Raw genomic sequence first — 144,179 nt, 5'->3', positions numbered from 1 at the left:
ATTGTAGTTTTTAGTGTTTGCCTCTTCCCAGTTTTCAGAATTCTTCATCTTACATTGTCAACATATGTATCCATTTTATTCCTTCATTTATTGATCCATTCTGGAAAAGATAGATGTAGATTAATTTGTTTCTTACATTCAAATTTGGTTGTGACAACTCTGGAACCAATTGTCATTTGGGGGGACTTCCTTTGAACAGGAAATGTATAGCAAGAGGAAAAAGGGGGGGGAGAATATATACAACTTTGCAGTAATAATTCTAGCAAAGTGACATTGTGAGTAATAATATTTAAAATAGTGCTGTATTTCATTAATTCTAAAATGCCCTTTTTTTCACATTTTAGTAACTCAGAAATTGGGATGTGCCTTCCAGTTGAAGTATCATAGTTTATCAGGCAGTATTTTTATTTCCTTAGTGGTACATAAAATGATAATCAGGAGCATAGTGGAGAGGAGAAATGTTTCCATAGTATTAGCTATCATTTATTGAGTGTTTATTATGTGCCTGGCACTATTCTGAGCACTTTCATGTGTAATCTTTTTTAATCTTTACCCGAATCTATGATGAAGGGATAAATTAGTGTCTTATAATAAGAACAGCAGTAAAATTGATATCATTTAAAAAAAGGTTCTCTTAATTTACCTCTCAATTCAACTGATCCAAAGGAAGTCAATATCTTTCTTCTGTTAATCTCATGTGTTTAACATAATTAGTAGTGTCTGTTCCTCCAAATATGTGGGGCTATTAGGAAGATACTTGGAAAAGTATAAAGGAAAAAAAATTCTACCTGCAGAATTGTCTTCGGGGGTCAGCTAAGTTGTGACAATACTGGAAATATGTTTCCCTCTTTCTTTTCCCATTTTAGGGCCATGCTAAGGGATGTAAAACAAAAACATTAGAATATGTTTCTTCAAGATTATATGAACTCTGTTGCTTACTTTATATGGAAGCCATTCTGGATTGATGAGCACATGGAGATACAGGGAGAGCCGAGCCCCTGGAGAGGGCAAGGAAACCCCGGGTCCCTTCCCCACACCACGCCCTGGGCATCTCTTGCATCTGGCTGTTGCTGAGTTATATCCTTTTATAATAAGCTGGCAATCTAGGAAGTAAGATGTTTCTTAGACTTCTGTGAGCGGCTCTAGAAAACTGAGCCCAAGGAGGGAGTCACGGGAACCTCCAGTCAATAGCAGGTTGCTCAGAAGCCCTGCTGACAACTTGGACTTGTGACTGACATCTGAAGTTGGGGGTGCGGAGGGAGGGCAGGCTTTCTTACGGGACTGAGGTCTTAACCTGTGGAATCTGAGTAGATAGTGTTGCCTTGTCTGAAAACCAGCTGGTTTCCTAAGAATTGCTTGTTAATGTGAGGAATCCCCCTACACACGCGTACACACTCACACACACACGCACTGAAATTAGGTCCAGGAACACCAGCGGACATCACTGATCACTCCCCACTAAGGCATGAAATAATAGATGCTGTAATCGCACCCACAGGTATATGGGTATTAGACTAATGGTGTCTCATAAAATTTCATTTTAATTTATTTTTTCATTACAAAAAATCTATACATGCATATTTTTGGGTGGCAGAGATCTGTAAGTCCTGATGCTCTTTGTGAAACACAGCATATTCACTTATTTAATGCAGCTACCGAAGTGAAGGAAAAATTTACTAGCTGAAAAATAATACTGTATTTGAACGTGGCTGTTTATAAAAATATGGAAAGTTTTTTATCACTGTGAGACCTTAGTTTTGCTCTTGGCTTCTTTGACACTTGATTTACTACCTACCTGTGAACATTTCTTGTCTTTATGCTCGGCAGTGTTTCTCAGAAAGTTTTTGTCCTTTTTAATCCTTTAATCTAAAACACTAGATTCAAAGTTGGAATTTTAAAATTTTTACTTGAACTTATTTTCCCTCTCACTGATTAGTGTAGACTGTGTCTACCATAAACCCATTTTTGGTTCTGTGTTATGAAAGGCAGCTCCTGCCGTCTGGTCGTGCGTTCAGGAACCAGGAAGGTGTGCTAGGGACCTCGGTCTCTCCAGTCTTCCATTTTCAATCTGTCACCAAGTCATGCGGACTCAGCCTCATAAACATCTCTTGAATTTGTCCGCATCTCCCCATCTCCACGCCATCCCTGATCCAGGGTACCATTACTTCTTGAAAGGAATGCTTTAAAATCCTAACTTATCTACTCACATCACGTATTACCCTTCTCCAAAAATCTCTCTCCATTTAACCAAGAGATAATTCAAAACGTAATCTGATCCTATCACTGCATTGCTTTCATGCCTTTAATGGTTCTTACTGGATGTATTCCAGACCTCACCCTGCATTGTCTGACCCCGAACTTCTCTAACCAAAGCCCAGTCCTCCCTCCAAACCTCTATCTTGCCAGCAATAAAATAGAACCTTAAACTCTGTAGACTACTTTTCTCATTGGTTTCCTTGCTTGAGAATACGTTGTAAAGGTAACAATATTCAAACTGAAATCCCTGTCTTCCTAAGTCATAAGTACTCATAGATTTTGGGAAGAGGTTCTTTTTAAATTTTGGTTGTTTTTACTGTTTGTGGTTTTAGTCAGAAGAGGAGCTTTGGAGTGCCGGCTCCTCTTCTGCCTGTGGACAGGCTCCATGGTACCCATCACATTTCTCTTGGATCAGGGCGAAAGATGGTCTCTCATCACAGATGTCACAGGCAGGAAGGAGGACTTCACTTTTAACTTCCTTCTGACTGGGATTCTGGACCTAAATAAAATGCCTGCTTCTCCCTGTAAGCACAGTTTACCCTAGCTTTTATATTCCTGGGGGCTGAGCTTACCAGGACTAAAAATTCCTACAGGTTAGCTGCATTCGCATCAGGAACTTTGCCAGTTTCAATCACGAAGGACTCCTTGCATTCAACTCTTAAATCATCACAGAAGAATCTCTTTTAAGATGCATTTAGCTTTTTTCTCTCAGAAGTTGTACATGTCCCAATGACGCCATCTGCTGGTAGGAAGAGGAACATCATTTCATGCTTCCCATTCTAAACAGGAGGACAGAGCAGTCAATGGTCTGGGACTGCTTCTTGCTCCTAATTTAACTAGGACCTTACACGACTGAGGAGTGAGTGACTGTGGTTTGTGGCTCAGTGTTTGTTTATATTTTAAGGCTGCAGTTGCTGTTATTTAATAGTACTTTAACCTATTTTTTTTTCTCTTTGTCACAAAGGTTTTACTTAAAGTCAGTTAAAAATAACTCCGGATCTTTTCCTTCTTTAGATATTATTGTCATGTTGTGATTTCCTAGGAATTTTTTCATTTTTATATACATTTTCAAAGTTATCAGGGTGAGGATTTACATGATATTCTCTCATTTTTCCAGCTTTATTGAGATATAATTGACGTACAGCATTGCATAAGTTTAAGGTAGATAATGTGATGATCAGATATATGTACATACAGCAAACTATTTACCACAATAAGGTTAGTTACATCCTGCACCTTGCATCATTATTGTTTTGTTGTTGTGATGGTGAGAACATCAAAGCTCTCCTCTCATAGCAACTTTCAAGTATATAATTTTATCTTGATAAATATAGTCGCTATGCTGTACTTTAAATCCTTTGTATATTCATTATGTATATGACCCTTTGGCCAACGTTGCCACATTTTGCCCACACCCCAGCCCCTGGCAGCCACCATTCTATTCTATTTCTGTAAATTTGACATTTTTAGGTTCCACATTTAAGTGAGATTATATGGTATTTATCCTTCTCTTTCTTACTTATTTCAATTAGCCTAAAGCCCTCAAAGGCCACCCACATGGTCACAAATAGCAGGATTTTGTGGCTGAATATGATATCCCATTGTGTATATGGACCACATCTTCTTTATCCATTCACCCATCTGCGTACACTTGGGCTGCTTCTGTGTCTTGGCTATCGTGAATAACGCTGCAGTGGATACCACAGCTGGAGTCATGGAATTAGTTTTGTTGGGTTTTGGAATTGAGGCCATGAGTAAGAGGAATAGTTGAAGCATTCGTATTGTGCCCTTGGAAGTGAAATTCTTGGACTGGCACAATTAAAAAAAAAACTTTTTGAAAAAGAAAAGGCATTTTGTCTCAATATATGTAGGTTGGTGATGCTAAAGATCTTCAGAGGCTCCTGTTTGTATTACTCCTCAGTGTTTTAAAAATTATTTATTTGGTTCTTTATTGCTTCTAAGACTCCCACTCCACTAGCCAAAGGAATGCAAAACCTTCTATTTCACATGTAGATGTATGTTATCCTTAAATATTTGCATAGATAGATCTAGAAATGCTACGCTTCAAGAATCTCAGCATCCTAGAATGAATCCTTAAATTGAACCACCTCCAAGCATGACAGTGCATGATCTCTGTCACCCTCCCAATCACATGCCCTCTTCAGTTCCCTACCCTCTTCATGACCTGCAGACTGTAAGATCCTCCTAGTTTCTCTTATTGCCTTAACTAGCCTGGATCCCTGAGGTGAACATCTGAACTTTTTATCAGTAGCATTACTTATTTTGTATCTCTGTCTTTTCATCCCACCTGCCTAGCAAATCTCACACCCTAGATGAATCAATGTTACACTCCAAAGTACCTATTATCACTCCTGTTTCGCTTAGAACTGAAAAATCTGTTGCCCCGAAGAACTATTTTACTATTAGTTCATAACATTCAACTCCATCTAGATTCTCAGTCCCTCTAGCCTTATACCGTCTAACATGATAGCCACTAGCCATGTTTAGCTACTGAGGTCTTGAAATCCGGCTGGTCCAAATGAAGATACACTGTAAGGACTTCTGGCCAAGGCAAAGTAACAGGGACCAGATTTATCCTTCTACCTGAAACAACAAGAAAAACAGTACAAAGCACATGGAATAACAGTTTCAACACACTGGATATCAGGCAATGAAGGGAGTGACCCCTGACATGGGAAGCAAGCCCTACAGTTGTCCCAGCCTAAGGTCTAAACAGAGTTTCTAGGCCACAGCACAGAGAAGAGAAACCTAGCAGAGCCCAGCTGTCTCTCTGAGATGAGGGGATACTGCTGGGAGTCCAGGGAGGCCAAGGCAGGTAGAAGTTTCAGGGCAGAAAGAGCAGAGGGAGCTGCAGAGGGAACAAGCTCTGGAAATCTGCAGAGCGTCCCCTTGGGTCCTCACTATGTGACCAGCGCATGCGTGTGAGGAAACTACCCCGGGCCAGAGAAAGGACCCCCCCCAAGCTGAGCGAAAGAGGGAACAGCACGCGGTGCTCACAAGAGGCCAGGGACAGTGCCTGTCCTTCCAGCCAGAATGAAAAGCACAACTTGGGTATTGTGTAAAGTACTCGGAAGGGCTTTGTCTCAGTTGTGGGGAATAACTAGCCCTTTAAAAAAGCTGCTTTGATCTTACCTAAAAAAGCTACAGGATCACACTTTTTCCAACTTAACTGTGTCCTAGAACAAAACTCAAGAATCTTTATAGGAATACTAAAATATTCCACACTCAACTAAGTAGAATTGACAATATCTGGCATCCAATAAAAAATTACCAGCTATGCAAAGAAGGAAAATAAGACCATAATGAGGAGGAAAACTAGTCACTCACAGCCAAAGCGAAATGGCCTTAGACAGGTCATGTAAGCAAGTTGATAGACTCAGTAGACAAGGACTTTAAAATAATGATCATAATTCCATATTATTATATTTTAATATGTTCAAGAATCTAGAAACAAGATTGTCCATGTTAAGTAGAGATGCAGAAGTTATGCAGTGATGAAAACTACATCTGAAATGAAAAATACACCAGATGGAGTTAAAAGCAGATTAGACATGGCAGAAGAAATGGTTAGTGAATTCAAAGACAGAGCAATAGAAACTATCCAAAATGAAGCACCAAGAAGTACTGTTAGTGTAAAATGCACACCAGATTCCAAAGGCACTATACAAAATATACATGTATATATCTGATTAATAATTTGTATATTGATTACTTGAAATGATAATATGCTTGATATATTGGGTTAAATGTAGCATTACTTTTTTAAAGTATTTTCCTAAAATTTTTAAATGTATCTACTAGAAAACTTAAAATTATATATGTGGCTCACATTATATCTCTGTTGGGCAGTGAAATCAGTCCCTTAATTATCCCTGTGCAGTTCTTTTTCTGCCTGGCGTCAATGGCCTTGGCTCCCTTCCACACTCCGCACCGTGACTGGTGTGAGCTTGGGCAGGTCGCTTAACCTGCTTCCTCAGTCAGGGAATGGGAATAATGAAGAGCTCCTGTTGCTGTGAGGAGTAAATGGGAAAACGTGTGTACAGTACCCAGCATAGAGCTTGGCACCTAGAACATTCAATAAATAATTCATGAGGATCAGTATTGTTTTATTATTCACCAGTTCCCATATCAACCATATAATTTTGTCTCCCTCACTCTAAGCAGATGGCCTTTCTTCCTACTTTACTGAAATTGAATTGAATTGACCTCAGAAACTGAGGCCATTATATTAGAAAATTCACCTAATATATTCTTCTCCTCATGCATAAAGTCACCTCTGCTCCCGAGCACCCATCTCTTGCTTTACACCCTCAAGGCTGAAGTGCCCTGGCTGCCCCTTCCTGCTTCGGGCCAACCATTCACCAGTGCCCTGCTGTTCATTCCTTTCCCACCTGGTTCACAGACTTGCTGCTTCCTCTTTCGAGTAACATGCTCAAGTTCCTCCTATCAGAAAAGCAGCAAGTAAAACCCAAAATTTGGCAAATATTTTACATCCTCTTCCCATCCATAATTCTCAAAAATAACGTCTATATTTGCTGCTTCAATTTTCCCACCAACTCCAGAGAAACTGCTCAAATTTACATGATTGATGATAACCTTCACATTGTGAGACCCAGTGGAGAATTTTCAGCCCTTATCTTGAGGGCCCTCTCTGTTGACTAGGATGCAATAGATCAGGAATAATCTGAGCTACATGTCAAGTATCTGTAGCCCATTGTGGTGGGTGTAGGTGAGATATTAATGGAGGCATAGTTTCCCTTTTGGATCCCGTTTTCACTTGAGGAGCCTCTCCCTTCTAGTACAGGCGTGGCAAAATCAGAGTTACACTGTTTGGGTCCTTGTCTTCCATGCTTAGAGCCTTGGTATAAAATGGAAGAGATTTCAAAGATGCAAACTTTGGTGGACCAAACTTAATCCTACCCCTTCCACAACCAGATGACCCCTTAAGATGAGGAGGGACTTGGGGTGGGAGCTGCTACGGAGTTCTAGGTCAGTTTGAGGTAGTTTATAGCCTGCCCCCTGCCTGAGGCCAAGTGCAGGTGTGGGAGTATAAAGAATTCTCTCTTTCTGGGCATCTGAGACAGGAGAGGAACCAGGCATACCTTGTTCAAAGTAAGTTCCCAGGTACGGTAAGGCCTGCAGGGAATTCCTACATGGGGTCACTGCCAGGTGCTGGTTCTGAGAACAGAGATGATGTAGAGAAGACTGGAGACCTCCCACTGGACTTTTCTTTGGTCCTGAAGAGGTTAGAATGACAATGAAAAGTTCTGGTGACCCAGGAGAGAAAGAGTGAGCCAGAAGGCCTGGAAGGGAACATGCAAGCTGGGTGGATGGGCACTGCCTCGGAAGAGCCCTGCCCAGTTCCAGCAGGAGGGACACATCTTCGCAGAATGTTGGTGTGGAGTGGAACCACCCAGACCCAAACAGGATGAGTTAAACCTGAACTCTCATGGGAATCAAAGTAGTACAGGTTCAAAAAGTGGACATATCTCCCCATGAACCTTATGGCGTTCCTATTAGCTCCTAAAGCTAATGGAAATGCAAGAGGAGAAAATCTGAACGTTGACTTTCTGGGAAATGATTTGATTCAGCTTACTGTCAGAGGGAATGGTTTCTCCAATAGGAAATTCAATTCTGTTACAGAAAAAAATATATATGAATATATATTTTTAGATTCATGATGTTTTGGCTTATGAAATCAATTAATTTTTATGAAATTCCTGCTCTTGCAAGGCTTACATTCTAGTAATATAATGCTTATAATTTACCTTACCTCATTTCATCATAAACAGTGGTATGCTGTATGTACTAGTTAGTCTGCACTTCATGGGTAGTTAACTGCCTTAATCCAATATCCATACTCCAGGGACAGTCAGGATTTTATAAGAAAGGCCACACTCTAGAGGCACTTATGAAAAAAGGCTTCCATTATTCATCTCTTGATTAAAACCTGAGACATTGTGAATTTGCAGAGTGAATATGAAAAGATGGTTTCTGTTAAGGAAATTTGAGAATTGTTAATAAACATGATAAATTTTAGAAATGGACTTGGAGGATGTGGTGAAAGTAAAGGTACTTAAGAGATGTGCATTGGCAGAAATGTTTTAGAGACATTCTCCTTTCTTGCATGGAGAGAGAGTAAGAATCCTGAAGTCCTGATCATAATGAGCAGCTGACGCTAACTTTTCCTGTTTGACAGAACTTTTAGTTGCTTCTGGCATGTTGTCACATATGTGGCCATGAACCTTTCATGAAAGGTATTGGTCAGGAGACAGAAAGCCAGAATGCCACAGAGCTTATAGAATAGATTGTGTGAAATGTTTCATGGCTCCTTTTGAAACAATAAATGTCAAATATCTGACTGGGACTAAGTATTCGGTATGAAGCTCACTTTTCTTATAACCTGGTAGCGAGGAGGTGGTGAATTAACTCTCAAACTTTTTCACAGCTACTTTTATGTATTTATTTAATCATTATTGACTCCTTGAATCTTGAGTTTGGATTTGGATGACAGACTTTCGATCTGGGACAGGTGCAGATCAGTCACAATCCATGGTTTGTGACCATTAGAGTCAAGTCCTCATTGGGCCACAAAGGGCCTGCCTTTATTTATTGAATCAAATATGCTATTAGTTAGTTTTAATAATTAAATAAGCACCCATGAAATCAGTATTCAAAACAAATGCCAGGACCTTGACAATGACCTTCATTTCTCATCAGTCTCTCAGCAGCAGCATTATTGACATGTTGTGCTGGGTGATTCTTTGTTGTGGGCCGTCCTGTGCGTGGTGGGATGCTCACCAGCAGCCTGGCTCTGCCCACGAGATGCTGGTTGCACCCTCCCTTCATTCATAACAAGCAAAAATGTCTGCAGACATTGCTAAATGTCCCTCTGCCCCTTTTGAGAACCAGTGATTTATTCATATTATCCCCTCACCTATGTTACGTTTCTATCACAGCTGGAACAAGTCACCACAAACGTAGTGGACTGGAACAACACAAATTAATTGTCTTACAGTTCTGCAGGTCAGAGGTCCACCAGATCCCACGAGCTACAGCTGGAGTGCTGGTGGGGCCGGGCTCCCTTCAGGAGGTCTGGGGAGGAAGCCCTCTCCTTGCCTTTTCCAGCTGCTGGCTCCACCCTCACTCCTCAGTTCACGGCCCTCCATCTTCACAGTCAGCCATGCGGTCTGAGTCCTCACAGCTTGCACCAGACCCTGACCTTCATCCAGAGCCCCGTCTTCCTCTGACTCACTCTGCTTTTCTGCTTCCCTCTTCCACTTTTAAATACCCTGTGATTACACTGGGCCCACCCAGATAATCCAAGATAATCTGAAAAACAGACGATTAGCACTCTTAATTCTATCTGTAACCTTAATTCCCCTTTGCTACATATCCTAACAAATTCACAGATGCCAGAGATTAGGATGTGGACATCTCCTGGAGGCAGGCATCACTGCCCATCACACCACCATCCCATCCTCTTGCCCCCTGTGTTCAAGGTAATAGTCTTGTATTCTTTGTTGGTCGTTACTCTGCTTTCTTTTTGAGATGTCTGTGCCTTCTGTGTGTACCACTACAGAGTGTATGTATTTGAATTTGTATTGTTTTGTAACTTTCCTGTGGATATTGAGCTACATATGTAGTCTTTTGAGACTCTCTATTTTCACTTAATGTTTTTTTGGGGCTAAGATGCATCCACAGTATTACATTTGACTGCAGTTCTTAATTCTGATTTCTGTCTAATATTCCATTGCTTGAATGTGTTATGATTTACTAATCAGCTTTCTTATAGATGGGCTTGTTTCCAGGTTTTTATCACTGTGAGCAAGGCTGCCGTGAACATTCTGGGCCTGTCCTCTGTTGAACACCAACCAGAATTTCCCTTGGCTATAAACCTGGGAATGTAACACTCAGGTCATGAGTTTCTGAGTGCTTAAGTTACTCTACCAGATGGTTCACACTCTGTTTACCATATGTAAGAGATGCTGTGGGTCCATATCCTCTTTACGTAGGGCATAAAATGGTATCTCCTTCTGGTTTTGACTTGCATTTGACTGATCACTGATTATGTTTGCTTCTTCTAAACCAGATTTTATTTCAACAAAAGGCTTCTTGACTTAAAAGCATACACAGTTGAGAAAAATCACTGTCTAGGTGAAAAAAACAAAAGTAAAGTATAAACTTCTGGCCGCATCTGTGGAAGGGTAGAGAATGGTTTATGCTGTACTTCTATAAGTCTGAAGAAGCTTCTGAGAGTCTCCAGATTTCTACTTGTCGGGTCTGGGCTTTGCAAATGACATTTAAAACTGTGAAGCTGTAAGTGTTGACTGCCTTGTCTATCTTTGTAGGAGAGTACAGATAAAAGCGTGCACAGATGGGAGCAGGGCTGGAACAGGGAGTGGTTCCCGAGTGTGTTCGCCTTTTGTGCTCCCAGTAGCCATGGACCTTGAAGTTTAGGCTTTAATGAACTGCCATTTAAACCAATTAAAAGCATTAGTTGTACAAGATTTAACATGATCTCTCAATCATAGAGAGGGCATCCAGTGAGAAAAACACCCTAAAGTAAAAAGAAACCTTAATACCATCAACAGAAATGTATTTTGAAATTAGAACCTCACAAGGGCCTCCCGTCCTGACAGGCCTAGTGGATTTGATGGCCCTTCAAGTTTGTCAATATGTGCGCTTCTGAATGAACTATGTGAAAAATCTTGGTGACAGAAAAATTTAGCTGGTTCTTTTTAAAAAATGTGCTGATAGATGCAGCATGAAAAAATAACTTCCCCTTTCTCATTTTGTGAATTTTGGTATTCTGTGGCATGCCAAAGTCTATGAAGCTTTTCCTATCTTGGATACAATAATGTTCAACATTTTCTGTAGTTCTATAGTGCATTTTTTCCCCTTGAAGTTTCTAGGATATTTTTGCTTCTATTCCAGGCATCATGTGAGCAGGATCATAGTATTTCTTTAAAAAGCTTTGTCTTTCATATTTTTCACACAAAAATATGGAATGCATTTTGAAAGTTTGGAAAATGTCCTTTGTTCTCTTGATAACCTAAACTCTATGAAATATTCCATAAGACTCTACTGTATCATACCACACCATTGCTTGAAGCTGACTCTGTGCTCTCTGGTCCCTGACACCTCCTCAAGTTTCTACACCATGACCCTTGTCCAAACGTACAACACCCATTTCATAAGCTGTAGCTGCTGGAGAATTAAATGGTCATCATAAAACACAGTGTAGATGATTGGATTAAAAATGGCAGTGTGAGAGGTGAGAGAGAGGCCTCCTCCTAAAACCATGTATAATACAAAAATATAATTAATACAACTAATCTTGAAAGAGCAACAGGAAAGAAGGCTGCGCCAGACTGCATACACCTGGAGAAAAGAGCAGACCTCACAGAACAGGGTAACGTACCAAAGCCGTGACCTGGTGGGACCCAAGCCCTTCCCCACCTCAGCTCACCAGTGGGAGGAAGAGAAAAGGAGCAGGGAGGGAGTGGAGGCCTGGGACTCCTGAACACTTAACCCTGGAGATCTGCTCTGGGAGCCTGAACCTACATTGCATGGTGTTCTGGTGATTAGTGGGATTGGAAAGCTAAGACAGGCAGAATATCTGGAGAGACTGAGATTCCAGATGCTTGTGGAAAACAGGGACCCATATCTAGCTGCTCTGGGACAAAAGAAAGGCAGGCAGTCTGAGAGGCTTCCTAACAGCCAGAGGGCTGCTAAAGGGGCAAGGACTGCACAGAGCTTACTGCTCAGGAGAAAGGACAGGTAGACAAAATTGTCCAGGCTCACTCTGCTCAGCAGGTTGGGAACTTTCAGGAGTTACAGGCACTCCATTCCCCTGGCTGGCTATGCAGCTCCAAGGCCCTCCACTGTGACAGGCAGCCTGCTGCGCCTTCCTCCCAGCCAGCCCATACCTGGCTTGCAAACTGGCCTCCCATGCCCTGGCATCAGGCCAGCTGGAGGAAGGCCCACCCATGGTAACTACAAACACAAAGCATAGAGGTTTACACCTATGTGTTTGGCCCACTGGTTCTGGCAGTGGAGACAGGCATAATAGACAGGAAGCAAGAAACAGCTCTTTCTTTCCCCCAGGCACCAGCACCAGTCCCCTGCACCCCCAACATTGCTCCAGGGGCCTCGCAGCTCTAGAGAGTACAGTTTCTGGGCTCTAGAGGGTGCCACACACAAATATGAAACTGAAAGGAAGCTGGTTCAAAGAAAAATCTCTCAAACACCTGAAAAAGGATCAAGTGAAACTGACCTTGTCAATCTTCCTGAAAGATATTTCAAAATAAAAACCATAAACATGCTCATGGAGGAACAGAAAAATTTTCAAGAACTCAGAAGTGAATTCCAGTCAGAAATCCAATCATTACGAATACAATGGAAGGTTTTAAAAGCAGATTAGATATGGTGGAGGCGATGATAAATGAAATAGAAATTAGAGAAGAGGAATACAAAGAAGCTGAGGCACAGAGAGGAAAAACAGATCTCTAGGAATGAAAGAATATTGAGAGAACTGTGTGACCAATCCAAATGTAACAATACTCATAGTATAGGGGTGCCAGAAGAAGAAGAAGAGAGAAAAAGGGATGGAAAGTGTCTTTGAGGTTATTATTGAAAACTTCCCCAATCTGAGGAAGATGATAGTCTCTCAGGCCATAGAAGTGCACAGATCTCCCAACACAAGGGACCCAAGGAAGACAACACCAAAACGTATAATAATTAAAATGGCAAAGATCAAGGATAAGGACAGACTATTAAAAGCAGCCAGAGAGAAAAAAAGATAACATACAAAGGAAAATCAATCAGGCCATCATCAGACTTCTCAGCAGAAACCTTACAGGCCAGAAGGGAATGGCATGATATATTTAATGCAGTGAAGCAGAAGGGCCTCAAACCAAGAATACTCTTCCCTCTGACAAGATTATCATTTAAATTTGAAGGAGGGATTAAAAACTTCCAGATAAGCAAAAGCTGAGAGAATTTACCTCCCACAAACCGTCTCTACAGTGTATTTTGGAGGGACTGCTATAGGTGGAAGTGTTCATAAGGCTAAATAGCTGTCACCAGAGGTAATAAAATCACAGTAAAGAAAGTAGAACAGTTAATTATTAAGCAAATGCAAATTAAATCAGCTATCACCAAAGTCAGTCAATGGATAGACAAAGAGTACAGAATATGATACCTAATATACCCTGAAAACTACAAGACACTCTTAAGAGAAATTAAAGGGGACACTAACAAATGGAAACTCATCCCATGCTCGCAGCTAGGAAGAATTAATATCGTCAAAATGGCTATCCTGCCCAAAGCAATATACACATTTGATGCAATCCCTATCAAATTACCAGCAACATTCTTCAATGAACTAGAACAAATAGTTCAAAAATTCATATGGAAACACCAAAGACCCTGAATAGCCAAAGCAATCCTGAGAAAGAAGAATAAAGTAGGGGGGATCTCACTCCCCAACTTCAAGCTCTACTACAAAGCCATAGTAACCAAGACAATTTGGTACTGGCACAAGAACAGAGCCACAGACCGGTGGAACAGATTAGAGACTCCAGACATTAACCCAAACATATATGGTCAATTAATATTTGATAAAGGAGCCATGGACATACAATAGGGAAATAACAATCTCTTCAACAGATGGTGCTGGCAAAACTGGACAGCTACATGTAGGAGAATGAAACTGGACCATTGTCTAACCCCGTACACAAAAGCAAATTCAAAATGGATCAAAGACCTGAATGTAAGTCATGAAACCATAAAACTCTTAGAAAAAAACATAGGCAAAAATCTCTTAGACATAAACATGAGTGACCTCTTCTTGAACATATCTCCCTGGGCAAGGAAAACAAAAACAAAAATGAACAAGTGGGACTATATTAAGCTGAAAAGCTTCTGTACAGCAAAAGACACCATCAATAGAACAAAAAGGTACCCTACAGTATGGGAGAATATATTTGTAAATGACAGATCTGATAAAGGCTTGACATCCAAAATATATAAAGAGCTCACCCACCTCAACAAACAAAAAACAAATAATCCAATTTAAAAATGGGCAGAGGAACCGAACAGTTCTCCAAAATAGAAATACATATGGCCAACAGACACATGAAAAGATGCTCCACATTGCTAATTATCAGAGAAATGCAAATAAAAACCACCTCACACCAGTAAGGGTGGCTACCATCCAAAAGACAAACAACAACAAATGTTGGCGAGGTTGTGGAGAAAGGGGAACCCTCCTACACTGCTGGTGGGAATGTAAATTAGTTCAACCATTGTGGAAAGTAGTATGGAGGTTCCTCAAAATGCTCAAAATAGACACCATTTGACCCAGGAATTCCACTCCTAGGAATTTACCCTAAGAATGCAGCACTCCAGTTTGAAAAAGACAGATGCACCCCTATGTTTATTGCAGCACTATTTACAATAGCCAAGAATTGGAAGCAACCTAAGTGTCCATCAGTAGATGAATGGATAAAGAAGATGTGGTACATATACACAATGGAATATTATTCAGTCATAAGAAGAAAACAATTCCTTCCATTTGCAACAACATGGATGGAGCTAGAGGGTATTATGCTCAGTGAAATAAGCCAAGAGGAGAAAGAGGAATACCAAATGATTTCACTCATCTGTGGAGTATAAGAACAAAGGAAAAACTGAAGGAACAAAACAGCAGCAGAATCACAGAATCCAAGAATGGACTAATAGGTACCAAAGGGAAAGGGACTGGGGAGGATGGGTGGGTATGGAGGAAGAAAAAAGGGGGTATTATGATTAGTATGCATAATGGGTGGGTTGGGAGAAAGGGGAGGGCTCTGCAACACAGAGAAGACAAGTAGTGATTCTACAACATTTTGCTATGCTGATGGACAGTGACTGTAATGGGGTTTGTGGGGGGGACCTGGTACAGGGGAGAGCCTAGTAAACATAATATTCTTCATGTAATTGTAGATTAATGATAACAAAAATAAAAAAGAAAGAAAAGGGGGATTACTCCCTAATAGGATAAAACTAACTGCAAATCAACAATTAATGCATGCTTTAAATATCCTTAAATTTGATCATTTAAAGGGTGTCAGATGATCAGCTATGGAAGTATATTTTTCTGATAATATTCTTTTTTCTTAAAAAAAAGCAGTTCCTTTGTGGTGATCTCCAGTAAGTTCTTCACAATGGTATAAAGTGCATATCAAAGTGTGGGCAAAGGGTTTGCTTGTGTTTATACAGAGGATCAAAGCCTAATTTGGCTACACAGAAAACGAATTAAGATATGATATGAAGAAGAACTTCCAATATCAACATCCTCTGGAAGAGTCATTCCAGAAGATGATCATCAAAAAACTTCAACAAAGATCCTGGCGCTGTTGCAGTTGTAGCTGCATTCATCCCACCGGTTCCTGGACATGCCATTGGAATGAAGAAGGAGATATCTAAGCTGGCCTGTGCATACATTAAAACAACAAATTTGACTGGGTCTATACTGTTGGAACTCAACCAAGAATTAGGAGAAGTGCAAGTTGCAGCGCTCCAAAATCGTGCGACTATAGACTATCTACTGTTAAAAGAACATATGGGATGTGAACAGTTCCCAGGAATGTGTTGTTTTAATTTGTCTGATTTTTCTCAAACTATTCAAATTCAGTTAGACAATATCCGTCATATCATTGAGAAGTTTTCACAAATGCCTAGAGTGTCTAACTGGTTTTCTTGGTTTCACTGGAGATGGCTGGTAATTGTAGGTCTGCTTTGGTTATGTAGCTGTATTCCTATTATGTTAATGTGTGTGCACAGTTTAATTAGTAGTTTAAAACCTATACATGCTTATGTTACTCTACAAGAAGATATGTCAAAGAAATAATCAATCTTCCCATGTTTTCTTCTGTCTGCTACTTCTATAGCTTTTCTTCTTCCTTCCTAATTACAAACCCTTTAGTAGAATTCATGCCTCATATTGAAAATTACCGAGTATCATAATTCTTCCAAGTGGTAAAGATACCTCAAGACAAATGCTGGGCATAGAAACCACAGGACGTAAATCTGCAAAGAAGTAAAAAGCTAACCTTTTCAAAGAATATTGCTTCTCTCTCACTTACCAACTTTACATTTCCCTGTATGGCCCCGGAAGATGACTGGTTAGCCAGAGATGGGTAAGATTCCTTAAGGGAGGAACAACCTAAGACAGGCACAGTCGCAGGGGGGCCATCAGGTGAGAAATTGGGGATGAACAGAGGTGAGGCTTAGAACCTCACCCCCACTGTTTTGAGAGAAATCTTCTCCATCCGTGGATGTTTTGTTGCCCTGTCTAGCTTGGATTAATACTTAGTCTATAGGCACACACCTGATCATCTACATTTGCCCTCTTACAGCACTAAACTATGTTTTCTACCTTTATCTTGCATCTACCTACCACTTCAGCATTTTATTTAAAAAAATAATAATAATAATAATAAGGGAGAAATGTGGGATTCACATATAAATCAAGTATAAAAATCAATCGAATAATCATATTTGACCTGATTGTTTATAATTCATGATGTGTGATCAAAACCGAAAGTTTCTGTGATGACTGCCCTTGCACTGTTCACCATGTAAGAACTTATTCACTATGTAAGAATTTGTTCACCATGTAAGAACTTGTTCGTTATTCTTCAGAAGATTGGAGACTGTTGAGAATTAGGCTTGGGGTTGATTAATGATTGTGCCTTGAGTCCCCTATACAGAATTTTATTGTTGTTAACAACCATTTGATCAATAAATATGAGAGATGCCCTCTCAGAAAAAAAAAAAAAAGAAATGTATCTCAGAATTGTGTGCCTAGAGGATGAAAGAAGTCCTTATTGATCAAGGGTGCTCCCTCTCCTTGCCCCCATGCTTACTTCCCTGCACCTCTGAGTAATGCTTATTTGGATGAATAGAGGGTTCTTTAGAGTGTGTTGTGCTACAACATCAGAGAAACCCCAGGACAGGAAGTGGGAGATACTCAGAGATGGAATTCATACAGCTCTGATGCTGAGTGCAACTGATTTAAGATGCAGTGATTTGAATATATCTTTCATAGCAGGAATATACTTCGTACACATTTTCTAAATAAAAGAAATATTAAGTAAAACTGTCTAGCATCTCTGTTCCTCCTGGTAAAAAAAGGTGGTTTTGCAACACCAATGCTTTTGTTTTTATATTAACTTAGTTGTAATTTGCTTTAGAAGCAGCCCAATTTACTCACAAGCATAAAATAACAGGAAGTGGGGAGCAATTGTAGATAAAAGAAGGCAAAGATAATGCAATGCATTCAAATATCCTAAGTTTGTTAAGAATAATTATAATTGCTAATGTTAGCAGGGATGTGGGTAAACTCATATGGTTATAGATTTCTACCTGTAGTATACATTTGTTCTGTTCTTTCAAAAAGCATTTTAGTGGTACAATTCAAAAGCTATGAAAACATCTTTAGTAGATGCCCTGAGAGCCTTGCCCATATCCCCACATTCACCTCTACTCTCAGATGCTATTTTCTGTTTAAAGATACCTGGTCATGGGAACTGTCTTAGTCCATCTGGGCTGCTCTTACAAAAATACCATAGTGGAGGAGGAAGAATTGGAGGGAAACAAGAGAACTTTTAAATTGTGTTTGTAATAGCATACAAAGTGAGTTAAGTTACACTCTTAGATAGTAAGGAAGTTACCCTTGAACCTTTGGTAAACTTGAATCTAAGGTCTGCAATGACAATAAGTACATACCGATTGATAATCACCCTAAATGTAAATGGTCTTATTGCACCAATCAAAAGACATAGAGTCACTGAATGGATAAAAAAAACAAGATCCATCTATGTGCTCCCTACAAGAGACTCACTTCAAACCCAAAGACATACACAGACTAAAAGCAAAGGGATGGAAAAAGATATTTCATGCAACTAATAGGGAGAAAAAAGTAGGTGTTGCAGTACTTGTATCAGACAAAATAGACTTCAAAACAAAGAAAGTCACAAGAGACAAAGACGGAAATTACATAATGATAAAGGGATCAATAAACAAGAGGATATAACCATTATAAATATCTGTGTACCCAATACAGGATCACCTACATATGTGAAACAATACATTCATTCTAGGAGACTTCAACACTCCACTCACTCCAAAGGACAGATCAACCAGACAGAAAATAAGTAAGGAGACAGAGGCATTGAACAACACATTGGAACAGATGGACCTAACAGTCATCTACAGAACTCTACACCCAAAAGCAGCAGGATACACATACTTCTTAAGTGCACATGGAACATTTTCTAGAATAGGTCATATACTAGGCCACAAAAAAAGCCTCAGTAAATTCAAAAAGATTGAAATCATACCAACCAGCTTCTCAGACCACAAAGGTATGAAACTAGAAATAAATTCTGCAAATAAAATGAGAACTTGCACAAACACATGGAGGCTTAACAATATGCTCCTAAGTAACCAATGAATCAATGACCAAATAAAAACAGAGATCAAGCAATATATGGAGACAAATGACAACAACAATTCAACACTGCAAAATCTGTGGGATGCAGTGAAGGCCATGGTAAGAGGGAAGTGTATTGCAATACCGGCCTACCTCAGGAAAGAAGAACAATCCCATATGAACAGTGTAAACTCACAATTAATGAAACTAGAAAAAGAGGAACAAATGAGGCCCAGAGTCAGTAGAAGGAGGGACATAATAAAGATTAGAGCAGAAATAAATAAAATCAAGAAGAATAAAACAATAGAAAGAATCAATGAAAGCAGGAGCTTTGAACAAGTATTCAAAATAGATAAAGCCCTAGCCAGACTATTCAAGAAAAAAAGAGTCTACACACATAAACAGAATCAGAAATGAGAAAGGAAAAAATCACTACAGACACCACAGAAATACAAAGAATTATGAGAGAATACTATGAAAAATTATATGATAACAAACTGGATAACCTAGAAGAAATGGACAACTTTTTAGAAAAATACCACCTTCCAAGACTGACCCAGAAAGAAACAGGAAATCTGAACAGACCAATTACCAGCAATGAAATTGAATTGGTAATCAAAAAATTACCTAAGAACAAAACCCCTGGACCAGATGGCTTCACCACTGAATTTTATCAAACATTTAGTGAAGACCTAATACCCATTCTCCTTAAAGTTTTCCAAAATGTAGAAGAGGGAATACTTCCAAACTCATTCTACAAGGCCAGCATCACTCTAATACCAAACCAGGCAAAGACACCACAAAAAAAGAAAATTACAGACCAATATTCCTGATGAACATAGATGCAAAAATACTCAACAAAATATTAGCAAACTGAACTAAAAAATACATAAAAAAGGTCATTCATCATCATCAAATATAATTTATTCCAGGGATGCAAGGATGGTACAATACTAGAAAATCCATCAACATCATCCACCACATCAACAAAAAGGAGGACAAAAACCACATGATCATCTCCATAGGTGGTGAAAAAACATTCAACAAAATTCAACATCCATTCATGATAAAAACTCTCAGCAAAATGGGTATAGAGGGCAAGTACCTTAACATAATAAAGGCCATATATGACAAACCCACAGCCAACATCATACTTAACAGTGAGAAGCTGAAAGCCTTTTCTCTAAGATCAGGAAGAAGACAAGGATGCCCACTCTCTCCATTTTTATTCAACATAGTACTGGAGGTCCTAGCCATGGCAATCAGACAACACAAAGAGATAAAGCATCCAGACTGATAAAGAAGATATTAAACTGTCACTGTTTGCAGATGACATGATATTGCACATAAAAAACCCTAAAGAATCCACTCCAAAACTACTAGATCTAATATCTAAATTAAGCAACGTTGCAGGATACAAAATTAATACACAGAAATCTGTTGGATTCCTATACACTAATGATGAACTAACAGAAAGAGAAATCAGGAAAACAATTCCATTCACAATTGCATCAAAAAGAATAAGATACCTAGGCATAAACCTAATGAAGGAAGGGAAAGACCTATTCACTGAAAACTACAAGACACTCAGGAGAGAAATTAAATAAGACATTAATAAATGGAAACATAGCCCATGCTCATGGATAGGAAAAATTAATATTGTCAAAATGGCCATCCTTCCTAAAACAATCTACAGATTCAATGCAATCCCTATCAGATTACCAACAGCATTCTTCAACAAACTAGAGAAAATCGTTCTAAAATTCATATGGAACCACAAAAGACCCTGAATAGCCAAAGCGATCCTGAGAAGGAAGAATAAAGCTGTGGGGATTATGCTCCCCAACTTCAAGCTCTACTACAAAGCCACAGTAATCAAGACAATTTGGTACTGGCACAAGAACAGACCCATAGACCAATGGAACAGACTAGAGAGCCCAGATATAAACCCAAGTATATATGATCAATTAATATATGATAAAGGAGCCATGGATATACAATGGGGAAATGACAGCCTCTTCAACAGCTGGTGTTGGCAAAACTGGACAACTACATGCAAGAGAATGAAACTGGATTATTGTCTATCCCCATATACAAAAGTAAACTAGAAATGGATCAAAGACCTGAATGTAAGTAATGAAAGCATAAAACTCTTAGGATATAACATAGGCAAAAATCTCTTGAATATAAACATGAGCAACTTTTTCTGAATGCATCTCCTCAAGCAAGGGAAACAAAAGCATAAATGAACACATGGGATTAAATCAAACTAAAAAGCTGCTGTACAGCAAAGGACACCATCAACAGAACAAAAAGGCATCCTACAGTATGGGAGAATATATTTGTAAACAACATATCTGACAAGGGGTTAGCATCCAAAATATATAAAGAACTCACATGCCTCAATAACCAAAAAGCAAGTAACCTGATTTAAAAAATGAGCAGAGGATATGAACAGACAATCCTCTAAAGAAGAAATTCAGATGGCCAACAGGCACATGAAAACATGCTCCATGTCACTAATTATCAGGGAAATGCAAATAAAAACCATAATGAGATATCACCTCACACCACTTAGGATGGCCAGCATCAAAAAGACTAAGAACAACAAATGCCGGTGAGGATGTGGAGAAAGGGGAGCCCTCCTACACTGCTGATGGGAATGTAAGCCAGTTCAACCATTGTGGAAAGCAATATGGAGGTTCCTCAAAAAACCAAAAATAGAAATACCATTTGATTTGGGAATTCCACTCCTAGGAATTTACCCAAAGAATATAATTTCTCAGATTCAAAAAGACATATGTACCCCTATGTTTATTGCAGCACTATTTACAATAGCCAAGATATGGAAGCAACCTAAGTGTCCATCAGTAGAGGAATGGATAAAGAAGAGGTGGTACATATATACAATGGAATACTATTCAGCCATAAGAAAGAAACAAATCCTACCATTCCCAACAACATGTATGGAGCTGAAAGATATTATGCTCAGTGAAATAAGCCAAGTGGAGAAAGACAAGTACCAAATGATTTCCCTCGTTTGTGGAGTGTAACAGTGAAGCAAAACTGAAGGACCAAAACAGCAGCAGATTCACAGACTCCAAGAAGGGGCTAGCGGTTACCAGAGGGGAGGGGTGGGGGTCGGCGGGTGCGGAGGGAGGGAGAAGGGGATTGAGGGGTGTTATGATTGGCACACATGCTGTGGGGGATCACAGGGAAGACAGTGTAGCACAGAAAAGACAAGTAGTTCTCTGTGGCATCTCACTATACTGATGGACAGTGACTGCACAATGTATAGGGGGGATTCTATAATAAGGGTGAATGTAGTAACCACAGTGTTTTTTCATGTGAAACCTTCATAAGAGTGTATATCAATAATACCTTAATTAAAAAAATATTTTAAAAAACACAGTGTAATAGTGTGGGATGAGCTGGACCTGGTAGGGTGCAAGGAATAAACAAACTTCTTTCTCAGTAATTATCCATTTACTCTTCTCAGTTCAGTAGTTCTTTCCTGCCCTTAAATGCAACTTTGTCAAGATCCAGAGCTTCTCTAGTCTTGCTCATCTATTAATAGATTACCTATTTAAATATTTAAATATTGATGTAGACAAAACTTTATTCTCTCATTTTCTCAAAAGTTTCTCTACTCTTTCCAGAGCTCAGAGAGGTTAGCGTGCATTGTGTATGAGAAAAAAAGAACAAAGTCTTGCATTGCTGGGAGGCTTTAATCTGACGTTGGTACCCACTGGGAATGGCAGATGTCTAAATGTTTACCTGAAATATTTTTGCCAGTTCTTCAGAGATACCCCTTTGGGAACCTTCAACATACAGTTCTTTGGAAAGGGCTATGCCTTTTGTGGCTCAGGACTCATGCCCCAAATAGTGGCTGCCAGTTATCCACCCCGCAGAGTCTGAGTTCCCCTTGGCCTTGCAGGTGTTACTCTTGGGTGGAGCCCCTTTCAGGAGGACTCATGTCTACCGCCCTTCTGAGGGAGCCGGTGTGCCTGGCAGGAAGCCAACACAGGCCTCTCGACTCTGGAAGTGTGGGCAGTTGCCAGCAGAGCCCTCTGTCTTTGTTCACCCAAGCTAGGCTATTTTGAAGTCTTACTCTATCAGTCAGGTCCGGACAGGAAAGCAGAAAATACTCCAGGTATTTCACACATAGAAATTTATCAAGGGGATTTGTCACAAAAATATTTGAAGAACTCATAGAGCAAAACTGGGAAGGGAGGGTAACCCCAAATTCAGTATTTACATAAGGCAGTTGCTCCACACCCAGGGCTGGAAGATCCTGAGCATAGGCACACTCTTCCTGCCATTAGACCCCTAGTTCCTGCTGCTGAAATGGAAAAAGGCTGTAGCCTGCAGCCACTCATTGTTGCAGGAGATGGTTCCACAAACACAGAGAAAGAGTGATGACTTCTCCTCGGCTCCTGTTTTCCAATTTCCCCCAGTGCTTCCCGCACTGGTCAAACAACTAGAAGCTGGCTGCCCACGGATTCCAGGAAGTGCAGTTTAGTGGGGTCCAGTCCATTTCATCCCACTGAAGAATGGAAATGGAGTTGAAAACAAACAGGAAAATCATTGGACCACTCACCTTTACATTTTTGTTTTTAAAGAAATGAGACAGGTAGGAGTCTCCCAAACTCTAAGAGCACGTGTTAATTCTCTGAGTGGTTGTCCAAAGCATCCACTTCCTTGGCTTGAGATGGGCAGTGAGTAGCAAAGCACCACTACCAATATTAGTAGGGTTGAAATATTCAAAATGCTGTACAACTTAAAATCTCATGGTTACCCTGTCACAATTGTGTTGACATTTGCACTGATGGTGCAAAAGCAATGGTGGGTGAAACTGCTGGGGCCTTAGCACGAATCAAGTTAGGGACACCACACCACACACTGGAGGTCACTATATTCTACACCACCATGCATTCACAGTCAAAAATAAATGCCACTTTCACTAAAGAACGTATCTGACAAAGTGAAACGGAAGCCTGTATAAAGCTCCTGACTCCCTACTGCTCCAACCCTGGCCCTGGTTTAGCTCCTGCCACCTGCAACCTTACCTCTCTTCTCTGGACCCAGATGCTTAGAGAACAGCATGTTTGTTTGTTAGTTTGTGAGAGCAAAACAATGGAAGCCCTCTTAAACCTCCTATAAAATCAATAATACCTTAAGGATTGTGTCCCAGTAGGGGGACACATTTTATGGAGTTATTATGGAGAAGGAAGGTCCCTCAGAACTCTGGCCATTTGATAATAGGCAGAAAATAGTATACTAGAATTCTATACCCAACTATACTATAGAGTGAGCATAAAATAAAGGCATTTCAGATAGGCAAGCTTCCTTTCTTAGGAAGCTGCAGAGGATATATTCATCAAAATATGGATGTAAACCACAAAAAGAGGTAAATGCAAGATCTGGAAAAAGGAGATCTCACACATTGCCCCAGGATGATGGTGAGTGCCAAGTGTGCACAGGCAGAGAGGGCAACAGTGCCCATGAGTGCTCAGAAGGCTCCATGGGAGAACTGGGATGATTGGTAAAGAATTTGGAGTTGAATTACCAATCAGCATAGAGAAAACTACATGTGTGGGCGAAATATTCATCCCTGAGAGATTAAAACGTCACATAGAAAAGGAAAATAATAATTTGCTACATGTCTTGGTTTTTAACAACATTTGTAGTCATAATAATCAGAGTGGGAATTTAAGACATAATGCTTCATGCTGAGGAATCAAGAAGCAACAAGATAGGAATTAAATATAGAAGCAATCAGATAAATGAATATTGTGGGACATTAAAAACCCATTAACCAGGACGTATTGCTTTTATTGGAGCTATTTCCACAATATCCTCTTCTTTTTATTAAAGTATCATTGATATACAATCTTATGATGGCTTCAAATATACAACACAGTGGTTCCTCATCCACCCACATTATCAAGTCTGCACTCCCTCCAGTGTAGTCACTATCTATCAAGGTAGTAAGATGTTACGTAAGCATGAAATGTATTCTCTGTGCTGTACTACCGACCTGGTGACCAATCTGTACTGTGATTCCAAATTCACAATATTCACTCAATAGAGTGCTGCCACTGGCCCTAAGATCACCAGGCCATGTCATGTGGAGCTACTTTATTTTGAATCTTGCATTTGAGGTCTGGTTGCTACCACTGGTTATTCCACACTGTAAAGGACAATTTTTACCTTCATATTTGAAAACTCCATCTTTTGGCCGAGCCAAAGAAAAAACAAAAAGAAAAGAAAATTAGTGCCTTTAAATGTGGCCTTTGTGCATAATGCCATTTGCCATATGAGTGGCAAGGAAAAAAAATGTATGGAGGAAAAGGGCTTTCCTGTGAATCACTGACTACTCCCGTAATTCAATCTGTTATTAACTCTTCCATTGACTATGCCAAGCCCTGATGAAGGCACTTAATCTCTTGGTATTAGGTTTTAATAATTTGTTAAATGAGGGTAATAATACCTGTCCTCATTACAGTACCCTGCCATTGTGAAATTCAAATGTGCTGATGTTTACAGAAGTGCTTGGAAAAGTGTAAAAACCTATAGCACAAAGGATCTTGTCCTCCCTCAACATAAACATGCTTTTTACCCCCTTCTCACTCCTAAATTTCATCCTCAGTAATCATCTATTCACTTTCTAATCATAGTATTAAATGTGTGGAAGTGTTATGTTCAATTTCTCCAGGAACTGAAGGAATAAAAAATTCTGGACTTAAGGACGCTGGGAAACATGTCAGTGCTATTGGCATTTGGGATCTAATCATTCTTTGTTATGGGAATGGGGGATGGGGAGGGCGATCCTCCACATTTCAAGTGTTTAGCAGCATCCCGGGCCTCTACCCACTAGATGTCAGTCGCACTCCCTTGGTTGTGACCTCCAAAAAATGCCTTCAGACATTGCCAGACATCCCCAGGTTGGGGGGAGGGGAACAAAATTGCCCCCAGTGGAGAACTACTTAACTGTGTTTATCACCTCCCTGAACTTTAGTATTTACTGCTCTCGGTGTCAAACTGATTCTACCTTCTTAGTCTGAGAGGTATTGGGAGTAAAAAGAGTTTTAAAACGGAGAAAGACAAGTACCAAATAATTTCCCTCATTTGTGGAGTATAACAACGAAGCAAAACTGAAGGAACAAAACAGAAGCAGACTCAGAGACTTCGAGAAGGGACTAGAGGTTACCAAAGGGGAGGGGTGGGGGACGGCGAGTGGGGAGGGAGGGAGAAGGGGATTGAGGGGTATTATGTTTAGTACACATGGTGTGGGGGATCACAGGGAGAACAGTGTAGCACAGAGAAGGCACATAGTGGATCTCTGGCATCTTACTACACGGATGGACAGTGACTGCATTGGGGTATGGGGTGGGGGATTTGACAATACGGGTAAATGTAGCAACCACGTTATTTTTTCATGTGAAACCTTCATAAGAGTGTATATCAATTGTTAGGAAAGAGTATAAAACCTAAATGTGATTTATTCCCACTAGGATGTTTAAACATTTTAACAGTAAAGTATGAACAAAGGGCCACGTGGTGGAAGCTGCTTGGCTGAGAGTGGAGGTGGGGGAATTGATAAGGGCCTGGCAATACCTGTTTGAGTTTTTCAAACCTACCAATAATAACACAAATGTAAAGGAAAGATATAACAGGTTTAGGCGACTTCTGGGAAAGAATGTGAACCCTGTAGTACTCAGCCAATGAGGAACCAGGGGAGGGACTCGCGTACTAGGAGATAAATTATTGGTGCCAAACTGCCCAGGTGTGCGTGCCCACCAGACACCTGATCTTGCAAGACCATCATTAAAGCCTCGCTCCGCTGTTCTGTTTGTCTCCGTGTCCACTTACTGAATTTGGACCAGTGAGTGTGTTTCTCACATCAATCATACCTTAATAAAAAAAAGTGCCTCAGGTTAGTCTATTTACAACCTCTGCTGAGAATCTCTGATCCAGGATTTGAAGGAATGCTGGCAGCAAGCAATGATTCAGCTCAAAATATATTTTTTTCATGGATAAAACTTGCTGGGGCAAAGGATGATTTTCCAGTAGGTTCAAATATCTGAAACATGGATGCAGCTTATCTGAAAACAGAGGAGAGACTTTAGATTCCTTTCTAAATATATGTGGGGAATATCTTTAAAATTTAAGAAAAATATTGATCATTGAAATTAGTTTCCAAAATCGGATTTGAAGTGGCTTAAAATAAGATAAATACTTAAAACAAACCAGTTAAAATAAAAAGAGCATCTTTACCTTGTAAAAGAGAACAAAGCAAATTCACTAGCTGTGGTAGCTCTATCTCTAGAAACCATGCTTGAACATTAAATTCAGTAGTAATCTTCCTTGTCAGGGCAGTGAAGAAGGAAATAGAGTGACTTTTTCATTATATTGTTTCACAAGAGAATGTAGCAGTTCTTCAAGAGAATTAAACTTTATTTTGGTAGCAAATTAAAACAGGAATTGAAACAGGAATTTATTGTATATCAGTGATACTTAGATAAAAAATAAGTTGGTCACAGGGATGGTAGTACAGCATGGAGAATATAGTCAATGATTCTAACATCTTTCTGTGTTGACAGCAGCACTAGTGGGGGTGAGGATTTAATAACATGGGTCACTTGAACCACTGTATTTTATATTTGAAACAAATGTAAGATTGTATAGTAAGGATACTTCAATTTTAAAAAAGAATTAAAAAACCCCAGGAATTTATTACTTAGCAATTTATACATGGATCACTGAATTATTTAATTATCATCATACCATCATTTCTGGTATTCTATTTCTTTTTTTTAACAAATTCATACTCTTATTTACTTTTCAATAAGTTTAAATCTTTAAGGCATATAGCATCGCATGGATTCTGTGTCTGATGGCCGTAGCAGGAATGTTGCTTCAGAATTTGGCAGGAGCCATGCTCCTGTTTCCGTTGGGTACAAGTTACATTTCTCCAGGCTTACTCCAGTTTTGTTTGGTTTGCCTCTAGGGGTCACTGTATTCTTTGCTTTGTACATCTCTCGTAGATGTAATTTATCAGTTTCATCGGAGCATAAACACCTTCAATTTTAAGGAGAGCTGTGGGCTCCCTCTGGTTGCAGAGACCCCGCTTATGGCCAGCAACAATGGCCTTGGACCACAGCCTTCCAGATGTATTTGTCGTTTTAGAAGTCATGTTCCCAGCAGGCTTCCACAAGCTTCAAAATGGTGGGAGAAGCCTATGTCATTCCTAATAAAGGTAAGGACTTAATATTAATTATAACTCAGCATGTAGTTTCTGTCCTCTTTCACACGGTGTTGCCTAGATGGTACCATTTAAACACATAGATGAACTTGGAATATCTTGAGCAGTTGTATTAACTTTCTTGAAAACTTTTCCCTTTAGTTTTCTAAGAATCTATGAGATCCAGTGCCCTCTGATGAGAGACTTGGAGAGCTGCTGTTTTATATTTCTGACTGTAGCATGTGTAAATCTTTCCTCAGTTTCTTTAGCATAATTATTATTTTTTAAATCTTCTTAGGTTCTTAAATATTTGCTAAATGAACTAAGAACGAGACTTTTTTTCACTCACAGAAATTGGGGAATCAGAATATATAGTTCAAAAGTAGAATACTAAGCAACGGGAAGAAGATTCTAGAATTCACCATCCTGAGCACTGAAGAGCGGAAGGAGCTCAGTTCTGCAGCCCAGGTGACTCCTTTAGATGCTGTCTCATATAGCTGTGACCAGAGATTGAATTCACTATCTTCCTTAGCAAAAGATGAGTTTTAGCTTGAGATATTGCTGTTCAGGTTAATGTCTACATTTCCACGCTGTTCTTATAATTAGATATGGCCACAGGGTTAAGTTCCAGCCAAAGAGGGCCAAGTAGATGTGTTATATGAGGCTTCCCACAGGGTTCTTAAGAGGAACAGATTGATGAAAGCATGAATGGATAGGCAGAATGTGGCAAATACGTATGGTACAGTGGGATGTTATTTAGCCTTAAAAAGGAATTTCTGCCACATGCTACCTAACACAGGTGAGAGCCTTGGAGACATTATGCTAAATGAAATAAGCAGATGTAAAAGGACAAATATTTTTGTGAAGGTACACTTATATGACCTAGAATAGTCGAATTTCTATTAGTAAAATGGTGGTTAGCCAGGGCTAGGGAGAGGAGGGAGTGGGGCATTGGTGTTTGGTGGGGAAGATGACAAAGTTGAGATGCACAGTGGTGATGTCCGTGCAATGACGTGGATGTACTTAATGCCACTGAGCCGTACAATTACAAAATATTAAAATGGTAAATGTTATTATGGTACATCTGTCCACAGTTTAAAAAAAGGGGGGGCGATGGCTTGGATCTTTGTTAAAGGTACAACAATCAATGGAGGAAAGACAGAATTTGCTCAACAAATTCTGCTAGAGCAAATTGGACATCTATATGTAAAAGAATTGAACCCCAACCTAGTTTCATATATTATATAAACATTAACTCAAAATGGATGATGGACTTAAACTTAAAACATAAAACTGAAAAACACAGAAGAACTCTTCAGGATCTAGAACTAGGCAGAGTTCTTAGAGCTACACTAAAAGCATAATCCATAAAAGGAAAAATCGATAAATTGGACTTTGTTAAAATTAAGAACTTTTGCTTCATGAAAATCCTTGTTAAGACAATGAAAAGGCAAGCTACAGTGTGGAGGGAAAGTGTTTGCAAATCATGTCTTCCACAAAGGACTAGTATCTATAATATATAAGAACTCTTGAAACTCAATAGTCAAAAAAAAAACCAAGTAGCCCAATTGGAAAATGGGCAAAAAACATGAACAGACGTAGAGATGGCACCAAATGCTGGTGAGGGTGTGCAGAGACAAGATCCCTCATACCTTGCTGCATTGGAGACCAGTACAGCCACTCTGGAAAAGATAGGGCAGCTTCTTTAAAATACTAACATGCAACGACCATGTGACACAGCAATTGTGTTCCTGGGCATTTACCTCAGAGAAATGAAAACTTATGGTCACATCCAAACCTTTATGTGAGTGTTTATAGCAGCTTTACTGTTATAGCTCCAAACCAGAAACTGGAAACACCTTCAGCAGTGAATGGTTAAGCAAACGGTGGTACATTGACACCATGGAACACCACTCAGCCATAAAAAGGAATGAACTATCGATACACACACAACATCCTGCACGAATTTCCAGAGTATTATGCTGAGTGAAAAAAGCCAATCTCCAAAGGTTAACTACTGTATGGCCCATTTATAGAACATTTTTGAAATGATGCAATTTGTTGGGAGCAAACCTGTGGGCCTTTAGGCAGACTCGGTCACAAAAGCCTTAAGACAACAGCAATGTTTGAGTAAAGTCTTTCCTGTAAAGTCAGCAACAATGAATCCATCCACGCGTTAGAAACAAGTTTTCCCCTATTACCAAGAAATGTATTTAGTGAACTCCTAGGTTAGAGCTAGTGGTTAGGTTACCTCGCAACATGTGCTTTTCTAGGTTAGAGCTAGTGGTTAGGCTACCTCGCAACATGTGCTTTTTCTGTCCTTTGTTAATCAAGAAACACCCTCTGCCCCAGGGGAAAGCCCCTCCCTTAAAAACCTCCCTCCCAAGGGCCCCCACCCCCAAAATGGCGAACTCCCCACTTCTCTTCCGGGTCCTCCATTCCCGCCGGCGCCAACCAAGACCCAATCACCCCTCTACACCTCCCCGCCGGTGCCACCTAAGGTCCAATTATCTCCTGACCCACGCCTTACTTGCTAACCTGTATAAATTGAGCCTGCAAACAATAAACTGTGCCAGCTTGATCAGACATCCTGTCTTGCTGGTCGTTCTTTGTGTCCCTTGCCTCTCTCTTTTTTTTTTTCAATTCTCTCCTCCAGGTCGTCCACCCCCGTTGATAGTCCTGCAGGTCGGGACACAATTGAGAATAGATGAGTGGATACCAGAAGGTAAGGATGGAAGGAAGTATAACTTTAAAAGGGTGACATGAGGTATCCTTACACTGATGGTAATGCATCTTGAGACTGTATCAGTGTCAATATTCTGGTTGTGATTTTGTACTGTGGTTTTAGAGGATGTTAGCATTGGGAGAAACTGGGTAATTGGGCTCCTTCTGTATGATTTCTTACAACTCCATGTGAGTCTACAATTACTTCGATAAAAAGTATAATTAAGAAAGGAAAAGGAAAGGGTCATGCACCAATTTGCTTTCTTTCCTTCTTCTGGTTTGCAGTGTAGTCAGGATGGCTGGAGCTCTAGCGGCTGTGATAGATCATGAATTACCTTGAGGATGATGTCATATGCTGATTGCGTATCATTACCAAACCCATTTCTAAGCCAGAAAATTAAATACATCAACTTCATTCTTTCCCATCCCTCCAACCTTGTACTTGTCCCTCCCTTTAGTCAAACAGAAGGAAGATCAAGGAAGCCTGTTAATGCAAGATAAAAATTAACTTCCTGGGGGAAGAGCTGAATAAAGAATTATGTGAGGTAGAACCTGGATGGGCAGACATGAAATATCAGATATATTCTGTAGATTTCATAAATTAACTTGTATTAGTTAGGTAATAAAAATAAGTCAGAGAAGGAAATTCAACTTCAAGGTAATTTTGGTGTTTAAATATAGGTCCACCCTCTCACTGCAACTCAAACTCTGGAAAACCTATTTTTCCATGCCTTTGCGACCCTGGGTTCACAGCACCTTCACTGAAATAAACAGTAAAACTCAACTGGGAGTTAAAGATGGCTGCCATGTCAACGATTACTTGACAATTTTCCCCTTCTTATCCATGGAAAATAATAACAAACTTCTCATTAAGATTTGCATTTCAAATGACTTAAACTTTATTTTGTCTTGTGTTTTAAAATTTGTTTTTATTTTTTAATAAAGTGGCCCTTGATTTTTTTGCATAGAAAAATGAGAATGAGAAAGCCATATTCATTATATTTCCTTTTTTAAAGAAATTAAAAATTTTTAAGTCTTTATTTATTTTTGTTAAAGTATCATTGATACACAATCTTATGAAGGTTTCACATGAACATTGTGGTTTCAACATTCACCCATACTATCAAGTTCCCATCCCATCATTGCAGTCACTGTCATAATTTCCTTATTAAAGGAACTCATTTTCCAATAAAAAATATTATATGCAAACTTCTTTGTGAGTATATTTAATGTGCATTTTTCTGAGGATGGTTCTCAGGGATCCCCAGAAAAATGGGTCCAGATCCATGTAGTTTTAATACTATCACTTTCTAACATGAATTCAGTACTACCTGTCCCTCAACTACTTTGCCTTAAGAGGCATTTCAGTATCAACTAAGGAAAAAAATCTAGTCTTCAAGCTTATGTACATAGGGTTTAGGTTAGATGGTAAGTTTTTGGTGGAAGATAGAAAGAGACTATGTATGAGAATGCGCAAATACTCTTCCTTTCTTTCTCCCTGCTCTGTATGGTGTATGCTTTTCCCTTTAATTTTCATGTTGCGAGTATGCAAGGCCTGGATAAAACTGTTGGGAGAAAGAGACACTGTTGCCATCATTTGGAAGAACAAAATGCATTTGCAGTGGGAATGACTGTTGCAACTCTAGGACTGAAAGTAGAGGGAACGTATTTTGATTCTTTTTTCCCTGCCTCCTCCTAAAATCAACAGGGCCAAGGCCAGGGTGTGTGTCTATGTGAAAGGACTGCCCCTGGCTTGCGGGGGGGAAAAATCCTTAAAATTAATGTAATCCTGACTAGTGTTCCTAATATGTTTGTATTTTTTTCCTGAATATTATTTTTCTGGGTGGGCTGGACTTTTGGGGGGAAAAAAAAGCCACTGTGTAAAAAGAGCTTTTCTCTTTGTCAACAAGTTACTCCCTAAATTAAGTCTATAGGCCCTAAATTTGCATATGATGAAGCAACTTTATTGTGCTATAGCTTGCATTTGAATTAAATAATAACATTTTAAGTGTAAGACAGTGATTGTCTTTTAGTGTTATCATTTGAAAGGACTGGTAAATTGCTTGCACAGAGGACTTGAAAAGCATATGCTGTTAAAAATAAAGACACAGGCCCAACCTGGGTCACTTCTGCTGGGCCAAGTCACCAAGCCTGAGCTTAATACCTCACCGAACTGCAGTCTCAACCTCCCCCAGAAGTGTGGTCAGTCAGGAATTCCCTGCTCAGCATCCATAAGATGTCACCTGTGTCCTCTCCAAAGATGCAGTAATCCATCTAATAAGACCCTTTTGACCCCAAATGAAGGTGACCCCACCTGAAAGGATCCGTTTTTTTCTGCTTATAACTTTCTTGTCCTGTCTTCAGAAAACCCCCTTTCTGCTTGGAGCATCTCCCTTCTTGCTGGAGGGGATGCTGTCTGATTCATGAATCACTTAATAAAGCCAATTAGATCTTCAAAGGCACTCAGTAGAATTTTAACAAGGCACATTGGGCCTGTTTTCTTGCTACTATTGGAATCCTCCTACCACCATATAAGTCCAGATTAACCCATTAGAGGATGATGCCAAATGGTGGATACCCATTCTTCCATATCATCCCAGCCAACCCATACAGGTAATCATAAACCAGCCAGCCCCAGCTACCCCACCAGCTGACTGCAGACACAAGGGTAAGCCCAACTGGGATGGGTCAAATTAAGTCCAAACCAGAATTACCCACTGGAGCTCAGCCCAAATTGCTGACCCTCAAAACTGTGAACAAAATGAATGGTGGCTTGTTTAAGACTAAGCTGTAAGCAGTTGTACAGCAAAAGCTAACTGATACTCTTCTTACTCCAAACACTAGACATTCCTGTTAAACGAGCATCCCCAATGCTGGTTCCCTGGTAAGAAGACTTACGGAAGTTAAAACGGTTGATTTGTATGTCTTGTAACTATTGATTCATCTGAAGAGCTTGTGCTCAATGTTTCCTAGTCCTCCTGAACTGCAAGGACTAAAATTTCATGTGTTGCCTGGGTATCTTAGAACTTCTTAGGAACCCAGGGGCCTAGCTTGGTATCTCAGAACTCCCTGCTCTTGCCAGATGCCCCCCATCCAGCTGGCTCTCCTCTCAGCTGGACTAGAGGTACCCTGCCTTTCCCGAGCTATGAGGTTTCCCTTCCCTGGAGCTCACAAAAATCATCAGACAAGCCAATCACATCTTCCCACAGGAACCAGGGGCACCCCTCCTTCTACTTACTACAAATCCCACCTCCCATGGTCTATTTGTTCTCTCTGCTCCCAAGTGCAACCCCCACTGTGTGGCCTGCATGGCCTTACCCCCTAGGCTTGTATGGAAGACTGAACTGCAGTCACCCTTACCTGTCCGGTGTCAAGTGTTGTATAAATGGGCCATATCGCTAGGGTAGGACTCCCTCCTTCACCTACAGGGTGAAGACGAGGTGAATAAAACATCTACTGATGCTTAACTAGATTTGTCCTCTTCAGCTGTGGCTTTTGCCATACTCTCTGGTCATAGTCAACACATTCTGCTGGAATTTCCTACCCAACCTGGACCTACACCTAGTTCTTTTATTCTGAAAAAGTATTTGTCATTCTCTCTCTCCTTTTTTGACTTACTTAAAATTCTCATTGTTCCTCTCATTTCAGCATTGTATATTCAAGGGGACACCTTTGTAGTCTACATTCTAATAGAAAAAGGGGAACAAAACCAGGGGGCGGCCCAGTGGGCAGGGCAGAGGCATGTTAGGGGCATTAGGTCCCATCAGTGGGAGGGGGGCAAGAGATCAAACAGGGTTCACATTGTGTTGGCATGTTTACAGCTTAAAAGACATTTTTTCTCATTGGTCTGGATCCTAAAACATCTCAGTGGATGGCCTCTACCTCAAAACTATTCCTTCTCGTTCTTCCCTCTAATTGTTAAATCTTGGTTGAACTCTTGGAAGAGATTCCTTAGTCAGTCTAATTGTTATTTCTCATTATCTATTTCCCCACTAGCTACGTCCTTCCATCTAAATATCTCTTTGATTAGCAAAGTCTATAATAGATTCTATAGAGGCTATGGATTTATAGCAAAGCCTATAGTAGGTATGTTCTAAGTTTACCTGCCTGAGAATACATTGCTTAAAACCAGGATGATGAGATAAATGATTAAAAAATTAAGTGAAGAGAATATCAGATTTTGCTCCACATGCATGGCAATAACAAAAGAAACGAAAGTTGTCTTTTGTGAAAGGTGTTTAAATGTCTCCAAAAGGTTAGGTTTCACCTTATTTTTAATCTTACCCCATCTGTTTACTGGTAGTTACAGCCATCAGAAAACTTCAGGAAAAATCCAAAGACCTGTGATTTCTAGGGTTAAGAGAATTAGGGAGAAGCTGTTAACTAGGGAGTCCACAAATGAATATTTACTGAAGACTTACTCTGAGCAGCCCCCTATTCCTGGTGCAGGGCATACAGCCATGTGAATTCCTTCCCTAGACTGTAGTTTGTACTTGAGAAGGGGGAGACCAATATATATATGTAAACTTATAAATAAATAAGCAGAGTTGGCATCGCAGTGCTTACCGGGCTTCCACAGGAAGAACCGTGAGGAGGGAAACCTCAGGGTGAAGTGGATGAGACAGACGACAGGTTGTAAGGCTCCATGGCTCAATGTAGGTGCACTTAGAGATTAATCTTTCTTTCCCCTTCCCAGTGACTCACAATTCTGCATATAGCATAACTGGCAAGAGCCTGCTCAGGGTACACAGGTGTCAAAGCCATTCAGTTTGACCTCCTTCTTCAAAGGGGAGGTAGTTTTGCAATGAACACCTAGACTTCAGTTTTTGTTAATCAAGTTCTCAATCAGCTATTTTATGTTTTTGGTACTGAAATTTTCAGACTCCGAACTGGTTTAATCAAACAAACAACTTGGATATCTTAAGTAGACTTCTCAGAGTTTAAGCATTAACCAAAGCCCTAGATTTTATTCTCAAAACTGTCCCTCCTCTTCCTGCCCTGTCACTTACCACCGTCCAAGACTCAAACTTGGGAATTATTCTTACAAGTCCCTCTGTCCTCATGCTCACTCCTTTACCCAGTTCATGACACCGATGCCCAAAGAGTTCTGAATTAACCAAAATAAATATGCACAGGATCCAGATAATACAACTGTCAGCTTTGATGGTGAAACTGACTGGTGAAATATGGGATACAGTAAGGTCCAAAAGGTGCTCCCAAGTCTAGGCGTGGTCACCTCATGGGGAGAGCTGGTCAACCATGCCAGGCCAAGACCACTCAAAGCCCAGAGCAGGTAAATTGCACCTGAGCAGCAATCCTCTCAGGAAAGAAACGGACCCAGAGGATGTCAGACTTGCTGCTTCAGGACAAAGTAATTCATTCTTCACTCACAGGGAGGCACTCTGGAATGGGGAAGAGATGGCAGAGCTTCTTAATACTGCTCCAAGGGAATAAAGGCAGTGGCGAGAAGATGGGGAGGATGAAATGGTTTCTCTTTTTGTTCTTGTTGCACATTTACTGTAACAATGGCTATGACTGAACTTAATTTGCAAAGCCAATCTTTTTTTTTTCAAAGCAGTTAGTTAAATCAGACTTATGTCAGAAAAGATCTAACTTTTCTATTCATACAACCATATATAAATACTCATTTTGGAAAAAAGCATTGAGAAATTATAAATGTATCTTTCAGGATGTTTTTAGAGTTTATTTTAAATTATGGAATCTCTAATATAACTCTTTTATCCATTTTTTAAATCTATAAAAACTTTCCATTACTTAATTTGTGATAATAGATAGCTAAAATTATGTTTCATATGAAACAAGAAAAAGGGGACTATACTATTTGGGGAAATGTATTTACATTGATAGTATTAACTCTGGTTTGCAAATATAATTAACTTGGTTTAGGATAGATAGAGAGTCTATCTGGAGATCTCTTGCCGACTCCTGAATGCTCCAAGTGCTTACAGAGGAAAAAAGCCTAAGGGAGGTAGACAGATGGGTCAGAGACCACTTATGAGTTCTCCCAAGAAGTTGGCTCTCTATTTTGCTGTTATTGTGACCAGAGAAGACTAAAAATTAAGCCTGAGAATGGGATAGCCACATAACATACATCCTTTGGTGCTGCAGAACTCCAGGTTAACTGCTAGAATTTGCGGTACTAGATACCTCTGGATGCAGAGGGGATGTGGAAAGAGCATCACCAACAACAGCCAAACCCACCAAGGTCCCTTCTCCACCCCTGAACCCAGACTGCTGCACCCACCTTACACAGCGGACTTGCTGAGGGAACTTAACTGAAGAAAAGTACGAGGCATCAGTTTGGAAAGACAGGGACTGCTGTTCACAGATGAGAAAACTGAGGTTTAAGTACAAGGCATACAACTGCTGGCAAGTAGCAGAACTCAGGCTGGACACCAGGCAACCCGTTTCAGAGTCCACCTGCTTAACCACTACCAAATACTGCCCTCTATTAAAATATCAAATGCAATTCTTAAATGAGAAATGGAAGAATAACACTAAGCAAACTTGCCAGAGCTGAAAAAAAGATTACATAGAACAGGGGACCATGACTCTAACCATAAAGAAATTAATCAAATTCAAGAATCAAGGAAGAAACTCCAAGAGCACGGGAGGGAAGAAAATGTGAGCTTGCAAAACTCAGAAATCACACGGTGTGGGAGGCACAAGGGAGAAATTGGAAAACTCAGTAGGAGATAGAAGAGTTATTGAGTGGGAATAACAATTTAGAAAGATTAGAGAAAAATAAAGACAAGCAAAAGCAATCCAAAAGACACACAACTGTACTCCCCAAAGAAAGTAACAATTATGGAACAGAACGATTCTGAAGATACCATTCAAGAAAAACTAAGAAAACAAACTTAAAGAACACACCATGTTCCAAGAGGAAATGACCCACAATGGTCAAAGCAGAGCTACTCTGGCAAACTAAACGGGCAAAGAGAGACACTTTTGAGCAGAAAAATAAGACACTTGAGGCAGCGAAGGGAGCAAGCTGGCCTCAGATCTCATCAACAGTCAACATTCACAACATTAGAACAATACTTACCAATATCCTTGAAGAGGAGTGAGACAAGCATTTTTTCAAGAAAAAAGGACAGTTCTGGACGTGAAAGAACTCACAAACGGAGTCTTTTCTGAAGAAAACACTATGGAGGAAGTCAATTGAGAAGTAACTGGGTTGCCTACAGCAGAGATGGCAATGAGCATTAAATGTATCTAACCATAGATTTAAAACACACTTTAAAAAGCATGCAGATAATCTAATAGAGATGACAACAAATTTGAAAGGAAGGGATGAGATGATAGAGTTAAGTGGTTCCATACGTAGTTGGGTTTAAAAGTTATAATTCAAACCTGGCAATTCTGAACCACAAAACACTGGAAGATAATTTAACTGACTTAAGAGGTAGACGGGAAAGGAAGAGGGAAGAGGAGATGTACAATAATCATCGTCCACCCTAGAAAAAGAGGTACTAAAGGAAGTAAAGGCATTATGACGTTTAAATCATGAGAGTAACAATTAGGAAGAAAATGAGAACCCTCCTAAATTCCTTTGGAACTACACACATACACACAAACATAGCTGGTGTGCTGAAATGAGTTTTCACCCACTGAAATTCTTCCAGACCGTATTACACAAAACTTGAATCTTTGCTATAGATGTCACACAGTGATTCAAAAAGGTGAATATCAATAGGCAAAGTATACAATTTAATAAATTTCTTGAATTTGATCCTCTGTCATAGACAATGTTATTCTAAAATATATATATAGACTTAAGTATTTGGAGATGAAGGGTTATAATCTGAAATTTACTGTCAAATAGCTCAGCTAAAAAAGTTTTAAAAGTAAATGTGGCTAACTTACTACACTGATAGTGACTGCAATCGGCAGGGGGACGAGGGGCGGTGAGGACTTGATAATATGGGTGAATGTTGAAACCCCAATGTTGTTCATGTGAAGCCTTCATAAGATTGTATATCAATGATACTCTAATAATAAAAAAAAGTAAATGTGGCTAATGCTAACCATTGCTGTTATCTAGGGGAATTGTACACCAAAGTTCATTGTCCTAACTTGGAAGTTTTATGTAGTTTGCAATTTTAAAAAGTTAAAATGAAAAATGCTGGGTGAATGAAAGTAGAAACTTACAGCTTACACATATTGCAACCAGTTAGAAAATCTAATGGAGATACCTCGAAACACCTTAAAAAGGACCCAAAAGTTGTTAAGAGGTACACAATAGAGAATATTTGCCAAAACACACTCATTTAACTTTCATGTTAGCCCCTTACTATGTAGCCGTGAACAAGTTATTTCTCTGCTTCAGTTTCCTGTAAAATGATACGAAAAGTAACATCTCATAATAAATGAGTTAATGCATATACTTAAGACTGCCTAACAACGTGAAACTAAAATTTAAATACATCTGAAGGACACTAAAGGTCATTAGGATGTATTTTATTCATCTGTGCTCTTGATTGCTAAATCTCATTTACAAATTTAACACAATTGCAATAAAAATAAGTTGGGTCTTCCTAACTAATCAAAGATTTTCAAATTCATACAGAATAGTCAAGATGGCTGTGCTACTAGGAACCTTCCAGTTTAACAAAACCTCTAGACTGCCACTTACCTAGGTCACTAGAACATGATGGCTTGGGAAGTTCTATGGAGAATAACCTCTGAAGAGCAAATTTAGCAGTGTGAGCTAATGTTAACATGAATATCCCATTATAACTCATCACCGAACTTGCCATACCTATATAAGAATCCCCCAGGTTTGTGGTGTTTCTGCTTCCACTCCACTCTGAATATAACAGGTTATTTTTCCTTATGTACCTATCAGCAGAGCCATTTATTTCTCCACCCTAGACCTCCAGCTGCTTCTCTGTAGGTACTCAATTCTCTGATTCTTTTAAGTGAACAAAATAGTGAACACAAGACAATTGGAGGGCAGAAGACAAATTTTCTTTTTTTGTATCCCACAAAAAAATTCAGATCTGTGTACGTGATAGGTCATTAGCAAAAATAAGTAAAATATCATTGGATGGCATTTTCCCTTAGTATTATAACTACTGTATTTTTTAAACTTTTATTTTGAAAAAATTTTTAGCCTTAAAGTTATATAATTGGAGGAAATGGTTCCCCCAAAATATCCACACCCTAATGTCAGAAACCTCAAACTGTTTCTTTCAATTCCTTCCAATCACAACCTGTTATGTTCTACTTCCCTTCTACTTCGTTTTCTTTTGTGTAAATGTTTTATAGAGGTACAGTAAAACGCACAAATCTTAGTGCATACACCTCAGTTTTGACATGTGTATACACTTAAGCAGTCATCAAGATATCAAGTATTCTGAGTCGACACAGACACTGAGAAGTGACTGGTGGTTACCATGTGGGAGGGGTTAGGGTGGGGAGGGTCAGGGGCACAGAAATTCTCAATCATAAGCTGGTCACAGGAATGGTAGTACAGCATGGAGAATAGAGTCAGTGATTCTGTAACATCTTCCTGTGTTGACAGTAACAGCACTAGTGGGGGTGAAGACTTAATATGGTAACTGTTGAACCACTGTGTGCACTTGAAACCAATGTAAGATTGTTTATCAACAATCTTAAAGGAACTTATAAAAAAGGAACTTATAAAAAAAAGACAAGCATTCTGTCTACCTCCCTTCACCTATTTCACCCATCTCTCCACATCCATTTTTTAGTTTTTTCAGGGACTTGTATGTACAATATTTGTGCCGTTTTCTAACTGTACCCAAATGTGAAGTTCCCTCTCAGTAGAACATCAACAAATATTAGGATGCTAAATATTTACAACCTAGGAATGTGATGAGAACAAGAATTATTCATTAAATACATAGCAACAAAATATAAAGAATAAGAGAACATTTTAAAAGGTACTCAAATTTTAATAAAATCCTGTATACACACATTTATTTGCTACTGAAAACACACTTCAAAAAAATTACTATTCAAATTTTTGAAAACCAGAAAGTCTAGTTAATTCTGCCTGCCCTAACCACACTCTAGCCAAACCACCAGATGTTTTCTTTATATTCCTTCTGCACAAGTTGCTTGGCTTCAAATTCTTAATGTTGGATTTCATCTTACTGGCTTCAGGCTTCTAAAACACAGGGGCAATCCTGGAGACTCAATAGTGCTGCTTCGGGTCAAACTAAAAAGTGAACTAAAGTATAGTGGAGTCATTCAAATGCAAACTATATAGACTCCTCATAAATTACTGGTATCAAACAAGATGCAAGAAAAAGACATCACAGAATTTACATTTAAATACTGGTATACAAAATCTATCCGTGCAGAGTAGCCTAGTCAAGGTGCTGCCTAATGATCCTAGAATTACTACAAAGAAAGGCAGTAAGAATCAGGTTTACAGCTAAATCGACTCCACGTCATCCTAATTATTCTCTGTGCTGTCATTCTTCTCTGCGCCAGTATCCTCAGAAAGATCTCTATGATACAGGCAGTAATGACAGCTACATCTAAACCTTGCCATCCTCGATTCAACCTGGGGGAAAAAAAGGATTAATCGGGTTAAAATACTAATGAAACAGACTAGTTACACCCCAAAGAGATGAACAACCCTCAAATCTAGCATCTATTAGAAAAGGCTTTGGAATGTGAAACACTAAGAAAAAAAAAACTTTTTAAGGAATCAGAGAAGGCAAATAAGTTGACATGTATGGGTACCAAAGAATGTCAAATTGTGGGTAATTTTTGTAATGTTGTTAACAGCTGCTGATTGTTAAAATATATCCTAGCATCAGCTCTGTGGATGCCTTAAATGTGAGTAACTCCTGCTGTTGTACACTCCGTATGGCCATGAGAATCATGTGATAACACTTGCAAAAGAGCGCAAATACCAAGACTGAACCTGAATGTAAACTATAGACTTTAGGTGATAATGTAGGATCATCAACTAGCAACGTGCTGCCCTGGTGTGGGAAGTTGACTATGGAGCAGATGAGTGGGGTCAGCGGGTAGATGGGAACTCTGCTCAATTTTGCTGTCAACTAAAACTGCTCAAAAAATATGTTTAGAACTATAAACATGAATGGATTTCTCCAGAGTTCCTGGAGATTTATCAAGTGCAAGCCAATTCTCCTTTCCTCTCAAAAAAAAAAAAAAGGAAAAACTCACACCAAGCCAGATACCCACCCACACATTTAAGAAAGAACTTCTATTTACCCCAACGTCCTTCGGCCGTCCTTCTCTTCGAATCTTAAAGAAAAAAAAAACATTGAAAACTATCAAGAAAATTAGTTGGATCACTCATGTTAAACATCTACCCTAAACTAAGCTGGAGAATCTCAAAAACGTGTTACGCATATCCTGGACTCGGAGTGCAGGTGAGTGACCTGCTCATCACTCTACCTCTTTAACAGACATGAGGGGCCCGCCCGCAGGGCTGGGCGTCCCGACCGCCCACATCACCCACCTGGGGAAGCAGGTTGAGGTAACGGTATTTAATAATCTGGATCATCCTTTCCATCCTTTCTTTCCGAGCAGTTAACAGTGTCCTCACTCGGCGCCTCCTCATGTAGAGCGCACTTTCGTCCAACCTCTGAATGTTTTCTCCGCCCTGCTTTTGGGGCGGATTTTCCGGTACAAGGGAAGAGAATTTGGTACTGGGGTTGAGAGTCAAATTACTGAGGTTCTTTATCAGTGCTTCTGAGATAGACTGAGAGGCAGCTGAAAGAAAAAGTTAAGATGCGTTAAGGTGAACTGCCTTAACCAGACGTCACTCCTCTCAATGGTCTAACTAGGACTGCTCTTACCCAGGTGAACGCTGGACGTGAAATGTGAGGTTCTTCAGCTGGAAAGAACACGTACCACACCTACTGAGTCTAGCACGCTGCACACATTGCAAGCTGTTGGGAACCTTGCTTAGAATCCACTGTGATGAGAAACATTTCATTCTCAATAATCCTTTCTCTTCCGGTTATTGGTAGAATGTTAGGTTCCTTTTGACCCATGGCGAGGGGCGGGGGTGGGGTGGGGTGGGGACACACACTAAGTATACGACTCCAAGTGGAATAATATGGGACAGAAATGAAATCCGGGCAGTTTTGCGTTTGTGTGAATTTTTTATGTAAATGTGGGGACATAAAGCATTAAAATGCAAGGCAATGTCTCTGAACAAGTGTCTGCAGTTCTAACAATAATAAACCGGTCACATTTTGCTGGGGACTGGGGGGGGGGGGGTGGCTTGTCTGTGACGTAAACAAACCCCAAATATTGTCTCTCCCCAAATTCCTGTCCTTTTGCAGAACTAGGAAGTTAAAGTGGCTGTTATCCTCTCCAGTTATATAACTATTTCATGGTATTAATACGATTTTTCCACTCAAACCTTAGTGTTTTGGGATATCAACCACTCAACTCTTGCCTCTCCCATCCAAACTATTATGCATATCGCATACACTCACACCTCACACAGTAAGGCAGGGAACTCATTTTCCCTGTACAGAAACGTATTAAATATTAAGAGTCGGGCCGCGCTCAACTTTTAGGGACTGTGCACACAGAACACAGAAAGAAAACAGCCCTGGTTGTGAAACCGCCAGGTGCTAAGGCGGATTCCACGAAAAAGAGACTGGGTATTTTATCTTGATACTCTTAATTTCCCCATTGTATATATATATCGGCCAGGATACTTTCTTCAAGACGCAGGGGAAGCAGTCTGGACGGGGCGGGGGGCGGGGGGCGGTGGTGGCAAACATCCGACCCAGTTTCGTAGTCGTCCTGTGGATAGGTAGCTGTGGGGGGTGGGTGTTTGGCTCCAGGCCACGCAGCCCAGCCACTACGGTAATAAGGTTTCAAGCCCCCGTGCCTACGCCTGAGATTGGGCCGCAGCTCCAAAAAGAGAGGAGTTCCGCCGCTGAATAGCCAGGAAGGTGGGAACCTAATTAGAAGTATTTCTGGAGCACCGTTTCTAAGGAGGCAGCCCTTCACCGTACGACCTGCTGATTTACATCACAGAGCACACTCACTGGCTTTCATAAATCCGCCCCTCCTTCAGTTTCCTCTGAAAAGCCATTTCCCTGTTTATTAACATTTCCTGAACGCTGGAAAGCCAATCCCGAAAATGTGAGATTAAAAAAACCTTTAGGCTAAATTGAAGGTTTTTTGCTTTTAACATCCCAGACCTGAATTGCTGATGGGGGAGATACTGGAGGCCCGACACCACGAGCGCAAACCTAGAATCCCGATTGCTCTTCGCTTGAAAGTAAGAGGTTCAAGTATTTCTGAGCATGCAATAAACCAACAGTGCGATTCAACACCCCCTCCCCCTTTTTCTCTGTCCTTTTTTCACCCGGGGACCTAAGCTCCTGGCCCTCCTCTGCTAAGAGGCGTACTTACATGCATTCCTCTTCAAAAGACTCCAGCCAAAGTGGAAAGGACGCAGCCTCCTCACTTCCCGAACCCCCGAGTAGTCAGGGGCACTATCTGGCTTACCTGAAGCTCCCTGGGAATTTTCTTCACCGGGCATCTCCGGGGTCCAGTGTGGGTTAAACTTTGGCGAATCCATTGCACGCCGAGACACAGCTTGAAGCTCCTTCCTAGATCTCTGCGTTGCAGTGCAATGCGATGTTCAAGCCTCAAACTGTTACAAAGTAGCGTGGAAAGAACTAGATAGCCCAGAAAGAGCGAGAAAATCCCCAAACCCTCAACAAACTACAGGGAGAGAAAGAAATAATCTATAAAGTTATAGGTCTAGTTTCCTCTTCAAAACTGTATGTAAGCCAATCAGCCAGCATATTTTAATGTAAATGCTACTGTTAAAGGGATAAAGGTGAGTGGGTGTTGTACTATTAGTGGACTAATAGGATAATTCTTTTGCTCTGCGTGAAAACAATCACACCCTCTGTCAAGTCGCTGGAAAATTTATCTAGAGTTTCTGTAGTTATATCTCCCTCACGTTGCCTTATGTCAGTTTTTTTTCCAGCTTTTACTTCTGGAGCTGACTACTGTTTTGTGAACTGAGCTTCAAGTGTTCTAGTTAGAGAGTAGTTTTTTCCCCCCACTGCTGAATAACTCCCAATTAAGTTAACAGAGAAAGTTTCCTTAAAGTTTTCTTGCCTGACTCATCTCTTAAACCCGTGGATGCTAGTCAAGGAACATACAGGAGAAATGAAATGCCTGTTATAAACAGCTGAATAGCTTGATATTTTATGGACATGTCTTTTGGACCTGTAAATTTTAGTTCGTTTTGAACTATAAATTTAAGTACAGTCACCATTGTGAGCAACTGAAAAAGTGTGGTTCAGGACAGGCAGTGTCAACAGCACCTGGTAACATTAGAAATGATTGAGCATCAGCCCAGACCCACTGAATCAAAGGCTGGGGCACAGCCAACGCCGTTTTAACAAGCCTCGCAGGTGATTCTGAAGTGTGGGAAAGTTTCAGCACACTTGATGGCGGTCTTCACTTTCTACTCCTGCTGTGCTCTTGGCTCTTCTCCCTTCTGCCCTGGAAGCTTCTCCTACTGCAATCGGTGAGAATTCCACTGGAGAAGTAAGGCCAAGACCAAATTACAGGGGATTTAAAATTACGAGGTGAGACAGTGAAAAGGACGAACATACACTCACTCAAGAAATCCAGACGTAAAAAAAAGGTAAGCGAACCATTGCTAGAGGAGGATGTGGGATGTAGATGATGGAATTTCAGTTTGCATAAATATGGCAGAGGCTGACGGAAAAGCAACAGAAGGTAAAAATCCTGAAACAGGATAGTTGAGAAAACACAATCCCTAAATATGCTTAAGAAGATCAGATAAAAAAAATCTTCCACGTATTTTTATAGTAAAAAAGATGAGATAAAAAGCCAGACAAGCAGGATGAAGCAACTTGGAAAAAGACCATAAAAGAACATGCCAAGAAAAACTATCACTAATTTTATTGAGAGATAAGGCATATAAATTTAAAACAAACAGGGCACTCTTTTTTAAAAAGGAAAACTCAAAAAAAAAGAATATCTGGAAATTGTAAGTTTGAAATTAGAAATAAAAAAACACATAGGTAAAATAGAAGACTCCATGGCTAGGATCCTCACCTGACCCGGATCTACTTGCCCACTGGGCACGTGCCATGATGCAATGATTGGCCTACTGAGCAGGCTCATGCTTACACACGTGTTGGCAATGAGCCATTATCAACTATGTTGCTATATAAAGACTTCCATCCAGTGCTCTGTGCTGATGGCGGAGGCAGAGATGGAGATAGATTACTGGCTTGCAGACTCTTGAATGTGGATGTGATTCTACCATTCGACCTACCCCCCTGAGAATAAAGCTTGGTATAAGCCTTTTTACCCCCAGTGTTCCATTGTCATTTCTTCATCTCACCGGATCCCAGAAAGGAGCTGAAATCTGGTGCTGCATTTGGAGCAGTCATCATAGAAGGGCTTGAAGATCAAATCAAAGGTACCCTCTGAGTAGAGCAAAACTGCAGCTGTAAAATACAAGAGAAAATAGAAGAAAATGAGAATCTAAGATCAGGAAATCCGATGGCTTCGGATCCCACACTACAACTGGATGCTAAAAGATAATGTAGAAAATACCTTCCAAATTTTGAAGGAAAATGATTTCCAACCTAGAATTCTGTATTCAGTCAAACTATTGCACAAGCGTGGAACATATTCAGACATTCCATTTCTCAAAAATGTCAGCATTGACATAGGTTCTTTTGTGGGAAATTGATTTGATACAAGAACACTGCCAGGTAAACTATTCCAAAGGTCATGAAACAAAGTCTCACAGACTATTTAAAAGCTTCTACTATTTAAAAGTCAATTTAAGATGCACAGCAAAAACCAAGGCAAAAAGAATGGGGTAAACTAATATTTAGAATGTTAAAAACAAGACAATAGGCCCCAAATGGAGTAGCTCATGCTAAGCCATATGTCACCAAACTGAGATTTAACTTAGTTACAGTTTGGCTTTCCCAGGTGCAGAATCTTACACCGGTCAACCAGGAGTTTCTGAATCAATAGTAGTTAGGTAATCTGTCTAATAGATCCCTGCCATTCCCTAAAGGAAAGTAATCCTGTAATAACCAACCTGCTTTTCTGTCTAGTACAACTTCCTTATTCCTGCTGCCTTCTACCTATAAAATATCTTTCCTTGTATAGCTCTTTGGAGTGCCTTTCTTTCTCCTAGACTGTATGCTGCCTGATTCATGAATCACCGAATAAAGCCAATAAGATCTTTAACATTTACTCCATTGAATTTTATTCTTTAAGAGGTTACAAGCTAGGAAGAAGGATTTTACTTCCCAAATTAAGAGAGATTCCGTTGCTGGGGTTCAAATCATGCTACCCTAAAATATGGCACCTTGGCAAGTTGAATATTTTAAGCTGAAGAAGTTTGAGAAAACAGAAGCAGGAATGTCTCTCTAATCTTCCTCTGACCCTCCTCCCTGTTTCCCTCTACTGAACCAAGCCATAAAAACCTCCCGTGAGAGGTGCCTCCGTATTGTAGGAGGAAAGGAACATCTTATCTTCAAGACAAGGGACACTGAGAAGAAGCTAATGACCTGGCCTTGCTTAATTGCCCCCAGTTTACTACAATAAGCTCCTATTCTTTGTCCTATCGTATTTTTCCAAGACATTCCATTCCTCATCAAACCTAGTGTAAAAACATTCAGGTTTAACCATTTCTTCAGATCTTCATTTCTTTATGAAGGCTCCTATTTAATGAAAATGTACATCAAATAAATTTGTATGCTTTTCTCCTGCTAATCAGCTTTTGTCAGTTTCATTTTCAAACCCAGCCAGAGAGCTTAACAAGGTCAAGGAAAAATTTTTCCTACACAGTGTTCCTATATTTTGTCTTCCCACTGCTTCAATCCTTCCCATTGATGGGTGGTTATAAGGATCAGAATTGAGCTGCAGGAAAGGGCCCCTAAGACAGAGTGCCAGGTACCAATGACATACACTGATTCTACCCGTGACACAGGCCTGGCCATAGCTGTAGCTTGTCAGTTAGTCTGGCCATGACAACCATGAATTCTACTTGTATTTCTAGGACAGATAATGCAGACCCACAATGGGATAATAGTGGGTGCCACCAATGAGTGACGGTTAGGACACAGTCATCAGTCCACAGTGATACAGTCATGACTTGTTTTTTCCACCTTTTTCTTTCTGTAAGTAATACCTTCTTTCTATTTTATAGGTTACCATTTTATGTACTATATATTTAAACACATCTTAGGAATCCTGCTTATATTGCACTTGCCACTTGTTTACTCATATCCACAGTTACTATGAGTTTCACCTCTGGCTCATAAACTACTAGTTTACTGTTTATTCTTAATATTGGAGAGTTCCATCCACCCCATTTCTTCCCCTCTACTGGAGAATTGAATATTCTTAAATTACACTTCAAAAGCACATTATAACCTTGACCAGGAATGTTGACCTAACTAAAACAGAAAATAACCAAATTAGAAGGATGAGGAAGTTGGAAATATGGGAGTGTGTGGTAGGGGAGAGGAAAAAGCTAAATCTGTGTGTTTGAAGTCAATAATAATGCCTAAAACAAAACAAAACAAAAAAAAGAATTTAATAAATATTATAAACTTGCTATTTTGAAAATACAGAGAAATATAAGTCCCCCAAAAAGTTTAAAGTAAGTACTTGTTGGAGAAATGGGAAGGGCAACAGGAGACAGAACCTGGGACCGGCGCTTGTCTTAAGAAATCTAGAAGTATTTGCCACTTCACAGAATATGCACATATAACTTAGAGGGCAGGGTGGGGTTGGGGGATAACCCAATGCAAAATGCACAGGAGAAGGGGAGCAAAAATGAATGTATGGATCAACATGGAGAATATCGTATTGCAGGAATCTGGATAATGAGAATGATTTAAGAATTTAGTGACACACAATAAAAGGCTTATAGTTAAAAAAATAATAATAAGTTCAGTTGTGAAAGCCTGTTAAGAATATGGGAGAAATACAGCAATTTAGATTTTTTTTGTTTTTGGTATCATTAATCTACAATTACATGAGGAACATTATGTTCACTAGACTCCCCCCATCACCAAGTCCCCCCCACAAACCCCACTATAGTCACTGTCCATCAGCGTAGCAAGATGCTATAGAATCAGTACTTGTCTTCTCTGTGTTGTACAGCACTCCCCATGCCCCCCGCAACATTAAATATGCTAATCATAATGCCCCCTTTCTTTTTCCCCCCCCTTATCCCTCCCTTTCCACCCATCCTCTCCAGTCCCTTTCCCCTTTGGTAACTGTTAGTCCATTCTTGGGCTCTGTGAGTCTGCAGCTGTTTTGCTCCTTAATTGTTTTTCTTTGTTCTTATGCTCCACGGATGAGTGAAATCATTTGGTACTTGTCTTTCTCAGCCTGGCTTATTTCACTGAGCATAATACCCTCTAGCTCCATCCATGTTGTTGCAAATGGTAGGATTTGTTTTTTTCTTATGGCTGAATAATATTCCATTGTGTATATGTACCACATCTTCTTTATCCATTCATCTACTGATGGACACTTAGGTTGCCTCCATGTCTTGGCTATTGTAAATAGTGCTGTGATAAACATAGGGGTGCATCTGTCTTTTTCAAACTGGCCTGCTGTATTCTTAGGGTAAATTCCTAGGAGTGGGATTCCTGGGTCAAATGGTATTTCTATTTTGAGTTTTTTGAGGAACCTCCATACTGCTTTCCATAATGGTTGAACTAGTTTACATTCCCACCAGCAGTGTAGGAGGGTTCCCCTTTCTCCACAACCTCGCCAACATTTGTTGTTGTCTTTTGGATGGTGGCGGTCCTTACTGGTGTGAGGTGATATCTCATTGTGGTTTTAATTTGCATTTCTCTGATGACTAGCGATGTGGAGCATCTTTTCATGTGTCTGTTGGCTATCTGAATTTCTTCTTTGGAGAACTGTTCAGCTCCTGTGACCATTTTTTAAGTGGATTATTTGCTTTTTGTTTGTTGAGGTACATGAGCTCTTTGTATATTTTGATGTCAACCCCTTATTGGATATGTCATTTAATATATTCTCCCACACTGTAGGATGCCTTTTTGTTCTATTGGCACTGGCCTTTGCTTTACAGAAGTTTTTCAGCTTGATGTAGTCCCACTTGTTCATTTTTGCTTTTGTTTTCCTTGCCCGGGGAGATATGTTCATGAAGAAGTTGCTCATGTTTATGTTCAAGAGATTTTTGCCTATGTTTTTTTCTAAGAGTTTTATGGTTTCATGACTTAGATTCAGGTCTTTGATCCATTTCGAATTTACTTTTGTGTATGGGGTTAGACAATGATTCAGTTTCATTCTCTTACATGTAGCTGTCCAGTTTTGCCAACACCAGCTGTTGAAGAGGCTGTCATTTCCCCATTGTATGTCCATGGCTCCTTTATCTTATATTAATTGACCATATATGCTTGGGTTAGTATCTGGAGTCTCTATTCTGTTCCACTGGTCTGTGGATCTGTTCTTGTGCCAGTACCAAATTGTCTTAATTACTGTGACTTTGTAGTAGAGTTTGAAGTTGGGAAGCGAGATCCCCCCTGCTTTATTCTTCCTTCTCAGGATTGCTTTGGGTATTCAGAGTCTTTTGTGGTTCCATATGAATTTTGAAAGTATTTGTTCCAGTTTGTTGAAGAATGCTGTTGGTATTTTGATAGGGATTGCATTGAATCTGTATATTACTTTGGGCAGGACGGCCATTTTGACAATACTAATTCTTCCTAGCCAAGATCATGGGATGAGTTTCCATTTGTTAGTGTCCTCTTTAATTTCTCTTAAGAGTATCTTATAGTTTTCAGGGTATAGGTCTTTCACTTCCTTGGTTAGGTTTATTCCTAGGTATTTTACTCTTTTTGATGCAATTGTGAATGGAATTGTTTTCCTGATTTCTCTCTCTGCTAGTTCATCAACAGTGTACAGGAAAGCAACAGATTTCAGTGTATTAATTTTGTATCCTGCAACTTTGCTGAATTCAGATATTAGATCTAGTAGTTTTGGAGTGGAGTCGCTATGGTTTTTTATGTACAATATCATGACATCTGCAAATAGTGACAGTTTGACTTCTTTACCAATCTGGATGCTTTGTATTTCTTTGTTTTGTCTGATTGCCGTGGCTAGGACCTCCAGTACTATGTTGAATAACAGTGGGGTGAGTGGGCATCCCCTGTCTTGTTCCCAATCTTAGAGGAAAAGCTCTCAGCTTCTCGATGTTAAGTATGATGTTGGCTGAGGGTTTGTCATATATGGTCTTTATTATATTGAGGTACTTGCCCTCTATACCCATTTTGCTGAGAGTTTTTATCATGAATGGATGTTGAATTTTGTTGAATGCTTTTTCAGCATCTATGGAGATGAATATATGGTTTTTGTCCTCCTTTTTGTTGATGTGGTGGATGATGTTGATAATTTAGATTTTTATTTCACCTCCCACTGTGAAACAAATTCTAGGTAGATTAAACAGCTAATTAAAAAAGAATCCATAGAAAAACAATAGGAAATAGAACTGCATAATTTTCACACTTAAGGGGTTTTGCGGGCTGGGGGCCTTACAGTGTGTGGAAGGTTTGAGGAGCTAAGAGAACAAAGGGTGGAAAGAAAAGGGCTGCCAAATGTTATTACACAAGATCAAGACCAAGCTAAGTTAGTTTTATTTATTTTTTGTTTGTTTATGAATGAGGCATCAGAGAAAGCTTTATTATCAGAAAGGAAGCACAAAGAGAATGCAAGGGGACCTTTCCAAAATCTGTCTTGCTGGATTGAGCCAAGGCATGGGCTACATAGTACTGGCAAAGTAATTTGGGGATTAGGGCAGAAACTGAAAGAGCCTTGAAACTTCTCAGAATTATAGGTCAACCCCCATCTTCCCCAAGCTGCCTGAAGGGTCCTGGCGTGGTTTGTGGTGACTCCATGTCTGGTATCATGTCTTATGGGAAGAGCCTCCTAGCAGGTTTCCCCTGGCTCCATTCTCTATTCCCCTGGTAGCAATGCCCCTGAGAAGTCAATTTATCAAACTTAATTTGCTCATAAAGGTTACAATTCCATTAAAAAAATTTTTAAAGTAAATTAACATCAAAACTGCACAACACATATCTGATATCAATTTATTGAACTGCATGATTTACTCTTTTGGGGGAATATTAATGAAGTAGGTTTATTTATTTATTTATATTGAGATATAACTGACATATTGTGTAAGGTTAATGTGTTATGTTTCGATACATTTATGTACTATAGTATTATTACCACCATGGTGTAGCTAACAGCTTTATCACATCACATAATTATTTTGTGGTGAGAACAATTAAGATCTAGCCTCTTAGCACTTTGAAGTTTATAATAGTGTTGTTAACTGTAATCACTATGCTGTGCATGTGACTCTCCAGGACTCATTTACATACTAGTTGCACATCATTTGTTCTTGTAGAGCCTGAACGCTTTGCTCCTTATTTCTGCATGTACTCCATTCCCTTCAGCAGAAGACAAAGTGAGACAGACACAAGAAGCTTAACAAGTGTTTGACAAAAAAAAAAAAAAAAAAAACAACCTTTAAGGCAACAGTCCCAGTTAAATTAAACCTTTCTATGCACTGGGGAAGACGGAATTTCCAGAGCTGAAATTCCAGAGCTCCAGAAAAAGCTTTCTGATAATAAATCTTTCTTTGATGCTTCATTCTCCCTCTTGCCCTAGAACAGCCAGTCCCAGCTTGCAAGTCAGGGAGATTTTAGGCAAGCTCAAAGAGATACAACTAGAAGAGATACCCTCTTTCAATGATCCAATAGACTAGCAGAAGGTGTAGTTGTGATAAGAGACTAGAATTGGAATCATATAATTATTTATTTAATCTCAGTACCCACCCACCCAATTCTTTCAGCCAAGGGTTCATTCATCTTTAAAGGGCTGGCAGATGGGTTTATTTGCTACGCTAAAGGAAGTAAGAATTCAATTTCCAGGCTGTTTTCACCTACCATTTACAGGCAGTCTGCTCTAATTGGGAAAGCCCTGAATGTCACACCTCTCTGTCCAGACCCAAAGATATAAGAGGACCTTCAAGCCATGACTACAGCTCCATGGGCCCACCACAGGAATTTACCCGGGTTTGATTCCGAGTATTCCCAGATGACCAGAAAAGAAGAGTTTCTATGGAAAGACACAGTTTAGCCAGATTATCCCCCTTCTTGACAATGGTGGAAATCCAGATTTTTTGTATTAATTTCCAGCCCTTGAAGGAGGAATGTGATTAAGTAAACCTCCTCAAACATGAAGAACAAGTATAGGTCCCTGCAGTGGCAAAACAGGAAAGCAAAGAAAAAAATATATAAGGGAGAAAACTATCAACAATGTACTGTTAATGAGACAGAATGGATTTGCTGATGCTGGTGTAACCACCTTGTTCCTGCTCCTTTCTGGCTGTAAAAGGCCTTCATTTTATACAATGGATCTCCTTTCTATCTGCTACATCGAATGCTGCCCAATACAAATCGATTTTTGTTCAAATAAACTCAACAATTTTTAATATGCCCATGTTTACCTTTTAACAGCACAGAACCTTTCAGTCTCCCGAGACTCACTTCTGGAAAGGGGCAGTCAGAACCCAGGTAGGATGGACCAGGAATCTGTATGGGTTTTGTGTAAACCTTTTGCCGTTAAGAAATGGGGATGGAAAGCATTGAAAAGATGAAGAACAACAAATGCTGGTGAGGATGCAGAGAAAGAGGAACCCTCCTACACTGCTGGTGGGAATGTAAGCCAGTTCAACCATTGTGGAAAGTAATATGGAGGTCCCTCAAATAACTAAAAATAGAAATACCATTTGACCTGGTAAACCCACTCCTTGGAATTTACCCAAAGAATACAACTTCTCAGATTCAAAGAGACATATGCACCCCTATGTTTATTGCAGCACTGTTTACAATAGCCAAGATATGGAAGCAGCCTAAGTGTCCATCAGTAGATGAATGGATAAAGAAGAGGTGGTACATATACACAATGGAATACTATTCAGCCATAAGAAAGAAACAAATCTTACCATTTGCAACAACATGGATGAAGCTGGAGGACATTATGCTCAGTGAAATAAGCCAGGCAGAGAAAGACAAGTGCCAAATGATTTCCCTCATTTGTGGCATATAACAATGAAGCAAAACTGAAGGAACAAATAGCAGACTCAGAGACTCTAAGAAGGAACTAGTGGTTACCAAAGGGGAGGGAGGGAGAAGGGAATTGAGGGGCATTATGTTTAGTACACATGGTGTGGGGGGTCACGGGGAAGACAGTGTAGCACAGAGAAGGCACACAGTGGATCTGTGGCATCTTACTACACTGATGGACAGTGACTGCATTGGGGTATGGGTGGGGACTTGATAATATGGGTGAATGTAGTAACCACATTGTTTTTTCCTGTGAAACCTTCATAAGAGTTGAAAGGGTATCTCGCTGCAACCCTCCTTACCCCAGAATGACTCAGGAGACACGGGCCCATGCAAGAGATTTTGTTATCTGAAAGAGACAATGGTTGGCCCCAAAGAGAGGGAGCAGCAGCTTGTGTGTGAGGAAGCACGTTTTTAAGGAGTAGGGGTAGGTGTGTTTTGCCTTGGTGATTGGATCTTAAGGGGTGGGAGTCTTAGCATGCCAGAATTTGCCTTCAGTTCCATCTTTTTCTTTTCTTTATTGGGCCTCTGGGGAACTGGGCATAGAATCTCATTCTCTAGCTACATCCTGCTGGAAGGGGGCACAGATTCTGGGGTTAGCGAGGCCTTTGGTGTAGAGTTGGGGAAGGGTGGGCATCCTGAGATGGTTCGTGATGTCATCTAGGTGGTTTTGTCATTCTTCGTGAGAAGGCCTTGATAGCCCTGGAGGAGTAACTGGTTGACAGTGTGGTTAGAATTTTTCAAAATGTGATTTTGAACGAATTTTTGGAATAGGTTAATGAAGCAGGGAAGGAAAAGGAGAATAATAATAATAAAGGTAATAGGGGCGAGGAGGGGCAGGAGCCGATTGAAGGGGTAAGGGAACGGATTGTTAGGCGAGTTTTCTAGGAGTTTGGAGGCTTGTTCACACAGGTGTTTTGCACCATCCCGGACAAGACCGGATTTGTTGGTGTAGAGCAGCATTCTTCTTGGAGTAGGGCACATATGCTGCCTTATGCAGCTTAAGGAGGTCCTGTTTGGGTTGTAGAGTAGATTACTGGAGGATTTGTAGTCTGTGGAGTTGAAGGTGTAAGTGGTCCCATTGGGATGAAGGAGAATCATGAAGAATGAATTTTTGAGGTCAATGACAGAGAAGTGAGTAGAAGAGGTGGATAAGAAAGTATAGGGGTTAGGGACTACTGGATGGATTGGAATAACAGCTGTACTGATAATTCTTAAATCTTGAAGTAGCCTATAAGAGCCATTAGGTTTTTTTGATAGCCAGTATCAGGGTTGTTGTAAGGGGAATTGGCTGGTCTCAAAAGGCCCTTTCTTAGAAAAGTTATTGAGATTGTGAAGGGAAGGAGGTAGGGTCTTTGAGTTTGATAGTTACGGATGGGCAAGTGGCGATAGAGGTGATAGAGGTGGGTAGAGGTATCCCAGACTGTGGGGTTTATTTAGCAAGGGGGCAAGGGAAAAGGGGAGGGACGTGGGTCTGGAATGGTTTGGAGAGCAAGTGGAAAAGGGATCGAAGGCGAGTCGGAGTTGAGGCGTGGGCCAAAGATAAAGGAGGTAAGAGCCCCTAGCTTGGATAGAAGGTCTCTTCCCATAGGGGGAATGGGACAATGGGGAATCACTATAAAGGAATGAGAGAGAGTAATGCCTCTAAAGATGCAGTGAAGCATGGGAGTTTGTAAAGGTTGATAAGCTGTGCCCTCTACCCAACTATAGAGAACTGTGAGAGGGAGGTAGGTCCCCAAAACTCCTTCAGGACTGAGTAGGTGGCCCTGGTGTCCAAAAGGAAAGAGATGGGCCTACCCGCTACCACAATGGTTACCCTGGGCTCCTGTACAGTGATGGTTGTGGTCGTGTGTAGGAGTCCTGGGCCCTCTCAATCATCAGTTGCCAGACCCAGAAGGTCTATGTGTGGTGTGTTAGAGCTGGATGGCCTGGCACCTCTCGGTGTATGAGGACAGTCAACAGCCCAGTGTCCCTCCTGATGGCACTTAGGGCATGGACTGGGGGGCTTCCGGGGATTTGGGCAGGCTCTAGCCCAATCATCCGTTTGACCACATTTGAAGCAGGGACCAGGAGGTCCTCCTGGCTGCTTTTTAGGAGGTGAGGATACCTGAGCACTAGTGGTTGGGGTAGGTTGAAAGACCTTAGCCAGCATTTGATATTTTTGTTTATGGGCCTTTACATCTCTTCCATTATATACTTTGAAGGCCACTGCCAGGACTTCTGCCTGAGGAGTTAAGGGTCCCTTCTCCAGATGTTTAAGTTTAGTCTTAATGTCAGGGAAACTCTGGGTGAAGAAGTAGGTCATTAATAATTGTCTCCCATCTGGGGTCTCAGGGTCTAGGTTTGTATATTGTAAAAGAGCTTTGGTGAGGCGGTCTAGGAACATAGAGGGATTCTCATTTTTATCCTGAATTACCTCTTGGAGTTTTTCATAGTTAATGGCTTTATTGGCTAACTTCCTGAGGCCCACCAAGAGGCAGGTGATGAATTGATCTCGACTGGTGACTCCCTCTGCCATATTATAGTCCCAGTTAGGGTCTCGGTCAGGAACCGCCTCAGCACCAATTGGATGAGCTGGAGTAGTTTGGTGAACCTCATCGGCATGAGTTCTAGCCTGTTCCCAGACTCGCCTATGCTCCTCAGGCAAAAGTGTGTTGGATAGGATCATGTGAATATCATGAAAGGTAAGATTATATGACTGAGTTAGGTCCTGGAACTCTTTTATGTAAGTAGCTGGTGAAAGAGCCTAATCTTTTCTCAATTTGAGATAGGTCAGAGAGAGAGAAAGGGCCATGGAACCGGATGACGCCCTCTGTACAGGCTACTTCCTGTAGTGGGGCTAGGATCTGGGTTCGAGAGCAAGTGACTGGAGGGCTTGGCGCGGGACTGGGTGAGGGAAGGGGAACTGGTTGTGGAGGAGGAGGTGCTGTGGCTCCTGCAACGGCACTAGGGGAGCTGGGAGGGTTGGGATTTGATCTTGCAGAGAAGAAAGGAGGTTGGGGCAGGAGAGGAACTGGTGGTTGAGGGGGAGCTGTAGGGGTTTGAGATCGGTAGGGAGGAGGTTCACCAGCAGGGTCAAAGTTAGAGGACATGGTGGGGATTGGTGGGTGGTGGGATGAAGTTTTTTAGAGCAAGGAGATGTTTAGGATTGCAAGGGAGACAGAGAGAAGGTTTGGTTCGGAGGTAGGAGAAAGCCTGGATATAAGGAATCTCTTTACACTTGCCCGTGCGCTCACAGAAGTTATATAAATCTCGGAGAATATTAGGATCTAAAGAGCCATTGGGTGGCCACTTGGACTGATTATCTAGAGAATATTGTGACCAGATCTCATTACAGTAGCGAATAAGCTTAAAAGGTTTGAGGTCTGGAGTGAGGTGGAGGGTTTTAGATTATTGTGTAATCACCCCAGTGGTGAATCTGCGGGAATGGAGGGGCCAGATCCCATGGTGAGAATGAGACCATTCACAAGTCGCTGAGGCATCCCAGAGTGCTTGAGATGGTCACAGAGAAGACCAGGCACAGTTAGGAGGTCGTCACCACCTGTAACTGAGCGGTTGAGGCGAAAATGCCAAGAAGGATCAGTACCTGGTACCAGGAGTTTATGAGTAGATAAAGGGAGACCCGGCCTCAGTGAATGAGGATTCTCACCATGGGGAGGCAGAGAAGGGTTGACTATGGGGATCAACCATGACTCTGAAAGTTGTGGTTGGGGGTGCCCCTGTCCTGGAGGAGCCCTTGAGGGTGCCGGACACTCAACGGTCACTTCCCAGGTTCCAAAGGGACATTTAAGTCGACCATGAAGGGGAGACTCACCAAATCGAAGGCCAGTGTTGGGCGAGAGGACGAGCCACTGGGGAAATGGACGGTCAGCCTGTGGAGGAGGATCGGGCAGTGAGGGTTCCCAGAGCAGCTCAGGTTCCCAGAGGAAGAGCAAGGTCAGTGGGAGAACCTCATCCGAAGTCACGGCACCAATGAAAGGGTATCCCGTGTGACCCTCCTTACCCAGAACAACTCAGGAGACACGGGCCCATGCAAGAGATTTTATTATCTGAAAGAGAAAATAGCTGCCTCCAGAGAGAGGGCGCAGCAGCTTGTGGGTGAGGAAGTGCGTTTTTAAGGAGTAGGGTGTGTTCTGCGTTGGTGATTGGATCTTAAGGGGTAGGGGTCTTAGCGCACCAGAATTTGCCTTCAGGAGTGTCTATTAGTAATACCTTAGTAAAAAATTAAATAAAAAAAAATAAATGGGGATGGGAGAAAGGGAAGAACTACACGTAAGATTACGACTTCAATTAAATAAGACCTCTTAATTTCTCACTGGTGTGTGACATCTTGGACTTCCTAACTGAAGTTGCCCTGCAGGGATGGATACGAGCAGTGAAATGGCCCATCCGCCCAGGGCTGGAGGAGGGGTAACAGGTAAAGTCTAACTTTCCGATTCTGATCCGCCTCAGGCTGGGAGACGGGGGCAGAATCTCCGCTCCTCTCTCTCTCTGCTCTGTTGAGCCCGCCTCTTCCCTCCAGGTAAAGCTCAGGTTTAGGCGCGGGAATGGAGGGGCCACTGCCCCTGGCTGGTTTCAGGTCGGGCGGAGGAAGCCTCGGGGAAACAAAAGCGTCGTCCTCCGGTGGCACGCATTTTGGAGCGGACGGAAGACACACAGGACTGCCCCAGGGTCCCGGGTGGGCGGGGGGAGGCCGTGGAGAGAGGGGTCGCAGGGGGGCGGGGGGCTCCTGCGCGTGGAAACCCCCGCAGTCGCGCAGCCGGTGAGTCCCCGGCGCTTCCCGCAGGACGCCCGGGTCGGGCGGGTGGGTCTGGGGTCCTGGGGCGCGAGGCCCCGCCCCCCGTGCGTCCCGCCTCCCATGCGTCCCGTTGCCGAGGCCCCCGCCCGGTTCCCGCAGACGAGGCCCCGGCGCTGGGGGGCGCCTGCGCGGGCCTCGGTCGCTGCGCCTCCCTTCCGCCGCCACCTTCGGTCGCCTCCCTGGCCCGGGACTCACCCGAGCGCCGGAAGTTCCGCAGTGACGCGGAATCCTGCGTCTTGTCAGTTGTTCAGTTGCTTCGTGGAAGCCATTGCGTGGTGGCCTCCCAAGAGGACAGGCCTCTAAAGGAGCGTGCAGGCAGGTCTGGGTGGGAGGGTGTGGGTGGAGCTGGGACCACGAAGGAACCGGTTCCCTAGTCACCTGGGCTATCAGGGGTGAGTAGCAAATAGTGTCAGCACTCTCAGGTTTGCTTAAGGACAAGATCTCAAGACAGATTTGTTTTCTTAATTTATAAGGTTATAAATAAGTAAGTAATGTTGGTGGGACACGGTCTGGCCGAAGTGGAACTTGGAATTTCAGCTCTGGAAATCTAGAGAAAGGGACTCAGGCAAAGGGTTGTTGTGTTCCCTTTGACTGCCTCGGAGGAACTCCAGTCCACGGTTCACTCCTTGGAGAGGGTGTCTGATTGGAGAGGGCCAGGGGACCTTGGCGGTGGGTGTGCAGCCCACCCTAAATAATTTTTGTCTTCATTCACCAGCCTCTTGAAATGCAGGTGGAGGGCCTCAGCTCTGGTACCAACCCCATCCCCTCTACCAGGAGAACAGGGCAGGAAGGTGAGACACCACTGCTTCCTAACTTCCCATAGGCCGGTTCCCATGATCCCAGGTGTCTTTTTCCCTCCAGCTCTCTCTCTCTCTTTCCTCCCATACCCCCATTTTATCAGCTAGCAGTGTATGGTTCACCTTTGAACACTGGAGGTTTGAACCGCACAGGTCCACTTATATGTGGATTTTTTTCAATAAATATATTGGAAAATTGGGGGAGATTTTTGACAATTTGAAAAACATTTTCTTTTCACTAGCTTACTTTACTGTAAGACTTAGTATATATTCCATATAATGTACAAAATGTCTGTTAGTCGACCGTTTATGTTACTGGTAAGACTTCCAGCAGTAGGCTATTGCAGTTAAGTTTTGGGGGAGTCGAAAGTTAAATTTGGATTTTCGACTGTGGTTGAGAGGGGGTATCTGTGCCTATAACCCCCACATTGTTCAAGGGTCATCTGTACTTTGAATGCCTTTCTGATTTCAGTGACCTCTTATTCCATTTTATTTATTGGCACCAGGAGGAAGCACTAGGTTTCATGGAATGCAAGCGTTGAAGAATTCTAATGTCACTAAATTGAGATGAAATATTAACGATTTGAAATGAAAGATTGTTTGGACGAGGGAAGTGAAAATAGAACTTGGGGATATGGCATTGCATAATAATTGGAAGTATTAACTTATGAGGACTCTAAGTCAGTTAAAAATACGTGGTCAGAGATGAGAGCAGTGCCATCCATATGCCCCTGAACAAATTGTTCAATTGACAGTCTGCTTCTGTCTGTTTTAGAAAGCAAATCCAGGGACCAAGTATTGTTTTTCCCCTGATCTTTCACCCCTTGAGAACTTCCTAGGTATGTAATGCAAGACTACAAAGACATATAAAAACCCAATTAAAAAATGTATGTATATATTCACACATTAGTATAAACATATTTTTTGCTCTGTCAGCTGAGATGGCCTAAAAAAATGACACAATAGTAGTAATGAGCATGCCTTATGCCTGGATCTTGGTTTAATTCTTCAGTAAAATGAACCAAGGCTCCTTGGGGAAATGATTATTTCTTAGGACTGAGACAGGAAGTACACAAGATAGTGTCACAAAGTAAGGAAGTGTTAAACTAATACCCACAATATACACATTGACAGGGATAGGCACAAGGAATACAAGAACCGACTGAAAGAGGTGGAACAATCTGATCAAAAAAATAAAGTAGTATTGGACTGAAAGTATAAAATTATATCCATGAGTCCATATAGATACAAATAAATGATCGGTTAATTAGTAAGTAGAGAAGAGACAAATTTCCCATGCAGAAGAATTCCAAATAATTTTTGTATATACTCCTTCCTTAAGTGGGATGAACATAACTCCCCACTCCTTAGATGTGGGTTGCACATAGTGACTTCATTTCAAAATGTACAGTATGGAAAGTTGGAAAAAAGAATAACTTTACAGTGGAGAAACCTACAAACACTACCTAATCTGGGTGATCAAGGCCAGAACACCAATAGTGATAAGTCATGCTGATGGTACGTGACCTTGGTATGGTCTGATGAAAATGGAACTTTAGTTCTGTGATTTTCCTTTCAATAGCCTATAACCCTGGTCTTATTGTGATAAAAACGTAAGAAAAATCCCAGTTGTGTGGCATCCTACAAAATATTCACCAGGATTTCTCAAAATGTTGAGGTCATCAAACACAAGAAGTCTGAGGAATTGCCACAGCCAGAAAAGCTAAAGGGGACATGACAGCTAGATAGAGTGTGGGATCCTCCGTGGGATCCTGGAGCAGAAGGTCAGTAACTAAACACTAAGGGAATCTAAATAAACTCATTTAATTATATGAATATTGGTTTATTCATGTTAATAAACATACTAATGTAAGATAATAGTAGGAGAAACTGGTTGTGGGGCATGCAGGAACTCTGTGTTATCTTAGTTTTTCTGTAAATCTAAGCTGTTCTAAAAACTACATTCTGTTCCCTCCAGAGTCCAGCTTTGGTAGTTGGACCTTGCATTTTGTTCTCTATAAAAAGTCAGCAGCCCCAGACCTCTCTACATTCCTTTCCATCAAGCAACTTCATCTTTATTAAAAGAGTTTTGAATATCTTTCTAACAGTGCTAGTATGTTTATATTAGAATTGTTACTGGAGTTTCACAGACTTTTGAGTGCTTTTGCCCCATAGCCCCATATTTCTCACAACGACTATCTGTGCGGGTGTTTAAGCACATGTGTAATTTTGCAGAACATGAGGGTTTTCTGAAGTGTTATGTGGCAGGCTGAATACTGGCACTCAGGGGATGTCCGGTGCTCTGGCACCTGTGAATATGTTACCTTAGGCGGCAAAGAGACTGCAGATGAGATTAAGGTAAGAATTGTGACATTAGGAGTTTATCCTGGATAATCCAGTAATAACAAAGGTTTTTATACAAGGGAATCTGGAGGGTCAGAGGGAGAAAAGGCTACGTGACAACAGAAGCAGAGGGAGAAACTCTAAGGGTGATGGAGGGGCCACAGAGCCAAGGGATGAAGATAAACTGTCAGCAGGAAAAGGTGGGGAAACAGAGTCTCTTCTAGAGGATCCCGAAGAAACGTTGCCTAAATGATTTTATCGTGGGGAGGCACATTTTGGACTTCTGATCTCCAGAACTGTAAGATAGTTAAGTTATTACCAACCTTGTGGTAATTGTTACAGCAGCAATAGGAAATGAACACATCTTATATCCTGTTAGGGCAGAAACACTGATCTGAGACCGTATTAGAAAACCATATTAATGGTACAGGAACATTATGGCTTTGGTTAAGTGGGTTACAAGAATGCAAGCAAAACCCCCTTAAAAGCCATACTTCAGGTGTTCTCTAATACCTAAGTTCATGTGCCACTCTGAGGTGACCTTCTAAGAAGCCAAATGTTACAGACCCACAGGAGACAGGAGAGAATACGGAAGAGCACCCACACTAATGACCTTTCCTGAAGACAGGATCACACGTCCAGTGTATGTGGTTTTCTAGTCTCTGGTACCCTGATATATGTAATACATAATCATAATCCCATAGGATATGTATTCTTACCACTTTTATCTTCTATTCAGCCAATGGAAGCCCATTAATGTGGAAGTCAAAGGTTTTGCAAGGATGTAGATAAATTTCTGGTTAGGAAGAATACCAATATTGAACTTACGAATTTGGGGAAAATTGGTTGAAATATATAGCTTGATCATTTGGCCCTATGTATAAATATCATATCATTATGCTGTACACCTGAAAATAATATAGTGTATGTCACTTATACTTCAGTTAAAAAATACATACAGCTTGAGGTCAAGTGCTCTAAAGCTGCATCACTAGCTAGACCTTACTTTGGAGTCCATATGAATCCCAGTCGATTAAATCGTCAATGAAGAGAACGACCTTTGTGGCCAAAGTGCCAGTGATCACAGAATAAAAAGCTCCCTTTTTGTTATCTAGGCTTAACAATAATGGGCCAGGATGATCGATTATTCACTCATTGAACAAATACCTACTGAGCAGCCGCTATGATCTCTCCAGGCAAGACGTTCAAATCAGGGAAACAGAACAGGTAAAAAACCTTTACCCTCCATCTCCTGATCAAAGAGTATCTTAGTAAAACAAAGACATTACAGAGGCTTGAATCATTCTTAATAAAAACCCTACAGATGCTTGCTTTCTTGAGCTTGAGTATTTGTTGTTTATTTGGTTCTGCATCCCAGTGCGAAGATATTCCATCCAGTAAATATGTAGATATGTGAAGTCTACAGCAGGGAGAGGCAGACCATACATGTGGCAGTAGAGTACTTGCATACATCAGAGTAAGGTCAGCAGTTCTGGAGAAGCTTATCCAGGGCAGACATGAGGGCAAGACAAGGCAGTCTTGTTACTTACCAAACTCAATGAAAATATTCAGATAGCACTGGGTGAGGAGTTACAGGAATCAGCATGAAAATGCACTGACATGGTTCTTCAAAAATCTAACAATGGCATTACTGTTTGACCCAGCAATTTCACTCCTAACCAAAAGAATGGAAAACAGATACTGAAAAGGATGCTTGCAGGCCAGTGTTCATACAGCATTATTCACAAGAGCCAAAAGGGAAAAAATCCAAGTGTCCATCAACAGATGAATAGGTAAACAAAATGGGTATGTGAGTGCAATGGAATATTATTCATCCATATGTAGGAATGAAGTTCTGCCACAAGCTATAACATGGATGACCCTTGAAAATATTAAGCTAAGTGAACTAAGACAGCCAAAAAATGATAAATGTTGCATGATTTTATTTATATGAATAGGGAAATTCCTAAAGACAGAAAGTACAGTAGAGGTTATCGGGAGCTGGGGAGAGATAGGGAGTAATTGCTTAATGGTTATAGAGTTTCAATTTTGGATGATGAATACATTTTTGATACAGATAGTGGTAATGATTGTACAACATTGTGAACTGTGCATTTTAAAATGATTAAAATGATCATGTTATATATATCACAATTGAAAAAAAACAAAAACATAAACATAAACCGGGCATATTTGGTAGGCACTGGTCCAAAGTAAAGATTTTGTTAACACAGTTGTCAATGATAGAAAATAAGACTGAGATGGAAGCTATGGTCCCCCAGATTTTGATTCTGGAGATATTTTGATATAGTGGGAAATAATTTTCAGGCCACTTATGATCATTGTGGGGTTTACAAGCTTTGAAGAAATGGAGTAACTTTTCAGTTATGATCACAAAAGAGTGGCAGATGCAAGACAAGGTCATAATGGCCCAGAGTCTGTTTCAACCGCACAGAGGCAGCCTGTGGGGAAGCTTCACTGCCACTTCATCTGTTGCCTGTCATACAGTGCTGATTTCTCAGTATGTGTGCCTTCCTTTTCTGGTCTCACCCTTCAACCTGTGGCCCTTCTAGAGTTCCCTCCCCTGAACAGCTTTCCCTGTAGCTGCTCTGCTCATGTTTATCCAAGCCCTCTGGACACCCTGTGGACACTATTCAGTTCTTTATTCTCTGGAATACTTGACCCTCTTCAGAAAGTTGTTCTTAATACATTCACTTGGCGTCCACAATACCGAGGGAAGTGAATTTTCCCTTGTGTTTTCTGTTAAAAGAAAAACTGAGGCATATTAAAATCTTTGAGTTTATTTCAGCAAAAATTGATTCCAATCAATCAGCACCAAACTGAAAGTGGTTAGAAGCACTCTGAGGACAGAAGACCAGAGAAGGATTTATACAGAGAAAGTGCAGAAGCAGAGAAAGGAAATTAGTTGATTGGCTGTAGTTTGAAGCCAGTTGACTGTCTGTTGGTTGTCCTTAGTATTTTGATTTTGTAAATTTAGGGCATATATAGATTTAGTTTTGGTCTGCTTACAAAGGCCACCATAATGTAAACTCTATGGCAGAAAGGGTAACCCCTGCTGTCCAAGAGCATTGTTCGTATGGTTGCATTCACACCTTCTTGCCAGCAACCCACATTAAGAAATATACTCCATAGCATGTCCAGATAAATATTAACAGGTTAACAGCTAGAAAGCTAGAAAGTTTCAGGAAAGAATTATTAGCCATTGTATAAGGCACTCTTGATATTTTCTACACAGTTTTTTTTTGTCTTTTAATGCTGGTAGAGACACAAAATTTATTTCACCATTCTTTAATGAGTCAAAACAAAGCTTGACAAACACCAGCCTAGTGCAAGTCATTGCCTGGAGCAAAGTTGGTGCATCATAATGTCTGTAACCATTCACTCATTCGTTCTTAAGTTGCTTGGGCATGTATATTTTGTACTGTATATAGTTAAGTCACAGGGTGCAGAGACAATGAGTGCATTTGTTTTCAGGTTTGTTTTGGTTTTTGCTTTTTCATTTCCCTTAAAACTGCCACTAGTTTTGAAACAACAAAGATAAACTTGGAGCTCCTAAAATCTCAAAAGAGGTCAAAGAGGTTAATCTTGAGAGTAAAGGCCTCCAGCAACATTTTTTCTATTGTCTTCTCACTGCCTTAAACAAGAATACTTTTAAGATAGTTGATAGTTATCTGAGAATGCAAGACTTACAAAACATTGTTATCCAAGGCAGTAAAAAATGACCCCACCAGTCCTTATCAACTTGTCTTGATACACTTGCTGAAAAGGAGAATTATTTTTTGTTTTCTTTGCCCTAGGCCCAGAGAGTAAAGGTAGTCTTTTAGATAAGATAGACAATTTAGACATTTTAGCATTGTTTTGTTTTCCTTGCCTTTGGAGAAACCAAAAAGATTCAAAACTCTCTTATCCAGAAGAGAAATTTGTTCACAAACATTTATTTAAATGTAAAATGGTCACTTAAGAATATGTTTCTTAATCATAATGTACAAAATATTAAATATAAAGTTTTATAATATAATTTTTCATCTAATTTTTTTTATGATTATTCGTTTGATTTTTATACTTGGTTTATATGTGAATCCCACATTTCTCCCTTATTATTATTATTATTATTTTTTTAATAAAATGCTGAAGTGGTAGGTAGATGCAAGATAAAGGTAGAAAACATAGTTTGGTGCTGAAAGAGGGCAAATGTAGATGATCAGGTCTGTGCCTGTGCCTATACACTAAGTATTAATTCAAGCTAGACAAGGGCAGCAAAACATCCACGGACACAGAAGATTTCTCTCAAAACAGTGGGGGTGAGGTTCTAAGCCTCCCCTCTGTTGATCCCCAGTTTCTCTCCTGACGGCCCCCCTGCGACTGTGACTGTCTTAGGTTCTTCCTCCCTTGAGGAATCTTACCCGTCTCTGGCTAACCAGTCATCTTACGGGGCCATACAGGGAAATGTGAAGTTGGTAAGTGAGAGAGAAGCAATATTGTTTGAAAAGGTTAGCTTTTTACTTCTTTGCAGATTTATGCCCTGTGGCTTCTATGCCCAGCATTTGTCTTGAGGTATCTTTACCACTTGGAAGAGTTATGATACTCGGTAATTTTTGATATGAGTCATGAATTCTACTAAAGGGTTGTAATTAGGAAGGAAGAAAAAAAGCTATAGAAGTAGCAGACAGAAGAAAACATGGGAAGATTGATTATTTCTTTGACATATCTTCTTGTAGAGTAACATAAGCATGTATAGGTTTTAAACTACTAATTAAATTTTGCACACACATTAACATAATAGGAATACAGCTACATAACCAAAGCAGACCTACAATTACCAGCCATATCCAGTGAAACCAAGAAAACCAGTTAGGCACCCTAGGCATTTGTGAAAACTTCTCAATGATATGATGGATATTGTCTAACTGAATTTGAATAGTTTGAGAAAAATCAGACAAATTAAAACAACACATTCCTGGGAACTGTTCACATCCCATATATTCTTTTAACAGTAGATAGTCTATAGTCGCACGATTTTGGAGCGCTGCAACTTGCACTTCTCCTAATTCTTGGTTGAGTTCGGAGAGTATAGATCCAGTCAAATTTTTTGTTTTACTGTATGCACAGGCCAGCTTAGATATCTCCTTCTTCATTCCAATGGCAAGTCTAGGAACTGGTGGGATGAATGCAGCTACAACTGCAACAGTGCCAGTATCTTTGTTGAAGTTTTTTGATGATCATCTTCTGGAATGACTCTTACAGAGGATGTTGATGTTGGAAGTTCTTCCTCATATCATATCTTAATTCGTTTTCTGTGTAGCCAAATTAGGCTTTGATCCTCTGTATAAACACAAACAAACCCTTTGCCCACACTTTGATATGACCTTTATACATTGTGAAGAACCTATTGGAGGTCACCATACAGGAACTGATTTTTTTTTTTAAGAGAAAGGAATATTATCAGAAAAATGTACTTCCATAGCTGATCATCTGACACCATTTAAAAGATCAAAATTAACGATATGTAAAGCATGCATTACTCATTGATTTGCAGTTAGTTTTATCCTATCAGGGAGTAATCCCCCTTTTCTTTCTCTTTTTTTTTTGTTATCATTAATCTATAATTACATGAAGAATATTCTGTTTACTAGGCTCTCCCCTATACCAGGTGCCCCCCACAAACCCCATTACAGTCACTGTCCATCAGCATAGCAAAATGTTGTAGAATCACTACTTGTTTTCTCTGTGTTGTACAGTCCTCCCCTTTCTCCCACCTCCCCCCATTATGCATGCTAATCATAATACCCCCTTTTTTCTTCCCCCTCTTATTCCTCGCTAACCACCCATACTCCCCAGTCCCTTTCCCTTTGTTACCTGTTAGTCCATTCTTGGGTTCTGGGATTCTGCTGCTGTTTTGTTCCTTCAGTTTTTCCTTTGTTCTTATACTCCACAGATGAGTGAAATCATTTGGTATTTCTCTTTCTCCTCTTGGCTTATTTCACTGAGCATAATACCCTCTAGGTCCATCCATGTTGTTGCAAATGGTAGGATTTGTTTTCTTCTTATGGCTGAATAATATTCCATTGTGTATATGTACCACATCTTCTTTATCCATTCATCTACTGATGGACACGTAGGTTGCTTACAATTCTTGGCTATTGTAAATAGTGCTGCAATAAACATAGGGGTGCATCTGTCTTTTTCAAACTGGAGTGCTGCATTCTTAGGGTAAATTCCTAGGAGCAGAATTCCTGGGTCAAATGGTGTCTATTTTGAGCATTTTGAGGAACCTCCATACTGCTTTCCACAATAATTGAACTAATTTACATTCCCGCCCGCAGTGTAGGAGGGTTCCCCTTTCTCCACAACCTCGCCAACATTTGTTGTTGTTTGTCTTTTGGATGGTAGCCATCCTTACTGGTGTGAGGTGATATCTCATTGTGGTTTTAATTTGCATTTCTCTGATAATTAGTGATGTGGAGCATCTTTTCATGTGTCTGGTGGCCATCTGAATTTCTTTTTTGGAGAACTGTCTGTTCAGTTCCTCTGCCCATTTTTTAATTGGATTATTTGTTTTTTGTTTGTTGGGGTGGGTGAGCTCTTTATATATTTTGGACGTCAAGCCTTTATCGTATCTGTCATTTACAAATATATTCTCCCATACTGTAGGGTACCTTTTTGTTCTATTGATGGTGTCTTTTGCTGTACAGAAGCTTTTCAGCTTAATATAGTCCCACTTGTTCATTTTTGCTGTTGTTTTCCTTGCCCAGGGAGATATATTCAAGAAGAGGTCACTCATGTTTATGTCTAAGAGATTTTTGCCTATGTTTTTTTCTAAGGGTTTTATGGTTTCATGACTTACATTCAGGTCTTTGATCCATTTTGAATTTACTTTTGTGTATGGGGTTAGACAGTGGTCCAGTTTCATTCTCTTACATGTAGCTGTCCAGTTTTGCCAGCACCATCTGTTGAAGAGACTGTCATTTCCCCATTGTATGTCCATGGCTCCTTTATCAAATATTAATTGACCATATATGTTTGGGTTAATGTCTGGAGTCTCTAATCTGTTCCACTGGTCTGTGGCTCTGCTCTTGTGCCAGTACCAAATTGTCTTGATTACTATGGCTCTGTAGTAGAGGTTGAAGTTGGGTAGTGAGATCCCTCCCAGTTTATTCTTCTTTCTCAGGATTGCTTTGGCTATTTGGGGTCTTTGGTGTTTCCATATGAGTTCTTGAACTATTGGTTCCAGTTCGTTGAAGAATGCTGCTGGTAATTTGATAGGGATTGCATCAAATCTATATATTGCTTAGGGCAGGATGGCCATTTTGATTATATTAATTCTTCCTAGCCAAGGGCATGGGATGAAATTCCATTTGTTAGTGTCCACTTTAATTTCTCTTAAGAGTGTCTTGTAGTTTTCAGGGTATAGGTCTTTCACTTCTTTGGTTACGTTTATTCCTAGGTATTTTATTATTTTGATGCATTTGTGAATGGAGTTGTTTTCCTGATTTCTCTTTCTATTGGTTCATTGTTAGTGTATAGAAAGCCACAGGTTTCTGTGTGTTAATTTTGTATCCTGCAACTTTGCTGTATTCCAATATCAGTTTTAGTAGTTTTGGAGTGGAATCTTTAGGGTTTTTTATGTACAATATCATCTCTTCTGCAAATAGTGACAGTTTAACTTCTTCTTTACCAATTTGGATTCCTTGTATTTCTTTGTTTTGTCTAATTGCCGTGGCTAGGACCTCCAGTTCTATGTTAAATAACAGTGGGGAGAGTGGGCATCCCTGTCTTGTTCCTGATCTCAGAGGAAAAGCTTTCAGCCTCTCGCTGTTCAGTATGATGTTGGCTGTGGGTTTATCATATATCGCCTTTATTATGTTGAGGTACTTGCCCTCTATACCCATTTTGCTGAGAGTTTTTATCATGAATGGATGTTGAATTTTGTCAAATGCTTTTTCAGCATCTATGGAGATGATCAGGTGGTTTTTGTCCTTCTTTTTGTTTATGTGGTGGATGATGTTGATGGATTTTCAAATGTTGTACCATCCTTGCATCCCTGAGATGAATCCCACTTGGTCTTGGTGTATGATTCTTTTCATATATTTTTGAATTTGGTTTGCTAATATTTTGTTGAGTATTTTTGCATCTACATTCATCAGGGATATTGGTCTGTAATTTTCTTTTTTGGTGGGGTGTTTGCCTGGTTTTGGTATTAGGGTGATGTTGGCTTCATAGAATGAGTTTGGGAGTATTCCCTCCTCTTCTATTTTTTGGGAAACTTTCAGGAGAATAGGTATTAGTCTTCTCTGTATGTCTGATAAAATTCCGAGGTAAATCTGTCTGGCCTGGGGGTTTTGTTCTTGGGTAGTTTTTTGATTACCGTTTCAATTTATTTGCTCGTAATTGGTTTGTTTAACTTTTGTGTTTCTTCCTTGGTCAGTCTTGGAAGGTTGTATTTTTCTAGGAAGTTGTCCTTTTCTTCTAGGTTTTCCAGCTTGTTGGCATATAGGTTTTCATAGTAGTCTTTAATAATTCTTTGTATTTCTGTGGAGTCTGTCGTGATTTTTCCATTCTCATTTCTGATTCTGTTGATTTGTGTTGATTCTCTTTTTCTCTTAATAAGTTTGACTAGAGGCTTATCTACTTTGTTTATTTTTTCAAAGAACCAGCTCTTGGTTTCATTGATTTTTTCTATTGTTTAATTCTTCTCAATTTTGTTTATTTCTTCTCTGATCTTTATTATGTTCCTCCTTCTGCTGACTTTAGGCCTCATTTGTTCTTCTTTTTTCCAGTTTCAATAATTGTGATGTTAGACTATTCATTTGGGATTGTTCTTCCTTCTTTAAGTATGCCTGGATCGCTGTATACTTTCCTCTTAAGACTGCTTTTGCTGTGTCCCAGAGAAGTTGGGGCTTTGTGTTGTTGTTGTCATTTGTTTCCATATATTCCTTGATCTCTATTTTAATTTGTTCGTTGATCCATTGATTATTTAGGAGCATGTTGTTAAGCCTCCATGTGTTTGTGAGCCTTTTTGTTTTCTTTGTAGAATTTATTTCTAGTTTTATACCTTTGTGGTCTGAAAAGTTGTTTGGTAGAATTTCAATCTTTTGGAATTTACTGAGGCTCTTTTTGTGAGCTAGTATATGGTCTATTCTGGAGAATGTTCCATGTGCTCTTGAGAAGAATGTATATCCTGTTGCTTTTGGATGTAGAGTTCTATAGTTATCTATTAGGTCCATCTGTTCTAGTGTGTTGTTCAGTGTCTCCATGTCCTACTTATTTTCTGCCCAGTGCATCTATCCTTTGGGGTGAGTGGCTTGTCGAAGTCTCCTAAAATGAGTGCATTGCATTCTGTTTCCCCCTTTAATTCTGTTAGTATTTGTTTCACATATGGTGGTGCTCCTGTGTTGGGTGCATATATATTTAGAATGGTTATATCCTCTTGTTGGACTGAGCCATTTATCCTTATGTAATGTCCTTCTTTATGTCTTGTTTATTTCTTTGTTTTGAAGTCTATTTTGTCTGATACTAGTAGTGCAACCCCTGCTTTCTTCTCTCTGTTGTTTGCCTGAAATAGGTTTTTCCATCCCTTGACTTTTAGTCTGTGCATGTCTTTGGGTTTGAGGTGAGTTTCCTGTAAGCAGCATATAGATGAGTCTTGCTTTTTTATCCATTCTATTACTCTGTGTCTTTTGATTGGTGCATTCAGTCCATTTATATTTATGGTGACTATTGAAAGATATGTACTTATTGCCATTGCAGGCTTTAGATTCGTGGTTACCAAAGGTTCAAGTTTAGCTTCTTTAGTATCTTACTGCCTAACTTAGCTCACTTATTGAGCTGTTATATACACTGTCTGGAGATTCTTTTCTTCTCTCCCTTCTTATTCCTCCTCCTCCATTCTTTATATATTGGTTGTTTTATTCTGTGCTCTTTCATGTTTCCTTTAACTGCTTTAGTGGGTAGTTGATTTTTTTTTTGCCTTTAGTTAGTATTTGGTTGGTCTGCTTTCTTTGGTGTGATTTTATTTTCTGTGGTGACATCTGTTTAGTCTTAGGAGTGCTCCCGTCTAGAACAGTCCCTCTAAAATACCCTGTAGAGCTGGTTTGTGGGAAGCAAATTCCCTCAACATTTGCTTGTCTGGGAATTGTTTTATCTCTCCTTCATATTTAAATGATAATCGTGCTGGAAATAGTATCCTTGTTTCAAGGCCCTTCTGTTTCATTGCATTAAATATATCATGCCATTCTCTTCTGGCCTGTAAGGTTTCTGTTGAGAAGTCTGATGATAGCCTGATGGGTTTCCCTTTGAAGGTCACATTTTTCCTCTCTCTAGCTGCCTTTAAAACTCTGTCCTTGGGAGGAACAACCTAAGACAGGCACAGTCGCAGGGGGGCCATCAGGTGAGAATTTGGGGATCAACAGAGGTGAAGCTCAGAACCTCACCCCCCCTGCTTTGAGAGAAATCTTCTGCATCCGTGGATGTCTTGCTGCCCTTGTCTAGCCTGGATTAAAACTTAGTCCATAGGCACACACCTGATCATCTGATCATCTACATTTGCCCTCTTACAGCACCAAACTATGTTTTCTACCTTTATCTTGCATCTACCTACCACTTCAGCATTTTATTAAAAATAAAAATAATAATAATAATAGGAGAAATGTGGGATCAACATATAAATCAAGTACAAAAATCAAATGAATATTCATATTTGACCTGATTGTTTATAGGTCATATTGCATGATCAAAACCGAAAGTTTCTGTGATGACTGCCCTTGTACTGTTCACCATGTAAGAATTTATTCACTATGTAAGAATTCGTTCACCATGTAAGAACTTGTTCGTTATGCTTCAGAAGATTGGAGACTGACGAGAATTAGGCTTGAGATGGATTAATGATTGTACATTGAGCGTTGACCCCCCTATACTGAATTTTATTGTTGTTAACAACCATTTGATCAATAAATATGAGAGATGCCCTCTCAAAAAAAAAAAAAACAAAAAAAAAACTCTGTCCTTGTCCTTGATCTTTGCCATTTTAATTGTCATGTGTCTTGGTGTTGTCCTCCTTGGGTCCTTTCTGTTGGGAGTTCTGTGTATTTCCGTGGTCTGTTCGATTATTTCCTCCCCCAGTTTGGGGAAGTTTTCATAATTATTTCTTCAAAGACACTTTCTATCCCTTTTTCTCTCTCTTCTTCTTCTAGTACCCCTATAGTACGGATATTGTTCCTTTTGAATTGGTCACACAGTTCTCTCAATATTGTTTCATTCCTGGAGATCCTTTTATCTCTCTGTGTGTCAGCTTCTATGCATTTCTGTTCTCTGGTTTCTATTCCATCAATGGCCTCTTGCATCTTATTCATTCTGCTTATAAATCCTTCCAGAGTTTGTTTCACTTCTGTAATCTCCCTCCGAACTTCATCCCTTAGCTCTTGTATATTTCTCTGCATCTCCATCAGCATGTTTTATGATTTTTATTTCGAATTCTTTTTCAGGAAGACTGGTTAGGTCTGTCTCCTTCTCTGGTGTTCTCTCTGTTATCTTTGTCTGCCTGTAATTTTGCCTTTTCATCGTGATAGAGATAGTTTGCAGAGCTGGCACGAGTGACGGCTGTAAGAACTTCCCTTCTTGTTGGTTTGTGGCCTTCCTCGTCTGGGAGAGCAGTGACCTCTTGTGGCTTGTGCTGGCCAGCTGCATGCAGAAAGGGCTTCTGATTCTTGCCCGGGTGCCATGGAGTTTATCTCCGCTGTTGCTGTAGGCGTGGCCTGCCTCAGGCTGCTGCTTCAATATGGTGGAGCCGTGTTGGAGGGGGAACGGCCAGGAGGCTATTTATCTCCGTGAGGGGCCTCCATGCTCCCTGCTGCCCAGGGGGTTAGAGTGCCCAGAGTTCCCCAGATTCCCTGCAGCTGGACTAAGTGTCCCAGGATGCTTCCATCCAGTTGTGGGGTCCCTGTCCCTTTAAGACTTCCAAAAAGCACTCACTTTTCTTTGTCCCAGGTGCACTGGCTGCAGGGACCTGCTCACAGGTCTTACTGTCCTGTTTCCCTAGTTTCCAGCACCCCACGCATGCACTGTATCTGCACTCTGGTGCAGATGGCTAGGGCTGACGATTTAGCAGTCCTGGGCTCCCTCTCCCTCCCCGCTCTGATTCCTCTCCTCCTGCCCAGAGCTGGGGTGTGGGGCGCTCGGGTCCTGCTGGGCCAAGGCTTGTATTTTACCCCCTCCACGAGGCGCTGGGTTCTTGCACGTGTGGATGTGGGGTCTGGCTGTTATCCTGTGTCTTCTGGTCTCTCTTTTAGAAAGAGTTGTCTTTGTTGTACTTTCAAAAATATATGTGGTTTTGGAAGGAGATTTCCCCTGCTCTACTCACACCGCCTTCTTGGCTCCACGCCCCCTATTTTTCACCTAATTTTAATTTACAAAGTTATTCATATGTAATATGAAAATTCATATATATATATATGTATACAATATAGATATATAAGGATATATTATCCACTATTGATATATGCTTATATGTATTTTTGTTCCTAAATAAGTTTTTTCAAATGCAATACTTTGAGGTATGCTATTCTGATTATGAAAATCTTCTGAGTATATAAATTTATAGTTCAAAGGTAGCAATTTCCTTGGTAAGATTTAAGTCTTAACTTTTAAAAATCCATCTTTATTATGAAAGAGAAACATTGATAATATCAAGTATTCTAAGTCAGCGATTCTAGACTTTCTAGATGTAAGTTCGGTAACTTACATCAATTACATTTCCCATTTCTTTTCACAAAAATATTCCATGTGAGAGGCGGAGCCAAGATGGCGGCGTGAGTAGAGCAGTGGAAATCTCCTCCCAAAAACACATAGAGCTATGAAAATATAACAAAGAAAAATCTTCCTAAAATAGAGACCACAGGACACAGGACAACATCCAGACCACATCCACACCTGCAAGAACCCAGCGCCTTGTGAAGGGGGTAAGATACAAGCCCCGGCCCGGCGGGACCCGAGCGCCCCTCCCCCCGGCTCCCGGCGGGTGGAGAGAAACCGGAGCGGTTTTTTTTTCTTTTTTTTTGGCGAGCGCTTTTTGGAAGCCTTAGAGGGACGGGCCCCCGTTGCTGGGGAGGCAGGGTGGCGGGACCGGTGAGGAGGTGCCTGGGAACGGCGCCGGAGGACAAAGAATATCCCGCGTTTCTCCCTGCGAGACCTGGGGGCGGGTGCCTGAGACCGGTGCCTGAGGACGGAGGAGGTCGCGCGTTTTTCCCCTTTTTTTTTTTTTTTCTCTTTTTGGCGAGCGCTTTTTGGAAGCCTTGAAGGGACGGGGACCCCAGTGCTAGGGAGGCACGGTGGCGGGACTGGTGAGCGGGTGGCTGGGATCGGCGCCTGAGGACAAAGAATATCCCCCATTTTTCCCTGCGGGACCGGTGGGCGGGGGCCTGAGACCGGCACTTGAGGACAGAGGAAATCGCGCGTTTTTCCCCTTTTTTTTTTCTCTTTTCTGCGAGTGCTTTTTGGAAGCCTAAAAGGGACAGGGACCCCGGTGCTAGGGAGGCAGGGCGGCGGGACTAGTGAGCGGGTGCCTGGGACCGGCACCTGAGGACAAAGAATATCCCGCATTTTTCCCTGTGGGACCGGTGGGTGGGTGCCTGAGACCAGCACCTGAGGACGGAAGAAATCGTGCGTTTTTCCCCTTTTTTTTCTCTCTTTTTGCCGAGTGCTTTTTGGAAGCCTTGAAGGGACAGGGACCCCGGTGCTAGGGAGGCAGGGCGGCGGGACTGGTGAGCGGGTGCGTGGGACCAGTGCCTGAGGACAAAGAATATTGAGCGTTCCTTCCCTGCGGGACCGGTGGGTGGGTGCTTTTTGGAAGCCCTGAAAGGACAGGGACCCTGGTGCTAGGGAGACAGGGCAGCAGGACCAGTGAGCGGGTGCCTGGGACCGGCACCTGAGGACAAAAAAAAAAAAAAAAAAATCGCTTGTTTTTTCCTTTTTTTTTTTTCTTTCTCTTTCTTTCTGTTCCCTCTCTCATTGTTCCTGCTGTTGTTTTGGTTTGGAGAGTGCTTTTTGGAAATCTTAAAGGGGCAGGACAGGTCACTTAGACCAGAAGCAGGGAATCTGGGGATCTCTGGGCACTCTAACCCCCTGGGCAGCAGGGAGCACAGAGGCCCCTTACGGAGATAAATAGTCTCCTGGCTGCTCCCCCTCCAACGGGGCTCCACCATTTTGGAGGAACAGCCCCAGCCAGGCCAAGCCCACAGCAACAGCGGAGATAAACCCCAAAGCAACTGGGCAGGAAGCAGAAGCCCTGTCTGCGCGCAGCTGCCCAGCACAAGCCACTAGAGGTCGCTATTCTCCCAGGAAAAGGCTACAAACCAACAAGAAGGGAAGCTCTTCCAGCGGTCACTTGTACCAGCTCTGCAAACTATCTCTATCACCATGAAAAGGCAAAACTACAGGCAGACAAAGATCACAGAGACAACACCTGAGAAGGAGACAGACCTAACTAGTCTTCCTGAAAAAGAATTCAAAATAAAAATCATGAACATGCTGACAGAGATGCAGAGAAAAATGCAAGAGCAATGGGATGAGATGCAGAGAAAAATGCAAGAGCAGTGGGATGAAGTCCGGAAGGAGATCACAGATGTCAGGAAAGAGATCACAGAAGTGAAACAATCCCTGGAAGGATTTATAAGCAGAATGGATAAGATGCAAGAGGCCATTGAAGGAATAGAAGCCAGAGAACAGGAACGTATAGAAGCTGACATAGAGAGAGATAAAAGGATCTCCAGGAATGAAACAACACTAAGAGAAATATGTGACCAATACAAAAGGAAAAACATTCGTATTATAGGGATACCAGAAGAGGAAGAAAGAGGAAAAGGGATAGAAAGTGTCTTTGAAGAAATAATTGCTGAAAACTTCCCCAAACTGGGGGAGGAAATAATCGAACAGACCATGGAATTATACAGAACCCCCAACAGAAAGGATCCAAGGAGGACAACACCAAGACACATAGTAATTAAAATGGCAAGGATCAAGGACAAGGAAAGAGTTTTAAAGGCAGCTAGAGAGAAAAAGGTCACCTATAAAGGAAAACCAATCAGGCTAACATCAGACTTCTCAACAGAAACCCTACAGGCCAGAAGAGAATGGCATGATATACTTAATGCAATGAAACAGAAGGGCCTTGAACCAAGGATACTGTATCCAGCACGACTATCATTTAAATATGATGGTGGGATCAAACAATTCCCAGACAAGCAAAAGCTGAGGGAATTTGCTTCCCACAAACCACCTCTACAGGGCATCCTACAGGGACTGCTCTAGATGGGAGCACCCCTAAAAAGAGCACAGAACAAAACACACAACATATGAAGAATGGAGGAGGAGGAATAAGAAGGGAGAGAAGAAAAGACTCTCCAGACAGTGTATATAACAGCTCAATAAGCGAGCTAAGTTAGGCAGTAAGATACTAAAGAAGCTAACCTTGAACCTTTGGTAACCACGAATCTAAAGCCTGCAATGGCAATAAGTACATATCTTTCAATAGTCACCCTAAATGTAAATGGACTTAATGCACCAATCAAAAGACATAGAGTGATAGAATGGATAAAAAAGCAAGACCCATCTATATGCTGCTTACAAGAAACTCACCTTAAACCCAAAGATAAGCATAGACTAAAAGTCAAGGGATGGAAAAACATATTTCAGGCAAACAACAGTGAGAAGAAAGCAGGGGTTGCAGTACTAATATCAGACAAAATAGACTTCAAAACAAAGAAAGTAACAAGAGATAAAGAAGGCCACTACATAATGATAAAGGGCTTAGTCCAACAAGAAGATATAACCATTCTAAATATATATGCACCCAATACAGGAGCACCAGCATATGTGAAGCAAATACTAACAGAACTAAAGAGGGAAATAGACTGCAATGCATTCATTGTAGGAGACTTCAACACACCACTCACCCCAAAGGATAGATCCACCGGGCAGAAAATAAGTAAAGACACACAGGCACTGAACAACACACTAGAACAGATGGACCTAATAGACATCTATAGAACTTTACATCCAAAAGCAACAGGATATACATTCTTCTCAAGTGCACATGGAACATTCTCCAGAATAGACCACATACTAGCTCACAAAAAGAGCCTCAGTAAATTCCACAATATTGAAATTCTACCAACCAATTTTTCAGACCACAAAGGTATGAAAGTAGAAATAAATTCTACAAAGAAAACAAAAAGGCTCACAAACACATGGAGGCTTAACAACATGCTACTAAATAATCAATGGATCAATGAACAAATCAAAATAGAGATCAAGGAATATATAGAAACAAATGACAACAACAACACTAAGCCCCAACTTCTGTGGGATGCAGCGAAAGCAGTCTTAAGAGGAAAGTATATAGCAATCCAGGCACACTTGAAGAAGGAAGAACAATCCCAAATGAATAGTCTAACATCACAACTATTAAAACTGGAAAAAGAAGAACAAATGAGGCCTAAAGTCAGCAGAAGGAGGGACATAATAAAGATCAGAGAAGAAATAAACAAAATTGAGAAGAATAAAACAATAGCAAAAATCAACGAAACCAAGAGCTGGTTCTTTGAGAAAATAAACAAAATAGATAAGCCTCTAGCCCAACTTATTAAGAGAAAAAGAGAGTCAACACAAATCAACATAATCAGAAATGAGAATGGAAAAATCACGACAGACTCCACAGAAATACAAAGAATTATTAAAGACTACTATGAAAACCTATATGCCAACAAGCTGGAAAACCTAGAAGAAATGGACAACTTCCTAGAAAAATACAACCTCCCAAGACTGACCAAGGAAGAAACACAAAAGTTAAACAAACCAATTACAAGCAAAGAAATTGAAACAGTAATCAAAAAACTACCCAAGAACAAAACCCCGGGGCCGGACGGATTTACCTCGGAATTTTATCAGACACACAGAGAAGACATAATACCCATTCTCCTTAAAGTGTTCCACAAAATAGAAGAAGAGGGAATACTCCCAAACTCATTCTATGAAGCCAACATCACCCTAATACCAAAACCAGGCAAAGACCCCACCAAAAAAGAAAATTACAGACCAATATCCCTGATGAATGTAGATGCAAAAATACTCAATAAAATATTAGCAAACAGAATTCAACAGTATATCAAAAGGATCATACACCATGACCAAGTGGGGTTCATCCCAGGGATGCAAGGATGGTACAACATTCGAAAATCCATCAACATCATCCACCACATCAACAAAAAGAAAGACAAAAACCACATGATCATCTCCATAGATGCTGAAAAAGCATTTGACAAAATTCAACATCCATTCATGATAAAAACTCTCAGCAAAATGGGAATAGAGGGCAAGTACCTCAACATAATAAAGGCCATATATGATAAACCCACAGCCAGCATTATACTGAACAGCGAGAAGCTGAAAGCATTTCCACTGAGATCGGGAACCAGACAGGGATGCCCACTCTCCCCACTGTTATTCAACATAGTACTGGAGGTCCTAGCCACGGCAATCAGACAAAACAAAGAAATACAAGGAATCCAGATTGGTAAAGAAGAAGTTAAACTTTCACTATTTGCAGATGATATGATACTGTACATAAAAAACCCTAAAGACTCCACTCGAAAACTACTAGAACTGATATCGGAATACAGCAAAGTTGCAGGATACAAAATCAACACACAGAAATCTGTAGCTTTCCTATACACTAACAACGAATCAATAGAAAGAGAAATCAGGAAAACAATTCCATTCACCATTGCATCAAAAAGAATAAAATACCTAGGAATAAACCTAACCAAGGAAGTGAAAGACTTATACTCTGAAAACTACAAGTCACTCTTAAGAGAAATTAAAGGGGACACTAATAAATGGAAACTCATCCCATGCTCATGGCTAGGAAGAATTAATATCGTCAAAATGGCCATCCTGCCGAAAGCAATATACAAATTTGATGCAATCCCTCTCAAATTACCAGCAACATTCTTCAATGAATTGGAACAAATAATTCAAAAATTCATATGGAAACACCAAAGACCCCGAATAGCCAAAGCAATCCTGAAAAAGAAGAATAAAGTAGGGGGGATCTCACTCCCCAACTTCAAGCTCTACTACAAAGCCATAGTAATCAAGACAATTTGGTACTGGCACAAGAACAGAGCCACAGACCAGTGGAACAGATTAGAGACCCCAGAAATTAACCCAAACATATATGGTCAATTAATATTTGATAAAGGAGCCATGGACATACAATGGCAAAATGACAGTCTCTTCAACAGATGGTGCTGGCAAAACTGGACAGCTACATGTAGGAGAATGAAACTGGACCATTGTCTAACCCCATATACAAAGGTAAACTCAAAATGGATCAAAGACCTGAATGTAAGTCACGAAACCATTAAACTCTTGGAAAAAAACATAGGCAAAAACCTCTTAGACATAAACATGAGTGATCTCTTCTTGAACATATCTCCCCGGGCAAGGAAAACAACAGCAAAAATGAGCAAGTGGGACTACATTAAGCTGAAAAGCTTCTGTACAGCGAAAGACACCATCAATAGAACAAAAAGGAACCCTACAGTATGGGAGAATATATTTGAAAATGACAGATCTGATAAAGGCTTGACGTCCAGAATATATAACGAGCTCACACGCCTCAACAAACAAAAAACAAATAACCCAATTAAAAAATGGGCAGAGGAACTGAACAGACAGTTCTCCAAAAAAGAAATACAGATGGCCAAGAGACACATGAAAAGATGCTCCACATCGCTAATTATCAGAGAAATGCAAATTAAAACTACAATGAGGTATCACCTCACACCAGTAAGGATAGCTGCCATCCAAAAGACAAACAACAACAAATGTTGGCGAGGCTGTGGAGAAAGGGGAACCCTCCTACACTGCTGGTGGGAATGTAAATTAGTTCAACCATTGTGGAAAGCAGTATGGAGGTGCATCAAAATGCTCAAAACAGACCTACCATTTGACCCAGGAATTCCACTCCTAGGAATTTACCCTAAGAACGCAGCAATCAAGTTTGAGAAAGACAGATGCACTCCTATGTTTATCGCAGCACTATTTACAATAGCCAAGAATTGGAAGCAACCTAAATGTCCATCTGTAGATGAATGGATAAAGAAGATGTGGTACATATACACAATGGAATACTACTCAGCCATAAGAAGTGGAAAAATCCAACCATTTGCAGCAACATGGATGGAGCTGGAGAGTATTATGCTCAGTGAAATAAGCCAAGCGGAGAAAGAGAAATACCAAATGATTTCACTCATCTGAGGAGTATAGGAACAAAGAAAAACTAACGGAACAAAACAGCAGCAGAATTACAGAACCCAAAAATGGACTAACAGGTACCAAAGGGAAAGGAACTGGGGAGGATGGGTGGGCAGGGAGGGATAAGGGGGGGGAAGAAGAAGGGGGGTATTAAGATTAGCATGCATGGGGGGAGGGAGAAAGGGGAGGGTGGGCTGCACAACACAGAGAGGACAAGTAGTGACTCTACCACATTTTGCTAAGCTGAGGGACAGTAACCGTAATGTGGTTGTTAGGGGGGACCTGATATAGGGGAGAGCATAGTAAACATAGTATTCTTCAGGTAAGTGTAGATTAAAAATTAAAAAAAAAAAAAAAAAGAAAGAAAGAAAGAAAAGGGGGATTACTCCTTAACAGGATAAAACTATTGGTAAATCAAAGATCAACGCATGCTTTAAATATCCTTAATGTTGATCACTTAAAGGGTGTCAGATGATCAGCTATGGAGGTACTCTTTTCTGATAATATTCCTTTCTCTTAATTAAAAAAAAAAAAAAAAAAAAAGCAGTTACTGTGTGCTGACCTCTAATGAGTTCTGCACAGTGGTATAGAGGGCATGTCAAAGTGTGGGCAAAGGGTCTGTTTGTTTCTACGCAGAAGATCAAGGCCTAGCTTGGATACCCAGAAAATGAACTAAGATACGATATGAGGAGGAGCTTCCGGCATCAGCACTCTCTGGAGGACTTGTGCCGGGGGATGATCATCAAAAAGCCTCCACAGGGATCCGGACGATGCTGCGGTTGTGGCTGCATCCAGCCCACTGTCTCCTGGACTTGCCATAAGAAGGAGGAGGGAGATGTCTAGGCTGGCATGTGCATACAGTGAGACAACGAATTTGACTGGATCTGTACTGTTGGAACTCAACCAGGAGTTGGGAGGGGTGCAAGTTGTAGCACCCCAAAATCTCATGACTATAGACTATCTATGGTTAAAAGAACATATGGGATGTGAACAGATCCCAGAAATGGGCTGCTTTAATTTGTCTGATGGTTCAAGTACAGTTGGAAAATATCCATCATATCATAGATAAATTTTCACAAATGCCTAGGATGCCTAAATGGTTTTCTTGGCTTCACTGGAGATGGCTGGTAATTATAGATTTGCTTTGTTTATGTCACCGTATTCCTATTATGTTAATATGTGTGTGCAAATTAGTTAGTAGTTTAAAACCTATACATACTTAAGGTACTATACAAGAAGATATGTCAAAGAAATAATCAATCCTCCCAAGTTTCCTTCATATGCTACATCTATAGCTTTTCTTCTTCCTTCCTAATTACAAACCTTAAATAGAATTCGTGCCTCATATCGAATTTACCGAGTATCATAATTCCTCCAGGTGGTAAAGATACCTCGAGACAAGTGCTGGGCATAGAAGCCACAGGGCATAAATCTGCAAAGAAGTAAAAAGCTAACCTTTGCAAACAATATGGCTTCTCTCTCACTTACCAACTTTACATTTCCCTGTATGGCCCCGGAAGATGACTGGTTAGCCAGAGACGGGTAAGATTCCTCAAGGGAGGAACAACCTAAGACAGGCACAGTCGCAGGGGGGCCATCAGGTAAAAATTTGGGGATCAACAGAGGTGAGGCTCAGAACCTCACCCCCCCTGCTTTGAGAGAAATCTTCTGCATCCGTGGATGTCTTGCTGCCCTTGTCTAGCCTGGATTAATACTTAGTCCATAGGCACACACCTGATCATCTGATCATCTACATTTGCCTTCTTACAGCACTAAACTATGTTTTCTACCTTTATCTTGCATCTACCTACCACTTCAGCATTTTATTAAAAATAAAAATAATAATAATAATAGGAGAAATGTGGGATCAACATATAAATCAAGTACAAAAATCAAATGAATATTCATATTTGACCTGATGGTTTATAGGTCATATTGCATGATCAAAACCGAAAGTTTCTGTGATGAATGCCCTTGTACTGTTCACCATGTAAGAATTTATTCACTCTGTAAGAATTCGTTCACCATGTAAGAACTTGTTCGTTATGCTTCAGAAGATTGGAGACTGACGAGAATTAGGCTTGAGATGGATTAATGATTGTACATTGAGCATTGACCCCCCTATACTGAATTTTATTGTTGTTAACAACCATTTGATCAATAAATATGAGAGATGCCCTCTCAAAAAAAAAAAAAAAAAAAGTTCTCATCACAAAAAAAAAAAAAAAAAAAAAAAAAAAAAAAGTTCCAGCAAAGCACATTTAAAATAGCCTATGTAAGCAATTGCTCTTCTTGCTGCACTTATGCAAATAATAGAGCCAAGTATTAATTATTTTCTTAATATGGCTACCTCTAGTAAAAATAAAGGTGATTTTAGAGAAAAAAAAAAAAAAAAAAAAAAAAAAAAAAAATATTCCATGTGTTTTTTTCCCCATTAAAAAATCAATGAAAAAAATGCCACCATTTTACTCTCACAATCATGTCATACAACATAAAAGAAAAATATATTCTCAGGTTAAGTTACAAGTCAGACCCAGAAGAGACTGTTGGTATTCAAATAACAAATGTTTGTGTATGATTATATGCATGTGTGTGTGTGTACTGTTAACCTTAAAAATAAAAGTTTTTTACCAGTAAAAAATTTTACTGATTACATATGTTTACTTAGGAATAGCAGAGAATTGCAACTGGGGACATGCAAGCTACAGCATAAACATGTCCAGAGAAAGAAGGAGAGGCCCCCTCTTTAATAGAGGAAGAGGCGGGTAGTTGGGGGGGGGGCCCTTTGCAGTAAAAAGTCCATTGGAGGAAACTGGGAATCCCACATGTCACGGCTTCTCATTGGCTGAGTTGAGACAGTGTCTCATTAGTTGGGATGTTTCTGGGTAGAAGGCAGAGACCTTCCTGTTTCTGCCTGGGAGTAAAGTAGCTGAACAATTTGGTGTACCTCTTCTAGTAGGGTCTGAGATTTATAGGGAGTGGTGGGCATGAGAGGTCCCCTGCAGGCCATCTGAAACCATGTCAGCAAGGTGTCCCTTTATTAATTTTTACAGTACATAATTATGCTAGACCTATTTTTTCCTGTTGGTTATTGATTCAAAATTTGGCCATTTTGTACAAAAACTTAAAATGTGTATATTCTTTGACCCAGCAATTTTTTTTCCCAGAAATTTGTTCTGTAGAAGTACTTGGTTCAGGGCCCAAAACTATTTTCACTTATTTATTCAACAAGTAATGTTACTTATTTATTGTATTTATTGTATCCTGACTTACCCCACTAGAATGTTAGTTGTTTGAGGTCAGGGATTTTTATCTGATTCACTTCTACATCCCAAATGCTTAAAACAAAGCTGGCACAATTGTTCACTGAACAGATAAATGAAATTATCAGTATTTTAGAAGATACCTGCCATGAATAAAATAGAACAGTTTGTTTTTTCTTTTTATGAACAAAATAGAACAGGAGATTGAAGTGTGGGAGAGAGGCAGTAGGTGAGATTAAAATAGAGAGTTAAGGATAAAGTTTAAGGAACAGGTGAGGAATGGGTTAGGACTGAAGGAGGTGGGAAAGTTGGACGTGGGGACGTCTAGTGAGTCTTCCTGGCAGAGGGAACAGCAAGTACGTGAGGAAGTAGAGAGGCAGCAAAGACAGGGTGGCTGGAGCAGAGTGAGTGGGCGAGCAAGGGGCAGTCAGTGAGTGGGGTAACTAGGTGGGATTTTGTAGACACTGATGCTTCCTCTTAGTGAAATAGGGAGCCAGTGGGGGGTTTTAAGCAGATGAGTGAATGAGTCAACTGAGCTTGTAAAAGAATTTGGCTTGTGTGTGGAAATCAGACTGACTGGAAACAGGACAAGGTTGGAATTAGAGATCCGTTTACATTTATGGTACAATTCAGATGAGAAATAATAGCATCTCAGATTAGGGTGGTAGTGGTAGAGTCCAGATTCTGCAAATATTTTGAAGGTAAAGCCAGTAGAATTTCCTGATGAATTGAATATGGGGTATGAGAGAAAGAAAGAAGTCAAAGGTAATTCCTGTCCTGAACAACTCAAGGGCAGAGTTGGCATTAGCTCATATGGAAAAGCCTGCAGGTGTAGTGAAGAGGGGTAGGGTGCCTGGATCAGGATTCCACTTTAGAGAATATAAATACTTAGAATTCAGTATAGAATATGTAGACATCCAAGAAGAAATGAGTAGACAACTAAATAAAATGGTTCTGGAATTCAGAGAAAGTCGAGTTAGACATATACATTTGAAAGTCACCAGCATGTATGTGGTATTTGAAGCCATAGATGAGAAGAGACTCACTAAGAAAGGGAACATAATTAGAGAAGGGAATATAACCTGAGGCCTGAGGTCTGGGACACCCCAACTGCAAGAGACCTGTGAGAAGAGGAACCAGACAGGGAGGCTGAGAATGAGTGACCAATGGGGAAGGTGGTAAACCAAGACAGGGAGCTGTCCTGGCAGCCAGGTAAGACAGGAAGTAGGGAGCCAGGTAAGGTAGAACTGTGTCAAATGCTGCTGAGGGATAAAGTGAGACAAAGGATGACAACTGGGTTCTGGATTTGGCCCCGTGAACCCATTGGTCACCCAGACAAGAACCGTGTTGTAGAATGAAAGAATAAGAACTGGACCCAGCAAATATAATCAATTATTTCAAGAAGTTTTCTGCAAAAGGGAACAGGAAATGGATCAGTAGGTATTGAGGAAAGTAGGTTAAAAGACTTTTAAAAAATGCCTAAGATGGGGAAAACAAAAGCATATTTATTTACTGCTAGGAAAGATCCAGTGAAGAGGGAAAAGTGGGTGAGAATGAAGAGAAAAGTGCCAAGTGGTGACATGGAGTAAGAGAGAGGGATGCAGTCAGCATGCAAGCCGGACCGGAGAGTCCACTAGCAGGAGGAGGCAGGCACGGAGCAGGGCCGCCTCGGCGCTCGGTGTGCTTGTGGGAAGTGCTGGGAGTTCTGCTGATTCCTTCAGTTTTCTCAGAGAAACAGGAACAAGTGAGAATGAGGATGAGAGATGTTAGAAGTTCAAAGAAAGAGAAACATGTTGAGAGTCAGAAATTTAGTGTGATTCCCAGGCAGCCCTTGTGGTTAATAAACAAAGATGTTTGTCATATGAAAAATTGGAAACAGCTAAGTAAATTATTGAGTTGAAGATATCGCCACCAAAGAGAATGAAGTACAGCTTTGGGTACAGCTATCCAAGAGATGTTAGGTGACAGAGTTCGAAGCAGAGCAATCTGTGTGTAGTATAGCTCCATTTTATATAAGGCAAGCAATAATTCTCTCTCTCTCTATATATATATTTATTACCACAGGAATATAAATATCTGGACAAGAGTCACTAATCCATTAACAGCTATTATTTTTGCAGGTGAGGTTATTTTTATTTCCTTATGTTTCTGGCTTGAATATAGGTCAAACAAAAAATGTTTACTTTTGTGAACCCAAGTAGTATGCTTGAAGTGTTCAAACTTGTGTGATATTGATGCAGAACTAATGGCAGTGAACACCGATTGTGTATTTGTTAAGTACTATGCACTCTTTTCTGTGTTTTACATGGAGCAACAATTTATTTCTCATAACCCTATCAGTATGTATTCCTATTAACTTCATTTTTTACATATGAAAAAATTGAATCACAGGTGACGAAGTGAGCTGGTAATTACCTTGCCAAGTCACACAAGATTCATAAATACATATTAGAAAGAAAATATGGTTGTCAGTCTATATTCTCATGGTGAAAAAATCTTGTCTAAGCATGAAACAAAAATCAAACACCATAAAAGATTTCAAAACTTGACCAAATAAAAGTTAAAAATTTCCTAGTGGCAAAAACCATTTTAAACAATGTTGAAAAATGGATGTAAACTGGGGGGAAGAGATTTGATAAATATGACAGATGAAAGTTCTTATCCAAATAGTTTGTTAATTATTTCTTAATTTAAATGTTAAAAGATGAATAATTCAAGTGAAAAATGGGCAAAGGAGTTTCTAAAAGGAGTTCAAATAGCCATGAAACAAATGAAAAAATTGTGAACTGTGTTAAAAGTCCAGTAAATTTAAACAAAAACAATTACGCATTTCTCTCTAATGGGTTAGGGGAAATAAAAACAAAACCAAGTTGGTGAAGCACTGTCAGTGCATAAGGTGGGGGATAATGGTACTTAAATGTACTGCTACAGGGTCTGCAACAAGCACTGTGTCATCTGAGACTATTACCTTGTGTTATAGAACAAAATGAAAACAAATGGGATGGATAAAACTGGCAAGCAGTGTTGACCACAGTATAAGGGAGGAAAAAGTTCCATCACCCCCCTTTTCGGGGTCCTGGCTGGATCTGAAAATTAAACTGACAAAGACAGATTAACAGGAGAAAGCATGCAAATTTATTTAATGTTAAAAAAATGACATGGGACAAAGGAGTCTTCATAAGGATATGAAGACCCATAGAAACAGTTAGAGCTGAGGTTGTTTTTTTTTCAGATCTGAGTATTTTTATGCAAAGGTTGATGGCAGTCACGTAGAAACATGAGAAGTTAAGGAATATGAGGTAAGTACATAAACTGGGAGAAATGTAGCATGGTCTCTTCGTTACAGTTCTTCTTGGCATCCCTTTGTCTTTGGAGATAAGGATGCTCCTTCCTTTGGGTATAGGGAGGGCACCTCTCATATAGGGGTTGTATGATTTATCTTAGGGGAGAAGTGTGGGGGAAGGCCAGAGTGACCTTCCTGCTTCTGTCTTCTTCTCAAATTCCTTTAGCCTATGATATTCTTCAGGTCAAGGTGCCATATTTTGGGGTAGTGTGTCCTGATCCCTACCAGTGGATAACAACTAATAGAATAGCTTGCAGTGTATAACTCAAGAATATGTATATCACTTATAGTAGCTGGTGAAATATGGACAAGACTCCTAAGAAGTGTTAATATGCATAATGAATAAACAAGATGTTCATGAGACATAGAATTCATTAGATATGCTAAATATAAAGTAAGTTAGTACCTGTAAGACATATTAAAGATAATACAATAAATAAGATATATGATGGAACAAAGGTATTAATCATAATTAGAAGGGGATGGGGTTCAAGTACACATAGAAATGGTGCCAACTCTTGGCTGACAGCTGTCATCCCATATTGGTAACCCACTGAGGACACCCATTATGGTTCCGTTCTGTCCCACTTGTGCTCCATCCTAGCAGGCCAAGTGGCAGGCGTCCTTGCCCCTGTATCTCTGACAAAGCAAGTCCATATTAGCTCCAGGCATCTGCTCAAAGTTCAACTCTGGTCCTCAAAACTCTACCAGCAGTGGAAAAGACTTGTGTGGCAGAAAGGAGAAACTAGACATATGAACAAACAATAACTCAGGTGGTAGGTAGTATGGTCCTTCTATTATGTGTTACCCTACTTTTTTGATAAATGAACTTTGAACATCTTATTTTGGTTTGTGAGCTTTTCTGTCCTATGACCTCTCGAGTAGCATGCCTGGCAGTCCTTCATGACAGGATATAATTTGTACACCCTTATAGAAGAGCATTTTAAATTACATGTCAAAGATAAGCCTTAGACAGGAATTATAAAACATATGCAAATCCTTTTGTAAAAATCCCACTTCTAGGCATTTATTCTGAAATCAAGCATATGAAATGATGAGTACAAGGTGGTTTACTCTAGCATTGTTTGTAATTGTGAAACTTGTTAAAAAAAAACTAAACTACATGTCAACTGATAATTACTACCTTATTTAGTGACTGCTCGTTCTGGAAAAATAAACACTTTAAACTAAAAGAAATCACAATGAGCGTAGAGGGGCTGGGATGATTCTTGGTAGCTCTATCAGAAAGAAGTTCAATGGTGTGGAGGCCCAAAGGATAGCACTGTGCCCCAGAGAGGTCTTGCTAGTGATGAGAAACGGTTGGTGGCTGATAAAACACAAAATATTATCTTTAATAATGGACACACACACATGCAAAACCTCCTGAAAATGGTGATAAAATTTGGTAAATGCTGACGCAGTTCCACACTCTTTGACTCTGGGTTGCATGGTGGTGGTGTGACTGCTTCCTCTAGTATTATTTATCAACTTTTTCCAGACAGACAGATACATAGTGATTTTATGATTTGATGGGTAGCACCCCAGACACCTGAAATTCACGAAAACCTACAAAGGTTTTTTGTGTATTGGTTTACATCCAGGATCAAATTGTTTTATTAGTTACCATGAGGACCAGGGCCTGACATGTGTATTGTGGAAAACAATTCTGTCTGATATAACTGAGAACCCACATTGCTCTATGAAAGTAAATTTAAGAATGCAGCTTTGGGGCTAAAACCAATATATGATAGGCTGAATAACGCCCCCTGAAATACATCTAAATTAAATATAAAGGATCGATCATATATATCTCATTTCTAAAAGTTAAAGGAGAAAGACTATCCCAGGCTAGCCAGAGTTATTACAAATGAACTCTGATTCACAACTGCTGGCTGTATAAAATGATACATTATCTAAACCAATTTGTCCAAAAGAATTAAGACCCTTAAGAGCCTTTATGGACAACGAAGTGATAATTAGACTTGTAATTTAATAAGAATATAACATGAAGTACAGATGAAGTTTAATTGGCATGTAATGAAATACAGTTAAAGACATAATTATTTAGTGTCTCAAAATTTTTTAAAGTTCCTAAATGGGTAAAATGTATGTGCATTCAAAGTAATATTACTACATACCCATTCAAGTAATTCTAAGGAATTATTTTTCGTTATTGTTTTGCTTTTGTTTTTGGCAATATGATAAAATGTTCAAGCTGTTAAATGAAATGCGGTTTCCCAGGGTGCAAGAAATACTAAATGAGGTTTCCCAGGATGCAAGAAATACTACAAATATTAATCCTGTGTACCTTCTGGGGTTTTTCCTTATCATCCTATTACTACTCTGATTCAGACAATATTTTTTGCCATTCACCTACCCACTAGACATAATTATAAGTAAATATTTAATAGTAAAGTACATCTAAGGATGTTAAAAAAATATTCAGATTTTTTCCTTGATAGCTACCTCCATTTTTAAAACATCCCATTCTTTCCAAAAATTTATTTTCAGTGTGTTGGTTATGCAGGTGTCTTCAGCAAATTCTGACTCTACCTACTTGGGTAATCCCTCACTGTCCACGCCCATTCCTCTCTTCTCTAAAAACCAGCAAGAGAGGTCACCAAGGTGTGGGTTTTAATTAGTATGTAAAATCTCAATGAGTTTTCCTTAATTCCCAAAGATTCATCTCAATTTTTCTTTTTATGTTCATACTATGGCCTGCTCACATGTTCAGAAATGGTACAGGATGTGTCTACAATTCAGATGAGGAAGAAAGGTTAAAAAACAAAAAAAGAAAAAAATCCCAACCTCTTTTTATTATAGGAAAAGGGACTAAAAAAAAATATCAGTATGAGGGTGTGAATAATGAGGTCAGTGTCATGGTTGAAACAGATTCACTATGTTTGGAGTTATCCTTAGTTTTTAATGTAAGTTTACCCAATTCTTTAGTCTAGCCTTAGTACTTAGAACTCAATAAATACTTGTCCACTGATTGAAAAATCTAAATCACTGTTTTAGTGGTTATGACTATATTGTGTTATTTAAGTAACTTTTCTGATGATAAAAATAATACATATTTATTAGAAAAAACTTTGAAAAGAAAACATAAAAAATTACTAAGAAATAACAGTTGTTGACCTTTCCAGATTTTACTGGTGCATATTTTTGTGAAATTAGATTATTTTTTTGTATATTGTTTCAAAAATCTGCTTTTTTTTTTTTGCTTAATAATATTCATGGACAAGTTTCTATGCCATTAAATATTCTTTTGCAACATTATTTGTGGCTGACTAATCTAATTTATAGGTGTTCTAAAATATGTTTACTATTGCAAGTTAGCTGATCAAGTTTTCACTATAAAAAATGATAGTAGCAAGATTCTCAAGATGGTGGCATGAGTAGGGTGGTGGAAATCTCCCAAAATCATATATATTTTGAAAATACAGTGAATATAACTATTCCTAAAAGAGTGACTGGAAGATACAGTACATGAGCCAGGCTACATCTGTGAGAGCCCAACATCCCACAGAGAAGGGTAGGATACAAAGCCATGACCTGGTGGGACCTGAGCACTCCCCCAACCCCAGCTAACAGGAGGGAGAAAGGGAATCAGAGTGGGGAGGGAGTGGGAGCACAGGACTGCTAAATAACCATCCTTGGTGGTCTGCCTCTGGAGCACAGACACACATTGCATGGTGCACTGGATATTGGAGGAGCGGAAAAGCAAGGTCTGAGATTGAGACTGCTAACAGGTTCCCACAGCAGGCTGCCCTGAGACAAAAGAAAAATGGACGTTTTAAAAGTCTTAAAGGGACAAGAGTTTAACAGATGGACAAAATCATCCTGGCACACTCAGCTCAGCAGGCTGGGAACTTTAAGGAACTTCAGGCACCCTAATCCCCTGGAAGGCAAAGCAGCTCCAAACCCCTTCACAGCAATAAGCAGCCTGCCGTTCATCCCCCCTCTGCCGGCACTGCAAGCAAACTGGCTGTCCCCCTTCCCCCCATTGCTGCAGACCAGCAGGGGAGCAGCCCCACCCAAAGCAACCACACAGCTTAGCACAGAGGCTTCTCCCTGCATGAGGCTAACCAGCCCAAACAGACTCTGCTCCCTGTGCGCGATTGAGTGGCATGGGCAGCATTGACCAGCACAGAGTCCAGGAGGCACAAAGGGTCTTTGTTCTCACAGCAGAACACACACTGCTCACCTGCGACCCCCGCCAGTGCCCTTGGACATCCTGCAGACCATCCCATCCATGGCAGCTAAGGGGATTAATCCAGAGGCTGCTCCCTGTTCGCAGTTGACCAGCACAGAAAGAGGAGATGGGCACAGAGACCAGGAAGCACAAAGAGGCTTTGCTCTTGCAGCAGAACATGTGCTACAGGCCTGTGGCCCCTGCCATTGCCCTAGGCCATCTCGAAGGCTACCCCACCCATGGCAGCTTAGGGGATTAACCCAGAGGCTGCTCCCATGTGCATTTGACTGGTACAGATAGCAGAGACAGGCAAGGTGACCGGCAAGCAGGAAGGGACGTTGTTCTCCCAGTTGACACATGCACCACTTGCGGGCAACCACTCTCATCGCCATGAAAAGGCAAAAGAATGTTGTTCAGTCCAGAATCCCTCAAACACCAGAGAGAGGGCTTGGTGAGACTGAAATCACCAATCTTCCTGAAAAATAATTCAAAATAAAAGTCATAAGCATGCTGATGGAGATGCAGAGAAATATTTGAGAGCTAAGGGTTGAATTCAGGAAGGAGATAACAGAAATGAAACAAACAATGGAAGGATTTAAAAGCAGATTGGATGAAGTGCAAGAGACTGTTAATGGAATAGAAATCAGAGAACAGGAATAGAGAGACACTGAGGCAGAAAGAGATAAAAGGATCTCTAGGAATGAAAGAATATTAAGACAACTGTGTGACCAATCCCAACAGAACAATATTCATATTATGGGGATAGCAGAAGAAGAGAGAGAGAAAGGGATAGAAAGTGTCTTTGAAGAAATAATTGCTGAAAACTTCCCCAAACTGGGGAAGGAAATAGTTTCTCAGACCATGGAAGTCCACAGATCTCCCAACACCTGAGACCCAGGGAGGACAATATCAGGACATACAATGATTAAAATGGCAAAGATCAAGGACAGAGTATTAAAAGCAGCCAAAGAGAGAAAAAAGATCACTTATAAAGGAAAACCCATCAGTCTATCATCAGACTTCTCAGCAGAAACCTTATAGGCCAGAAGGCAATGGCATGATATATTCAATGCAATGAAGCAGAAGGGCCTCAAACCAAGAATACTGTATCCAGGAAGATTATCATTTAAATTTGAAGGTGGGATTAAACAATTCCCAGATAAGCAAAAGTTGAGGGAATTTACCTCCCACAAACCATCTCTACAGTGTATTTTAAAGGGACTTCTTTAGATGGGAGCCCTCCTAAGGCTAAATAGCTGTCACCAGAGAAAATAAAACCACAGCAAAGAAAGTAGACCAATCAAATACTAAGTAAGTGCAAAATAAAATCAGCTATCCACAAAATCAGTCAAGGGAAGCATAAGGAGTACAGAATAAAACACCTAGCATATAAAGAGTGGAGGATGAAGAAAAAAGAAGGGAGAGAAATAAAGAATCATCAAACTGTGTTTATAATAGCATAAAAAGTGAGTTAAGTTAGATGGTTAGATAGCAAAGAAGCTACCCTTGAACCTTTGGTAACCATGAATTCAAAGCCTACAATGGCAGTTAAGTACATATCTATTGATAATCACCCTAAACGTAAATGGGCTGAATGCATACAAGACCCTTCTGTATGCTGCCTACAAGAGATTCAGTTCAAACCCAAAGACATACACAGACTAAAAGTGAAGGGATGGAAAAAGATATTTCATGCAACTAATAGGGAGAAAAAAGCAGGTATTACAGTACTTGTATCAGACAAAATAGACTTCAAAACAAGAAAAATCACAAGAGACAGAGAAGGACATTATGTAATGATAAAGGGGTCAATCCAACAAGAGGATATAACCATTATAAATATCTATGCACCCAACACAGGAGCAGTGACATATGTGAAACAGATACTAACAGAACTAAAGGAGGAAATAGAATGCAATGCATTCATTTTAGGAGACTTCAACACACCACTCACATCGATGGACAGATCCACCAGACAGAAAATAAGTAAGGACACAGAGGCACTGAACAACACACTAGAATATATGGATCTAACAGATAGCTACAGAACTCTATACCCAAAAGCAGCAGGATACACATTCTTCTCAAGTGCACATGGAACATTTCCTAGAATAGATCACATAGTAGGCCACAAAACAAGCCTCAGTAAATTCAAAAAGATTGAAATTGTTCTAACCAACTTCTCAGATCACAAAGGTGTAAAACTAGAAATAAATTGTACAGAGAAAACAAAAAAGCTCTTTAACACATAGAAGCTTAACAACATGATCCTAAATAATCAATGGATCAATGACCAAATTAAAACAGAGATCAAGCAGTATATGGAGCCAAATGAAAACAACAGCACAATGCCCCAACTTCTGTGGGATGCAGCAAAGGCAGTTCTAAGAGGAAAGTATATAGCAATCCAGGACTATTTAACGAAGGAAGAACAATCCCAAATGAATAGTCTAAAGTCACAATTATTGAAATTGGAAAAAGAAGAATAAATGAGGCCCAAAATCAGCAGAAGGAGAGACATAATAAAGATCAGAGAAGAAATAAATAAAATTGAGAAGAATAAAGTAATAGAAAAAAAATCAATGAAACCAAGAGCTGGTTCTTGGAGAAAATTAACAAAATAGATAAGCTTCTAGCCAGACTTAAGAAAAAAAGAGCACACATAAACAGAATCAGAAATGAGAAAGGAAAAATCACTACAGATGCCACAGAAACACAAAGAATTATTAAAGAATACTATGAAAATCTATATGTTAACAAACTGGATAACCTAGAAGAAATGGACAACTTTTTAGAAAAATACAACCTTCCAAGACTGACCCAGGAAGAAACAGAAAGTCTAAACAGACCAATTATCAGCAATGAAATTGAATCAGTAATCAAAACACTACCCAAGAACAAAACATCCAGACCAGATGGATTTACCACTGAATTTTATCAAACATATAGAGAAGACATAATACTAACTCTCCTTAAAGTTTTTCAAAAAGTAGAAGAGGAGGGAATACCTCCAAACTCATTCTACAAGGCCACCATCACTCTAATACCAAAACCAGGCAAAGACACCACAAAAAAAAGAAAACTACAGACCAATATCCCAGGTGAACATAGATGCAAAAATACTCAACAAAATATTAGTAAGCTGAATTAAAAAATACATCAAGATGATCATACATCATGATCAAGTGTGATTCATCCCAGGGATGCAAGGAATGTACAACATTTGAAAATCCATCAACATCATTCACCACATCAACAAAAAGAAGGACAAAAACCACATGATCATTTCCATAGATGCTGAAAAAGCATTTGACAAAATTCAACATCCGTTCATGATAAAAACTCAACAAAATGGGTATAGAGGGTAAGCACCTCAACATAATAAAAGCCATATATGACAAACCCACAGCCAACATCATGCTTAACAGTGAGAAGTTGAAAGCTTTTCCTCTGGAATTACTGTCCTAGCCACAGCAATTAGACAACACAGAGAAATAAAAGGCATCCAGATTGGTAAGGAAGAAGTCAAACTGTCACTGTTTGCAGATGACACGATATTGTAAAAAACTCTAAAGACTCCACTCCAAAATTCCTAGAACAGCACAAAGAAATAAAAGGCATCCAGACTGGTAAGGAAGAATTCAAGCTGTCACTGTTTGCAGATGACATGATATTGTAAAAAACCCTAAAAAATCCACTCCAAAACTACTAGAACTAATATCTGAATTCAGTAGTGTTGAGGATACAAAATTAATACACAGAAATCTGTTGCACTCTTATACACTAATGATGAACTAGCAGAAAGAGAAATCAGGAAAACAATCCATTCACAATTGCATCAAAAAGAATAAAATACCTAGGAATAAACCTAACCAAGGAAGTGAAAGACCTATACTCTGAATACTACAAGACACTCTTAAGAGAAATTAAAGAGGACATGAATAAATGGAAATTCATCCCATGCTCTTGGCTAGGAAGAATTAATACTGTCAAAATGTCCATCCTGCCTAAAGCAATCTACAGATTCAATGCAATCCCTATCAAAATGCCAACAGCATTCTTCAATGAACTGGAACAAATAGTTCTAAAATTCATATGGAACCACAAAAAACCCTGAATAGCCTAAGCTATCCTGAGAAGGAAGAATAAAGCAGGGGGGATCTCGCTTCCCAACTTCAAACTCTACTACAAAGCCACAGTAATCAAGACAATTTGGTATTGGCAAAAGAACAGACCCATAGACCAATGGAACACAATAGAGAGTCCATATATTACCCCAAACATATATGGTCAAGTAATAAACGATAAAGGAGCCATGAATATACAATGGTGCTGGCAAAAATGGACAGCTACATGTAAGAGAATGAAACCAGATTATTGTCTAACCTCATACACAAAAGCAAACTCAAAATGGATCAAAGACCTTAATGTAAGATGTGAAAGCATAAAACTCTCAGAAGCAAACATAGGCAAAACTCTCTTGAATATATACATGAGCAACTTTTTCATGAACATATCACCCCAGGCAAGGGAAACAAAAGCAAAAATGAACAAATGGGACTATATCAAACTAAAAAGCTTCTGTACAGCAAAGGACACCATCAGTAGAACAAAAAAGCATCCTACAGTATGGGAGAATATATTAATAAATGAGATATCCAATAAGGGGTTGACATCCAAAATATACAAAGTGTTCACATATCTCAACAAATAAAAAGTAAATAATCCAGTTAAAAAATGGGCAGAGGATCTGAACAGACACTTCTCCAAAGAAGAAATTCAGATGGCCAACAGGCACATGAAAAGATGCTCCACATCGCTAATCATCAGAAAAATGCAAATCAAAACCACATTGTGATATCATCTCACACCAGTAAGGACCGCCACCATCCAAAAGACAAACAACAACAAATGTTGGCGAGGATGTGGAGAAAGGGGAACACTCCTACACTGCTGGTGGGAATATAAATTAGTTCAACCATTGTGGAAAGCAGATAGGTTCCTTAAAAAACTGAAAATAGAAATACCATTTGTCCCAGGAATTCCACTCTTAGGAATTTGCCCTAAGAATGCAGCAGCCCAGTTTGAAAAAACAGATGCACCCCTATGTTTATCACAGCACTATTTACAATAGCCAAGAAATGGAAGCAACCTACGTGTCCATCAGTAGATGAATGGATAAAGATGTGGTACATATGCACAATGGAATATTATTCAGCCATAAGAAGAAAACAAATTCTACCATTTGCAACAACATGGATGGACCTAGAGGGTGTTATGCTCAGTGAATAAGGCAGGCAGAGAAAGACAAGTACCAAATGATTTCACTTATCTGTGGAGTATAAGAACAAAGGAAAAACTGAAGGAACAAAACAGCAGCAGACTCACAGAACCCAAGAATGGACTAACAGTTACCAAAGAGAAAGGGACTGAGGAGGATGGTGGGAAGGGAGGGATAAGGGGAAAAAGGGGCATTATGATTAGTATACATAATGTATAGAGGGTGGGCACGGGGAAGGCAGTATATAGCACACAGAAGACAAGTAGTGACTCTATAGCATCTTACTACACTGATGGACAGTGACTGTAATGGGGTTTGTGTTGGGAACTTGATAATGGGGGGAATCTAGTAACCACAGGTTGCTCATGTAATTGAATATTAATCATACCAAAATAAAATAAATAAAAAATAATAGTAAAATGAGTAAATTTTTATTCTTTGACCACTTTCAATTGTTTGATTCACTCACAAATATTTACCAATTGCTCATCCTTTTCCTGCACATGTGTAGCTTACATTCTAGTGGCTCAGAACAATGATCTAGAATTGGAATTGCTAATTAAAGGACATGGATATTTTAAAAATTTATTTCTTAAAATTGTGCTAAAATGCAAGTTATGTATAATTTATCATCTTAATTATTCCTAGCACAGTTCTATAGCATTAAGTACATTCAGTTGTGCTACCATCGCCACCATCTCCAGAACTATTTTCATCTTGCAAAACAGAAACTCTGAATTCATGGAACAGTAACTTGCCATTTCCCAGCCTCTCCACCTTTAGACCCCGGCAACTGCTGTTCTGTTTTCTGTCTCTTATGAATATGACCCCTCTACATGCCTTATAAAAGAAGGACATGGGTTGTTTAATAACTTTTAATAAAAAATGCAACATTTTCCTCCAGCTAAATTAATGAATACCTCAGATCTGCCCTGTTTATGATAATACTTCCTTCCTCACCTACCAGGCTATTGTTTTTTTTCCATCTTGCCAGTTGGATAGACAAAGACATTTTATTGCTTTAATTTGCCTTTTTTCTTTCTCTTTTTTTTTTGACTAGTGATGTTGAATATTTTTCATGCTTATGATCACAATAATGCTGCTGGAGTGATACCGCTCTCATTTTATTGACTAGAAAACCAAAGGTCAGAGAAACAGTTTGCTCAGGACCCTACAGCCAGTGGGTGACAGGGGGTATGATTTTAATCTAAGTCCATGACAACAGAACTAGTTCTATGCTATTTAGCCATATTGCCTCATTTCTGATTTTCTATTTGGGCTGAGTCCAGAATTACAATCTTTTGTTTGTAGAACTCTTAAAGATGATCAAATTCAACATTGTGTGCTTAGGTAAAGAAAGTGAGGGCAAATAGGTTAACCCTTTATGACATCTCAGATCATTCAAATCCTTCTATTTACAAAATGTCCATGCCCTGGGTATGTATCATAAAATGCTGACACTGAGTGAATTGCCCATGATTTCATGGTCGCTGAAGGAGCTGGGATGAACTCAGATCCTCCTACTCTTGATTTGGTGCTTTTTTGCTCTATTAGTGACTACACACCCTCAATTCTTTCTTTCCCTACATCAAATCAAGCTCCCCTTTAATAAATACTAATGATAACAATGATAACAATAATTATACCAGCTAACTTTTGAGTGTGTCAAATAATAAAACTAAAACAATTCAGTAATGAATTTGATGTCCTTTATGAAAGGGGAATACAATCCATGTGTTGGGGGAGTACAGGGCCTCACAAGCAGTCGGACACTATTCCAAAGGAATCTGGGGCAAGAATGAGTTTTATAGAGCATTAGGAGAGGCAACTCAGAAACAAGGCATGATTGACTAAGTGGGAGATGTCCTTATAAGATTGGCAGCTCCGATTTTCTAGGGTAAAATGAGCTAAAGCTGAGCGGGAGGATTGTGGCTGGTGTATGGTAGGTTTCCTTAATAGGTGTTTCCTGTAAGCACAGACTGACTTAGGTTTAGGTTTGCGACATGGAGCCAGACCCTGGAATGGCCTACATTTTCTGGGTCCTGATATACAAATTTAGTCTATCAAATGCTTACCATCTGGCAGATATTGTCCTGAGCATTGCACATGCATTGTCTCATCAGGTTCCCTGAGCACTTTAGAAAGAATGTTTAGTCTTTCTTCACAGATGAGTGACTTGCCCATGATCACACAACTAATGAGTCGTAGAACCTGGATTTAAACCAGGTAGTCTGAGCTCTGACTTTAGGTCATGCAAGTTAAATAAAGAAATCAAGTACAACCCACTACTCATTGTTGAAAACAGGCAGAGATTGTAGATTAAAAGTGTTAATCAGGATGCAAGCAGGAGGAGATAGGAGACAAGGGAACAGGGAAAACTTGCTATCTAGGAGAGTGAGAACTCTGGAAACAGCACCAATTCCTTCATTCATGTCTATATCACACAGACATTTATTGAATGTCTACTACCTGCCAGACACTTTCCTGGGGGATGGAGGGCCTTAGATGAAAAGACAAGATTCCGGTCCCCAAGAAGCGTATGCTCTGGGAGAGACAGGCACAGCTGGGTGAAAGGCACTGTGTTAAGTGCTATCATGTGTGCCCCTGGAAGGGTCAGTGGGAGAAAGAAGAAACATCTAAATCTAATTTGGTGAGTCAAGGAAGTTTTTTGCAGTAGAAGTGACCTTTGAACTTGGTGTGTGCAAAGGCTCTCAGAAGAAATGAGCTCATAGGTGAACTACAGTTAGGTCAATACACTGGAGCACTAACACTGATGATGGTGGGTGGTAGGAAGGGAGCTCTCTAGGGATGTGAGTGCTAGGCCTGAAACGTACTTAAATGCCATGCTAAAGAGTTTAGATTTTTATCCCATCAATTATGGGAAACTATTATATATTAGATACAACATTGCATTATTCCTTTAGGGGAAACAAGTTCTTATAATACGTGGGATAAAATAGTGTAATAAAATGATAAAGTTCCTCTTCTCATAAAAGCATGAAAACTCTTTTGGCAACAAACAGGTTAATTCTTCAATAACATTTGAAAATCTTGTAGTTTAGTAAAATGAAACAAAAACACAGAAATTGGTACATGCTGCCACACTTAATCTTCTCAAAACTTCTGTGCTTTTCCACACGGACTTCCTCCAACCTTGAATGCCTGATTGTCTTGCTGAAAAATGTCTACGTAAACTTCGCAGCTAGGTCCTCTGTGAACACTGTCTGTGTGTGCCTACCATACGGCAGGCGTTGTGCAGATCACTTTAAACACATCACTTAATCAGATGCTATGGCAGATTAGGTCGGTTTTTATTTTCGGTTGACAAAACAAAGACTTAGGAAGGTTAAGTGACTTGCTCAATGTCATATAGCTAATAAGTAAAGGAACCTTTAAAAGTCAGTCTGACTTGTCTTGTCACCCGGAAGAACAAAGTGAGTGAACAAAATTCAGTCCCTTTTAGAGCTGAAAGTAGATGGGGAGTGTAGATCAGTTTCCTTGGGAGGGGTTGCCCACAAAGCTGTGGATACAGTCTAATAGAAGTCTACCTATGTATTTGTCTAATTAGACTATGAATGACCAGACTTTGAATCACTCATTACTATGTTCCAAACACCTGTCCCAGAGTCTTGAACATAGATGCCTAATGAATCTTTGTTAAGTAAATAAATGCATGTCACCCTTCCACTTAGTCTACTGCTGACAAACCTCAGATTTTTGTAGTTAGGTCTATGCATTGGTAAACATGTTTTGTGAACCTTTTTTCTAGAAGAGGAGAGAGCAAGGGAAAAGAAAAAAAAGTCTGTGTCTTTCACATCCAATTGCCTTTGAGGAGCTGGGAAGAGAGCAATTCACACCTGATTATCTCACATCAGATAAATTAGCCGCATTGGAATTGCTGGGCAGTCAGGAGCTAGAGCTCCCTGCAGCCTGCCTAGCCAGACTGGGGCAGCTCAGAGGCCATGATTCCCTCCCTGCCAGTCTTGGCTCTGGGCCTGTTAATCCTGGCTTGGGGCCAGACATTCCAGTTCCAGGACTCTGTCTTCATCCAGTTTCTGGGTTTGGACAAGGTGCCTTCACCCCAGAAGTTCCAACCTGTGCCTTATATCATGAGGAAAATTTTCCAGTATCGAGAGGCAGCAGCAGCCGCTGGGGAATCCCAAGACTCATGCTACGTAAAGGATCTGGGTGTCCGTGGGAATGTACTCCGACTTCTCCCAGATCAAGGTAAGGAAACTGTAGGGTTTCCTAGAGGACAATCTGGCAGTGGGTGGGGTGAAGAAATGAAATAAAGTGAAGTAATCACGAGGGTTGTAGAAGGCTTTGTCCTCGTATTTTGCATAGTTTATCTCACTTAATCCCAAGCACAGCCTGAGACCCAGAAGGCAGGTATTCTTATCGGCTTTTTAACAATAAGGAAATTAAAGCTCAGACAGTAGATAACCTGTAACCTAGTCAAGATACTAAACTAGAACGTGAACAGACTCAGGACTCAAAAGTATTTTTTTGCTGAGTCAACAGCTTTGTGCTGCAGTTTAGGTGGGAGGGGTGAGGGTGGAATTACGGTTCAGTCTCCCACTCTTTAGCCCACAATTTGTATCCTGGTGTCCTTGCCGAGCAGGGGGTGACAATTTTTAGTTCTGCTTTGCCCATGAGTTTTGCTTCCCTTCACACATTCCCACTACTTTTGTTGGGTGTGAAAGGCTATTCTAGATCTGTGAATATACAGCAATACTATATGCTGTAGAATCTAACATTAAGTAAAAATAGAAATAGGTTAGCATAAGTGTAGCCATCTTAGGAGCCTAGAAGCTATTTTTCTGAGTATATGACTGTGAAAGAAAAACTGGAACTGGGTGAGGCCTTGAAAAACAAGTTAATCCATCATGAACACCAGCAGTGGTGACCTTTAGTCAGCTAGCCTCAGTCAGTTAATTATACATACTAAGCTAGTTCTTGAATAAAATCCTCTTGCTTGTTGCATCAAGAGACGTCTTCTGTGAGTGAATTAGGGTGGCGTCCTCCCTTGGGGAGATTCTACCCTTGGGGAGATCCTACAATGCCATTGTCATACCCTTTATATAAGGATCAGAGTATCATTAAATAATTTGCCAAATTGACCCCCGACCAAAATTACCCAGGTCTGTTAAGAGTTGATTCTCCAGCCCAGTTCCTGACCCCCACTCTCCTACCCAATTCTTATTCAAAGTTCGAGATGGGTGTTGCGATCTACATTTCTTTATATCCCGCAGGTGGTTCAGATGAGGAATTGAGAACTCTGGTTGGTTAGTTTTACAGCAACCGGAGATGAGATTTAAATATTTATTTGTCCAAGAAGCATTTATTGGATACTTTGTGTTCTGGGAACTGTGTAAGACCATGAGAATACAGAGATTAAAGATAAAGTATGCCCTTTAAGAGTTTGTAGGAGGGAGAGAGACAGAGAGACAGAGAGACAGAGGGCATTCATACCTGGGATTAAGTATCCTGTTAGAGGCTCAAGGGCCTGGGGGTGGGAGTTCTGGGAAAATTCCTGGAAGGTTAAGAGGTAAGGGGAGCTAGTTTGAAGGATTTTCATGAAAAGTGTAGAAAACAGCTGAGTATACTTCCCTTCCTCCCCCGTGGAAAAAACTTTGATTTTTGTGGTGATCATAGTCCTGTCAAATGATACAGGAAAAGGATGTAATCTCACCACTGTCCCTCCCTAGCCCTTACCCCAGAGAAAACCACCATTAATAGTTGATGTGTATGCTTTCAGACTTCTTGTCTTTGCATATGCATAGTAGAAACTTGTAATATTTTTTATAAATGGAACCATACTACGCTATCTTCCAGTATTATGAACATCTTGTACAATTCAGAACAAAAATTCACGTTGACCTCATTTTAATGGTTTCATGATATTCCATTGAATAGACATGCTGTGATTTACAGGCCCAATTTTCTGTTGATGCCATGGTCACAATATAAATAAGTCAGCATTACATCCATTTTTTAAAAAAATTTTGGTACCATTAGTCTACAATTACATAAAAGACATTATGTTAACTAGGCTCCCCCCTTACCCAAGTCCCCCCCACATACCCCTTCACAGTCACTGTCCATCTGCGTAGTAAGATGCTTTACATCCATTTTTGTGTGTGCACTTTTTTTCTATTATTTCCCTAGGGTAAATTCTTAGAAGGGGATTGTTGGATTAAAAGTAGGCACATTTATATAGCAAATGTCCTCCAAAATTTAAACCAAACTGTGAGTAAATGAGAAGCCTCCCTTCTCCAAAACTTGACAGCAGTCTCCTTAGAAATAAAAACTTATTGAAGTATAACATACAATCAGAAAAGCACATAAATCATAGAGAAGAGCTCATTGAATGTTTACAGAATTAGCAGCATAAAGAACATGACTAGACCCCAGAGGACCCTTCCTGCCCCACTCTGGCTAATCACAGCTCCTCTACTTCTCTGATCTGACATCTGACATCACATATTACTTTTGCCTCTGTTTGAATTTCGTATAAATGGAAATGTGGAAGGTATCCTTTTTTGTGTCTGGCTTCTTTGGCTCAACATTACCCTGGTGAGCTTTATCCATGCTGTGTAGTCTTTCATACTATTACTACATGACAATTTGCTTATCTGTGCTGCTGGATGGCCACTGGGTAACAACGCTGTTTTAGTTCTTAATTTTTGTTAATCTAGTAGCAAAACATGATCTCATTGTTTTAATTTTTATTGCTTTAATGAGGTGGAATGCATTTGCAAATGGTTAATGATTCATTCATTTTTATTTTTCAAGATTGTCTATTTGTGCATGCTGACCATTTTCCTACTGTGGATTCTTCTGTTTTCATACTGGTTTTTTTAAGGCCTCTTAATCATTTGGAAGAGCTTGCTATAATTATGAGTTTTAACTCACCACGCATATTTTAAGTATTCTTGGTTCTTTGTGTTTTTAATCTTGTTAATGATACCTTTACCAGATGGAAGTTTTTCATGTTCATGCTCTCAAATCTGTCCATTTCTTTTCCATGTGGGCTTTTGGGTTTTCTTTCATGCCTAGTGATTAGTGATATGAGTAAAAAGGGAGACCAGTGAATTAGAATTAGAGCCTTAACCTGGAAAGACGAACTTTTCCTAGAGGTTGAGAGGGTTAAGTTCTGTGAAAACAGCCTTGTGCTTCACAGCCAACCTGAAGAAAAATGTTTCTGTGGAACTGGAGGCTAAGAGCTGGGAAATAACAGAAGAATATTAAGTAAGGAGCAGAGACAGCAAACACAGACTGATCTTTTTAAAAGATGGCCAATGAAAAGGAGAGATGCTAAACGCTTTTTAAATGCTGTCATTTTTTTAAATGAGACTTGGGAATTAAGAGGCATTATGGTAGTGTGGTTATAACATTCCGGTTCTGTTATAGTTTATCCACAGGCTGGATGACCTTCTACCCCTAATTAGGGTGGCGCTACCCCACCAAACAATGATAGCTCTAGGCCAAAGAAGTTATTCCCAGGGAGGGAAAACTTGAAGGTGCCAAAAAACAGAACAAAAGAAAACAAAAACCCACTAAAGTCTATTGTGCCTTTTCCTCAGAGGAATAGGTGAGGTTTGAAAGTCCAGGTAGAAAAGTTGGCTCTGAAAACAGTGAGAGCTCATCTACACTTCAAAAAGTACAGAGAAGGGGGTCCATGTGGGGAAAGTGCACCTCAGTATTCAGTGAGACGAATTACTCAGAGATACCAGACTAGAAATTGTTGATACTGACAACCATGGGCTTTGGATAAGGCATTACCTAAGGATAAGACATAGGGGTTTCTGGAAGGCTGGAGCTGGCTGGGGGAGAGAGTGTATTTTGAAGTCAATCAAAGTGGTTAGATTTTGGCCAGCAACACCCGACAGCCTAGGATGTTCTTAAACATTTTTGTGCCAGGGGCCCCTTTGGCAGGTCTCTTGAAGCCAATGTAATTCTTTTTCCCATCCAAGTTCAGGCACCTTCTAAGTTCCATCCAGGACCCCTTGGGAACCTGTAGATGTGAAGCTAAGAACCTCTGGCCTTGAAGGAGGGTTTCTTTAAACCATATGGTTTGAGCAGAAGTGATGATTTCCTGCCCTTATTTGTATATGTGGATGTACATATAACATCTGATATTTTTATCATATAGGTGGATATGAAACAAAATATGGTGCGTCTCATGTCTCTCTGTTACCATGTAGGTGTCTTTCTTTACTCCAAGCAACCCTCCCAAGCCTCCTGTTGCCTGGAGAAGCTCCTCTACTTTAACCTGTCAACTACTAAAGATAAGGAGCAGTTAACAATGGCCCAGCTGGGCCTGGACTTGGGGCCCAGCACTTACTATAACCCGGGACCAGACCTGGAGCTGGCTCTGTCCCTGGTTCGGGAGCCTCCTGGGTGGGGCAGGTCCTTCCCTAAGCCAGGTAAAGTGTTTGTACTGCAGACCGTACCATGGCCTCAAGGCGTCCTTCACTTCAACTTGCTGCATGTGGCTAAGGACTGGAACGACAACCCCCAGAAGAACTCGGGTTTGTTCCTGGAGATACGGGTCAAAGGCGACAGAGACCCCGGGGTGGACTCTCAGCTCAAGGACACCTGTGCCAGACTGCGGCGCTCCCTCCATGCTTCCCTGCTGTTGGTGACTCTCAGCCCTGAGCAGTGCGGCCCTTCCTCCCGAAAAAGGAGGGCAGCCATCCCCGCCCCTCAGGCCCCTTGCAAGAACCTCTGCCATCGTCATCAGCTCTTCATCAGCTTCCAGGACCTGGGCTGGCACAAGTGGATCATTGCTCCCAGGGGGTTCATGGCAAATTATTGCCATGGAGAGTGTCCTTTCTCACTGACCACCTCCCTCAACAGCTCCAATTATGCTTTCATGCAAGCGCTAATGCAAGCAGTTGACCCAGAGATCCCCCAGGCTGTCTGTATCCCCATCAAGCTGTCCCCAATTTCCATGCTCTATCAGGACAACAATGACAATGTCATTTTACGACATTATGAAGACATGGTAGTTGATGAATGTGGGTGTGGGTAGGCTGTCAGAAAAAGAAACAGGAGTATTCTTCAGGTAACTCTAATAAAACTACCTAACTGGCTTATGACTTCTTGCGCCTGAAATATCAATATACTTTTGTTTATGTCTTCCTGCAACATCCATCATGATTAATGATGTCCCTAATTTTACACCTCTCCCCAGCCCCTACACATACAACCCTAATGATCTTAGTCGTTATGTACAGGACAGTATATTAGATGCTGGAGAGAAGGAAACTGACATTTATTGATGGCCTGTCTGGGCAGGCATCATTCTGTGTGTTACTATTATACATCATTTCACTGTTCTTTGAGATAGACATTGTTATTTAGACTTCATAGATAAAGAAGCTGAGATTTAGAGATGCTGAATAACAAATTTTGCTAAAGTCACCAACCTTCCCTGGCAGACCTCATATGCTAAGGTCAGTTGTATAGAAGGCCAGGACATCACACCACATTTATATGTATTCCAGAGTTTGTGTCAGGTCCAAAAACACATCACTCTCTTCCTGGGGAATAGTTGCACTGCCCGGGTGTACCCAGCACTGTTTGTAGGGCCCCCTGGTTCCAGCAGGCGCAGTCACATGCACTTGAGGTTGGCTGGACGGCTGCGGCCATGGGCCCCACCGTATGTGCAGCCAGTCCTCCAGGCTGCCCCCTGCCCTCGGGAGCTGTTACTTATCGCCTATTGTATACCTACTGTACTAGGTCCTGGGATTTCAAGATAGATGGTCGCTTTTATCATAGAGTTTAAAATCTAGCATATTTGAATATGTACAAGTTAAAAAAATTAGCATATACCCCAGTATGTGAATATTTAATTCACAAATTATAGATATGGGCTACTATATTCTATATTGTACACATTTGAAAAAGCCCATATTAGAGTTTTACTTTTCTATAATGTAAATACAAAGAGAAGTTCTGACACTTTCTTTCCTCATCTCACTGTACAAGGATAGAAGTTCTAATATTTTATTTCCCCCACTTTGGAGAGTCCTGCTTTGTCAAGGGCCTGACTTTGCTCCTGTTTACTCAGTACAATATTGACTTTAATGATCCTGATCTCCTGACACCTGCCTGATGATGATCTATCTTCTTCTCACAGCCTTTCATACCTTAAACTTTGAGTTCCCTGGACTTTTTACTGGAATTGCCGGTGTGTTTCAACATCCAAACTGATCACAGTTCCTGGGGCAGCATTGCTAAAACTCCTGAATTGAACTGGATGGTTACTGGTAGGTTTCCTTAGTCTAACAACCAGACCTCAACTTGGTGTCTGTGTTTAATACATTCATACTATTATTTTTTTAATTATTAAAAGGATAGTGGCTACTTCCTTCTGCTAGTAATGGTCTTGTTCATTCCTGAGTCAATCACACTATCTCCTGAGGTCATTATTCCCAAGGCCAGAGAGGAACATGCATTCCTGGCCTTATGGTTTTCAGACCCACATTGTCCTTTTTCTCTGTTAGAATGTTAAACGTCTGTGGGATCAGTCTACAAATGTGCCTATAAGTCAAGTTGCGTGCTCTGGTTTGGGCACAAAGTCACAGGGGAGGATGAGGACTTCCTTTTCCGAAACACACATAAATTGTGCGTGTGTGGCTACACAGCGGCTGCAGAGCATTTCAGGCCTCGTGGTCTTATTTAACAGCAGGCCCATCCACTCACTCGTAAGCCGGTTTGGTTTGAAATTTCACCATTGATTTAATTTGACATTTCAGTTCAATTTGACATTTATTGAATGCCTTGGAAGGCAGAAAGAAAGGCACAGATTCCGCTCCTGGGTAGTTTGTCATAAAACGATACATCCCCAAGTCAGGTCAGGCCTAAATTGTGTTTGTTTCTTCTTCCTTTTTTTTTTTTTTTAACAAATACACACTGCTATTTGTTTACTTTTCAATAATTTTAAATCCTTGAAGGTACAGCATCACACAGATTCTATGCTCAATGGTGTTAGTAGGAAGGTTGCTTCAGAATTTGTCAGGAACTAGGCTGCACTTCCATGGGTACAAGTTACATTTCTCCAGGTTTACTCCAGTTTACTCCAGGTTTACTCCAGGAAATCACTCCATTGGTGATTTCCAGTTCAGAATCCAGTTTTGTTTGGCTTGCCACTAGGAGTCACTGTGCTCTTCTTTGCTCTGTACATTTATTGCCTACATAGAAGTCAGTTTCATCTGAGCGTAAACACCTTCAGTTTTAAGAAGAGCTGTGGGTTCCCTCTGGTTCCAGAGACCCTGCTCATAGCCAGCAACAACGGCCTTGGACCACAGCCTTCCAGATGTACTTTCTGGTTCAGAAGTCCTGTTCCCAGTAGCCCTCTATAGGCTCCAAGGTGGCAGAAACAACTTGGCTGAATTTTGTTTCTTTTTTCTTTTTCTTTTTCTTGCTTAACCATATTTATTTTAAAGAAATTGACCACTGCTTATTTCCTGCTTGTCCCTTATCTGAGGCCGGAATATAGGACTGTAATGAAGAGGGATCAGCTGCTCTCCTCTTATAGGGCTTGGTAACTTTATCCACATCGGGTTGTTCTCTGGTCATTTCTCCATGAAGGTCTGGTGCTCTGCAATGAGGGCTTTCACCTCCTCAGTTTCCTGGGGATGACTTCCTTATCCTTATCACTCAATGTGGTTTTGGCCCATTGCAGCCACACCAGCAGAGCTTCCAACAGTTCCTGCATAGTGAGGATCCCAGCCAGGGCGCCAACTAACCTCTGCTGATACTGCTGGGCGCACGCCTGCACCTCCTCAAACCTGCCCCAGATGAGTGTTATCCAGTGCTTAAAGGTGATGCTGCAGTCAGGGGGGCAGAGGGCCAGCAGAGAGTTTCCCATGCTGGTAGCTTTATTTAGTTCTGCTTGTTTTTCTTCCAGTTTCTTCATGAATTCTTTATGCTGATCAATGAGAGTCCGAAGACCATCCTCATCCTCTGGGAGAACGTCATGGAAAAGGAGTGTCTCCTCTGCGTCTGATAGCCACTCCAGCAGGGGGTACACCACGTAGCTAAACTCTTCCACCTGACACAGAGCCGCCTCCAGCCATGTTTGCTTTGATACAGAAGGTGTGCACACGGTGTCCCAGCGTGTGCTTAACTCCTGCATCTGGACCTTGACCCAGGAGGAGTCGTCTCGGCTGCCTTCTGTGAGCTCTCAGGCTGAGCGCTCCAGGGCCTGCATGCTGCTGGCCCTCTTCTCCAGCACTTTTTGGAAGACCTTGTGATTTTTTGACCTTATTAATCACTAAACTAATGTCTCCATGGACAGGCTGGTCTTCTGCCAGTTGGGGTTCAACTCTATACAACCAGTCATTGAGGGCCTGTAGGGCATCTGTGAATTGTCCAGAGAATAACAGGGCTTCTTCCAACTTGTTTTGTCTTTCCACAGATTTTCCACAGATGGTGTCTCATTTCTCTCTGAGTTCACTCAGCATGTCATCCAGTTTCAGGCTGTCATCAGCCAGGGAGGTTTTCTCTTTCAGAGAACATCCAGTTCTGTTGGTGGTGTCATAGACAGAATGCTTGGCTCCCAGTGATTTTTAAAACTCCTTGTGCTGTGCAAGTTGTGTTTTTATTTTGTCTGGATCATTGGTGATTTCCAGTTCAGAATCCAAAGAGTTTTCTGACTCTTCCAGCTACTCCATAAGTTTACTCCAAGCTTCATGGAACTGCTTGGGCCTCTTTCTTGCATCATCCAAGGATCTTCCTCTTTCTACCAATCGTTGAACCATTTTTTCCCATCAACTTTATACACTGATCAGTAGATTTTTGTTGTTGTTGTTATCATTAATCTACAATTACATGAAGAACATTATGTATACTAGGGTCCCACCTTTACCAGGTCCCCCCTAGAAACCCCATTACAGTCACTGTCCATCAGTGTAGTAAGATGCTGTATAATCACTACTTGTCTTCTCTGTGTTGCACAGCCCTCCCTGTGCCCCCCCACCCCACGTTACACATGCTAATCGTAATGTCCCCTTTCTTTTTCCCTGCCCTTATCCCTCCCTATCCTCCCATTCTCCCCAGTCCCTTTCCCTTTGGTAACTGTTAATCCATTCTTGGGTTCTGTGAGTCTGCTGCTGTTGTCTTCCTTTAGTTTTTCTTTGTTCTTATACATATGAGTGAAATCATTTGGTATCTGTCTTTCTCCACCTGGCTTATTTCACTGAGCATAATACCCTCTAGCTCCATCCATGTTGTTGCAAATGGTAGGATTTGTTTTCTTCTTAAGGCTGAATAATATTCCATTGTGTATATGTACCACATCTTCTTTATCCATTCATCTACTGATGGACACGTAGGTTGCTTCCATTTCTTGGCTATTGTAAATAGTGCTGTGATAAACATAGGGGTGCATCTGTCTTTTTCAAACTGGAGTGCTGCATTCTTAGGGTAAATTCCTAAAAGTGGAATTCCTGGGTCAAATGGTATGTCCATTTTGAGCATTTTGAGGAACCTCCATACTGCTTTCCACAATGGTTGAACTAAGTTACATTCCCACCAGCAGTGTAGGAGGGTTCCCCTTTCTCCACAACCTCACCAACATTTGTTGTTGTTTGTCTTTTGGATGGTAGCCATCCTTACTGGTGTGAAGTGATATCTCATTGTGGTGTTAATTTGCATGTCTCTGATGACTAGCCACGTGGAGTATCTTTTCATGTGTCTGTTGGCCATCTGAATTTCTTCTTTGGTGAACTGTCTGTTCAGCTTCTCTGCTCATTTTTTAATTGGATGATTTGCTTTTTGTTTGTTGAGGTGCGTGAGCTCTTTATATATTTTGGATGTCAACCCTTTATCGGATCTGTCATTTATGAATATATTCTCCCATACTGTAGGGTACCTTTTTGTTGTATTGATGGTGTCCTTTGCTGTACAGAAGCTTTTCAGCTTGATATAGTCCCACTTGTTCATTTTTGCTTTTGTTTCCCTTGCCCAGGGAGATATGTTCATGAAGAAGTCACTAATGTTTATGTCCAAGAGACTTTTGCCTATGTTTTTTTCTAAGAGTTTTATGGTTTCATGTCTTACATTCGGGTCTTTGATCCATTTGGAGTTTACTTTTGTGTATGGGGTTAGACAGTGACCCAGTTTCATTCTCTTACATGTAGCTGTCCAGTTTTGCCAGCACCATCTGTTGAAGAGACTGTCATTTCCCCATTGTATGTCCATGGCTCCTTTATCATATATTAATTGACCATATATGTTTGGGTTAATGTCTGGAGTCTCTAATCTGTTCCACTGGTCTGTGGCTCTGTTCTTGTGCCAGTACCAAATTGTCTTGATTACTATGGCTTTGTGGTAGAGCTTGAAATTGCGGAGCAAGATGTCCCCCACTTTATTCTTCCTTCTCATGATTGCTTTGGCTATTCGGGGTGTTTGGTGGTTCCATATGAATTTTTGAACTATTTGTTCCAGTTCATTGAAGAATATTGTTGGTAATTTGATAGGGATTGCATCAAATCTGTATATTGCTTTGGGCAGGATGGCCATTTTGACGATATTAATTCTTCCTAGCCAAGAGCATGGGATGAGTTTCCATTTTTAGTGTCCTCTTTAATTTCTCCTAAGAGTGTCTTATAGTTTTCAGGGTATAGGTCTTTCACTTCTTTGGTTAGGTTTATTCCTAGGTATTTTATTCTTTTTGATGCAATTGTGAATGGAATTGTTTTCCTGATTTCTCTTTCTATTGGTTCATTGTTAGTGTATAGGAAAGCCACAGATTTCAGTGTATTAATTTTGTATCCTGCAACTTTGCTGTATTCTGATGTCAGTTTTAGTAGTTTTGGAGTGGAGTCTTTAGGGTTTTTTAGGCTCTTTTGTGTTTCCTTTAACTGCTTTTGTGGGTAGTTGATTTTATTTTTTGTCTTTAGTTAATATTTGGTTGGTTTGCTTTCTTTGCTGTGATTTTATTTTCTCTGGTGACATCTATTTAGTCTTAGGAGTGCTCCCATCTACAGCAGTCCGCCTAAAATACCCTGTAGAGGTGGTTTGTGTGAGGCAAATTACCTCAACTTTTGCTTGTCTGGGAATTGTTTAATCCCTCCTTCATATTTAAATGATAATCGTGCTGGATACAGTATTCTTGGTTCAAGGCCCTTCTGTTTCATTGCATTAAATATATCATGCCATTCTCTTCTGGCCTGTAAGGTTTCTGTTGAGAAGTCTGATGATAGCCTGATGGGTTTTCCTTTGAAGGTCACATTTTTCCTCTCTCTAGCTGCCTTTAAAACTCTGTCCTTGACCTTGATCTTTGCCATTTTAATTATTATGTGTCTTGGTGTTGTCCTCCTTGGGTCCCTTCTTTTGGGAGTTCTGTGTACTTCCGTGGTCTGATTAATTATTTCCTCCCCCAGTTTGAGGAAGTTTTCAGCAATTATTTCTTCAAATACACTTTCTATCCATTTTTCTCTCTCTTCTTCTTCTTGTACCCCTATAATGCAGATATTTTTCCATTTGGATTGGTCACACAATTCTCTTAATATTGTTTCATTCCTGGAGATCCTTTTACCTCTCTCTGTGTCAGCTTCTCTGCATTCCTATTCTCTGATTTCTATTACATTAATGGCCTCTTGCACCTCATCCAGTCTGAATTTAAGTTCTTCCAGAGATTGTTTCATTTCTGTAATCTCCCTCCAGACTTCAGCCCTTAGCTCTTGTATATTTTTCTGCAGCTCCGTCAGCATGTTTATGACCTTCATTTTGAATTCTTTTTCAGGGAGATTGGTTAGGTCTATCTCCCCAGATTCCTTCTCAGGGGAGAATGTCTGGGTTAGTCTGGTCTGTATCAAATTCTTCTGCCTTTTCATGGTGATAGAGGTAGTTGTGGGGACTTGGTGCATGTGTCGGCTGGGAGAATGTCCCTTCTTGCTGGTTTGTGGCCTTCCTCTCCTGGGAGAAGAGCGACCCCTAGCGGCTTGTGCTGGGCAGCTGCATGCAGACAGTGTGTTTGATTCTTGCCTGGCCGCTGTGGAAGAAGCTCTTCCTGGTTGCTGTGGGCGTGGCCACTGCCTCTATGGTGGGGTTGCGCTGGAGGAGGAACGGGTGGGAGGTTGTTTATCACTGTGAGGGGCCTCCGAGCTGCACTGCCCAAGGGGTTGGGGCGCCTGGAGTTCCCCGGGATTTCCAGTTACTGGGCTGATTGCGCCAGGGTGCTTCTGTTCATGTGTGGGGTCCATGTCCCTTCAAGATTTTCAAAGGGCACTCGCTTTTCTTTGTCCCAGGGGCACCGGCTGTGGGGACCCGCTCTCAGGTCTTACTGTCCTGTTTCCCTAGTATCCAGCACACCACGCACTGTGTGTCTGCACTCCGGTGCGGATGGCTAGGGCTGGCTATTTAGCAATCCTGGGCTCCCTCTCCCTCCCTGCTCTGACTCCTCTCCTCCTACTGGGAGCTAGGGTGAGGGGTGCTCAGGTCCTGCCGGGCCGCGGCTTGTATCTTACCCCCTTCACAAGGTGCTGGGTTCTTGCAGGTGTGGATGTAGTCTGGCTGTTGTCCTCTGTCTTCTGGTCTCTCTTTTAGGAATAGTTGTATTTGTTGTATTTTCAAAAATATATATGGTTTTGGGAGGAGATTTCCACTGCTCTACTTATGCTGCCATCTTGAGAGTCAGTGATCAGTAGATTTTTAATTAGGACAACATCTTGTTTCTGACTGAAATACTTCAGGTGGGTTCCAGTTTTGTCCAGCTCTATTATCTGATCATGGTGAGAATTTACTTTACTTGAGAAGATCTTATGTTCATCATTTCAAATAAGACTGTGTCCAAGATAAGACTTGGCTGAGAAGCTACATTCAGGGTCTGTTCAGCCTGGGTAAGCCAGTTGGTAAAGTCTTGGAGAGAATTGTGGAACTCCAATGCCAAGTTGAGGGCCTCTTCCAGTTCAGTTTTTCTTTCATTGAGTTTAGTTTCCACAGATTCCCATTTTTCTTTTAAGTTATTTATGTCTTGGTCAATATTTGTCTCTGCAGATTTGGGGCATCTTGGAAGCATCTGCTGGTGTTTCTGCATCAGGCTTCTGTATGGTTCTTCTTTAACATCAAAGGCAGCACAGTTTTCCATGTGGGCATCAGCTGCTCCCTGGCTGTTTCTGGCATACCTCCCAGAGGCTTGGATGCTAACAGATGATGCTCTGTGTCAGTCAGCCACTGTTGCAACCCCTCAATTTCACCATGGAAGCTTTTGGCCTGGCACAAGCCACCATCCAGCTGCTGCTTCCTTTGCTGTTTTTTCCAAAACATTTTGCCAGTGTTGATTCAAAACCTCCAGCTTGTTCTGAAGGTTGTTTGCTTCTTCACCTGCACTTGATTCAATTAGATCATTTACTGCTTTGTTAACAGCTTCGACAGTGGACTGATGGGCTAATACATCATTTTGAAGCACATGGTGCTTGGCAAGTTCAATTGCGATGGCTTTAGGGTCTCCTTCTACAGGTTTCTGTTCACTCAGCATGCCCTCAGTGTGAGTCAGCAAGGCCAACAGTTCATGGAGAGTGTGCTGGAACTTCCCCAGTGCTAACAGAGCACTCCCCAGCTTATGCTGTTGATTGATAATTCTCTCATTCAGACTATCCCATACTGATTTCAGTTCCATTAATGAGTCTTGAATAGTGCGTTTGTCACTCTCTTCTGCTACTTTCTTCAGCAGAAGCTCTGTTTGGTGGTTCAGTCTTTCCATTTCTATCTGTTGTTGGTAGGCCTCTGACTTAAATTACTTTTTTTTTTAAAGAGGGATATAGAAGGACACTTTGTTCTTTAGCTCTTCAATCTGCTGCTTGACAACAAAGTCAAGTTCTGTTCCAATTGGAGACATTGAAGCTAATTTACCACCTGCAATATCCACCCACTCAAATATTGCCTGCAGGCCATCCTGGTACTGAACAGCAGCCTGCATTGCCTCCTTGAGTTTGTCCACCCAGTCTTTATTTAGAGAATCCCATGCTGAATGTAACTCATCTATACTCTTCTTGACAATGGGTTTATCTGGTTCCCCACATGCAGCAATGAGTTCATAACCCAGGTTGATAACTATATCCAGCTCTTCCTGCAGCCCATCTATTTCTTCCCTCTTGGACTCTGCTGCTTCTTGCTGTTGTTTTATCACTGAGTGATTAATGCCAGGATCCTCCAGATCCCAGATGAAATCTTGTGCATCTTTAGTGGTAAGCACCAGCGACAGGTGATCACACCAGAACTCTCTGCTAATTCCATTATATCCAGTAGTTTGGCTTCCTTCTTCCACCAGCGTGTGTTATGTTCTCCCAAAAGAAAGCCATTCTTTCAAGCTTATACTGAACAGCTTTGGCAGATACGTCTTTGTCAGTGCCCCCAGAGCAAGCAATCATTTCCTCTCCTCTCTGTTTAAGAGTTTCATACAATGGTTGTAGGTTCTCCATGTCTACTGACATGTTCTTATTTTCGCGGATCTGTTCCTTAATCTTCTCACCCTCAGCAGAGATAGAAGGCAGCTGCCTCAAAAGCTCCATGATGCATTCGAGGCTCTCCCAGACCTGGTCGATCTTGTCATGGAACTGCTGTGACCTCAGAAGGGCAGCGTCGATCTCCTCCACCTTCTGAATCATGGTGTCTCTCGTCAGATGGTAGTGGTCATTGTCCTCGGCCACCATTTTCTCAAGCCCTTCCCTGGCCCTCCAGGGCACCAGTTCTAGTAAAGCACTGGTCACTTCATTAAGGGCATTCAGTAAGGCTTTGTTGCTCCGGGCTTCCTTCTTCAGCTCTTGTTGTCTTGCTTGGGCTTGGCTTGCCGCTTCTCCCTGCAGGACCTGAATTTCATATGAAAGCAGTTCCACCTGCACTTTGTCCAGCCAGGTACAGAGCTCCTCACGTGTGGAGTGCAGCCGCTATGCCAGCTGCAGCTCATGGTCCAGGGTCTTGGCGACATCTGTGCTCAGCTTAGTAATGTCTTTATACCTTGCTTTAATGGCTTCCAATTTATGTTGAATGATTAAAACTTCATCACCAGTTGTTTGTTTAAGTAGTTCTAAACCATTTAGTAAGGCCCGATCTACATTTTGTTTCCTGAATAGGATGTCCTCTTGTAGAACCCAAAGTTCGGGCTGCGGCTCCACAGTCCCTCAGTGCTGTAATCCTGGACTGAGAGTTTGCTCAGTTTGTCATGCACTTTGTTCAGCCAGTTTATCAGTTCAACTTCATCTTCGTCAAAAATCTTAGCATTACATAAGGCCTGCTGGAGAAGCTCAGACCTGCTGTGACTTTTCTCTTGAATCTCAATGTACCACACTTGAGAGGAGTCTAATTTATTCTGCACCATATCTTTATCCTCCCTGGAGCTCAAAATCTTTAAGGACTGGCCAATGCTAACAGCCTGATGTAAATGTTTATTGTGATGGGTTGATACCATCTTCTAAGGCTTTGTGCTGGGCCATCTGTTCCTCAAGTTTAGGTGCTTGGGTTCCGATGGGCTCAGAATTTGCCAGCCTCTTTTCTCTGGTTGTAAGCCACTCATTCAGTGGTTCTATGATTTCATGAAATTGCTGTGCTACCATGGAGATACCTTCCAACTGACAATTCCATATCTCAGCTTTATTAAGCAGTGCCTCCCATCTGCTATCCAAGAGACTCAGCTGTTTCAAAATCTTCACTTTATCTGCCGGTTCTCCTGTTGCAGCAATTTTTTCTCCTTCTTGTTTGATTACCTCCACAGTAGATTTGCAGTTATCCAACAATCTTTGGAGAAGCTTTTTCTCCTGTATCTGGGCCTTCACCACTTTGAACTCGGCTGATGGGGGCTTCTGATTGGCCATGAGCTCCTCAGAGTCCACCATCCAGCTGAGCAGGGACTCCAGGGCATCCTGGAACCTTCCACAGTGCAGCAAGGCCTCCTGCAGCTGCGCTGCTCACTGAGCCACATTCTTATTGAGAGTCTTCCACCATGCATTGACTTCGTCCAGGTCATGCTGCAAAGCCTGGGTGCTGGTGTTTTTAGCAGAACTCTGAATAAGGCCTTGACCTAGCCAGTTGACATCTTGCTGTTTAACCTGCAAGGGCTCCGTCTCTTCTTTTTGGAATACCTTGAACACAGTAAGCTGCTGGTTAATTGTCTCTGTTTCCATACCAACAGGACTTTGAGACTCTTCATGTTCTTCAGCCTTCTGAAGCAGAGCAGAAAATTCCTTCAATTTGCTGTAGAATTCTTCTAGACAATTGTCTCTTCAACATGTTCTTCTCAGGCTTGGGCTTGGTCCAGTAACTTGTTGCATTGTTTGCTTAAAGCCTCCAAGTCCCTTTTGATTCCAACAAGGTCAGGCAAGGCTTCTTCCATGGCTAGCATCATCTTGCAGGTTTTATTGGCATTGCTGTTGTTCACTATGAGGTTCTCCGGTTTCTTCAGAAAGGCTTTAATAGCCTCCCTTTGCTTCTGCAGAGTTTCTGTATCTCTCCCCACTGGGGCCATGCCATCCAGTTCATCATCAAACTCTGCAGACTGAGAAAACATTTCTCATATGGTATTCTGGAAATGCCCAATGCCCTGAAGCTTGGTTTCTAAAAAGGAACACTTGTCAGCAACCTGATGGCTTAGGGCACTCTGCTCTTGAGCTAAGGTTTCAGCTTGTAAGAGAACATCAGAGGTTCCCTTTGAGTCTGAGGCTTCCACCATGAGGTCCTGTGCAAGTCCTTTGGCCAAATCGACCTGATGCTTCAAGGTCTGAAGTGACTTCTGCTGAGTCTGCAGTGTGGTCAGGTATTTATTACTGTAGGCCTGGGGTCCTAGGGAATTATGGGCCTCCAGCTGTTCCTTTGCATACTGAAGCTGCCTTTGAGCTTCTCTGGAAACTTCTTGAAATTCCTTAAACTTCTGGGGCATGTTCTCAAGAGAGAGTTTCTTACTGTGAAGTTGTTCAGTGACCATGTCTACCTTTTGGATCAGTGACTTATTCTCATCCGTAACAACCTCTTTATCAATCTCACAGACACTGAGCAAGCTATTGGCTGTGTTGTTTAGCACTTCTACCATCCCAAAGGGTTTGTACATCTCCTTCTGCAGAGACTTTAATTTGCCAACAGAATCCTCTGTTTCAGCAGGATCCAAGGAAAATATTATTTCCTGCAGGTCATTCTTGCTGGAGTCCAGCTCCAGTGGGGTGGGGGTGTGTGTGGAGCCTAAAAGGATGAGATGGAGTCAGTGCATGGAGAGACAGGACACAGTCAGATGGAAGTGGTCTCTGAACAAAGTGCCGATGACAGCTTTATTTATACCATTTTGCACAAGTATATGATTATTTTTTATTGTTCTGTTGATTAATTGGTATAGGCAGTTGATTAATAGGTATAGGCAAGCTTTTTTATTTCTTCTTCTTTCTAATCTATTCATGGTTGGTCAAGTGTTAGACAGGTGATCTTTTTCTGTTCCTTGACCGAAACTTTTCCTAGCAACATGTACTCTTTTATGTTTTATGTTTCTATGCAAAGCGGTTTCTAAGTAATGCATGTGACCACAGGAACATGCAGCATGTAGCAGTGACTATGGAGTCTATCAGCTCAGGGTGAAATAGAGGTCACTCACTACTACAGTTAGCTAGGCAGGTATCATCATCTATATTTTTAATGCAATGGGTACATTTTATCCCCTCATAATATTTATTCTATCATAGGTAGATGCAAGATAAAGATAGAAAGCATGATTTAGAACTGTAAGAAGGCAAGTGTATGATCAGGTTTGTGCCTATAGACTAGGTATTAATCCAAGTTAGACAAGGGCAACAAAACATCCACAGGTGTGGAAGATTTCTCTCAGCACTGGGGGGGTGAAGTTCTAAGCCTCACCTCTGTTGGTTCCCATTTTCTTACCTGATGGCCCCCCTGCGACTATGCCTGTCTTAGGTTGTTCCTCCTATGAGGAATCTTACCCATCTCTGGCTAACCAGCCATCTTCCAGGGCCATACAGGGAGATGTAAAGCTGGTGAGAGAGAAGTAATGTTCTTTGAAAATGTTAGCTTTCCACTTCTTTGCAGATTTATGCCCCTTGGCTTCTATGCCCAGCACTTGTCTTGGGGTATTTTTATCACTTGGAAGAATTATGGTACTTGGTAATGTTACATATGAGGCACAAATTCTAGTAAAGGGCTGTAATTAGGAAGGAAGAAGAAAAACTATAGAAGTAGCAGAGGGAAGAAAACATGAGAAGATTGATTAAGTGTCAGACAGGATTATTCCATTCAGTATTCCCCTATAACTCTATTTCTCTAATTTTCCTATAAAACTTCATCACTAATTTCACTAGCATTGCAAACAAGGGAGGCATTCCTATTTAGGTGGAGATGGGGCAGTCAATGTTTGACTAACTGACTGCAGGTTTCGGTATTCTATGCCAAGATCGCCATCTGGCCCTTGTGTGTTCTATTCTTCAGGAGTACTGTCCTGAAAAGCTTTGGGGAAGTTTAGATTCTCGTCCTTTCCATGCTGCTTATCAAAGGTTAGCTTAGTCTTTGGCAAAAATGCAAGCAAAAGCAAAGCTTGCATAATGGAGAGTATAATGGAGAATAACAAAATCAAGGTGGGTAATAGAGGGAGCCAGCTGCAAAGGCCCTTGATTGGTGGGGGTCTTCCTCCAGCCTGAGCTTTGCTACACAGCTTGAGTGGCATGGCTCCCGGCACATTCTGACACCTGTCTATCCATGGCTGGAGAGTCTCTACATGCTCTTTATACTTGAGAGCTTTTTCCAATGCATCTTTTACTTTTTCTTCTCTTTCCTTCACCTGGTTATTAAGCCTGTTCCAATTGGTCTTAATTGTGTTTATTTGTAACTGTAAGGCTGCCTTCTCAGACCCTTGTGTTTTTACTAACAGATTTTCAGCTTCTGTGATGGTTTTTTCATAAATAATAGACTGAGCAGTCAAAGTTTTATTAAAGTCCTTCTGATCTTTAATTAATGACTCCAAGACATCAAGTCTGGTGGATATTGGGTGAGATTTGCTTTGCTCTTCTTTCTTTGTATCCAACCAAGCCTGAAAATCTTGAGACATTCACTGAAATTGATGAGAGCTCGCACAGGCTGACTGAAGGTGCTGAATATGACTCTCTGCTTTGCATTCAAAATCCTTAAATGATTTTAAGATGCCTTCTAGTTGCCTACTAAGCTCTGCCTTCAAGTACTCTTCTTTAACCACTGCTGAAAAATCCTCACAGAGGGTCTGGGTCACTTTTTCAATTTATTTATTTATTTATTTGCTTGTTTGTTTGCTTATTTGTTGGGAGCAAACCTGTGGGCCTTTAGGCAGACTCGGTCACAAAAGCCTTAAGACAACAGCAACGTTTGAGTAAAGTCTTTCCTGTAAAGTCAGCAACAATGAATCCATCCACGCGTTAGAAACAAGTTTTCCCCTATTACCAAGAAACGCATTTAGTGAACTCCTAGGTTAGAGCTAGTGGTTAGGCTACCTCGCAACATGTGCTTTTTCTGTCCTTTGTTAATCAAGAAACACCCTCTGCCCCAGGGGAAAGCCCCTCCCTTAAAACCTCCCTCCCAAAGGCCCCCACCCCCAAAATGGCGAACTCCCCACTTCTCTTCCGGGTCCTCCGTTCCCGCTGGCGCCAACCAAGACCCAATTACCCCTCTACACCTCCCCACCGGTGCCACCTAAGGTCCAATTATCTCCTGACCCACCCCTTACTTGCTAACCTGTATAAATTGAGCCTGCAAACAATAAACTGTGCCAGCTTGATCAGACACCCTGTCTTGCTGGTCGTTCTTTGTGTCCCTTGCTTATTTCATTTCTGCAGGCATCTCCGGTTACACCCCACGTTCGTCCCACGGGTCGGGACACTTATTTATTTTTTATTTTGGTATCATTAAACTATAATTACATGAAAAACATTATGTTTACTAGGCTCCCCCCCTTCACCAAGTCCCCCCCACATACCCCTTCACAGTCACTGTCCATCAGAGTAGTAAGATGCTGTAAAATCACTACTTGTCTTCTCTGTGTTGCACAGCCCTCCCCATGCCCCCCACACTCTATACATGCTAATCATAATGCCCCCTTTCTTTTTCCCCACCCTTATTCCTCCCTTCCCACCCATCCTCCCCAGACCCTTTCCCTTTGGTACCTGTTAGTCCATTCTTGGGTTCTGTGATTCTGCTGCTGTTTTGTTCCTTCAGTTTTCCTTTGTTCTTATACTCCACATATGAGTGAAATCATTTGGCACTTGTCTTTCTCCGCCTGGCTTATTTCACTGAGCATAATACCCTCTAGCTCCATCCATGTTGTTGCAAGTGGTAGGATCTGTTTTTTTCTTACGGTTGAATAATATTCCATTGTGTATATGTACCACATCTTCTTTATCCATTCATCTACTGATGGACATTTAGGTTGCTTCCATATCTTGGCTATTGTAAATAGTGCAGCAATAAACATAGGGGTGCATCTGTCTTTTTCAGGCCACTTTTATCTGCTTCATTTCCTATTCTATTTCCCTCTTCATTTTTGGGCTGTTTCCAGCTACTGGTTCATAGCATCAGGGTGTGTGCTCACAGCCACACTGCTGCTGAGTTCATGATGTAGGTCACTCAGGTTACCAGAAAGGCTTCTCAGCAGACTCTGATACTGGGCGCTTTTAACAATGGCTTTGTCAATACAGGCACATCTGTCACTCAATCGTCCTGTTAGGCTCTCCCATTTTTGGGTCACAGCTGCCAGTTGCTCTTTCACAATCCCATGGAAAGAAGGGTGTTCACCAAGAACACTGACCATCAGTTCTTTCTCTACAAGCCACTGTTTTAACTGAGCTTCTACAGTTTGGAATTGGGTTGGATTATTAGAGGATTCTTCCAGTTTTTGATGTTTGTCAACTGTCAATTGACTAAGTTCTTGTCACTTAGAATCTATTTCTGTCAGCATCTGTTTCCATTTGGGGACTTCAGGAGTATGTGGGTTCTCCTCCAACAGTTCTGTCAACTTGTCTTTCAACTCCTGTACTTTGTTTAAGAGCATTTTGCTTCAGTTCTGCCTCAAATGACTTATTCTGCTCAACTTGAGTCCTCACAGCTTGAGTATCTGTAGGTGCAGATGCCTGATCCAGCTGTTCTGCAGTTTTGTTCATCTTCTGTAACCACTGCATCATTGCACTCAATTCCTCCTGAGCCATCTGCAGTTTGGAGAGCTTAGCATTCAATTCAGCTATTTTGTCCTTAAGAGGCCAAGATCTTCATAACCGCGGCTTATGTCAGTCATATCCTTTTAAATGGATGTTAATCCTTTATTTGCCAAAATATCCTGAGTATCTGTGGCTGCTCCTTCACCATTTAATATTACTCCACCTGATTTAACTGCTGCTTTGAAGGGGTAGTCACCACACTTATTAGGTTACATAGTGAGATCCCACTGTTGTTTACTTTCTGAATCTCTGGTGTTTTTAAACTCCTCTCTTCTTGTAATTTCTTAGTTTCTCCCAAAGAATTTCCTAAGTCCTCTGTACCAAAGGAAGGCTGAACAATGGGAACTCATTCTGTGGTTTCTCTTATCCATGACTTGAATGACTTAACAAGCACTTAGAAAGCATCCATCTGTTTTTGACAAGAAGACACAGCTTCTTTTTTTCTTTGATGGTATCCTCCATTTCCTTGAATTTCTTCGAAAAATTATTTGTTTTTTCAAAAACCAGAGCCTTATCACCTGGCAAGCCATGGTTGGAAATCTCCTTCAAGAGACTATGTAAAACTTCAAGATCTTTTTTGTGTTCTGAGAGCTCAAAAGTTGATTCCTGCATATACTGAGGCAATTCAGTAACATCTTTTCCTGGTACAGCTGCCTCTGGAAGAGCCTGAGTTTTTGTTTCTAAAAATATTTGGAGCTTTTCTGAGAGGTTCTCAAAGAGTTCAACTTTGGTTTTTAGGTCCTACATTTTGGCGAGTTTTTCTTTGTGTTTATGACTTGCTTCTGAAAAACGAACAGACAAGTCCTTCATTCTGACCTGCAATGAAGATGCCATGGACGGATCTGTCGTTTCCATAAATTTCTTCACTTTCTCATTCATGGCATTTATACTGCTCTGATGCCCTGCAATATACTGTTCCAGCATAACGTGTGTACTGATCACATCCTGAAGAGCAGCAGAACTTAAGGGCACTTGACCTGTTTCTCTCATAGAGCCCTCCACGCTTCCCATCCAGTCCAGCATTTTGTCCAGGCCATCCTGCACACTCAGTGAGCAGGTCAGGGTTATCTGGAGTTTCTCATTTCATTCAATGACATACCTGGACACGTTGTCATATCTCCCAACAATGTCATCCAGTGTTTTCTGGATATCATTCTTGGCTGGAAGTAAAGATCCCTTGGCATCTAAAAGCACTTCAGCCATTTTTTTCAGTTTTTCTACAGCAACCTGCTGACTTGAAATCTGTCCTTGCAGAGCATTCGCACCAATGCCTTCACTGCCTTCAGGGACTTACAGAAATGCATCATAGAGAGATGACACATAAGTTATTACCGACTTTTCATCAGGTGAGGAGACATCAACATCTTCAGGATCCAGAAGTCTTATAACACCAATTTTTTCTGCTACATAAAAAGCATGCTCTAAATTTGCAAAGTTGCTTTGAACAGCAACAGTATTCATGTCGATCAGGTCTGGCCTGTATTTATGAATGATGGCATTAAATAGTTTTCCATCTCTCCAGCTAGTAGTGAAATTTTCACACCGTATTCTAGCATAACCGTCTATTGCCTGCTGTGTCCACAGCAGCAATCTCTCTTTTGCAGACATGTCCTCTGAGTCTCCAGTAATGTGGATATCAGATATCTTTTAGCATTTGGCACATGGTACTGAAATCCTTTCGGAGCCCATTTATCCATTTGCCACTCAGTTTTCTCATCCTCGGCTTTTACTTGGGTCTCATTATTCAGTAATGCAGCTAATATATTTTGAGGCCTCCTGTGTGTGTGTGGGAGTGCACTAAGCACAGAAACCAGAACAAGCAGGCATGGAACTCACCCTCAGGAGCAGCCAGGCCAGAGGGGAACAGATTTAAAGCAAGTGATAACAATGAAGGTAACATGAGGAAGTATGCTCAGGAGACATTCCGGGGCAACCGAGGCAAAGGTCAGTTCATGGTGGGGCATGTTTGTTTGTTTAGCAACATTGACCAGCAAGCTGGCACCTATTATTTTTGGGCAAAATTTATCACATATTTTGCAACATTACCTTTGCCATGTTGCACTCATGTAAAATTTATCCCTCTGAGAAAGATGCACACATGTTAAGGAAACTTACTTGAGAAAGATTGTTTTAGCTACAATCTTGATTTTCACCTTTCAAGAAAACAATAATTATGTGGTAATTGATATCCATAGTTGCCCAAGGTCCCCAGGAACAGTAATAATTAAATCAGTAGCTGTTTTGAATTGGAAGAAAGTGGTAACCACCACAGATGTCAGCAGAATGCAAACAGAAACCGAAACCGAAAGGAAGGAGTGAAGCCATCGAAATTAAAGAAGGGCTGCCTTTGGTGCGGGTAGTCGGAGGCAGTAAGATTCCGACGGCTGAGGAAGGGGGTAGGGAGTTCTATTCCAGAGGAAAGCTAAAGTGAAGGCACGAAACATGGCAGAAATTGAGGACTTGAGTTTTAGGAATTTATTTCAGGGTGCAGGCTCTGCTAATCATATTGCTATTCTGCCCTCTGCTGACTAAAACAGAGAAGAGCAAATCTATTAAAAAGCACGTTTGTTTTTTTTTTAATGTCTGAAGGATCAAGGGTCCTATTGGGAACCTGATAAAACATATCGACTCTCCCCCAGAATATAATACACATAAACATACAATACTTTGCATACAATTTCAGTTGCTTCATGGAATCCCTGTAGACTAAGTTATGGGGTTCTGGTGAACACATTTCTCTTGAGTCAGGTATTTTCCCTTTTTTGGTTCTCCCTTTAGGACCCTGTGTGTGTGACTACACGCGAATTCTTTTGTAACATTCAGTTCATTTTAAGGGACTTAGTTCTCACATCGTCCACTTCTTTCCACCCTCATTTCTCTATGGCGGGTTCATTATTACAACTGCCCTTCACCCCGTTCTCCCCACTGCCGTTCCAGTGGTACTTCTGAAACCCGGTTCTGTTCATGAAACTTCCCCGTAGCACCAGATCCTCTCCTGGCCCAGGCAAGGCCATCCCCTGACTTTCTTTAGACCAGTCCTTTCACTTCTGTTTTCCTTACTCCAATTAACATTTTTTTTGGTCTTTAAGAAAATGAGGTAGAATTCACATGCTATAAAATTCACCATTTAAAAGCATACAACTCACTGGTTTATAAAACTGTATTCACAAGGTACACAACCATCGCCACTATCTATCTAATTCCAGAACATTTTCATTACCCCGCCAGAAAAAACTCATACCCATTAGCAGACACCTCCTAGCCCTGCCTCCTCCTGCCCCCATCCCCTGGCAAACACGAACATAATTTCTATCTCTATGGATTTGCTTACTCTGGAAATTTCATGTAAACAGAATGATACATGAGGCCTTTTGTGCCTTCGTTCTTTCACTGAAGATGATGTTGTCAAGGTTCATCTGTATTGCAGCAGATATCAGCACTTGATTACCTCTTGCAGGGGAATGCCATTCCACTGTTTGGATAGACCACAACTTATCCATTCTTCAGCTGATGGACATTTGAGTTGTTTCAGCCTTTTGGCTGTTGTGAATAATGCTGCAATGAACATTCGTGTACAAGTTTTTGTGTGAATATCTTTTCAGGTCTCTTAGAATTGCCAAATATATGGCACTACTGTTTAACACTCTGAGGAAGTGTCAAACTGTTTTCCAGAGTGGTTGTAACCACCATTTTACATTACTAACAGCAATGATTGAGAAGTACAATTTTCCCAAATCCACACTAACACTTTTTATTGTCAAATTCTTTGATTAAAGCCATCTATTGGTTATGAGGCAGTATGTCATTATGGTTTGGATTTTATTTCCCTAATGGTTGGTGATGTTGAGTGTCTCTTCATGCGCTTATTGGCTATTTGTACACCTTCTTTGGAGAAATGTCTGTTCAAATCCTTCACCCACTTTAACTGGGTTATTTGTCTTTTCATTGTTGATTGTACTAATTATGATTCTAGACCCTTATCAGATATAGAACTTGCAAATATCTTCTCCAATGCTGAGCTGTTTTTTTATTTTCTTAATAACATCCTCTGTAGCACAAGAGCTTTGAATTTTAACAAAGTTAGTTTATTTGTTGTTGTTTGTCCTTTTAGGTATCATATTTAAGAAACTGTACCTAATCCAAGGTCTGAGGATGTACACCTATATTTTCTTCTAAGAGTGTGGTAGTGTTAACTCTTACATTTAGGTCTTTGATCCATGTTGAGTTAACTTTTGTATATGATTGAGGTAGGGATCCAAATCCATTCTTTTCTTTTTTTTATTAAAGTATCATTAATATACAATCTTATTGATGATTTCAAATATATAATACAGTGGTTCAACTTTCACCCATATTATCAAGTCCTCACCCCCTCCAGTGTGGCCAGTGTCCATCATGTAGTAAGATGTTACAGAATCTTTAACTGTATTCTCCATGCTCTACTACCATCCCCGTGACCATCCTATATTGTGATTGCTAATTATTGTGCCCGTTTATCCCCTTCACTTTCCCCTTGATCCTTCCCAACCTCTCCCTTGGTCACCACTAGTCCCTTCTTGGTGTTCATGAGTCTACTGCTATTTTATTCCTTCTGTTTCTCTCTGTTTTTGTACTCCACAAACAAGTGAAATCACCAGATTCATTCTTTTGCATGTGGACATCTATCTCAGTGACATTTGTTGAAAGACAGACTATTCCTTCTTCCTTGAATGGTTTTGATACATTTCTTAAAAATCAGTTGACTCATGAGGAGGGCTACTACTTAAAAAATAGCAGAAAATAACATGCTGGCTAGTTTGTGGAGAAACTGGAACCCATGGATGGTGCAGCTACTATGGAAACAGTATGGATGTTCCTGAAAAAATTTTTAAATTGAATCATCGTATGATCCAGCAATCCCACTTCTGGTTATGTATGCAAGAGAATTGAAAGCAGGGATAGGACTGAAAATGATATTTGCACACCCAGGTTCATAGTGGCACTGTTCACAATAGCCAACAGGTAGAAGCAAAGTCAATTGTCCATCAATGGATGAATGGATAAGTAAAATGTAGTAGATACACACAGTGGGATATTATTCAGCCTTAAAAAGGAAGGACATACTGTCACATGCTACCACTTGAATGACTTGGGGACATTATGCTAAGTGAAGTAAGCCAGTCACAAAAAGATAAACACTGTATGACTTATTTTTTTCCAATTAAAGTATCATTGATAGATAATCTTATGAAAGTTTCACATGAACAACATTATGGTTTCGACATTCACCTGTTGGAGTCCAGCTCCAACCGGGGTGGAAACGATGAAGGAAAGGACAGTGTCTGTGAATGAGGAGACGAGACTCAGAATCAGTGTGAAATATCTCCTAGCATAAGCCAGCAGTGTCTTCATTTTTATAGCATTTTAATTCTACATGTAGCGAAATATCTTTGATCATCGATGATACAATCCTTTTTTTCCTTTCAGTTTTTGCATAATTCTGGCTCATTACCCTTAAACATGAACACATATCAACACTTCCTTGAACAGTTTCTTTTTAACATTTCATTTCTAACTTTCTTTCATCCTGCTTTGATTAGTGATTCATGAGAGCTGTGTGCTAGGTGCTAGACAGAAAATGGCGTGAGATAGTGTGCGCTATGCTTTTGCTTTTAAGCGTGTGAGGTTATATAAAGTTCAATGCATTTATCTTAGGTTATATAAAGTTCAAGCTGTATGATTATATGGTTAAAACTAATAAACTTCTGTTCACATGCTCTGAGGTTTCTGCTTACATCCAAACGTTATCCATCCCCATCCTATCTTAAGGTCTAGGGCCACACAATCTGGATCTAATTTTTGTATACAGTATGAACATTTTATTCTGTCATAAAATCATTCCACATTTTTAACTCCTTGCATCTTTCCTCTCATGTCCATAAGCAGTATGGCTTCCTAGCTCTCTTTATCCTTTCAAACAATGACACAGAATCTGCTCTTACTGCTTTTCCATTAATATAATAATATTTTATCATATATTCATCATAAATTCCTGTGTGGGATATTGGTAAATGTAAATCTCCCTATCTTACTCATAGAATTTTTTCTTCGAGGGGGATACCAAAGACACCCTCCTATATTATAAGCAACATTAGAGGGGCCTTGGGCAGTGGGGACTACCAGTCTCTTTTTATTGCTTTGTTGCTTCATATAGATTTCTAGGGAAGCCGGGTTTTTCCATGGACCGGGTTCCCATAACTCTTTCTTAGCTAATTCTGTAAAAAATTCCTCATTCATCATGTTTGTTATAAAACATTATTACAAAAAGGAGGACAAGCTACATCTTGTTTAATGGGAAACCCAGGTGGTTCTGCCTCACTTATTCGTGGCAGTACGCCTGGGACAGCTGGTCCCGTAATATTACTCTCATCCTTGGAAGCATTGTTCCAGTCATAGCCCTGGGTCGAGTTGTCCCTTTTTATGATGGTCAAATTATTATTTTGTGCATGAGGTTTCCCATACATAAGTCCAATTCTAAGTAATATAATAATAAGAGCAAAAGTGGGGTGTAGCAGGAACCAGCTATGAGCTTTCCTGAAAGTAAGGAAACCTCCTCACGCCTGGACCTTGTGAAACAGCATGAGTAGCATGGCTTGCGCCATTCACCCATGTTATCATGTCCTCATCTGCCCCAGTCCATTGCAGTTACTATCTATCAGTGCAGTATAGAGTCATTACTTGTCTTCTCTATGCTGTTCTACATTCCCCGTGATCTACCTGTATTGTGATTGAGAATTACGGTGCCCTAATCCCCTTCTCCCTTCCTCCCCAACCACCCTCCCCAGCCCTTCCCCTTTGGTAACCACTAGTCCCTTCTTGAAGTCTGTGAGTCTGCTGTTGTTTTGTTCCTTCAGTTTTTTGTTTTTATACTCCACAAATGAGTGAAGTCATTTGGTACTTATCTTTCTCCACCTGGCTTATTTCACTGAACATAATACCCTCTAGCTCTATCCATGTTGTTGCAAATGGTAGGATTTGTTTCTTCTTATGGCTAAATAGTATTCCATTGTCTATATGTACAACATCTTCTTTATCCATTCATCTACTGATGGACACTTAGGTTGCTTCCATATCTTGGCTATTGTAAATAGAGCAGCAATAAGGGGTGCATATGTCTTGTATGGTTTCTCTTATATGAGGTATCTAAAGTATTCAAATCCATAGAAACAGAAAGTAGAAGGGTGATTACCAGGGGCTGGGGAAAGAGAAAATGGGGAGTTGTTTAATGGGTATAGAGTTTGGTTTTGCAAGATGAAAAAGTTCTTTAGATCTGTTGTACAGCAATGTGAATATATACTTAATACTGATGACCTGTATACTTAAAAACAGTCAAGATGGTACAGAGGAAAAAGCTCCCGTGTTTCAGTGTTTCATGCTGAGCACTCTTAAGACCAGATATGCGGAGGTTTTCTCATACCAAGCAATACCCCAACTCTCTGCAGATAGCCGCTGTGTGTCCTATAATTCAGTTCAGTTCTGAGACTATCTACTTGGGGTAACACCAGATCCCACAGGTTAAGTGTTCAGTCCCACAAGACTGCCCTTTCCCCACCACTTCAGAAGTCAAAATGGGTAGAAGGTAGGAAGCTTTTATAAGATAAAGAATAAAGAACATGGAAGAGAAAAATAGAAGATATCTGAATGCGGAGGCCACATAGTTGATCTTGTTTGGGGTGAAAAGACGAGAGTTGGCCTGGTGTTTGGGGATTGGCTGGGCTGGATATACTGTGTTTCTGGTAAGGGGAGGATTTACAGAGACATAAAAGTTATGTAAGTTTTGGTTTGCTGATGTGGCACACGGGGCCGGAACAGCACCTTTGGGCCTAGAAATTTGTTTCAGTAATGCTGTCAACAAAGAGTTAGAAAATAAAATTAAAAAATCAATACCATGTACAAATTAGAAACATTAAATTTTAAGGGATAAATTTCATAAACTGTGTAAGACTTACTGAAAATTATAAAACATTGCTGAGTGAAATTAAAGATCTAAATAACTGAAAAAAAATCAGGTTTATGATTTGGACTATACAATATTTTAATGTTTCGATTCCGTTCAAGTTGATCTATAAATTCCACACAGTGCCAATCAAAATCCCAGGCATATTTGTAGAAATTTATAAACTAAAGCTTATATAACCAAAGCAATTTTGATAAATTGGGCAAATCAGAATGTATACTACCTGATTTTAATATTTATACTAAAGAGAAAAATCATAACTGTGTGATATAAGAATAATGATAGACACAAAGATCAATGGAATGAAAGATTACAGAAGTGAATTCACACATATATGATCAGTTTATTTTCAACAAAGTTGCCAAGGTAATTCAATGGGAAAAGTACAGCTGTTGCAGGAACCACGGGAACCTCAAACAAGGAGTCAGAACACCGAGATGTTTGGCGAGAAGCAGCACTTATTAGCGCCGGCACTGGCTCAGCGGATTCCTCTCCAAAGGCTGAGCCCTGAGTGCAGCAGGGCCATGCCTTTTACACATTCACTGCAAGGCTGGGGGGAGTCAGCACCCAGGAACTGTTGCAGTGGTAGCTATTAGGTCACTATAGGTGTATTCAGGATGCTAGTTATAGTTTAATCTATCTCTGTAAAGGTTACCCAGATACCCTATTATGAACAAATGGGCTTCCATGACTATGATCAACAAGCCTTTCCACACCACTGAGTCCCAGTGGGTGGAAGACATTGTTACATTGTTTCAATCTCAAGCACCCAAGCCCCTTGTGATTCCTCTACATTCCTGAAGCCTCAACTGAAACTTTGTCTCCTTGGCTTCCTCCCACACAATCTTTTCAACAAATGGTGTTATGAAAACCAGACATCTATAGTGGAGGAAATGATACAGATATCTGCTGCGGGCTAAGTGTTTGTATCCTCCCCCCAAACTAATATGTTGTGGCCCTAACTCACAGTGTGGCTCTATTAGGTGATGGGAGTCTTTGAGGAAATAATTCAGGTTAAATGGGCTCATAAGGGTGGGGCCCTGATATGATAGGATTAGTGTCCTTATAAGAAGAGACTTGGGAGAGCTCCCTACCCTCTAAGCATGCAAGGAAAGGTCATGTGAAGACAGAGCAAGAAAGCAGGAAAGCCAAATTGGTTGGAATCTCAGTATTGGACTTCTAGCTTTCAGAGCTATGAGAAAATTTCCATTGTTTAGGCCACCCAGTCTGAGGTGTTTTGTTTTTATGGCAACCCTAGCTGACTAATATAATATCCATATGGACAAAAATCAACCCTGAGCCTTACATCACACCACATACAAAAATTAAGAAATGGATTAGAGACCTAATATAAAAGCTAGAACTAAAACTGTATCAGAGGAAAATAGAGGTGAATATGTTCCTGTTCTTTGAGTAGTTAATGGTTTTATAGACAAAATCTAAAAAGCACTAACCATAAAAAAATCAAATTGATAAACTCAGCTTTATTAAAGTTGAAAACATCTATTCTTCAAAAGACAGGAAATGAAAAGGCAAGCCAGACACTGAGGAAAAAATATGTATACAGATATGATTACAGTAACTGTGTCCACAATGTATGAAGAACTCTTAGAACTCAGTAAGGGGATAACCCAACAACAAAAATAGTGGACAAAATACTCAAATAGGCTGTAGAAAAGCAGATATTTAAATAATTAATAAGCACACAAAAAGCTCAACATCATTAATCATCAGGAAAAGCAGATTAAAATCACAATTAGATACTACCACGTACTCACAAAAATGACTACAGTGAGAAGGGCTGACACCAGTGTCGGTGAGGATGTTGAGCATTTGGAACTCCCACATACTCCTGGTGGAAATGTAAACTGGTACAGTAAGTCAGTGTTTTCTTGAAAGTCAAAAATACACTCACTTACTTGATTCAGCAATTTCATTCCCAATTATTTACCCAAGAGAAGGAAAAAGAAACATAAGTTTACACAAAGAATTGTACACAAATGTTCACATCATCTTTATTTATAATAACCTAAAATTATGAATATCTCACAGTCCATCAATGGATGACTGAATAAACAAATTATAGTATACCATGTCATGGGTATATGTTACCCAACAATGAAAAGAAATAAGCTACTGATACTCCTGGTCACATATTCAGTTTTACAGAGAAACTGAGCAAAAAAACAAACAACTATAAAAGTTCACCCCAAAAAAGTTTATACACTCTGGTTGCTTGGGGTCAGGAGTAGGAGGATTTACTGCAGACACTTTCCTGGGTGATGAGAATCTTAAATATCTCAGTTGTGGAGGTGGTTATGTAAGTAAATTACTTTTCAAAAGTCATAAATTTCCAGGAACAAAACAGTGCCATACACTGACTATTCACATTTTATAGTTGATTATTTTTTACCTCTCTTACAAATCATTGCCATGACTGTCAAATTGTATCTGATAGTTTTGAGTTTTCTAAAGGAAAACAGAAGATGGAGCAAACATTTGAAAGGAATTCTACTAGAAACAATCCCAAATTATACACCACCTTACTATCCCGTACGTGCCGCCTGTGAGTGTCTCGTGGTATGAGTTTCCTATTGCTGCTGTAACAAATTACTTTGAACTTGGTGTAAAATGAAACAAATTACCTTATAGTTCTGGAGGTCAGAAGTACAAAATAGAGCCCCCCTGGGCTAGAAACAAAGTCTCATCTGGACTGCATTCCTTTGGAAGGGTTTAGGGAAGAATTCATTTCCTCACTTTTTCTAGCTTCTAGAGGCTGTTCTCATTCTTTGAATTGTGACTCCTTCCCACCAGAATTCACATCAGTGAGACGTCTACGTGCACCTTCCCATGTCCTCTGACTCTGACTCCTTTGTATCCCTCTTACAAGGGTCTTGTGATTAGATGGAGACTTCCCAGATGATCCAGGCTAACCACACCTGCAAAGTCCCATATGACATTGTAAAGTAACATAGGTTCCTGGGATTAGGAGAAGGACACTTTTGAGGGACCATTTTTCTACCTACTGCACATGCCTAACTTTGAAACACCTGGCTTCTGAAGGACCTTCATTTCGAGTGTGGCAACTCAGCCTCTTCTTCAAAACTCTCACCTGCCACTCCAAATGACTGTTTCATCTTGCGGGATCTCCAGCTTGACTTTCAGAATTAAGAGAAGTCTTATTACATTCAGGGCTCAGGTATAGAGTTCATGGGATTTGAGATTCAAAGTTCAGGAGCTCTAGATTTGAGATCCTAGAGGAGACTTTGGTCTTGAGAGTAGCCTCAATTCTGGGAGTGTGTGCCGAGATTCAGAGGAACCTGGCCTGGGGTTCAGGCAACAGCAGGCAGTGGCGATAGGGAGTTTAGTGTTCAGTTTTTCCAGGATTCAAAAAGAAGGTGTGGACTCAGCTGTGTGCTTAACTTTAGCTTCAAGAAGGAAAAGAGATCACCTAAGACCTGTACACTAAGTACCTGAGTCAGAGGTCAAAGTCCTGAATTCGCATCTATAGTGCCCCTCCCCTTTCCAACAGGATTTGGGGCAAAGAGCAAAATAAGAGGAAGTTAGAAATGAATGATAGCTAAGAGCACAGCCAGTGTGTTCACCAGGTAACACTGAAAATCTTCAGGTTACAGAAACAGGCCAATTCTGTCTTCCCTTTGTTCCTCTTCCATTCTCTCCAGTAAAGAATGATGGATGGGTCAGTCTTGTCTTAACTTTATTTTAAAGGAAATGGAAAGATTACTAAATGCAGTTGTTATCACGGAAGAATTTTGGTGCTCAGGTATCCTCAGTGATTCACTCTACAGAATTATTTGCATCATAAGCTTTCTTATCAGCCAACTGATGAAAATTGCCACACCAAGTTTCCTGTTAATCTGCTACCTGTTTTTACAGTCTAGATATCCAGTGACTGCCTGAGACTCAGGAATGAGTCATCCTCTGCCAAGCAAACGACATGGTCATGCCTGAAGAAGAACGTTCAGGCATGTTGCTGGCAGGAGCGGTCAGCACAATACAAAGCTCCAGGGAAAAAAGTCCAGTGATAGAGCCCATGGCTTCTGACAAAGGTAAAATGGACTGGGGGATCTGGCAAGTTCCGTATTCTTGCAAAGTGCAAAAACTCCGTGTGCGTCTGTGTCCTGCTTGTGTCTGTGTCCTGGGTCATTTTGTAACTCGCCTATTTATTAATATTATGCTTAAATAAGATTTATTATTATACTTTAAAAAATTATTTTAAATTAATACTAACTATTCACATTCACAAGTGATTTTGATCAGATGACACCAAATCAATGCTTGTTTCACCCTAATAAAAATTAAGTAAAAATATAATTGGTTAAGTAAGTTTAAGAAAGCAACAGAAGTGGTAGCTCAAGGGCATGTTAATTGAAAATTTAAGCTTCAGTTTCTCAATGTTAGGAAAATTTGTGGGAGAAGGAGGTGACTTGAGGCTGTGGACAGAAATGATTTTCGAATGAAGTAGGATTTGAGCTGGATCCTTAAAGGGTAGAATTTGGATTGGCAAAGGGAAATTCCAGGTTGACTGACACAAAGAGTTTGAGGGAATTTAACAAAGCTAGTGTTTGGAATGTAATAAATAAACCAGTTAGGCTACAAAAAGTTTGTGGAAATAATCTGCAGTGAGATCAGAAAGCAAAACTGAAATGATGTTATAAAGGACCTTGAATACCAGCCTGAGGGAATTGAGGTCAATCTTTTTCCATAAGAGAAAATCTTGGGAGATTTTGTGAATAGCATAGAGACGACTGAAATAGTGCTGTAGACACATTTGTCTGGCAATGATGCCTTTTTGACTGGAAGCAGAAAAGACTGGGAGAGAGGAGATGACTCTGAAGATTATTACAGGAGTGTGGACATGATGTGATAGGAGACAATAATGATATCAGTCCTGGGTTTTAAGAAACAATATTTTGTCTCTGTTATATTCCTCTTTCTATTAAAATTATCTTGTGAGTGGCATGTTGGGGGAAAGACTAAAGACATTATTTAGTTGAAGTATCTGGGTGAATTTTCCTGAACTTTCCTCTGAAGGTGGTGTGTCCATTCCTCAGACCATCCCAACACATACAGCCAGTGTCCCTGCTTCCCATCCCAGGCGTAGATATTGAGAATATATCTCATTCTTTCTATGTTCTCACTGCTGCTTTACCTCTTTCAGATGAAGCGTTCTCTCATCACTGATAACGACTTTTTCTATAGCTATGGCCTCTGTTCCTATAAGGCCCCATCTGAGTGTACCAGCTGTTTCAAAGTCCCTGATCTGGATTAAGGTCTGAGAAGTAATTTGTAGGTCTAGTGGCACATCCTGGGCCCTTCAACACATACACATACATACACGTTCTGAACCTTGGGCAAAGTGCCTCCCATTTTGGAGGAAGGGTTTCCCAGACCTGTGACTCTTCTTGGTTCAAACATCTCAGAGTTTAGGTTAGTCGGGAGGGGAGACTGAATCTCCTACTTGCCTCTCCATAGGGCTACTTCACCCTCAGAGGAAGGAGTGACTTTGTACCTCTCTGTGACCCATTGGGAAGGGGTGTCATGGTGAGGGGAACCTTCTGCTCTGTCTCAAACTTTATAGATCTCTATTTCTTGGAAAAGAGAGATTGGTGGTGGTGACTGAGGCTTTTGATTTATGGTGCTTTTCTCCTGCCTCCCCAGACAAACTTTAGGAAAATCCCTAACATGACTTCTTGTTGCCAAAATAAATGCTATGGTCCTCAAAATGAGTTGCATTTCTGTTCTCCATGTTTTGGAATTCTGAATTCAGATCAGGGCCATGCCCATTTCATCCCCAAAGCTCTGAGTCTTGAGGGACATGGGCCTGTAAAGTCCAGTACTTTCATTTGACTCACCCCCACCTCTTCAATAGCTTCTCATGACACTTAGAATAAAATCCATGGCTTAGCAGGCCCTATGTGATCAGCTCATCTCCTGCCATCATACACCACGATCACTGTGACCTAGCGAGTCCACCCCTCGCCCTTCCTTGAACATGTCAAGATCTTTCCACATTAGGTCCTTTGCACTTGCTGCCCCATCTTCAGAATGTCCACATGGCTTGCTTCACTTTACTTCAGGTCTCTGCTTAAATATCCCTCTCCAAAGAGGTCTTCCCTGACCAAACTCTCTAAGGTGGCCTTTATCCCCTTACAGTGTCCAGCCACTATCACCTTTATCCCCTTACAATACTTTCCTTGGCACTTTTCATGGCACATGTTTTTACTTATTGTTTCTTTCCTCCTTTAGAATATAAGCTCCAAAACATGGAGATAGGGATTTGTTTTGTTCCCTGTTCCTGTACACAGAAGGATGCACATTTAGTAGGCGCTCAGTGAACATTCGTTGACAGTGCAAGCAAGTGAGCCCCCTTCCACCCCGTACAGACCAGTTTGCCAGGTTCCAAGGGTAATTTAGCTGCTAGTCACTGGTTCCCTCTTATTGGCTGTTCTTGGGATTATGCCCATGTGATAGCAAATCAATGGGCACAGTGACCCACCGAGGCTTTTGGCTATTCCAGGGATTCTTTTGACTGAAGGAGGGATCACGGTCCCCATTCCCTGAAGCCTTGTGCATTAGGAAGTCAGGTGACAGCGTCATACCTACATCAGCTTTTACTTCCCAGCTCCTGATTCTGCTGCTGACCCTACTGTTCTTTTTTTCCCCTAAGAGTAGCAATTCTTGTTTTGTTTCTCTTCCTCCCTCCACGTGAACATGATTCAAAGAGAGAATTTTGCCTCCTAGAGATGCTCTCTGCAGCAGCATTTTGCTGTCAGCCTTCAGTAACCACACAGCTCCAGGTGATGCCTGGTTCTTTTTTGCTGGTTCTCTCTTATTTTTTCATATGTCTTTTGCAAATGCTTTTTTACTCTTATAACTTATGCAGATGTCTTTTCTCCTTCTTGATTTGTGGCTTAAAGATATATGAATATTAAGCCAATGGTGACCCAGCTTCTCTCCACAATACTCTTTGCATTATATATAATACTCAATGTAAATATTCTTTCTTTAAATTGCAATTTTAATTGAGATTTTCATAGCATAAAGTATGCAACTTTAAGAAATAATACAGAGAGATTCCTTATACACTTTGCTTAGTTACCCCCAATGGTTACATTTTGCAAAACTATAGAATAATATCACAACCAGAATATTAACATTGGCAAAATCCACCAGTTTTATTCATATTTTCCCAGTTTCACTCTTGCCCATTTGTGTGTGTAGTTTTATGCAATTTTGTCACCTGTATATGTTTGTGTATCCACCACCACAGTCGGATATGAATAGTTTTATGAGTACCGAGACCCTTTATTGCTCTTTTATAACCAAGCCCTCCTCCCTCCCACTCTACACCTGTCCCTATCCCTTGCCAACCACTAATCTGTCCTCATTTCTAAAATTTTGTCATTTCAAAATGTTGTATAAATGGAATCATATCTTATGCAATGATTTGAGATTGGCTTTTTTAAAAAACTCACTATAATTCCCTGGAGATTCATCCAAATTATTATTATCAATAGTTCATTCCTTTTTATTGCTGAGTAGTATGCCATGGTATGGATGAACCACAGATGGTTTAACCATTCACATGTTGAGGGACATCTAGGCTGATTCCAGTTTTTAGATATTACAAACCAAGTGAATATGAACATTTGTGTGAACACAGGTTTTTGTGTGAACCTAAGTTTTCCTGTCTCTGAGATAAATGCCCAGGAGAGCATCGGTCACATGTAGTTATAGTTTCGGTCATTTCTTTTTTCCTAAGAAACTGCTGAACTGTTTTCCAGAGTGGCTGTACCAATTTACACTTCCACTGGCAATATATGAGAAATCCAGTTTCTCTGCATAGAATTGTTACTGTGTGTGTGTGTATAATATATATATATATATGTATGTATGTATATATATGTGTGTATATATAAATATGACATATTATGGCAGTAGTATAGTCATTGTTACTGTTATGAATGAGATCCAGTTTATATATATATGGCTATTTACTATTCTGCAGTGGGTAATAGTAAAGTTCATTCAATGTTTATTTAACAAGTATCTATTGCTAACTAACATGTTTCAGGCAGTGTGACAGAGTCTTGAACAAGATATACATAATCCATAATACACATAATTTATAATCCAGTGTTATTCCAGGCATGTAAATAGGCAATTATAAGTTGCATAGTAATTGCTATGATGAAATACAGGTTGCTGTGGAGGCACATAGAAATTACACCTAGGAGCCTCTTAGTGACTTTCCCAGTGCACTTAGTCATTCTCATTGAAGCTTTAAAGAGGATTACCTGGTTTGGGGTTGCACAAACAGATTTCAGCAGAGCCCTAAAAATCTTTGCTTTTCTTGATTCAATGAGCTGGGCCAATCCAACTAATCGAGGAGAGAATATTTTAACTCCATTTTCTGTTATGGTTTGTAGGTTTAGAAGAATAGAACATTTTTTCTTAGCAGCTCAATTTGTCTCTGGTTGTTATTGACATAATCATCTCTTGGTCAACAGGTCCTTCAGCTGGAGATGCCACCTTGAGGTAAGAATAATACTATCACAATGTGCATGTGATTAAGCCGAGAATAAATGGGTATTTACGAGCTGTAGTACTACAGCTTTCCTTACTGTTCCTTTCCTCCTTCACCATGTTCCCTCTTCCTTTTTGCCTTCTCCAGCTTCATTCTTGATGATTATTGTTTTCTATATCTTCCCTCCAATGTATTCTGGTTTCTGTTTAGATGAATTACCTTCTGGCCTTGTTTTTGTCTTATCGTCTTCTCCATTTAATCATGTTTTTATAGCCATCAGTGAAACGTCCAGGGAACTCATTTGCCACTTTGACTTCATCTTCCTGTTTCACACTATATGCCCGTTTCCAGACATATCATTATAACAGAGAGACTTTAGTCAGGGAATACATTATCTCATGATAGTTAGAAGGACTTATCTATGTAATAACTGAATGTGACTCTTTAGGGATGAATGGAAAATATTAAGATGTAGTAAACTGATGACTCAATCATATTGCAAAGAATAGTCAGCACATCTTGGGCTTCCCCTGAATCACAGCTTTGATATACAGAGAGTATTAAATCTAAAAATGCCATTGAGACCAACTTGGGTTTTTTTCTTATGAGGAATTGGTATACAGAATTTCATGTGGAAAAACCCTGAGGCTAACTTATTCTCTTCTCAGACTTGGCAATAGAATCTTGTTAGCAATTTGAGGCTTCTACACCCGAGAATACCTAATTAGAGTATGTTGAGGAATAGTGAAGATTAACAGTTGGGACATGGCACCTCTAAGTGTGAGATACAAACATAAGAATATAATGCGAAACCTTTAAAAGAGAACTAGGGATACATTAATACTGGAATTCAAGACTTCCAAGCAATGGTATAGAAAGAGTGGTAATCAAATACCATGAATTGGGAAGAATCTCTTCACTATGCTTGTGAGATAAACTCTGATAATTCAAATGGACCTCCCAGATAACTTTGACATAGAATAAGAAAATAGAGAAAGTTTCCTGAGATGTCACATTTAGATTTGCCTGATGGAAGAGGGGAGCATGATATGGTCCCTCTACAGACTGCATGTCTATATGGGAGTGCTCTTTATATTTCAGGAGAAGAATTCAATCCTGGGAATTTGAAGAATTCTTTGACCCCAGAGAACTCCGTAAAGAGACCTGTCTGCTCTATGAAATCAAGTGGGGCAGGAGCCGTAGGATCTGGCGAAACTCCAGCAAAAACACCACCACGCACGTTGAACTCAATTTTATAGAAAAATTTACCTCAGAGAGACATTTTTGCCCACCCATCAGCTGCTCCATCATCTGGTTTTTGTCCTGGAGTCCCTGTTGGGAATGCGCCAAGGTCATCCGAGAATTTTTGAGTCAACATCCTAGTGTGACTTTGGTTATCTATGTAGCTCGGCTTTTTCAGCACATGGATCAACAAAATCGGCAAGGACTCAGGGACCTCATTAACAGTGGTGTGACTATTCAGATGATGAGACCCTCAGGTAAAAACAGTGAACAAAGAATCTTAAGTGTTTATGGGAGACTGTGGTAGTGGTATGTTTCTAGGCCAGGAGACACCTCAGAAATAAAAGTCCAAAGTAACATGAAGAAGGACCAGGTTTCATATTCAAGGCAAAGAAAGTATCAAAAACATGACTTTTCTCCACTCTTGCCACTACGGCCTCTCAGTCATCTTCCAATGAGCTGCTTTGTTCTCAGGGATTCTGGGAGAGTCTAGCCCATCTCCAGCAGCAAATAGGCCAGAAGGCCTTTTACATGGTGTATTTTTAATCTGGACCCTCTTTAAGTAACTTGCTATTGTATTTGTTGAATGAACCAAGATTTGTGTTTCCTTAGAGTATGATTACTGCTGGAGGAATTTTGTCAACTACCCCCCTGGGAAAGAAGCTCACTGGCCGAGATACCCCCCTTTGTGGATGAAGCTTTATGCACTGGAACTCCACTGCATAATTCTAGTAAGTTACTTTAAAAGACAAAGAGATTCGGGTGCAGAAAGAAGCATCCTTCTTCAAACTCCTTTCCAGAAAATTTTCACACATGCTCTCTTTGCCATTGCTGTCATTTATATTGAGATATAGTTATATTAACTACTTGACCTAATCTAAGAAAATGTGAAAATAAGACAATCTGTTTGTGGGAAATGAGTGGGCTAAGAGAATGGATATACTGGTCCAAGATGCATGTAGACTCTGTATTAATTAGTTGTGTTATTATTATTGTTTTTGTTGCAACACATACTGGCTCTATGGAATTACAGATAATTTCCTCTCCCGTATAGTTGTGTGTCATCCTATTAAAGGAATGTAAGTGTAGCATTTGTATTTTCTTGAAAGTAGTTCAATGGTCTTCCGACTGATGATTTAAAATGTTTGCAGTAATAATAGCATTAAGAAAAATAGTATCCTAACTTCTTTTTTTATTCCAGAGTCTCCCTCCATGTTTAAAGATTTCAAGAAGATGTCAGAATCATCTTACATTGTTCAGACTTAATCTTCGAAACTGCCATTACCAAATGATTCCACCCCATATCCTTTTAGCTACAGGGTTGGTACAACTTCCGGTGATGTGGAGATGAATAGAATGATTCTTTGTGCAGGCTGTTTCAAGAACAGGCAATGGTGACCCACTAAAGAGTGAGTGCCACTAGAATTTAGAAATTTTCAGCTTGTGTTTCTATACATTATGATTAATTTAAGAAGAAAAAAAATAATTCCAGTTACAATAGCATTAAAAACATTGAAAAAGGTAGGAATAAATTTAACCAAGGAGGTGAAAGATCTGTACACTGAAAGCTATAACACATTGATAAAAGAAATTGAAGATGCAAATAAATAGAACAATATCCCATGTTCATGAATTGGAAGAATTAATATTGTTAAAATGTTCATACTTTCCAAAGTCATCTATAGATACAATGCAATCCTTATCAAGATTCCAATGCCATTTTTTACATAAATAGAAAATCAATCCTAAATTTCAAATGGAACCACAAAAGACTCTAAAGAACAATTCTGAGAAAGAACAAAGCTGGAGGCACCATACTTCCTGATTTCAAACTGTATTACGAAGCTATGGTAATCAAACAGTGTGGTACTGGCATTAAAAACAGACACATAGACCAATGAAACAGAATTGAGAGCCCAAACATAAACCGATGCATATATTATTGACTAATGTTTGGCTAGGAAACCAAAAACACTCAATGGGAACAAGATATTCTCTTCAATAAATGGTGCTGGAAAAGCTGATATTCACCTGCAAAAGAATGAAACAGGACCACATCTTATATTGCTCACATAAATTAATTCAAAATGGATTAAAGACTTAAATTTAAGACCTGAAGTCATACAAATCCTAGAAGAAATCTCCTTGACATTAGTCCTGTCAAAGACTTTATGGATAGAGCACCAAAAACACAAGCAACAAAAGCAAAAGTAAACCTGTACAGTAAAAGAAACAATCAACAAAATGAAATGGCAACCTATGGAAAGGGAGAAAATATTTATGAACCACATATCTGATAAGGGGCAAGTATCTGAAATATATAATGAACTTCTACAACTCAATAGTAAAACCCCAAATAATCTTATTTTAAAATGGGCAAAGGACCCGAATAGACTTTTTTCCAAAGATGAAATTCAAATGGCCAACAGTTACATGAAAAGTTGCTCAAAATCACTAATTATCAGGGAAATGCAAATCAAAATCACAATGAAATATCACCCTATACTTGTCAGAATTCCTATCATCAGAAAGACAAGAGAAAACAAGTGTTGGCTAGGATGTGGAGAAAAGGGAATCTTTATACACGGTTGGTGGGAATGGAAATTGATACAATCATTATGGAAAGTAGTATGGAGGTTCCTCAAAAAACTAAAAGTAGAACTGCCATGTGATTCAGCAATTTTACTTCAGGACACATATCTGAAGGAAATGAAATCACTATTTAAGAGGTATTTTCAGTCCCATGCTTATTACAGCATTATTTACAATAGCTAAGACATGAAAACAACTTGAGTCCATCAACAGATGAATGGATAAAGAAGATACGCCACATATAAAACACACAATGGAATATTATACAGCCACAAAAAGAAGAAAATCCTGCCATTTGCAACATCACAGATGAAACTTGAGGGCATTATGCTATTTGAAAGAAGTCAGAAAAAGACAAATACTGTATGATCTTGCTGATACATTGAATCTAGAAGACAGAAATCATAGAAACAGCAGATGAGAGATTGCCGAGGGCACTGATGAAGGTTTTCGAAGAGTACAGTTTTCAGTATTAAGATGAATAAGTTCTAGGGATGTTAACAGTACTGCACTGCATGCCTGAAATTTGCTAAGATAGTAGATCTTAATATTATACCACCAAAATAAAAGTATCTATGTGAGGTGATGAATGTGTTAACTCACCTTTTGTGGTATTCATTTTGCAATACATATATATATCAAATTATTAAGTTTGCACCTTAAAATTACACACAATGTCATATGCTAATTATGTCTCAATAAAGCTGAAGGAGAAGGATTTTTAAAAATCTAGAAATGTTCATAAACAGTGGTATCACAGTTTGTGTTATTAATTGCTATATCACAAATTACCCCAATTCTTTGTGGCTTAAGACAACAGTGAACATTTATTATGTCACAGTTCTCTGTGTCAGGCATTCAGCAGCAAACTTATAAGTGTGTTTAAGGCTCAGGATCTCTCATAAGGTTGCAGTCAATCTATCAGCCATGGCTGTAGTCATCTCAAGGCTTGACAGAGGCTAGAGAATTGCTTCTTGGGTGACACAGTCACATGACTGGCAGGTAGGTGCTAGTAGCTAGTAGGAGAATGTTTCTTTCTACATAAGCCTTTCCACATGGCTGCTTAAATGTCCTTACGACATGGCAGCTGGCTTCCTAAGGAACAAATTAAGAGGTCTAAGAGAGACCAAGGTAGAAACTGCCATGTCTTGACTGACTGAGTCTTGGAATCATACACTATCTCTTCTGCAGTGTTCTATTAGTCACACTGGTGGCCAAGCTTCAGTGTGGGAGGCATCTACACAAGGACTTGAGTCTCTGGAGATGAGAGTCACTGGAGGCCATCTTGGGTCTTACCTGCAGGGGCTTTCACTGTGTCTTTAAGGACAAATAATTACATGGAGCCAAT

The 144,179-nt window shown here is 40.4% G+C and overlaps 3 protein-coding genes and 5 pseudogenes across 8 annotated transcripts; 2 read left to right on the top strand and 6 right to left on the bottom strand.

Moving 5' to 3' along the window:
- Positions 1-27,616: 27,616 nt before the first annotated feature.
- LOC118970605 (large ribosomal subunit protein eL33 pseudogene) lies at positions 27,617-27,959 on the bottom strand (annotated as a pseudogene).
- A 12,703-nt stretch (positions 27,960-40,662) lies between these two features.
- Positions 40,663-59,016, bottom strand: DPPA3 (developmental pluripotency associated 3). Of its 3 annotated transcripts, XM_037008762.2 has the most exons (8): positions 58,917-59,016; positions 57,738-57,795; positions 46,096-46,234; positions 45,115-45,291; positions 44,241-44,388; positions 42,223-42,476; positions 41,973-42,005; positions 40,663-41,292 (listed from the first exon to the last, which is right to left on the bottom strand). In XM_037008762.2, the coding sequence occupies exons 5-8, from the start codon at positions 44,311-44,313 to the stop codon at positions 41,182-41,184; spliced, it is 471 nt and encodes a 156-aa protein (XP_036864657.2). In that variant the 5' UTR covers positions 44,314-44,388; positions 45,115-45,291; positions 46,096-46,234; positions 57,738-57,795; positions 58,917-59,016; the 3' UTR covers positions 40,663-41,181. The 3 variants fall into 3 exon arrangements, with proteins under 3 accessions (XP_036864657.2, XP_073079081.1, XP_073079082.1); XM_073222980.1 differs by having other exon boundaries at positions 44,241-45,291; XM_073222981.1 differs by lacking the exon at positions 57,738-57,795 and having other exon boundaries at positions 44,241-45,291; positions 58,917-58,988.
- On the top strand, positions 58,911-106,459 carry GDF3 (growth differentiation factor 3). 4 transcript variants are annotated; one of them, XM_073222978.1, is made up of 8 exons: positions 58,911-59,036; positions 59,437-59,512; positions 60,294-60,357; positions 62,977-63,088; positions 86,518-86,573; positions 87,686-87,752; positions 101,042-101,499; positions 105,480-106,459. In XM_073222978.1, the coding sequence occupies exons 7-8, from the start codon at positions 101,235-101,237 to the stop codon at positions 106,307-106,309; spliced, it is 1,095 nt and encodes a 364-aa protein (XP_073079079.1). In that variant the 5' UTR covers positions 58,911-59,036; positions 59,437-59,512; positions 60,294-60,357; positions 62,977-63,088; positions 86,518-86,573; positions 87,686-87,752; positions 101,042-101,234; the 3' UTR covers positions 106,310-106,459. The 4 variants fall into 4 exon arrangements, with proteins under 4 accessions (XP_073079079.1, XP_073079078.1, XP_073079080.1 ...); XM_073222977.1 differs by lacking the exon at positions 60,294-60,357; XM_073222979.1 differs by lacking the exon at positions 86,518-86,573.
- Positions 106,460-108,206: 1,747 nt separating this feature from the next.
- On the bottom strand, positions 108,207-113,492 carry LOC140846377 (microtubule-actin cross-linking factor 1, isoforms 6/7-like; annotated as a pseudogene).
- A 366-nt stretch (positions 113,493-113,858) lies between these two features.
- On the bottom strand, positions 113,859-118,468 carry LOC118970604 (dystonin pseudogene; annotated as a pseudogene).
- A 1,224-nt stretch (positions 118,469-119,692) lies between these two features.
- On the bottom strand, positions 119,693-120,505 carry LOC118970595 (dystonin-like; annotated as a pseudogene).
- LOC118970603 (dystonin pseudogene) lies at positions 120,492-125,464 on the bottom strand (annotated as a pseudogene).
- Positions 125,465-134,371: 8,907 nt separating this feature from the next.
- Positions 134,372-143,565, top strand: APOBEC1 (apolipoprotein B mRNA editing enzyme catalytic subunit 1). Its single transcript, XM_017679611.3, has 5 exons — positions 134,372-134,516; positions 138,981-139,008; positions 140,099-140,496; positions 140,852-140,970; positions 141,441-143,565. Exons 1-5 carry the CDS (start codon positions 134,405-134,407, stop codon positions 141,588-141,590), a joined length of 807 nt encoding a protein of 268 aa, XP_017535100.3. The 5' UTR covers positions 134,372-134,404; the 3' UTR covers positions 141,591-143,565.
- Positions 143,566-144,179: the final 614 nt, after the last annotated feature.

Source organism: Manis javanica, chromosome 15 (genome assembly GCF_040802235.1).
Source record: "Manis javanica isolate MJ-LG chromosome 15, MJ_LKY, whole genome shotgun sequence".
Lineage (NCBI taxonomy): Eukaryota > Metazoa > Chordata > Mammalia > Pholidota > Manidae > Manis > Manis javanica.
The sequence above is the reverse complement of the archived record's forward strand: the minus strand, read 5'-3'. Positions and strand labels throughout refer to the sequence as shown.

Bases quoted from the DNA above. Each gene is read 5' to 3' on its own strand.
- GDF3 (XM_037008760.2), top strand. From the start codon at position 101,235: ATGATTCCCTCCCTGCCAGTCTTGGCTCTGGGCCTGTTAATCCTGGCT. The intron at 101,500-105,479 runs GTAAGGAAACTG...GTTACCATGTAG, and splicing joins CCGACTTCTCCCAGATCAAG to GTGTCTTTCTTTACTCCAAG.
- DPPA3 (XM_073222980.1), bottom strand. From the start codon at position 44,313: ATGGATTCGCCAAAGTTTAACCCACACTGGACCCCGGAGATGCCCGGT. The intron at 42,477-44,240 runs GTAAGCCAGATA...TTTTTCTTTCAG, and splicing joins AAATTCCCAGGGAGCTTCAG to CTGCCTCTCAGTCTATCTCA. The intron at 42,006-42,222 runs GTGGGTGATGTG...TTTTTCTTTAAG, and splicing joins ACCTCAACCTGCTTCCCCAG to ATTCGAAGAGAAGGACGGCC.
- APOBEC1 (XM_017679611.3), top strand. From the start codon at position 134,405: ATGGTCATGCCTGAAGAAGAACGTTCAGGCATGTTGCTGGCAGGAGCG. The intron at 139,009-140,098 runs GTAAGAATAATA...TTTATATTTCAG, and splicing joins GCTGGAGATGCCACCTTGAG to GAGAAGAATTCAATCCTGGG. The intron at 140,971-141,440 runs GTAAGTTACTTT...TTTTTATTCCAG, and splicing joins AACTCCACTGCATAATTCTA to AGTCTCCCTCCATGTTTAAA.